Genomic DNA, 142,917 nt, shown 5'->3' with positions numbered 1-142,917 from the left:
CTTCTCATTGCGGTGGCTTCTCTAGTTTGTGGAGCACAGGCTTTATGCTCAAGGGCTTCAGTAACTGTGGTGCATGGGCTTAGCTGCTTCGTGGCATGTGGGATCTTCTCAGACCAGGAATAGAACCTGGGTCCTCCTGCATTGGCAGGCAGATTCTTAGCCACTGGACCGCCAGGGAAATCCCTGTCCTTTTCCTCTTTATTTGCCTCCCAACAAGCCTTCAAGCTGGCTTCCCAGGTGGCTCAATGGTAAAGAATCTGCCTGCCAATGCAGGAGATGCAGGACACGTGGGTTCGATCCCCGGGTCTGAAAGATCCCCTGGAGAAGGAAATGGCAACCCACTCTAGTATTCTTGCCTGGAAAATTTCATGGACAAAGGAGCCTGGCAGGCTATAGTCCATGGGGTCACAAAGAGTCAGACATGACTAAGTATGCCTGCAACGAGCATTAAAGGCTCACTCACCTGCTTATCCTGGAGAGTTTTCATTTTCCTTGGGGTTCCCATAGCTACCAGCAGACAGATCTATGACAGTGGCCCCAAGCTCCAGGGTCCTCGAGACGGGGAAAGTAAATGAAGGCCAGGTGGAGACTGTGGCACAAGCAGAGCTCTCAACCAGACACACAAACGCAGGCCCAGTGTGCACAAAGCTTTGGATTTTAAAAGAGAAGCAGAAAGTCTTGCTTTTTATGTGAAATCTCCTTTTCAAATATTAGTAACTAAATTAAAAAATTAAAACAAACCAAAAGCTGACCACACTCCTGTACAGGAGGCTAGCATCGCCAATAGGCAATTTGCTAGTCTATGCAAACACTTGCTATCTTGTGTTGTCACTATCTGTGGACATCTTTGTCTTCCCACTCGGCCTGGTAGCAACCTGAGGGTGAGGCCTGAAACAAGTTGTCCTTAACATATGGTTGGTGAGTAAACAAATGAATGAATGAATGCTGCTGCTACTTCTTGTAAGCCGTGGTCATCTGGTGGGTTTAAAACCATGGATCATTATGGGTAGTGTCACCTCCTAGGAGTTGTTTGGACAACTGTGAGAGTATTTTTGGTTGTTATAAGGACTAACAGTACCATTGGCATTTAATGGGTGGGGGTAGTCAGAATGATATGGACGGATGTATGGATGAGAGAACTGAACCATAAAGAAAGCTGAGCGCCAAAGAACTGATGCTTTTGAACTGTTGGAGAAGACTCTTGAGAGTCCCTTGGACTGCAAGGAGATCAAACCAGTCCATCCTAAAGGAAATCAGTCCTGAATATTCATTGGAAGGACTGATGCTGAAGCTGAAACTCCAATATTTTGGCCTCTTGATGCGAAGAACTGACTCATTGGAAAACACCCTGATGCTGGGAAAGATAGAAGGCAGGAGGAGAAGGGGGCAACAGAGGATGAAATGGTTGGATGGTATCACCAACTCAATAGACATGAGTTTAAGCAAGCTCCGGGAGATGGTGGAGGACAGGGAAGCCTGGTGTGCTTTAGTCCATGGGGTCGCAAAGAGTTGGACATGGCTGAGGGACTGAACAGCGAGTCAGAATGATAAAAGTAATATTAAGCACTTATTTTGTGCTCACTGTGTGCCAGACTCTCTTCCAGGCATTTTATTGAAAGGGACTTATTTAATCTTTACAACAGTCTTACAAGGTAGATACTGTCCTCATACCCATTTCACAGTTGGTAGGGTGGGTGAGGGGATGCTAGTAGGTCGGCAACGGACAGAGCAGCCTCGCATCGTAAGAAACTGCAGTTTCTTGTATGCTCCGTTGGATGCTTATGCAGAAAAAAAAGCCTCTGTTTATAACCATCAGAAATACAACGATCACATAAATGAAGGAAGAGTTTTATTTTTACTAACTGGTGAAAAGAGCTCACCATTCCATAAAAATCAACAGGCAGCAACATTGCTCAAGGCATTTGGGTCTCTAAACCCATATACCTACATCCATCTGTGTTTATAGTTACCAAAGTTATGATGATTCTAGATGCAAGCCATTGGATTGATTGATTTTTTTCTATTAGTGAACTTTGTTTTGAATAACTATGAACTTTAAAGGAGTGAATGAATCATAAGTATACACCTTATGAGCTTTTGCAAAATGAACACTTGTGTAACCAGGACTCAGATCAAGAAACAGAATGTTCTTAGCACCCCGTAAGTCCCTTCTAGTCACAATGCACCCTAAAGGTAACCAGCTACCATCCTGACTTCTAACACCTTACATTCATTTTGCCTATATATCTTTCAACTTTATATAAATGAAATCATGTAGTATATGCTTCTTTAGTGTCCGGCTTCTTTTAAAATTGTGAGATTCAGCCACATGGTTGTGTGAACTGAAAGTCTGTTCATTCTTGTCATTGTGTAGTATTCCATTGATGGACATACCACATGGATCTATCCCTTCTGCTGTAGGTGGACTTTTGAGTTGTTTCCAGTTTTGAGCTATTGCAAATAATGATGCTGTGAATATTCTTTTGATAGCTGTTTTTTGGTAACATATGTATGCATTTAATTTCTGCAAGTATGTGTGTAGGCAGTTTATGGTATCTGTGATTTTCATCCCATAGTAGGAAGTTGTTGTTCAGTCATTAAGTCTTGTCCGACTCTTTGCGACACCATGGACTGCAGCACGACAGGCTTCCCTGCCCTTCGCTATCTCCCGGAGTTTGCTCAAACTCATGTCCATTGTGTTGGTGATGCCATCCAGCCATCTCATCCTCTGTCACCCCTTTTTCCTGCCTTCAGTCTTTCCCAGCATCAGGGTCTTTTCCAGTGAGTTGGCTCTTTGGATCAGGTGGCCAAAGTATTAGCAGTAAGAGGGGGTTACAAAATACTATCCAAAGGAAGTATAGGTTTGAGGGAACAGTTGAGACTCTGGTTTGAAGCAGAGACTCTGCCCATGGTCCATTTTCTGCCCCACAGAGACTGTCCCTGCTGTCGTGTGCTACCTGCTAGGGAGTGCTATGGCTGAGCTCTGAGGAGGGAGTTTTGAGAATCTTGCCTTAAGACTAAAGGGCCGGGACTTCCCCGGCAGTCCCGTGGTTAGGACTTTGTGCTCCCAAAGCAAGGGGCATGGGTTTGATCCCTTCTGGGGAAATAAGATGCTGTATGCTACTGCTGCTGCTGCTGCTAAGTCGCTTCAGTCGTGTCCGACTCTGTTCGACCCCATAGACGGCAGCCCACCAGGCTTCCCCGTCCCTGGGATTCTCCAGGCAAGAACACTGGAGTGGGCTGCCATTTCCTTCTCCAATGCATGAAAGTGAAAAGTGAAAGTGAAGTCGCTCAGTCGTGCCAACTCTTAGCGACCCAATGGACTGCAGCCTACCAGGCTCCTCCCTTCATGGGATTTTCCAGGCAAGAGCACTCCCCACCAAAATTAAATCCATCAATAATAAATAAATAAATAAATAAATAAATGACTGAAGGGCAGAGACCTGCATTCTCACTTCCACCACTAGAGGTCAGGCATTCACAAGGGACAGGGACTGGCCACCCCTCTTCCATTCAACCTTCCTTTTCAGGTTCCTGTCCCTTCTTCATTGGTAACTGGAGATCCAACTCTGCCAGGGGAATTTAAACAAAATCTTCTTAGTGCACCTCAGAGGAGGCAATGGAACCAACACACTTTTGGGGCATCAAATCTTTTTCACTCAACCTTCCCTGTAAAATGGAGACTCTCTAGAGTCTGGCTGTCTCTTAGGGGTAACCCATGTTCTCTGTCCTCATTCACTCACTGGCTTTAATGGGGAGTGTATCCAACCCTGGGCCATCTCTGCTGGATTCACTGTTCCTACATGGTGACTTCTATAGACACACACATGCTGGTAAATGTTTACCAACTTGTTCTGGGAGTTGGGGGGGGTAATTTGTAGTGTTTACTAATTTCTGTGATGTAAATACTTTCACTCTGTCTGATTTCAGTTACTAATGAGATGTCACTGAACCTGGAATTGGGAAGAGATGCTAAATAGCACAGTTGTCATCGTGCATATGTGTTCAGTCGTGTCTGACTCTTCGCGACCCCATGGACTGTAGCCCGCCAGGCTTCTCTGTCCATGGGATTCTCCAGGCAAGAATACTGGAGTAGGTTGCCATTTCCTCCTCCAGGGGATCTTACTGACCCAGAGGTCGAACCCCTGACTCCTGCAGCTCCTGCATTCTTTACCTGCAGAGCCATTGGGGAAGCTCAAATAGCATAATATGATATAGGATTTCCAACATACATGCATAATAGATGTAAATAAATGCGAAAGCACAGATAAGAGTACAATGTAGTAAAATTAGGAAGTGATATGTTTTGAATGTGTGTTAGTTTAAAACTTTTGTTTTCGTGTAGTGTAAATGCCATTATTCGGAGAAGGCAATGGCACCCCACTCCAGTACTCTTGCCTGGAAAATCCCATGGACGGAGGAGCCTGGTGGGCTGCAGTCCATGGGGTGGCTAAGAATTGGACACGACTGAAGCAGTAGCAGCAGCTTTCTTTATAGTCCAACTCTCACATCCATACCCAACTACTGGAAAAACCATAGCTTTGACTAGGCGGATCTTTGTTGGCAAAGTAATGTCTCTGCTTTTTAATATGCTGTCTAGGTTGGTCGTAACTTTTCTTCCAAGGAGCAAGCTTTCATTTCACAGCTGCAGTCACCATCTGCAGTGATTTTGGAGCCCCCCCAAATAAAGTCTGTCATTGTTTCCACTGTTTCCCCATTTATTTGCCATGAAGTGATGGGACCGGATGCCATGATCTTAGTTTTCTGAATGTTGAGTTTTAAGCCACCTTTTTCACTCTCCTCTTTCACTTTCATCAAGAGGGTCTTTAGTTCTTCTTCGCTTGGTGATTTCATCTGCATATCTGAGGTTATTGATATTTCTCCTGGCGATCTTGATTCCAGCTTGTGCTTCCTCCAGCCCAGCAATTCTCATGATGTACTCTGCATATAAGTTAAATAAGTAGGGTGACAATATACAGCCTTGATGTACTCCTTTCCTTGTTTGGAACCAGTCTGTTGTTCCATGTCCAGTTCTAACTGTTGCTTCCTGACCTGCATACAGATTTCTCAAGAGGCAGGTCAGGTGGTCTGGTACTTCCATCTCTTTAAGAATTTTCCACAGTTCGTTGTGGTCAACACAGTCAAAGGCTTTGGCATAGTCAATCAAGCAGATGTTTTTCTGGAACTCTCTTGCTTTTTCCATGATTCAACAGATGTTGGCAATTTGATCTCTGGTTTCTCTGCCTTTTCTAACAGGTTTCTCAGGAGGCAGGTAAGGTGGTCCAGTATTCCCGTCTCTTTAAGGATTTTCCAGTTTGTTAGAGGAGGAAATTGAGCAGGGAGGGAGGGTGTCCACCTTCTGCAGTGAGTCTGGATCGTGGTAATGTTAAAAAACAAAATTCAACCCAATAACTTTGAAGATTTAGTTGACTTTATTCAATGGTTCAGCAATCAGGGAGAATCCCATCTAGCTATAAGGGCACCTAATCCCAACTGTAAGGGCACTCAGAGGGGCTGTACAAAATGGAAGGTTTTTTACAGGGAAAAGGGTGGGGCAAGGGACCTATTGTTAAAGAAAAGAAAGTGGTAGGGAGGGAAGAAGTGCCAAGGGTTTTATTATGCAGATTGTTTCTTTTTCTCTTGGGGAATAGAGAAGGTCCCTGTGACAGGTTATTATGTGACAGCTCCTCATTGGTGCTGACCAGAAAATTCCAAACTCGTTAAGATTACATTTATGGTAAAGATTGAAACTGCAATTGGGCTTGGTATTAAATCTAGCTTTGGAATCATGGGCTTTAGCACAAATGACACCATTTTGGGCCTGTGAGTTTTCTCTTTAACAGAACTCAGGGAGGAAAGAAGGCAGAACAAGGACAGGCTTATGGAAAAGGAAGCAGCAGCGGTAATGCAGGGCCCAGAATGGGAGGGTTTCCTTGCTGCTGCTGCTAAATCACTTCAGTCGTGTCAGACTCTGTGCGACCCCATAGACGGCAGCCCACCAGGTTCCCCCATCCCTGGGATTGTCCAGGCAAAAACACTAGAATGGGTTGCCATTTCCTTCTCCAATGCATGAAAGTGAAAAGTGAAAGGGAAGTCGCTCAGTCGTGTCCGACCCTTCACGACCCCATGGACTGCAGCCTACCATTCTCCTCCATCCATGGGATTTTCTAGGCAAGAGTACTGGAGTGGGGTGCCATTGCCTTCTCCAGGGTTTCCTTGTGATAGGTGTGTATGCTCGGTGGTGGACATTCTGCTTGCTTTATTTGAACTACCTCAAACATTTGACTTGTTAATCACAGCACTTTTCTAGAGAAGCTAGTAGAATTGGGCTGGGTGAGAGGCCCTGAGAGAGTCTGCCTGACCCAAGCTGCAGCAGAGGCTCTGGGTCCAAGCCCAGACTTTGGCACTGCCTATCAAGTAGGAACGCCTCAACATTAATTGAGCACCTCTGAGACAAGTATTGTTCAAGACCCTGGGGCGCAAAGATATAAAATCAAAACTTTTTGTCATTAAGGGGTTATTCTCTGGTGGCGCAGTGCTAAAGAATCTGCCTGCGGATAGAGGAGACGCGATTCCATTCCAGGGTTGGGAAGATATCCTGGAGAAGGAAATGGCAACCCACTTCAGTATTCTTGCCTGGGAAATCCCATGGACAGAGCAGCCTGGTGGGCTCCAGTGCATGGGGTTGCAAGAGTGGGACACGACTTAGCTACTAAAACAGAAATAAAGCCCTATAAACACAAGCAGAGGACTTATCTCCTATGGCCGCAGGGGGACCACCTACATATAGAGAGAGATGCTGTAACTATAAAGTGTTCAAACTGCTTGCATACTCTCAGGCTGGGAAATAAAGCCAGGAACGCGGCGAGGTACTAGGGCCGACTCTGACAGCCCTCGCGCTGAACTTCAGTTTTCTCAACTTTGAGATCCGTTGCATGCTTTTAGAATGCCAAGGAATCCCTTTTAGGAAAGCCTGTTAAAATAGATTTTTAACCGGCTTAAAGACTACAGTCGTAGCCTTTTTGAATCAGAATGGCTGAACGAGGGACCCTTTTACACCCCTACCCCCGGGACAATCTGACGCTGGTAGGCTTCGCAACAACAACAAAAACAACAGCTTAGCGACGGGCCTGAAGAGGGATTCCTAAGTCCTAAGCTAAGGCAGCAGGAACGAAAGCGCCTAGTCGACCTGAGAGCAAACCGATCCTTTGCAAATAACAGTACTCCAAAAAACCAAATCATAGCCGAATAATACAAATAATAATACAAACAATAAGAGCAGAAGAACTGGAAAGGCTAAGCGCAAAGCCGTCGCAGTCAGTCCGCAACTCCTCCTCCCAGTCTACTCTAGCGGAGTCGGCGTGACGGTCCCTTTAAGAACTCCCTTTCTTCCTCGGTCTCGCCTGCCGAGGGGCGTGCGGGCCGGCCGGCGGCGCGTGCGCGCTGGCAGCAGTCTACCCGCAGGGCCTTTTCCCCAACGGGACGATCGCGGCGGCGCGACGCCGGCGCTCGTTACGTGCGCGCGCGTGGCCCCGCCCCTCGCCCGCCCCTTCCCCTCCCCCCTCTGAGGCCTCCCCCGCCCGCGCCGTACAGCTGGCCCAGTGACGCGAGCACTGCCACTGCTGCCGCCGCCGCCGCCGCCGCCGCGGTGTTCCATTCTCCTCAGCCGGCGACAGCCTCGTCCCGCTGCCACCGGCTTCCTCCTCACGCAGCGCCGGCCAGACGACGGCACGCGCGCGGGGGCTCGCCTAGAGCCGAGAGGGCTGCGGGCGCGCGCGGGCGACGGAGCGGATCCCAGCGCCGCGGAAGCTGCGAGCGCCCCCCTCCCGGAGGTCGCCGCGCCGTCCCCCCGGTGAGTTGTCACCGCGGCCGGGGGAGCGGCGGCGGGGCCGGGCATTGTGTCACAGGAGCGCCCGACCGGGCCGGCTGTCAGGGGCGCGGGGCCGGCACGCACCGCCCAGGAGGGGGACGGCTTGGGGAGCCCGAGCGGCCGTCCCGAGTCGGCTGCTGTCCGCGCTTCCTGCCCCGGCGCCCCGGGCTGTCACCCCGACTCCCCGGGCGGCGAGCCCCGGTGCTTGGCGTGGGCCGGGAGGGCTGGCGGGGTGGGCTGTGAGCCGAGGCCGGGAGGAGCACCGACCGGCAGGCTTACGGCCGGGAGTTTGCTGGCCGGGACCGGGGCGCGCTGCCCAGGGGCCTCGCCGGCCGTGCGGGGTCGCGTTCCGGACCGGAGTTCAGGGTGGAGACCGCACTTTGCAGGTCGCAGGAGAGGAGGTAGGCAGAGGCTTGCTTTTCTTTATTACTTGTTAACCGTTTTCGCGTCAGGGCCAACGAAAGCGGCGGGTCCCGAGCTGGGGCAGGGTCAGCTTAGCGATGGTGGACTTCGCAGGACAACCTTGGAGCCCAGTTGTGCAAGCCCCGGAGCTTTCTGGAGCTCCCGCGTCTCGTCTGGTCTTTAATCTCCAAAACTTCATTATTATCCGGGCTGAGACGCACCGAAACCACTTCCTGTTTGTGTATGTAGACTTTTTTTTTTTTTTTAATTTCTGGTTTTTAGAAACTCCAAGTATTGGTGTCGGTCTGACCCTCCCACAGGGCTGTGACTGTGGGGGCAGCTGAAGTGAGAAAAGTTACCCCGTAAGGGAGGTCAGGAGAAGGAGGTGGTTTGGGGCACCGTGAGACCTAAGAGAAAAGAATCGTCGAAACAAATCTTTATAGCTGGTTCAAGGGAAGTTCAGCAAGGAGGCCTGATGCTGCTGTTCCCGTAGAATCTCCTCTGGTGGCAGGTACTTCCTCTGGCTATTTCTCAGATCACTTGCATCCTTATCTCTTTCTCCAGGGTCCACATTGATGGTATGTTTGCACAACATTGGCTTGTTCATACATTCTTTCTTTTCTTTAGTTTCACGAAGTATTGGTGATATAGAATATATGCCAGGCAGTGTGTGCTAGGTATTCGGGTTACTGCAGTGAATAAGACAGAACCCAGCCATTCCTTAAACAGAGTTCACAGTTTTTAAATCAACTCATTTTGGATTATGTTGGTAATTTTCACTGGTGGCCATTGCTGCTTAAGGAAGTTCTGCTCAGTGTGTTAATAGGGGACAGTACTGGTACAAGGCCTGATAAATAGAAATCTGTGTCCACAGAGTGGCTTTTTGGTTACTGTAGTAGAAGTGTTCTGTGAAACCAAACCTCATGTACAGCTGGATGAGGCAGGTCCCTGATCAGAGTAAGACATCCCAGGGCTCCCCCTCCGCCACCACCACCACCACCCTGCAGTGCTTAAACCCTCCGAGCAAACCCGTTGTCAGATGGCAGAGTTCAGCTTATTTGCTTGAGGCTTGCCTGCTCAAAGGTCAGAATTTGGGCAGATAGAAACAAAAGGAAGAAAGGTAGAATGAGCTGTTACAGATGCAGGCTGGCAGACGATGAGCCTTCAGCACTTTGGTCTCCTGGCTGGTCTCCATCATGTGGTGGTTGAACTTGTGCTGTCATGTAATGGTCTCTTCGTAGGGGATTTCCTCCCTTGCGATGGCCAGGGCAGCAATCTCTATAGCTCCCCCCCTCCACCCCCCATAACACACGTATGCACCCTCCAAAGGGAATTATTCACCTGACTTCTTAAAAGTAAGAACGTATTTCAAGTTTATTGCTACTCAGCATTATGCGTTTCCATCCTCCAGGAAAAAAATTTGCCTTATGTTTTAAATCTTGTTCTCTTTTTCCACATTCTTAGCTCTTTGATAACCAGATAAATACTGGTATCTGTCTGTGGCCCGGAGAATTATAGTACTGTGTCTTTGAAAAAATTCGTGAGTCATGTTATCTTCCTCATTTCTGTACCAAAACAGTTGAACTGGGGAGAATGTCTTTAGCAGAGCCTCTTGTAGGCCGAGAAGAAAGGCCGGAGAGCACATGTCCTCATCTTCCTCTCTAGTTCTCCGTTAACCAAGGGGCGATTTGCGGAGAGGGACATGATGCCTGTGTCCAGGCTTGACGTGCCCACTTGGAGGCCTGAATGTCTGCAGACCCACCAGGCCCAGTTGTGTAATTGCCATGCAGGAAGCACTTTACTGAGCTCCTGAACTGACATGTGATCTCCTAGTGAAAGCTGACAAGCAGGATTCCTTTTCCCTCTTCCATCCGCCTGGACAGTAAGGAAGTCTTGTCGAGGGGGTATTCCCTCAGGCAGTAGGAGAAACAGGAGAAGGGACAAGGAGAGGGAGAAGCCCAGTGCCTTTTTTGTTTTTAACTTTGAAGGCAGATATTACTGTGGTGCAGACTTGAGTGCAGATTTGCTTCTTGGGCTAAGAGTAAGCATTAGGATAAATGCTTGTATGTTGATAGAGATTCTTTCTCCTGGTCGAGATGGCTTCAGGCTAGGGTCCACCCACATATCCGACTAGGGTGAGGCTTAACTTAATGGAGTAAGTTTTTAAAAACTTAATATTCTTAAGTTACATTGCCACATTGCAGGAAACTTGAAACTAGAGCAGTGAGAAATAAGGCCTGTAATATGCCGGTGTTGTTTCCTTATTGGTTGGAATGAAGGATGCAACTGGAGGCTGGGGCTGGGGGTATGTGATGAGTGTTGGAAGCTGCTAACAGCTGTGGATCTGAGACCAGTGAAGCAGTCTCAGGACAACATGGGGATGACCATCCTTGAGCATCAAGACATGTTCGCTCCTGCCCTGACTAGGATTCACGGCAGCAGCCGTTGTACCCTTAGATGGCTATGAGTTCCTGTGTCTCTTTGTAAAATCTTTATCTGAAAGAGTAGAGGTTCTGGGGAAAGAGGCACCTCAGACAAGGGCTAGGTTTTAGCAGCAGAGCCTGTGGGCACCTACGGATGTTTCCCTTTTCTTGTGCTCACCTGTGTCTGTGATGCTGGCCTTTTTCTTTCCCTCTTAGTTCCTGGGCTTAGAAACCAGTAGGATTCCTCTGTTGCTCTCTCATCTTCTGGTTCATGCCTGAGTGCGGAAGTGTCCACTTCTTTGGTAGGCCCTGCAGTGGTGCTGAGCTGGGTCGCTGCAGCCATGGACGGCCACCTGTGCTGCCGTCAGGGCGGGGGGACGGTCGAGTCTCTGTGAAGGTGCTAGAACAGCAGGAGCGGGAAATGCAGCGGCCATGGTGAAAACTAAGTGGGTTTCACAGACTCCGTTGTTGCCTGTGATGTATTCTGCCTCCCTGACTCTTTCCATCTCAAAAGAGGAAAATAGCCACCCTTGAAACATCAGAAGCTGCGTGCCAAGAATTCATGCAGTCCTCCAGAAACAGGATATTATTGAAGCATTTTTCTCAAGCAGAAACAGATGTAGTTCCCTGTTAGTGTCGCCAATGTTAGTGGATCCTTATAAAATTACCTGATAGCAGTGTGCCCATAAGTGTACTCCCCCCCGATATATATACAAGTATTATTATTATTAATATTTTTGGCAGAGCCTCATTGCTTAATCTGGGGAAAGTTAGCCTGGGATTCCTGATGAAAGTTAGCCTGGGTTTGTAGACGCAGAGGTGGTGACTGACAGTTCCTTATTACCCAAGAGGATCTTCTGTGGTGAAAAATTTGATGACTCAGGATTCATTCCTCCTATAGTTGGTGATTGAACACAGAACCTCAGCGAAGAGACACAGATAGGGGTTTTTACCCCAGTTTCCCGTTTCTTTCTTTCTTTTTTTTTAAATGAAACACTTCACGAATTTGCGTGTCATCCTTGCGCAGGGGCCATGCTAATCTTCTCTGTATCATTTCAGTTTTAGTATATGTGCTGCTAAAGCATTCTTTCTGTCCGTTTTTAAGAAGGGGAAAGTCTAATCTTTCCAAATCCAGCCTCCCCCCAACAGTGACTTGCCTTCATTCACAGAAGTTGAAGAAGTGAGTGTAAATTGCCCTATGTGTAGACTCTCCTTGCTGAAATTTTGGCTAGACTAGGCTAATGATGTGAAGAACTGACTCATTGGAAAAGATCCTGATGCTGGAAAAGATTGGCAAGAGGAGAAGGGGACAACAGAGGATGAGATGGTTGGATGGCATCACTGACTCAGTGGACATGAGTTTGAATAAGCTCCGGGAGTTGGTGATCGACAGGGAAGCCTGGCATGCTGCGATTCATGGGGTCACAAAGAGTCAGACACAACTGAGCGACTGAACTGAGGCCCATGAAACTTGCTCCTGGGAATGGGAAAGAAGGAGTGTTCATCCCTTTCTTCCTTCTTTGGGTTATTCTTAGTTGATCTCAGTAAACTAAGTTGATGGGAGTTTAAAAAAGAGAACTTGAAAAAGAGAACAAGGTGGTTTTGCTTATTTTGCATTTTAAGTTGTAGTCAAGACAAACTGAGGGAAGAGGGGAGACTGAGGGTTTTTTTTTTTTTTTTAATTGTTAATATGCTGGGACAAGATTACAGAAAACTTGGAAAATAGAGGATGGGAACCACTGTGATTCTACCATCCTAACACAAACATCATGTCCATGTATTTATTCTGTGGTAGTCCTGTACATTCAATTTTCTATTTCTTTTTATCGTCTAACATTACAGCATAAACATTTTCTTGTAATGACACATAACTTTTATGATTAGTTTTAGTGGCTTTATAAAATTCTGTTAACTAGATCAGCTGTAATTTAAATACCCTTTCTTATACATCTGCTTCCCTGGTGGCTCAGATGGTTAAGCGTCTGCCTACAATGCGAGAGACCTGGGTTTGATCCCTGGGTCAGGAAGATCCCCTGGAGAAGGAAATGGCAACCTACTCCAGTACTCTTGCCTGGAAAATTCCATGGACAGAGGAGCCTGGTAGGCTACAGTTTATGGGGTTGCAAAGAGTCGGACACGACTGAATGACTTCGCAACAATCACAACCAAGTGATCACTATAATCTAATCTAATCTTAGAACATTTTCATCACCTCCCAAAGCAACTCCATTAGTAATCACTCCCTGGTTGTCTACAATTCCTCTAGTTCAGGGGTACCAGTAGTCTACGCTCTGTCTATAGTTTACATATTAGGATATTTCATTTGAATAGAATTGTATATTATGCAGTCTTGAATGGTTGCTTTCTGTAATTTAGCATAATGTTGCTGAGGCTTATCCGTGTTGTAACGTATGTCACTACTTCGTTCTGCTTTATTGCTGAATGGCCTGTTGTATAGATGGACCATATTTTGTTTATCCATTCATCAGCGGACAAACATTTGGGTTGGTTCTGTGTTTTGGTGACTATGAATAGTGCTGCTGTGAACTCACGGTTTTTGTGTAGGCATAGATTTTTTCATTTCTCAGGGAATTATTTTTAAAGCTGCATCTGTATTTTTATTTTGGATTTAATGTTGTACTTGGTTATGTTGTTTGTTTGGGTAAGGACAGTATAGCGAGATCTCTTGCCGAAAGATGTTGAAAGTATTGCCCTGAATTTAAGAAGAGGTGCCCTATCTCTCTGTCTATATCATATATTTAAGAAGTTTGAACTCTCCAGTAGCATTGTTTCCAGATCTTTGGTGCAGAACTTTATAAACAGTAGTGAGAGCTAATAGGTGCAATAGTGTGTAAATTCAGTGCACATGTACTTCTACTTTAAGAAAAAAAGAGGGGAGTGGGAGGGGGTGGTTTAGCATGAAGCCTCCCAGTTCTAAATTGCATCATCATGTCTTTTGGAGAGAGAGTTACCATGAACCCCACAGAGCCTTCCTTATCGATGTAATTTATAGTTCTCAAAAGTTTTTCCTCTCTGTATGAAAAATTGCATGCAAGGGTTCTATGCACCTGCTTGAGGCTGCTGCTGGGCTGGGGAGTGGCATGCCTACTGAAGAGAAAGCCAGTCAGTGATGGGGGAGGGTGAGAGTCTATGTAAACACAAGTCTAGAAAAAATATTCTTTAGAACAGCTTTACAGGCAGACCTTAGTTGCACCCAAGGTTTAAAATATAGATCATGCCAGACACAAAGAGGAGCAGATGGTGCTGCTGGGAGTGTCATTTCCTCTACAGAATCTGCCCCTGGGTGGCTTTGCATCATAGCAGCCTCAGTACTGAAATATGCCATGCCTACTCTCGCCCTTGTCCTGATTGGAACTGCTCGCATTTGTGATCAGTAGCTGGTCTTGCTTCTCCTGCTCCTAGATTCCTACCAGAATCTCCTGAAAGTGTGCATGTATAGGCCACCTGAGGATCCGAGAGTCCAGATAGTTCTGCCTCAGAAATGTGTGGGCCACAGGGCACATGCCCTTTGTCCACAAGCCAGACAAAAACTAGGAAGTTGAGTTATTTTCCCTTGTACCTGTTTCAGGTTCCTGTACCTGTAGCTAACTCCCAGGACCAGTTCTTCCAGGAAGTTCGTGTGTGTGTGTGTGTGTGTATGTGTGTAAATGTGTATGAGTGCAGCCATAACTTCACAGCCACTGTTCACTGCCAAAAGTTTTAGATTTGGAGTAGGCTTTACCTGTTAATGGCTTCCCTTGTGGCTCAGATGGTAAAGAATCTGCCTCCAATGCGGGGGACCTGGGTTAGATCCCTGGTTTGGGAAGATCCCCTGAAGAAGGGACTGGCAACCTACTCCAGTATTCTTGCCTGAGAAATCCCATGGACAGAGGAGCCTGATGGGCTACAATCCATGGAGTCATTGAGCAACTAACACTTGCACTTTCACTACCTGTTAATTTAAATTCTGTTCCTAAGTACTAGGAGTCTCAAAAGAGTGAGGAGACAGTATCCAGATGTTACTTGCACAGCACGCCAGGCATGTGACCAGAGAGAGCTCGTGAAATGCCGAAGTTGGAAGGATGGGACTTGAGGATGGTCTCATTTCACCACCTCACTTTATAGAGAAAAATGGGATATGGTTGCTCAGAGCTCATTTCCTAGAGTGGTGACGGGGCCAGGGCAGAAGCCAGGGCTTCAGATTCCTAGTCTGGTGCATTTTCTGTCCCAGTGTGATCAGCTTCTTTTCCCTGGGCCTCTTCCAGGAAAGAAGGCTGGAGCCCAAAAGGGTGTATAGTTCATATCGTTAGGAACAAACTCATATCCTTCTGTGATTGTGGCTTCTGAGTCTTTAATAGTGAAATTACAGAAGAGAATGAGCCTCTAAATTCAGTTCTTTGGAAGAACTGTGCTTAAAAGGGGAGTTGTGTTTAGCCTGGCCTGCTTAACTCTTCTATCTCTGTAGTGTGCTTCCTTACAATTTAAAAAACTCTCTGACTCCAGGCCGACGGGATGTGTTCTCTGAGTCATTTTCCCCTTGCGGTCTGTCTCACCCAGGTGAGACGGTGGCAGGTACTGGTGGCATCCTGGATGTAGGCGGACTGCCTAGTATTTGAGCACATGCTGTTTGGGCGAGCTGACTGCCTCTCCTTCCCACCCTGTTAGCAGACCGAAACCCCTTGCAGCCTGGCTCTGGTTTCCTCAGGTTTATTTATGTGGGTCAGCCACCCGTCCACATGCAGTGCGAACAAGGTCTCTAACTGTGTCTTTAGGCAGCGAGGAAGGAAACAGACTTCTTGGGCTGAGTTGCCACATATACTCTCTTTCTCCAGATAGCCAGTGAGCAGTTTTGTGTTCAGTAGGTGCTGTTCTTTCATTTGGCATGCTTAAGGCATTTCTAGAGGGTTAACACATGGTGTGTTGGCTGGTCCACACCTTTATCAATCCTTGATTCTCATCCACCCCCAGGTAGAAACTGTGCCATGGGAAGGCCGTCTACCTCCTTGTTTCGGTCCTGTGGGGGATTTTGCTTGTTACACAGCAGGATGGCAAGAAAAACAGGCTCTGGGTTTCATAAGATTTCATTGGTCCATCTTAGTTTCCCTTTTACATGCGCCCTCAAGTCCTGATCATTTGTGAGCTGAAAATCTGGTTGGGCTGTGATGTCAGACTGGTGGGAGGTGGGCAGAGGGTTGCTACAGAAACCAAGAGGAAGGAAGGAAGTCAGGTCATTTGTGTGGCAGGTACTTAGTGAATGCCTGTGGTTGTTCAGGCATTGTGAACAGAGAACAAAATGGACACAGCACTTGCCCTCATGAGGTTAACAGTCCGGGGGAATACCCATGGGTTATTTAATATGACAGCAGTGCTGGAGGAATCTGTTGTGTAAAGCAGGCGTTCAGCTTGGCTACTTAAAAGGAGTGGCTCTGGCTTTTTCAGGGACATTTGTGCTCCAAACCCACAATCACCTTGGAAAGGAGGAGGGCTTGAAACATTCTCTTGGAGAATTCTACCTGGCCTCCCTAGCAAGAGAGCAAATTGCCTTTCTCTGTAGAGCAAGCTTGATCTAGGAGTTTGGAGTCTGGACTCCCATTTTCTGGCTTTACTTGAGTGCTGCACAGTCTGTGGGATCTTAGTTCCCTGACCAGGTATCGAACCTGTGCCTCTTGAAATGGAAGTATGAAATCTTAACCACTGGGCTGCCAGGAAATCCCAATCAGTTTTTAATGTGTGAATGTTTTCTGACCTTGAAGTATCTTCCCTCCACCCTGCCCCCTTTCTTTTAGTTTAGAGAGAAAAGCCTGTGTGAGTTTAACAGTGAGAAATTGGGAGGGGAGTAGGATCAGTGGTGTGAATTCCTTAGGGAATCTTTTATTCTTCATTTCCTTTAAGTCTCAGTTTTAAATAATGTTAATCTGCAGTAACTCTTCCTGTTATGGGGCTTTCCTGGTTGCTCAGCTGGTAAAGAATCCACCTGCAGTGCAGGAGACCCTGATTCAATTCCTGGGTCAGGAAGATCTGCTGGAGAAGGAATAGGCTACCCACTCCAGTATTCTTGGGTTTGCGTGGTGGCTTACCTGGTAAAGAATCTGCCTGCAATGTGGGAGACCTGGGTTTGATCCCTGGGTTGGGAAGATCCCTTGGAGAAGGGAAAGGCTACCCACTCTAGTATGCTGGCCTGGAGAATTACATGGACTACAGTCTATGGGGTTGAAAAGAGTTGGACACGACTGAGTGACTTTCACTTTCACTTCCTGTTATATCTGGCTTTATAACCTGCCAGGGGTGGTAAAGGTCCTAGCACCCTACTGGCACAGATAAGGGTCCCAATAAGCACACTTCTCGTGTAGGCTCAGGTTCTTGGCTAAGATTGTAAGTTCCCCAAGGTCAGTGCTTGTCTTGTCCACTTCTTTATACTCAGCTCCTGGATTAACTGGTTAAGAATTGACCAGATGTAGAGGAGTAAAGTCAAAAGGGTGAGAGGGCAAGGTGACTTTGAGGCCGTGAGCCTTGATGACAAGGAATGTAAGAGTGGCATTATTGATGAAATTCTAAAAAGAAACATTTTGAGGGAGGCCTGGCTTGAGTGGAAAACAAATATAGACAGGGTGATAAGAAGCTGTTAATGTTCATCAAGTTCATTCCGACTGGTGGCTGGAAAAGAAGAGAGCTCAGGAGCCACGGAGGTGGAGGTCGGGAGGGAAGGAAAGAGAGAGGATATTGGTTGTTGTCCAGAATGTTTCAGTGAGGCCAGTCATAAACAAGTTACAGGACTCCTTATGAATTCTGATCCTAGACCAGAGAGTCCCCTCTTCTAATTTTCAGGTGGAGGTCTTTGTTTCTGGAAAACTGTCATTCTTTTAAAAGCCTCAAGAGGTATCAGTCACACCCTTAATCCAGTTTACACATGTGCCATCTACTTGTTTGGCCTTTTTTTACAGATACATGACATCCGCTGTAAATCTGGCTGCAGGCAAGGAAGTAGTTAACATAAGATGGCTTGTTTTCTGTTTGTTCTCCCGAACCAAGCTCTTCTGGGTGCATGCTCAGTTATGTCCACCTCTTTGTCACCTTGTGGATTGTAGTCCCCCAGACTTCTCTGTCCGTGGGATTCTCCAGGCAAGAATACTGGAGTGGGTTATCATTTTCTCCCCCAGGGGATCTTCCCAACCCAGGGATCGAACCTGTGTCTCCTGCATTGCAGGAGGATTCTTTACCACTGAACCACCAGGGAAACCTGAGCTCTTCTGGGTTGGTACTTTTGCTCCTGGAATTGTAAAATAGAATTGTGTGGGTCATCTGCTTTGAAGATCTGTGTGTGGTTTGAAAAATCATGTCTCTGAAAGAACGGCTGCTCTCTGCAAATGCTGACTGCTTTTCTTGGGATGTATGTGAAACAGTGTATGAACAGATTTCACAGCCTTTGGTATTGGTAAAACTTTCTGTGGATGGTAACAAGTAGACATTTTTCAAGCAGTGCATCGGAACTCATTTATTAATTGAACAAGTATTGAATGCTCTTTCCCACATAATCATCTCCCCACAGGGATTCTTTGCAGCACAGTATAACAGAGGTTTTGAATCGTTCGTCAGTATTTTGGTTAGTCTTTTCCTCTCATAGATTTCAAACCCCTAGAGGAGAGAAGGGCTGGTTTAAGTTTCTTCCTCATTTACTTAGGCAGGTTGAATGTTCATATTAATAGCAATAAAGATCTGTTTATTTTACAAAGTACTTTACATAAGGAATCAGATAATTACTGTGAGGAAGATTTCAGTCCCATTTTACAAATGGGACAGCCAAGGCCTTTGGTGACCAGTGGGCATTTAGAATTCACTGTGCTGGTAAATAGGGCCGCTGAGTCAGCTGGGGCTGAGGCTGAATCAAACATTGGTATCCTGCTGGGAAACAAGAAAACTCCTAGAATTGCAGACTTGGTAAATTTTAACTTGTGCATGAAAAGCAACGTAGCAAACCCTTTCCTCGTCCCTACCCCTGTGTCGGTGTGGGTGCTCGCGAGATCAGTATGTCAGTATGTTTTTGTGTATCAGTGGGACAGAGATGTGAAAGTATGTGTAATTCAAAAGGGCACATTGCATCTCCTAACTAAGGAAAAAGCATTGCTGTAGAGTCTGAGAAGATCTCACTTTTATTTTTTCAGAGGAGCAGGGAGACCACAGGGGCAACACCCTGGTATTTAGAAACCTGTGCAGTTTTGGGGTTAATAGAAGGTCCATTTGGGGGTGAGCCAGAGCAGAAATTCCAAGTTCCGAGGACTCTGTGTGGGGATCTTGAGGGCTCTGCAGTTCTATCCTGTATCAGCATTGTTGGAGTCCTGTTCTGTCTTTCTGCAGGTGTGTTCTGACTGGGACATCAACTGGGACATCCAACTGTGGGTCCTGAGCCCCCCTGAGATGCCTCCCACTCCTAGGGGCTCCTGAAGAGTGTCCTTTCTTGCTGACATGGGGATCCAGGGTCTCCTGCAGGCCTGGCCTGACCTCCTCTTCTCTTCCCCGTTGTCCTGCCTCTCTCCCTTTCAGAGGCAGAAGAGGAGCCTGTGTGGACAGTGAGCAGGCTGAGGGGAAGGTCCTGCCTCACCCAGGACAGCTTAGATTTGAAAAACACGAAGCAGCACTAACGTTGTTGGGGCGGGGTGTGCTCAGACTGCTCTGGCTGTTTTTCCATTTGGTCAGGAAAGTGGAGGAGTGAGACTGGCTGCGGGCCAGGCAGTTTCCCCCTTTCCTATGGCGAATGAAAATGGATGATTGTTCGGGGGAGTGGGTATGAGTGGGAGGCGTCGGAGCAGGCCTTGCACTCATACTGGCCCTGCTCAGCCACTTCCCAGCTTCATGACCTTGAGCGGGTTTAACCTCTCAGACACGGAGTTCTGTGAAGTGAAGGTGAGAATGTTACCACTACCTGTGTCTCTTGAGTGGTAGCCACCAGAATATTAATAATTACCTGGGATGGGAGTTCTGGGGTGATAAAGGGTAACAGGAAACTAGAACCTTTTGTTTTATTTTTTAAAAATTGGAGGATAATTGCTTTACAGTGGTTAACTATAACTTCTTAAACTTGCTTTTTGTTTCATTTGAATTTTCACTATTGGCATGCATAACTTAAATTATTTAAATTATGTTGAAAAGTAACCCCTCCTAGGATTGTCACGAAAATCAAATAAAATGGGATAGTTAAAACACTCGGTATGGTGTCTGACAACTAAAAGCTAACTCATGGCAGTTTATTTGGGGAAAAAAGTGATGTTTAGTAGTTAACCCTTGCTTTTTGTAGCGTTAGGTTTTCTGTCTGGCTTATGTATTTTGGGTGAGTCTCTTTGTTAAGCCCCAGTTTGTCAACTGAAAATGGAATTAAAGTCAATATCTACTACATACAGGGGTTTGGAGGAGACACGCAAAGCAGCTAGCCTGGTGCCTGGCTCCTAGTCAGTGCTCAGTAATTATTGCCTGTTAGCCTGTTATCCTCTCAGTCACCCTGGAAGTGAGGAGAGAGTGATGCCCACTTGGAAGCTTCAGAATGTGAAGCGCAGAGTGTAGTTTAGGACAGGTGTCCTGTCTTAAGGCCAGGTGCTGGGTTAGCAGCAGAAATGGTGATGCCAGTGCTCTTATGGCCTGTTGGCCCCTGTTGCAAACCAGAGAGGTCTCACGAGTGGGCAGATGGGAAGCACCGGCCAGGGCCGTGGATGTGAAACATGCCGCTGGCCTGGACAGCGTGGGTTACTGAACGTCAGTCTGTCCGAGAAGGGAAGAGGCTGGTTTAGGACCACTTCCTTTCTCACTCTCCGAGGCAGATGGACGGCGTCCAGATTGACAGAAGGGAGGGGCGCGTTTCCTCTCACTTGTCTTTCGCATCCTCCTGGCTTGTCTTGGCGGGGACTCCTGAACACTGCCCTTGTAGTGGGCTGTTTTCTCAGCTCCTTCAGTCTAGCCTTCTCTGCCAACCTGCCCTGCTGCTGAGTCCACGCCAGCAGCCTCCCAGGCCTCCTCCCTGTGTCCTGGAAGGCCAGCACAAGGCCTCTCAGCTTCTTGCTCCACACCCCTTTGGGGCTGCCGGTGACTTTGCATCTGCTCCTCAGCTAGCTGCCTGTCTGTGCGGCTGACTGGGTGAGCTGAAACCAGACTTGGTGGGAAATCAGTCTTGAGCTTTCTTTTCTGTGTATTCACATTTTGAGAAGAAAAAAAAAAAAAACAAAAGACCCTGAGTGATTTCTGCCCAGTCTTGTTTTCAGAGAGTGAGAGAGAGGTCCTAGTCACCAAAGCCACTTGTGGGGCCAGAGCTGATTTTGCCCTGGTTTCTCACCTTGGGTTTGTACAGTACACTTCTCACCCTCCTCTTTTCAGTTCTCTTTTTACGAAACAGGCGTTACCGCATTTGCCTGGCTCCCTTCTTCATAGGGTCACGAAGCCCTCACCCAGCATTGGTGACCAGTGTAGGTGCTGCAGTGTCTGCAGTTCAGCAGCCCAGGTTGGCCCGGTGTACTGGAAGAAAGCACGTGCATACTTGTGCAGAGTCTCGCGCTTGGTAGTTTTTATCTTGTTGCCCTGTGTTTCGAACACACCCTTTTCGATTTGCATTTGATGGTGGCTGGTGAGCCTTGTAGTCCATTTTTCCTTGGAGTGTATCCTTGCTATGGGTGTTGAGTTCACATTTTATGCTTAATTTCCCATCAGGATCTGAACAGTGGGCCTGCTGTGGTGCTGCCACCAGCCAAGTCATTGCACCTCAAGACAAGTCTTCTCTGACTCCCAGGCTGCTTTCTTTTCCTTATTTATGGCAGCCTGAAGGCCTCATGAAGTGCATCAAAGTGTTTCCTGTTGGCTTGGTGAAAGGAAGACACTTGGAGGACCTTAAAGGCCTCGTGGAGGGGACCCTCTTACTGTTAGCTAATCACAAATTAAGACTCTTGAGTGAAGAAGGAGCCCTCCCACCCATTCTGTTAAAGCCCCTCTGAAACTCAAGTGGTTCAGGCCGTTTGTCATGTTGCTGTAGTATTTATCTGGTTTTTGAAGACAGACTTGATTAAATTAATCCTGGTTGTAAGGGTAGTGCCTAGAGGTCTTGGAGGAGAAACTTAGGGAAGAATCAAACTCTGGATTTATTTCAGGCCTAATCGGGAGCTGGCAGCAGCGGCTTTGGGGCTCCAGGGAGAGGGGAATGGCACCCTGCCTTGGAGCTGTCATCTAGGATGCCACTTTTTGGGAACCAGACTGTAGACAGTTCCTGGCCCGTGTGAAGTTGTGCCTGGGCCTTATCAGAAGTGAACCAGATGGTGTTTCTAGCAAAACTGGCAGATGTTCTTGCTGTCAGAATTAATTTGAAAGTTTTACATGTAAATGTGGAATTATGGGAATTTTTCTTTTGGGGTTTTAGTTGTGTGTGGAAGTGCTACCCTTACCTTAACAAGGCCTTTATTTATCTCCTGCCTCAGGCCAGAAGTGACTCCCGACTGTGTCCTCCCATCCCCTCTGGTTGCTTTCCTCCCCAGATGGGTCCTTTGTGGTGGGGAGATAGAGGGTGACCAGGTCTGTCTTGAGCGTAATTTGAAGGTTGGTGATGGGACTGGCTGCCCAGATGTGTCTGCTCCACAGATAACATCAGTGACTAAAACGTTCGTCATTTGAGTCACTCCTTTGAGTTGAGACCTTTGGATGTAGCAGGTATGATACCTAGAAAGAGTGACTGTATCAGAGTCACAGAGCCCAGGAAAGAGGCAAGAAGAAAAATCCTGTGGGGTCTGGGACAAGGCAGGAAGTCCTGAGCGCACGCTCTGTGCCAGGCCCTGTGTTTGTGCTGTTGCTAGGTGGGCCTGTATCCACTTTATACATCAGAAAATCAAGCTCTAAAAAAGTTAAGTACTGGGGTTTCCCTGGTGGCTCAGTGGTGAAGAATCCACCTGCCAATGCAGGAGACACAGGTTTGATCCCTGACCTGGGAAGACCCCACCACGTGCCGTGGAGCAGCTAAGCCTGTGCACAGCAACTGTTGAGCCTGTGCCCTAGAACCTGGAAGTCACAACTGCTGAGCCCACGAGCCCTTAGAGCCCATGCTCTGCAACAAGAGAAGCCACCGCAGTGAGAAGCCCACACACCTCAATTAGAGAATAGCTCCTGCTCGCGGCAACTAGAGGAAGCCCACGGAGCAATAAGACTTGGCACAGTGGCCCCCCCCCCCCCGCCAAAAAAAGGTAGTGTAAGTAACTGTGTGTACCCTGAACCAAGGTTAAAATGATCCCAAAGTCTTTGTTGTTTTCATGGCAGGTAAAAATATATTCTGATGAGGAAGTTGGGGTGGAGGATGAGGTGGGGAGGGAGACAGGGCAACCTGGAGAGACCAGAGTGCGTGGGGGAGCTGCTGTGGAGGGGTTCTGGGGAGTGGGTGATCCTGGGTGAAGGATGTGGAAAGGAGAGGCTGGCCGAGCTGGAAAAGAAGGAAAAAGAGTTTTGGGTATCACTTTGGAGGGGCTGACCACTGGCCAATGGCAGTTCTAACCTGAAGGACTCATCTTGGAGTCTGTTTGGGGTCTGGAGAACCAGAGAGCTTTTGTCTTCAGGCCGGTGGCAGTTGGGCCCGGCAGGAAGCCTTTTAATCCCTGGTATTTATAGACTGGCCTGTACTCTACTCTGAAGCAACTCCATTTCGGCTACTGAAGGCGGCATTGCCTTGCCTTTGAAGTGCCACATTTATGGGTCCCCTGTTTGGCCCAGCGGGAGGGGTTGGGTAATGCGTCATATTGTGCTGATTCCCGGCTGCCTCAGAGGTTGTGCAGGGACAGTTCTGCCATTTCCCTCGGAGTGACCTCTGGCTGCCCCCGCTCCTGCAGCTGCTGCTTTTCCTCTTGGGGGTGAGGTGGGAGTCAGGACTGGGGAAGTCAGCCCTCTTGTCTCTGTGTTCAGGGTAGCCGGGAATTCCCTACAAGAGTGATTCTGATTTGTTCCCCAGCTCCTTGCCTTAAGCCTGGGGTTGCTTGGTTTATAGCACGGGCAGCCCTTGCAGTAAATCCTCAGTCCCGCCCAGCCTTGATTTATTGACACCTGCTGGCGTGGGTGTGGGGGGTGGTAACCAAAGATGACGGAGACGGGCCTCTGACCCAGTACCTGGAACTGATGAACACGCAGCTCACGAGTAAAGAGCAGGTCAGTTCCTTTTCCTTATAGCAGGATGTGTCCGTACACCTTCAGTCCTGTTTATCGTAAATGATTATTGTGAGGGCTGATTGTAGCAATAATGAATTGAGACTGCTTCAGAAGTATAAAACTCTAGATTCACACAAAACCTTGTTAAAACCTTAATAAAAGATGACATGTCTTGAGTGCCTTCTGGGTACCAGGCACTGATGATCTAAGTGACTTACATAGTTTATGTAATCTTAACAGCAGCTTCAAAATAGGTTGCTTATATTATACCCATTTTACAGTTATGAGAATTGATGCCAAAAGAGGATAAAAAACATCTTTCTAGAATGAACAACTGGTAAGTAGCAGCAGAAGCAGACACCTCTGAAGTCTTGGCTGCACTGTGTGACCTTTCTGAAAACCCCGAGGAATCATAATGGGGGTGGGTGTCCTTCCTCAAAGGGAGGCAGCAGCCGGGACTTACCCTCAGAGACCAGAAAGGATCAGGGAAAGGTCAGCCCAGTGCCCAGAAAAGCATTAGCATTTCTGTACAGCCTAATCACATTACCGAAAGCAGTCCTGAACTTGGAGCCATCTTTCTTGGATAGTAATGCAATTGACATAGCTAATTTAAGCCAAAGAGGAAGGGCAAACTTGGTGAGCTCACATATGTGGATGGATACCTATTAACTGTAAAACACTGAGAGGCAAAACCTTACAGCAAGTGCGTCTGTCTTCAGTTTACAAATGAGTGCCAAGACCCAGGCAACATGCCTTGTGTTGGGACTTTAAAAAAAACACACATTAAAAATTTTTTTTTCTCCTGTCAGCCTTTTTGTGTTGAAGTTTCAATGAAGGATATCTGAATTTGGTCATTAATACTCAGTGTATCCATCTTTGGCAGTTGCTTTTCAGAGGAATCAGGCTCATTTTAGGGGGCAGCTTCTAGCCAGGTTATTTCAATTGTGGAAGGTGTGGGGCAGATGGCTTCCTCAGATGCAGATCTGTAAAGAAAAGAGAGCTTTGGGACTTAAAGTCTCTGAATTCCTGCTTCCCTTCACTCCATTCTGCCAACAGCATTCTTCACATGCAGCGCCTGTGACTGAGGTGATGTGTCTCATTCGCAGTTGGGGGGGAATTAGCCATCAACATCTAATGACCTAGTTCTCAATTTCTTCAGTGGCTTCAGAAAGTTTCCTAGAATACCTCCAAAGCAGTGTTTCTCAAAGTGTGCTAAGTCACCTGATCCACCTCTAACTGAGGAATTCTTACCTAGAATCAGTCTGCAAGTTAAAACACTTCGCTCTGCTGAGGTTCTGAAGTAGAGCTGGGAATCCAAGTCCAAGTCCACTCAAGAGGGTGTAGAGCTGCAAGCTGCAGTGTGAACAGTCTTCAAAACTTCCTGTTTTTTTTTTTTTTCTTCCCAGAGTGAATGGGAATTTTTCCTCTTATTCCATAATACATCTAGGATAATTTTAATATTTGAAATGAATTACATAATAAAGGACAGAAATGGTATGGACCTAACAGAAGCAGAAGATACTAAGAAGAGGTGGCAAGAATACACAGAAGAACTGTACAAAAAAGATCTTCACGACCCAGATAATCACAGTGGTGAGATCACTCATCTAGAGCCAGACATCCTGGAATGTGAAGTCAAGTGGGCCTTAGAAAGCATCACTACGAACAAAGCTAGTGGAGGTGATGGAATTCCAGTTAGAGCTATTTCAAACCCTGAAAGATGATGCTGTGAAAGTGCTACACTCAGTATGCCAGCAAATTTGGAAAACTCAGCAGTGGCCACAGGACTGGAAAAGGTCAGTTTTCATTCCAGTCCCAAAGAAAGGCAATGCCAAAGAATGCTCAAACTACCGCACAATTGCCCTCATCTCACATGCTAGTAAAGTAATGCTCAAAATTCTCCAAACCAGGCTTCAGCAATACATGAGCCGTGAACTTCCAGATGTTGAAGCTGGTTTTAGAAAAGGCAGAGGAACCAGAGATCAAATTGCCAACATCTACTGGATCACCGAAAAAGCAAGAGAGTTCCAGAAAAACATCTATTTCTGCTTGATTGACTATGCCAAAGCCTTTGACTGTGTGGATCACAATCAACTGTGGAAAATTTTGAAAGAGATGGGAATACCAGACCACCTGACCTGCCTCTTGAGAAATCTGTATGCAGGTCAGGAAGCAAGAGTTAGAACTGGACATGGAACAACAGACTGGTTCCAAATAGGAAAAGGAGTACGTCAAGGCTGTATATTGTCACCCTGCTTATTTAACTTCTATGCAGAGTACATCATGAGAAACGCTGGACTGGAAGAAACACAAGCTGGAATCAAGATTGCCGGGAGAAATATCAATAACCTCAGATATGCAGATGACACCACCCTTATGGCAGAAAGTGAAGAGGAACTCAAAAGCCTCTTGATGAAAGTGAAAGAGGAGAGTGAAAAAGTTGGCTTAAAGTTCAACATTCAGAAAACGAAGATCATGGCATCCTGTCCATGGGAAATAGATGGGGAAACAGTGGAAACAGTGTCAGACTTTTTTTGGGGGCTCCAAAATCACTGCAGATGGTGACTGCAGCCATGAAATTAAAAGACGCTTACTCCTTGGAAGAAAAGTTATGACCAACCTAGATAGCATATTCAAAAGCAGAGACATTACTTTGCCAACAAAGGTCCGTCTAGTTAAGGCTATGGTTTTTCCTGTGGTCATGTATGGATGTGAGAGTTGGACTGTGAAGAAGGCTGAGCGCCGAAGAATTGATGCTTTTGAACTGTGGTGTTGGAGAAGACTCTTGAGAGTCCCTTGGACTGCAAGGAGATCCAACCAGTCCATTCTGAAGGAGATCAACCCTGGGATTTCTTTGGAAGGAATGATGCTAAAGCTGAAGCTCCAGTACTTTGGCCACCTCATGTGAAGAGTTGACTCATTGGAAAAGACTCTGATGCTGGGAGGGATTGGGGGCAGGAGGAGAAGGGGACGACAGAGGATGAGATGGCTGGATGGCATCACGGACTCGATGGACGTGAGTCTGAATGAACTCCAGGAGTTGGTAATGGACAGGGAGGCCTGGCGTGCTGCGATTCATGGGGTCGCGAAGAGTCGGACACGACTGAGCAACTGAACTGAACTGAACATGGAAGTGATTTGAACCTCTACCAAGATTATATGCTTTGGTGTCAGACTGATTGATTTGTAATCTTGCTGTCATGAATTGGTATCTCTGTGGCCTTGGGCAAATTATTTAACTTCTCTATACCTTATCTGGATAGAGAGTTGCTCTCCAAAGAAAAAGTCGCTCGGTCGACTCTGCAATCCCATGGACTGAGAATACTGGAGTGGGCTGCCATTCCGTTCTCCAGGGGATCAGATCTTCCTGACCCAGGGATTAAAGCTGTGTCTCCTATGTTGCAGGCAGATTCTTTATCATCCGAGTCATTAGGGAAGCCTGGAGATAGGAGTAGTTCCTTTTAAGGTTCTTATGAGGATTAAATCAGATTTTAGATGGAAAATGCCTAGAGTCATGTGCATTGATTAGACAGTTAGATTCCAGGTAATAATAATAATGTGTTATTTTTCTTATCCTGAGGTTCCAGGTTACTGGGAGTATGACCACCCCGGTTACAGAGTCGAGTCCTGCAGGGTAACAAAACGTCCGTCTTCCGTTGGTACAGCAAAGTCACGGATTTCTAAAAGGCCTTTTGCTGTCCATAGGAAGCCTAAACCAAGCACTGGGAAAATGTTTTGTGCTAACATATCCTCAGCACCCCAGTTTTAGTTCTCTGAGGCCCTGTGTGGAGGGTGTGGGTGGCTGTTCTCAAGCAGTCAGGATCTGTCACAGGTGGGAGGGATGCACTTGTTTGGAAAATGTCAGGATCCACCGAGTTGTTTTAACCCGCAGCTGTTTGTTCTTCATTCAGTCGACACTCTCTTTTTCTTCTTATTCTTGTTTAATGGTTAGGAAAGAGGGCTAAACTGCACTTTCACTTTAATGATGTGTGTGTATTTGTGTATGTGTGTGTGTGTGTGTTAGTCGCTCAGTTGTGTCTGACTCTGTGATCTATGGACTATGCTTTAATGGTACACATGTCAAATTCATTTCCCCCACCAACTTCCTTGTTTTTAAAAAAATTTAAGAAATCACAAGTTCTACTTTTTTTTTTAATCAACTTACTAGTTGTGTGTGTGTTTTTTTTTAATATTTTTATTTATTTATTTGGCTGTGCCGGGTCTTAGTTGCATCACACGGAATCTTTGATCTTTGTTGCGACACACAGAGCAAGTGGGATCTAGTTCCTGGACCAGGGATTAAACCCGGGCCCCGTGCATTGGGAGCTTGCAGTCTTAGCCACTGGATTGCCAGGAAAGTCCCTCTACTTATTTCTTAAAGAAAGGTTAGGAAATACAGGTTACTTGATTCATGGACGAAGGAAATCACCTGTAATTTCCCTTCCAGAAGTCACCACTGTTCACCTGTTAACTGTCCTACTTCTGTCTAGGATGGCCGGGGACAGCAGTGGCCGGCAGGGTGTCGGGGTTCAGAGGACGGACTGCCCTTCTGAGAGCTGGGCTGGCCCTCCTGTGGCTCAGAGCCTCACATTGGGCAGCTCTGCTTTGGGACAAGCACTTGGCAAGTCCTCAGGTGTCCTCCCGCCTTGAGAGCAGTTGCTGTGCAAGGCCAGCTGCTGGTTTCCATTGATGCCGTGTACTCAAGCGTTTCTGGCCTTGTTCATGTTGATTCCGCCCTCCTGATTGTGCGTTCAGTTTTCACATAGCCAGGTGGGGTGGGATCCTGGGCCTCTTTGCTCTGTAGGAACTGGTACTGGCTCTTAGGGTTGGTGGTGCTCCATCCCTTGCCTCTGCCTTGCTAAATGTCTCTGGGAAGGCTCTGCCCAGGAGGAGAGCTCAATGGGTAAGGAGAACACTGCCTCACGGCTTTTAAAATGTAATGCCTCCTCCCCCTGTTCTCCTCTTCCCAAATAAGAGCTGCCAGTAGCAGTTTAGTGCTGAACGATTGAGATGTGTTATTACTGCGTGATGGACAGAGGAATTGTTAACTCATCCATCTCCTTCACTCCCTTGCAAATGGGAATTACAGGAAATCACACTAGCATGAAAAACTGGGCTAGTGGGAAGGATGGAATGTGTAACCCTTATTCCCAAAAATGGGCAGAATGTCGGAGCTGACTGACCTTAGCCTTAGGCTGTCAGTGGGCCAAAGCATGGCCTGAAGCTCTTACCATCTGGGAATTGACACCGAATCTTGCTGCTTTCTGACTTTGTGTCATCATGACTCCCTTCTTCTGAGCCCCTCCTGTCTGATCAATAACCAGCTCCTGCTAGTTCTTTCTGCTGGAGGTTTCTGTCACCACCACCCTGGCCCAGACCTTATCATCCTGTCTGGCCTCCCAGGCTGCTTTCGTCTCCCTTGCCAGGTTCATGTCCCCTGAACATTGTTCTTATCTCAAGTAAGACTAGGGAAGAGAATGCAGCCCTGTGTGTGCGGGAGGTCATATTACCATCGCTTCCCCCATGCTCCTTGAGGGCAAAGACTGAGTAGCCCGGTGCCTCTTACATAGTAGGCCTTTAGTAAATATTTGTTGGGTTGGATGAAGTCATGTTTCCTGCTCAAGAACATTCATTGGTTCCCTACTACCTATGGATCCAAAGCTGAATCTCTCTGCCTGTTTTTCATAGATGTACAGTCTGGCCTTATAGTAAGTATTCAGTGGAATACTTAATTTACTTTGTGGAATAACCAGAGTCTGTTAAGTGCTAGATACCAGGGAAACCGTTAGAATTGTGCCTTGCCCTGAAGGATCTCAAATGGATTTTTTTTTCTGTTCTCCCTTGATTCTTGGCTTCTTTCCCCACCCTTGCCTTCCCAATTTATCATGCTTATTTATGCCTTCCAGCCCCAGAAATTCCCTCTTTCTGTCTACATACTAATTCAGCTCTCAAGGCTTTCAGGTCAGATCTCCCTTCGTTCCTTTTTAAGGTCCTCTTTCTCTTTTTAAATGTTTATTTGGCTGTGCTTGGTCTTTGTTGTGGCATACAGGATCTGTAGCATCAGCATGCAGAATCTTTTTAGTTGGGTGTGTGGGATCTGTCTGGGCTTCCAAGGCAGCTCCATGGTAAAGAATCCACCTGCGATGTAGGAGATGCAGGTTCTATCCCTGGGTCGGGAAGATCTTCTGCAGGAGAATATGGCAACCCACTCCAGTATTCTTGCCAGGAAAATCCCGTGGAGAGAGGAGCCTGATTGGCTGCAGTCCATGGGGTCGCAAACAGCTTTACACAACTGAGCATGCATGCATGTGGGATCTAGTTCCTTGACCAGGGATTGAATCTGGACCCTTTGCATTGGGAGCTCAGAGTCTTAGCCACTGGGTTCCCAGGAGAGTCCCTAAGGCCCTCTTTAATTGTCTTGGTTCAGGTCCATTTCTGTCTCTCTCTTTTTTTTTTTTTCATTATTCTGTCCATAACACAAGTAGTGGCTGCTGTTCTTCCTTATTTTCTGAAACGCATGCCCCACGATTTAGCGTTGTATTGCACCCACATAGACTACTGAAATAGACACTCTTGCCTTACTGTGTGCCTTGATTGCTTGCCGTCAGGGCAGGCAACTTCTCCACCTCCACTGAAAGTGGACTGGGGCCTGTGGTCTCTGTGCCTTTTGCAGGCTTCTCATAGGACATGATACTGCACAGAGCAGACAGAGGTGGAAGGTAATGTGACCGTGCTTGAGAGTGTGGTTCCTGGCAGGATTTTGGGTGGCCTGAGGCTGGAAGACCATCAAGGAGTTTTTTTAGGGCTCTGGAAACCAAGACCTGAGAGAAGATGGAAAGATCAGGGAGGGTCCAGCTTGTCCCCCAAGAGTTTGTCCCACTCAGAGATTCTCTTGAAACTGCGGTTCACATGGAACTGTGTTCATTCTAGAAGTTGGCCAGTGTTCTTGGGAATTGTGGGGAGGCCAGGTGCACATGTGATGAATCCTCTCTAAAGGAGGATGTGAAAGGTGCCTGGCCATAGGGAAGCTCATAGCTTAAGGGAACAGACCGTTAGGGGCAGTGGTGAGCAGATGCAGTTTGATTTGTTTGTATTAGTGACAAATTAATTCCGCTGGGAAGTTTAGGGATTTAAATATACTCTATAAATACATGTTTTTCTTTGCTTTGTCACTGATGAGGTTTATGGCTTATGTTACATGTTTCCTTCTAATAATAGAATCTTATGTGAAATTAAAAGCAGTATCTTCCTCTTCTGACTCAGACAGAATTATAAGTGTACTGCTGACTTCCTACCCAGCTTTTATTTCTTATATTCAACCAGGACTGTGCAAACAGGTTAGTACATCTGTGGGCTGAGACCGGTTTCAGCCAGCTAAATTCCCTGTAATCCAGTCTCCATCTGAGAGGCACATCTAAACTTAACTGGAGTTCTAGGTAGGAAGTGTGGTTACAGAGGCAAAGCCATTTAATTGCAGCTTGTTTGAAAATAAAACCAGCTTGAGTTTTCTTCTCACAAACTTTCTCTGAAACAGTTCTTTAGATCTTTTATTTTTGGCAGATGGGTTTTGGGGTGGCAGCCTCATTACTTGTGATGGAGAGGTAAAATAAGCCAGTGGGTGATTTCCCAGAATCCTGAGCCTTTGAACGTTGCAGTTCCTTTTGGAAGTGCAGAAGCCAGGCTGCCCGTCTCAGATTTATACCCTCTTCCCATTCTCATCTCAACTAGTAAATACTGTGGCGTCAGTCTGCCTAAAATTGTAACAGCTTAAATTTGTTTAAATGTCTGTAGCAGTTTGGTGATGAAGTTTAGGTAGTGATGATAGTAATAGACAAGCAGGCTGACTGAGTTGTGAATTAGTTCTTTTGAGGTTCCCAGGAAGAAAATCACTAGCTCACTTTTCATGTCAAGGTCTTGGTATTGAGTAGAGCAGGGAGCAGCCTAGAGAAACCATCTGCCCAAAGGTTACCTTTCAGACAAGTCCTTTACAGGAAATTGTGTGTTTTCTGTTTGGAATGGGGTGTGTTCATTCTTTTGAGAAGCCTTTTTACAATAGTAAATGGTTCCTCTGGAACTCTTAGCAGTGTTCTTTTTCTGCCCTCTCCTGTATTTACAGCTGCTTTTTCCCTAGGGGAGCATCCATCTGTTTTTAAAAGCTGAGAGAGAAAACAAGTTATCTCAAACAGTGAGGTTTGGAAATCAAAACCACGTTTGCCCTTCAGGAGGGCAAGTTCTTGCGGGGCCGTTGTTGGGGTTGAAGACACAGAAGTCCGGCTGTAGTGTCCCGATTCCCTGCCCTCACCACACCCCCGCGCCCCTCCACCCGCAGCATGCTTGTGGCAGATATGAAGGGGTTTGAGCACAGGGCCCATTATGACCCCTTGGTTGTACTAGATCAAACATTGCTTTTCAACCCCTGAGTAAGGCAGTTTTTCTGGCAGGCCACTCTCTGGCCCCGCATATCCATGGGCAGGGTCCTGGGCTGATGTTAGCCCTGAGGGGCAGGAGGAGCCTGTGGTGATTGCCCTGGAGTGTGGAGGCAGCAGCAAAGCCTCTTTAGGAAAGACCTCTCATCATTAGGATGCTTTCATTACCGATGCTTCAAGGCCTTGGAGCTGGGGTTTGCCAGGTCTCTAGATGCAGTTAGTCAACGGACTTCACCCCAGTACTCTTTAGCCTCTTTCCGCCCAGTTTTAACCGCATAGCTGCTTGTGGACGTGCAGCTTTGTTTGATGAGAACGAGAGGATTTCTGCTTTGCAGCTGAGTAACTGTGCCTTCTATTTAGGTTCTGTAGAGGGTTACATTTGAAAAGCTAATGAGTGTTTTCTTCCACTCTGCACACACAGTGATCCAGAGTGGGCTGCAGCGCAGGTGCTGTTGAAGGCAGATGTTGAGGTGACAGTAAGGGCAGCTGGGCCCTGAAGCTCCAGGCCTGGCCCCCTGGCTGACAGCCCATCCCCCAGGGCCAGGTCACCAGAGAGGGCTTCAGCTTCCCTGAAATGACTGCTTCTTATGGCTAGTGTGACCAGCCAGAGGAGGGGGTGGGTTTCCTGGGGAAGAGGGTGGGAGAGTCTTAATTAAGCCAGTCTGGTTTGGCAGTTAGCTCCAACTCGCCTCCAAGTCTGTGTTGGCTGATAATTCCCTTCAGCGCTCAGAACAAGCCTTTTTCGTTTCCAAACACACACCGCCCCCCACGCCCCCAAAACTACAGCCTTCCTTGAGTGTTAACTGTGTGTACCTTCTGCTTCCTTTCTGGAAGAGGCAGGTAGCTACTCATGAATTTTTTCCCCTGAACTGCTCTGGCTGCATTGGAGTTCCTGGAGACTCAGCGCTCCCGGACATTCTCATCTAGCAGAGGCTGGGCCAAGAGCCATTCCTGGAGGGCTCAGTGGACAGAGCAGTGGGAACAGTGCTGGGGCTGGCACTCAGTCTGGGGGGGCTCTGTGGGAGGTATTTGGGGAACCTTGCTGCGTGAAGAGTTGGGAGAGCTGAGTTTTGGTTCAGCCACTGACAAGCCCTGTGTTCCCGGGGCAAGCCGTGGTCCCCCTCTAGGCCTCAGTTTCCCTCTCTTAACATGGATAGGTTGAACTTTAGGCTGTAATGTGTTAGGATCCCAAGAAATACCCCATGAGTCTGCTCCTGATAAAAGAAGGGGACCAGAGGCAGCAAAGGTGGGTGCAGAAGAACCTTGGATGATACTAGAGTTGTTTTCCAGGTTCATCTCATGGTGGCAGAGCACTGGGTGACTTTGCCATCCCACCCCCAGGGTGATCTTTGGAGGTGATGCTTGGGTTGGGCCCTGCTCCTTTCATTTCCAGCCCTGGGAAGGGGTGGGCAGGCACGTGCAGTTGGCTGTCTCTGCCAGCTGCCTGGGGCTGAGCCATCTGCTGCTTAGGCCTGCGGGTAGGGTGGGGGCTGAGCCCCAACCTAATCTTCTCTCCTGCACTAGCCGCTCAGCAGAGTCTACCCCACTTCTCCCCACATTCTGTCCTGTGTTTCAGTGCTCTGTTAGGCTACCCTTCACCGTGGTCTTGCTTTGTTCCAGCTGCCCCCACCCCTAGGAGAACCCTTGCTGTGTTTTTGTTTACTCTGTGTGTGTGCTTTGCCCTTTAGCCTGTGCCCCAAGAATTTTTCTGTAATGTAAGGCAGCGGCAGCAGGAAAACAATGAAACTTTGGACTCTGTTCCGTGTCTGTTCAGATGCAAATGACGAGTCTCTTCCCATCAGAGTTTGTACCCCTGGGCTCACCATCCCACCTCCTGAGGAGTCTTTGAACAGCAGGGGTGGGCTGAATCAGTCGCTCAGAAAAGCTCTGATTTAGCCTGTGCTTCAAGGCTTGTGATTAGGTTGACTGGTTTTCTGTGAGTATGGTTTCAGTGTGTCTGCCCTCTGATGCCCTCTTGCAACACCTACCATCTTACTTGGGTTTCTCTTACCTTGGATGTGGGGTATCTCTTCACGGCTGCTCCAGCAAAGCGCAGCCACTGCTCCTTACCTTGGACGAGGGGTATCTCCTTACAGCCGCCCTTCCTGACATTCAACGTGGGATAGCTCCTCTAGGCCCTCCTGCGCCCGTGCAGCCACCGCTCCTTGGACGGACGTTGGGTTGCTCCTCCCGGCTGCCGCCCCTGGCCTCGGGCGCGGGGTGGCTCCTCTAGGCTGTTCCTGCGCTGTGGCAGCCTGGCACTCTCGGCCGCTGCCCCTGAAAGTGCTGCACTCGATATGCCAGCAGATTTGGAAAACTCAGCAGTGGCCACAGGACTGGAAAAGGTCAGTTTTCATTCCAATCCCAAAGAAAGGCAATGCCAAAGAATGCTCAAACTACCGCACAATTGCCCTCATCTCACATGCTAGTAAAGTAATGCTCAAAATTCTCCAAGCCAGGCTTCAGCAATACGTGAGCTGTGAAATTCCTGATGTTCAAGCTGGTTTTAGAAAAGGCAGAGGAACCAGAGATCAAATTGCCAACATCCACTGGATCATGGAAAAAAGCAAGAGATTTCCAGAAAAACATCCATTTCTGCTTTATTGACTATGCCAAAGCCTTTGACTGTGTGATTGGATCACAATCAACTGTGGAAAATTCTGAGAGATGGGAATACCAGACCATCTGACCTGCCTCTTGAGAAATCTGTATGCAGGTCAGGAAGCAACAGTTAGAACTGAACATGGAACAACAGACTGGTTCCCAATAGGAAAAGGAGTACGTGAAGGCTGTATATTGTCACCCTGCTTATTTAACTTCTATGCAGAGTACATCATGAGAAACGCTGGACTGGAAGAAACACAAGCTGGAATCAAGATTGCCGGGAGAAATATCAATAACCTCAGATATGCAGATGATACCACCCTTATGGCAGAAAGTGAAGAGGAACTCAAAGCCTCTTGATGAAAGTGAAAGAGGAGAGTGAAAAAGTTGGCTTAAAGTTCAACATTCAGAAAACGAAGATCATGGCATCCTGTCCCATCACTTCATGGGAAGTAGATGGGGAAACAGTGTCAACAGTGGCAGACTTTATTTTTTGGGCTCCAAAATCACTGCAGATGGTGACTGCAGCCATGAAATTAAAAGACGCTTACTCCTTGGAAGAAAAGCTATGAGCAACCTAGATGGCATATTCGAAAGCAGGGACATTACTTTGCCGACTAAGGTCCATCTAGTCAAGGCTATGGTTTTTCCTGTGGTCATGTATGGATGTGAGAGTTGGACTGTGAAGAAGGCTGAGCGCCGAAGAATTGATGCTTTTGAACTGTGGTGTTGGAGAAGACTCTTGAGAGTCCCTTGGACTGCAAGGAGATCCAACCAGTCCATTCTGAAGGAGATCAGCCCTGGGATTTCTTCGGAAGGAATGATACTGAAGCTGAAACTCCGGTACTTTGGCCACCTCATGTGAAGAGTTGACTCATTGTTAAAGACCCTGATGCTGGGAGGGATTGGGGGCAGGAGGAGAAGGGGACATGAGATGGCTGGATGGCATCACGGACTCGATGGACGTGAGTCTGAGTGAACTCCGGGAGCTGGTGATGGACAGGGAGGCCTGGCGTGCTACGATTCATGGGGTTGCAGTCGGACACGACTGAGCGACTGAACTGAACTGAACTCAAGGCTTGTAGGCAAGAGGCAAAGAGAAAGGAACTTGTCTTCATGACTGTAGGTGACTCTGGGTTTGGAAGTTCTGAACTGGTGTGTGTGTGTGTACATGTGCACAAGCTGTGCAAGGAGATGGAGTTAGAATAGAATGTGGACAGTCTTGAAAGTCAATCTTTACAAGTGAGGAAGTGACAGAGCAGGGAATACAAGGGCAGTATGCGCTAAACCAGGGCTTCTCAAACTTTTCAAACTTCTCAAACCAGGGGAATCTTAGTAAAATGCAGATTTTCATTCTGTGGATCAGGGATGAGGGAGAAAGAAGTGGCAGCCCACTCCAATATTCTTGCCTGGAGAATCCTGTGGATGGAGGAGCTTGGTGGGCTGCTGTCCATAGGGTTGCACAGAGTCAGACATGACCGAAGCGACTTAGCATGCATGCATGCATTGGAGAAGGAAATGGCAACCCACTCCAGTATTCTTGCCTGGAGAATCCCAGGGACAGAGGAGCCTGATGGGCTGCCATCTGTGGGGTTGCACAGAGTCGGGACACCACTGAAGTGACTTAGGAGCAGACCCTGAGACTCAGTGTCTCTGTTAAGCTCCCAAGTGATTCCAGGGCTGCTCCTCAGTGGCCCGAGCCTCCCCCTCCTCCTCTTAACACTGATGAATAAGATTGACCTGAAAAGGCAGAAGGGAGACTTTCCTATGTATTTTAAACCTGAGAGCCTGGGCTGGGCTTTAAGCCAGTGTTTGCAGAGCCCTTTCTAGATCACTTGTACCTGAGCTCCTGGCTTCTTCAGAGCTCCCCCTTGGCTGGATTCTGTCTCTACAATAGCAGAACCTCTGTCCTTCAGGGGTGGATGTGCATACTAAGCTGGATCCTTTCTCTTTGGCTCATGATAAGGACAGATAGCATTTCAAATAGAATTTGAGAGCTGGAAGAACTCCTCAGTCATCTTTTCCAAGCCTTCTGTTTTACAGAGGAGGAAATGGGCCCAGAAAAGTTTTGTGATATGTAACAGCCAGAATCAACAGCTAGTGGCCGAGATGGGGTGAACACCCAGACATCTAAACTCTTATTAAATTCCTCTGTCTGAGGGACTGTAAGCCTGAGTTAGGGACAACAGCAGGATCAAAGTGTTGCCTGGAGACAGGTGATAGGAAGAGACTTGCCGGTGGCAGCAGGGAGTTTACAACGTGCACAGCTTCTGCTGGTACCTGCTCAGCTCCATGCTGATCCACTCAGGCCAGGGCTCTCAGCTGCAGCCTTTTTGACGTTTGGGGCCAAATTCTTTGTTCTGGGGGGCCGTCCTGTGCATCATGGGATTTTTGCTGGCACCCTGGACCTCTGCCTCTTGGATGCCAATAGCATCCCCCAGGTTAAGACCGTCAAAAAGTCCTCCAAATGTTACTAGAAACCCTGGCTTGTAAAATTGCCCCCGTTGAAAACCACTTGTTCAGGCAGTAAGGTATTTTGGGAAGGAGAGTCTCTCTTGGGCACCTGTACTAGGGTTTTTTGAGAGAGTGATGGTCTCAAAGAGTTTACCAAAAAAGCACAAAAAAAAACAGATAGAGCTCCAGCCTTCCCGGGACCTTATAGTTTATTAACTACAGTTTAGTGGAGAGACCAGACCAGCCAATGTCAAAAACAGATAAATTGCCATTTCATTGGTCCCTCCAGGGTAGAGCCCCAGGCTGGACTCTGAAGAATGGGGTGCTTGCCCAGGGTACTTAATGAGAAGAAGATTATGTTACCCTGGGCTGGGTTGCATAGCTAAGGACTGAGTAACTCTGTATCACTTCTTGAGTTACTTTTACCTACTTCTTAAGGAATATTTCTTTCATTCTGAAAAAAAACATTTTATCTGAATCTGTAAAGGCCCGTCAGACACATTAACCAATAGATGTGTACACTTGAGGGAGGGAGGCCTCTTGAGGCCTAATGCTGGTGAGGCTGACTCTTTCCATGATGGGGTTTACTTTTTTTTTCTTCCTTGATTTTCTTCAGCTAAGGGATGGATCCTCTGATAGACCTTGCTTGTCTCTTTTGCAGTGTCTTAAGGAATATGACTGTATAAGAGCTTGAGTTTGTAATGTTGAGTCAAGAGTATAAAATGTGTCTCCACGAAAGTAAGAAAGGGTCTTTACCCCTTTTTACTCCTCATAGAATCCTGTACTTCCAAAGAGCTTCCCTGGTGGCTCAGTGTTAAAAGAATCTGCCTGCCAATGTTGGAGGTGCTGGTTCAATCCCTGGGTCAGGAAGATCCCTTGGAGAAGGGAATGGCCACCCACTCCAGTATTCTTTCTGGGAAATCCCATGGACGGGGGAGCCTAGTGGGGTACAGTCCATGGGGGTCACAAAAAGTTGGCCATGACTTAGTGACTAAACAACAAGTACTTGCAGTTTATAAGACCACTGAGTTTACATCTTGTGCTCAGCACAGGCCTCCCTGAAAAATATTACTGCAGATCATAAAAAACTCAGTGATGGGAACTCATAGTTCCCGTCAACTTTCCTTAGGAAATCAGTGTCAAATTGACTTTTTCCCCCAATACTTTGAACATGATGCTCCGTTGCCTCCTGGGTTGCATTGTTTATAACAGGAGACTTGCTGTAATTCTTTGTTTCTCTGGGTGCATTGTCTCTCCTCCTACCCCCTCATGGCTGCTTTTAATATTTTCTCTTTAATGATCATTTTCATAATTTTGATTACAGTGTACCGTGCAGTGTTTTCTTGTTGAAGTACTTCTTCTTGTGGTTTGATGAGTTTCTTGAATCTGTGAGTTCATAGTTTACATCAAAAAATTTTTTTGTGCATACCTATGTGTTCTTCCCATGCCTCAATTATGCACGTGTTAGGCTGCTTGATACAGTCATACTTCTGACTTATGTTCTGTGTATATCTCTTTGGATAGTTTCTGTTGCTGTGTTTTCAAGTTTATTGAATTTTTTCTTCTGCAGTGTCTAATCTGTTAATCCCATCCTATATTTTTTCAGGTATTTGTATTTTTCCCTCTAGAAGTTTAAACATTTGAGTCTTTGTGGTCTCCTGCCTGTGCCTTCCTCTTTTCTCGTGAACACACCGAGTATATTTGTAACAGAGATTTGACCATCCTTGTCCACCAGTTCTATCATCTGTGTCATTTCTAGGTCTGTTTCTATTTGTTTATTCTCCTCCTGTGACCACAGGTCATGGTCATAATTTTCTGCCTCTTTGCATGTCTGCTCAGTTTTGATTTGAAACTAGACGTAGTGAGTTGTATGTTGTTAGGTGCTGAAACTTTCCATATTCCTTTAAAAACTTTTTGGCTTTGTTCTCAGAAGCAATTCAGTTAGTACTTAGAATTGGTTTGATCCTTTCAAGGCTTGGTTCTCAGCCTTTAGTTATTTATTTATTTTTGTCCTTTTTCTTTGTTTTTTTTGTTTTTGTTTTTTTTTTGCAGACAGCCTTTAGTCTAGGGCTAGGATGGTCCCACTACTGAGGCCAAACACTTGTGAAGATTCCTTCCAGTGCCCTGTGAACCAGGAGACTTTTATTTTTTTCCACTTTGGCCCATGGGAACGTGTAAACTTCTGGCTCTGTGTGAGCGCCAGGGGTTAGTTCTTTCCTTAGCCTTGCTAGTGTCCTCTAACACGTGCACGGATCAACACTCAGCCTCTGCAGATGGTTAGTTTTTTCTCTTTGAGCTCCCTCCTCTCAGTTAACTTTGCCCTGCACATTCTAGCCTCCTTGACATCCCCCAGTTCCCAGCTGTCTCTTTAACTCAGTGAAATCATTGAACTCTTTCAGGTTTTTATTTGCCTACTCTATGGTCTGAAGACTCCTTTATGGGGTTAGCTGGGGCACCCGCAGGACTCTGCATTTCTTTCCCTTTTTTCAAGGATCACTGCCCTGTGCTACCTATTTTTGAATGTCTGAAAACCATTATTTCATAAATTATATCTGATTTTCTAGTTGTTTAAGGAAAAAGTAAGTCTAGTCTCTGTTATTCCATTATGACTTTTGTGTCCCTCAGGCTAATTTTTAGGTGTCTTTTGCCTCCTGTGTTCACTTGTTGAAAAATTAATCCAGTGAGACAGATTTCATTGGGAATTCAACCAGGTTCAGGTCATGTCACTGCACCAAACATTCACCAAACAGCTAACATGTCCACAGGAACAGCATGCTGTAGTGTTGTGCAGTATGTGGTATGTAATCTGGAACTTAGCCTGTATTGTGATGCCATGCTTCCAGGCAGAACACTGAGTGTGTACTTCAGGTTTATCCTGGCATGCGCATACACATGCATGCGCTCTGAGCCTCATTCCTGTGCCTCCTCACCACAGGCCCATTCAGCCTGGGTGGGTGACTGATCTAATAGGCACAATTGATGAGCAAATAGTGGGTGCTCAGCTGTCTGTCGACAAGTGAGGCTCCTAACAGCTCTATGCAGACACAGAAGCTCTAAATTCCTATGTGCAGTGGCCCTTCCATCTTCCCTAGTCTCACTGTGCCAAATATTGTATTAAACTCTTCGGAAATGTGTGAAGCACGGACTCTTCACAATTCTATGAACTAGGTATTGCTACCCCAACTCCGTATATGACAAAACAGAGACACAGCAGGTAACGCAGGACACCTAAGTACCTCTAAAAAACAAGAGGCAGAATCAGGATTGGACTCCCTATGACTAAAAATCCATGTTGTGATTAATTCTTTAATTGACTGTTTCATTTCCTTCTGCTGGCTCCACCTTACTTCCCTGTTTTCTCTTTGGCACTTTGGCTATATATCTCCCACGGGTTTTCACATTTTACCTCATCGTAGTTATTTGTGTATGTGTCTCACCTCCCCTGTAGACTGTAAACTCTTTAAAGGTATGAGCTTTCCCTCACTTTGGTACCTTTTGTGGAATCCAGTATAAGTAAGTGCTCTTTATATGTGTTGAATGAAGTCAGTAAGATATGTGTTAAGATTGGGGGAGCTATCAGATTCCCTTGTCAAATTACGATGCTTCTTTTTCATCTGCTGAGTTTTGTTACAGTCTCTCTTAACATCGTCTTGGATGATACATGGACTTTATGAGGTTCTTCATTTGATACCTCTGCCTGAATTTTGACTAATTTGAAATAAATTTTGAGTCTGTATTTAGAGATTTAAGGGACTATTCCTTCCTTTGCATTAATCAGATCCGTTCATCTCCGGTCCTGACTTTGAACTCCACATTGAGAGAACTAGAGGTGTGGTTGGAGCTAGACCTAGAGCATGCAGGCCTTGGTGAATGGCTCTGTACTGTGAGAGGGTCGTGTCAGGGCAGAGGTGGTGCTGGGGCGTGGGACTAACCAAGGGGAAGAAACAGTAGGCAAGTTCCTGCTTCTCCTCCTTGCTTGGGGCCTCACAGTCCAACCTTGACAACTTACAGGAAGTTTGGGTAATTTGTGAGGAGGAGGACGGGAAGAGTCATGGTTTGCTTATGAATTAGGAGGCTTCTTGAAACTTAACAGAAGATGAAGAACATTTGGACTAGAAGACAGTGTCTTGATTGGTCTAAATGTGTACCTCACCAGGTATACATTTAACAGTAAGCTGCTGTCAGTGGAGGTGAAGAGCATGTTCTTGGAATCCTGAACCTGAATCTCAGGGGCAAGTCCTTAGCTGGCATTTGAATGGAAAGGAGGAGAACGGCAGAAACTGAGACCATATTTACAGAGAATCTTAAGGCCTGAGAGACACCAGGAGACTGGCCACTTTTCTAGCCCTGCCACTAGATTAACGGTTCCTTCTCACTCATGAATCCTACAGAAGAGGTAGTTTTGGAAGAGGGCTGATGGGCTGGAGAGGCTTCTGTTGTTGGACAGAAGGAGGCAGGCCCTTCTTAAACATTCATCCCCAGTGTCTCCCTAGCTTTGGCAGTCACAGTGTGTGGGTGTCATTTCAGAGGGACTCTCGATTGGGGTGGGGGTAGGGGGAGTGTCTCAGAGCTGCAGTTCCAGAAGCTTTAACTGAAAACCTTAGGTTAACTGAGAAGGTACAGGTCGTAGTACACAAATTCTCTCTAGCCGTCATCCCATCTTTCTTCTTCCTTCTTTTCTGGTTCCACCATCCTTCCCCCCAGGAGTTTTGCCCTTATTGTCTGTGCTTTCTCACTTTGAATTCATGATCTTCCCTCACGACTCTAATAAATCCACTCTTGAGGAGATCACTAGTGATAACCTTGTGATCAGATCCAATGGATGTCTTTTAGGCTTCATTTATGGGACCTTTGTTGGGTCTGCCATTCACCCTCACATTCTCCTTGAATCACTGTGTCCCTCCGGTGACAGCTCTGATGCATAGGCTCCTGGTTTGTACTCTTGGGAGGGTCTTTCATGATCTCTCTTTCCTTTACATGCTGCTTTAGAAAGTTAGTGTTCCCCCGAGGATCCTGTCTTGACTCTCTTCTCAGCTCTCTCACCAAGATGAGCTCTCATCTCCTTTGCATGCTTTCAGCCATCGCTTTCAGGCCGATCACTCCAGGGCTACATCCTGAGTTCAGAGTACTTTGCAGAGTTTCATACTCATTTCTAATTTGCGTGCTAGACCTTTCTACCTGGATATTCTCCCAGTACCTGTAGTTCAGTCCTTCCAGACACGACCTGAGCTGCATTCATCACGTGCTTCACCAGCGCCTGCTTGTCCACATGTATTCTTTCCTCTCCTGGTAGCGTCTACCATTCACCCAGTCACAGGCTGGAAACCTCGGTGCCATCTTTTATGGTTCTCATTCATCGCATCCTATGAGTTTTTGGCATCCTCTGTAGTCTTTAGCATGTTATGAATGCTGAGTGAATAAAAGAAAATGCCTATTAATTTCATCTGAATTTAATTTCAGTCTAGCACTTCAATCTTGTTACTATACTCTGATTACACTCTTAACTTTTGGGGAGGGGCGTTAAATTTTTGACCACATTCAAATTATATTAAGGAGAAGGCACTTTTTTGTTTAAAACAGGACTGCTTTGCAGGGGGGATTAGTCATTACTAGAAGTGGGTTGATTGGCCATGTGCTCTCTTTTAGGGCTCTCTGAGGAGCTGCACACAGGTAGAGATGAGGTGGATGAAGTCGCATTGTGCTGGCCCTGGAGGGCATTGTGCTTCATGAACAAGGGTGTAGAGGCAGCAGTTGTGCCCATGTTGTGGCTTCGGTGTGAGTCACAGCTAAGACTCTTCCCCAGGGAGCGGAGCATGCCCCTTTCAGCTCATTGATGAATTTCCTTAATTGTGTTGTAGTGTTTCTAACATAAACATTGAGGATATATTAGTAACTGTCATGCTTCTCCGAGTTGATCTCCCTTCCTTTCCATCTAACCGCCTGAAAAGAAAAAAAAAGAAGGGACTTATCTGGCGGTCCAGTGGTTAAGACTGTGCATTTCAGTGCAGGGGGTGTGGGTTCAATCCCTGGCCCTGGTCGGGGAGCTAGGATCCCACGTGCCTTGAGGCCCAAAGACCAAAACATAAAACAGAAGCAATACTGTGACAAATTCAGTGAAGACTTTAAAAATGGTCCACATCAAAAAAAGAAAAAAAGGAGAAGGTAACTTAAAGAACCAGAGGATTTTGGAGCCAGAGAAGCTCTTCAGGTGGTGATCATCTAGCTCAGCCTTTTACATTTTCAGATTATGATGACAATAATAGATGGTGAAAACTAGAACACCTATTTTTGACAACTTACTGAATACAGGCAATGTGCTGAGTGCTTTACATGTAATTCCCATGTGATACTTAGACCATATGATATACTTACACCATACTCATACCATATGATAACATGTGTTACATGACATGTTGCCTACAAGGTAGCTATTGTTAGTGCTAGTTTAAAGATAAGGATAATGGAGGTCCAAAAGATTGGATAACTATATTGGGGTTCATGCTGAAGTGGCTATTGTGCAGAGAGGTGAAACATCATGCTTTTTCAAGGTCAGGTTTTCCAGTTAGAGGCAGAACATGAGTAGAATCCAAATCTCCTGACCTTGAACTCAATAAGCCTGTATTTTCGTTTTCACCTGAGAATCCATTCTCTGTGGTCATTTTAGCCTCATTTCTCGCTCAACCCCTTTTAATTTCAGTGAAATCAAATGAAACAAAGTAAGGAGTGGTTTAGAGTTGGGGGTTTTGGGTGAGTTTTTACAGTTTATTTTTAAATAGGCAGCATTCCCAGACTGACTGGGAATGTAGCAGAAGGCCTGAGAACCAGGCAGTGACACAGACCTGTTTATGCCCTCCCACGTGAGAGCCTTTGGAAAGCGATCCACAGGGATGGTAAAAAGCAAACACGACTGCTTCAGCCAGTTCTCTTGGGTTTGCTATTTTTGACCTGGAGGAGGTGTTTTCCTGCACAGCCGTGAGTATGTACTTAGAAGACCAGAATCTAGCACCTAAACATCCCCTGAGTAAAGATATATAGCTACGTTTATTTCCTGTTGCCAGACAGCAGCAGTCAGCAGCTCTTGGCAGAAAGAATTGTCACTGTTTATTTTCCCTCTTTTCCTCTGCCATCTTTTCGGTGAATTGTTCTTCCGTTGTTTTTTTTTTCTTTCTTTCTTTATAATTAGATCTGTGGATGCAGAACGGGCCAGAGAGCTCACTAAATCTGTGCATGATCGTCAAGGTCCAGCTCAAAGCTTCCTCTTTCACCTCCCCCTACTCCCAACCAGAATCCTTTGTTCTTATGGCCTTTGTGTTCTCATAGCACTTTTTTTTAATTAAAAAAAAACCCTAGTAACAGTTTCACAGTGCTATATGGATAAACATATAATTCCTCTCATGGAGACTGTGAATTCCTTGAGAGTAAGAACTATGCCCCACGTCACCTCTGTGACCACCCAGGCCTTGCACCGAAGACAGCCAGTAAATATTTGCTGAATTGCAGTATAGTTACTGCAAACATAGAGCCCTAAGAAATCGGATTTAGCAAATCAGCGTCCCAGCCTTTATTTGCCAAGTGAGTATTGAAACCTGCTCTGCTCAGCTCTGATGGAAACCAAGCAGAGGGCTGTGATGACATGTAGATGCATCTTTGGGTCCAGGAACCAATTACAGCCATGTCTGTCAAGCATCTGTTTTCCTGACTGGCAAAACTTCAGGATTTATCTATCCATCTCCCTTCCTGTTTTATATCTGCTGCTACTTGGCCATCTTGTGTTTCCTACACACATTATGAGGTTTGGGGTTTATCTTTATTTTCCCCTTCTGTGAACAAATAAATGTTGAACACTCTGGGGCACAGAAAGAGGCAGTTGGTGAGCTCTGCAGAAATTTACCACCTGCAGTAAATGTAGTATACAACAGTTAAGTAACTGTGAGTGGTCCACAGGAAAGGTTACGATCAGTTCTCCCAGTCTTCATGCAGTGATGCTGTGGCTTCAGAAGAGCTGTCCCATGTTGTGGGCTCAGTTGATGAGTTTTCCCAGAGGAGATGCAAATAAGCTTGACCTTGTATTGGGAAAAAAAGAGCAGGGAGCCCTCTGCAGTATGAAAGCAGGAGGAGGAAAGACTTCTAGGCCCCTTTGATTGCATTTATCTGTAAAATAATGGCACAATGGCACCTATATAATGAGGTAATGAGAGAGAGTGTATGCGGGTGTGTGTATCTCAGTCATGTAAACTCTGCCCTTATCCTGTCCTACAGCATATTTACGCTGTAGGACATATTTAGGGAAACCTCCTTGGTCCCTCTAGACACATATCACTTCAGGATGCTCACGTACAAGGTTATATAATTTGGAGGGAGGCATGTTCAGTTCCTTAAAAATATATATTTTTAGAACTTCATGGGAGAGACCTCTGGAGGTTTACTTGTTTAACCTCGTGGCTCTTCTTTCTTCTAAACTAACTGTGTTTTGGGCCTTTTCTCAGGACAACAGTGTCCTTTGGGAGTTTCGTGTGGGCTCAGTCACAGCCCGTTAGAGCAGGAAGGGGCCTCCAGCAGTGCTCATGTGAGGGCCCAGTATTCCAGATGCTGTTCTGATCCTTCACGTTGATTCCGTTTCCACCTCCCAACAGCCCAATAAGGTGGGTATTATTTACCCATTTTGTGGATGGGAACTGGAAATAGCTTGCCCTGGACCACCTAATTAGCAATGTCCACGCAGACCAGAGGTTCTTACCCAGTCTGCTGGCATCTTTCCATGGATCCAGCCTCTCTGAGTGAGACGAACATGAAACTGTTTCGGTTTTTCTGATGAGGAAACAGAGGCATCGGGAGGCAAAGTCTCTGTCCTGGTTCAGGCCGTCAGTCCAGAGAAGAGATACTTTCCTGCCTTCAGGGTTGGAAATGGATGGCCTGAGCCAAGGCACTCTGCCATGTCTCTCATTTTCCCTGTCCTGAGTCTGTGGTTTTTTTCCATCCTTCTCTCTTGCATTTTTCTATTTCTCTCTGGGCCCCTACAGCTCTGTGGTGATCCTTGCCTGTGCGTGTGTGGAGGCTGGGTTTTTTCTTGTTGTTGTTAATTGTTTGTTATTTTTGGAAAGGGCTTTAGGAACACTGGATGGCCTATACTGTATGGATGGCCTATACAAATGTGGTGATGGGTTGATTAAGCTCTAAATGGAAAAGTGGCATCTCCTGAGTTTGTTGCAGTGCAGAGGGCGGTAGATGCTAGGATATGTCTGCTCTGGGGAATAAAGAAGAAGGATTTAACATTTCTTCCTTCTAGTCAGAACTTTTGTTGACTTCTGTTTCAGAGGAAATACTTCGGGGCTCCTCCTTTTCCTTAGAAGACATTCCAGATCGCTTAAAACTGAAAGGACATTGGGGGATCATCCAGGCCCATGCGGTGAGTGCCAGGAAGAATGAATGACTCATCTGAGGCCCAGCCACTGCTGGTTGGTGGTGCTAGGACTTGAGGGCTGTCTCCTGCCTGCAGGACCAGGCTGCAGTCATCCTGCTGGGTTCTAGAAAAGAGTCATTAGAGATGATTACAGGGAAGATTCCATGTATCTGCTGATGTTCCTGCTGTCTGAAGCCTGAGGAACAGGGTAGGGAGAACAAAACAGCAAGAGGCTGTAGTGAGCAGTTCGGGCAAGAAAGACAAGAATATGGGGATATCCGAGCAATTCAGAAAAGCCTCCAGTACATGCCTTACCCTGGCTTCAGTGGTTTCTGAGAAAGTGAAAGGGTTAGTTTCTCAGTCTGACTCTTTGCGACCCCATGGACTGTAGCCCACCAGGCTCCTCTGTCCATGGAATCCTCCAGGCAAGAATACTGGAGTGGGTTGCCATGCCCTCCACCAGGGGATCTTTCCGACCCAGGAGTCGAGCCTGCGTTGCAGGTGGACTCTACCATCTGAGCCACCAGGGAAGCACCAGGAAGTTTTTCTGAGAAAAAACTGAGGGTTATTTTTGTGATTTGTAGGAGGTAAATTTTAACAAGACTCTGATGTTTGTGTCCTTTGGACTTTGGGACTGGAGATGAAAAGGAACTGGATAAAGTAACATTATGACTCTCAAGGATCTCAGAGTCCAAAAGACAACTTCGTGCCTATTGAAGTACTCAGCTGTTGGTGGCATAAAAGAAAGGGGAAGATACAGAGGTTAGCAAGATAGGAAGGAGCCATTTATCCCCAGGGAGGAAAAAAGTGAACTGAAGACATCTAGAAGTAATGTAATTTTGTCATTTTATGGGGGAGGAATGGGAGGCATTGAGGTATCTTTTGCTGCTTCGGCCCAGCCGAATCAGGATGAGTGAGAGTGAAGAGAGGGAGAGAGGGAGAGGCAAGGAGGGCCCCACGGCACACTTGCTGCTCTTATCACACCCTTTGAGGAGCTCTGAACTCCACAGAGAGCTAACACTTATTTCCTGTACAATCTGAAATGCAAGGGTTAAATTCTGTTCTGACTTCATGAACTGTTGTCTTCCCCCCATCACATGGTAGTATAGGGGTTGGTGAAGATGGTTAATCAAAGGAACAAACTTATTCTAGATTCTCCATCACCACCATCCCCTTTCCAGACTAGTCTGAAGCAAGGAAAGGATTTCTGTTGGTCTTACCTATTCACTTACCCCTTATAACTAATGGAGAGATGGCCATGACTTAGGAAATAATCTGTCCTGAGTGACTCATGTAAACTGAGTCTGAGCCGTAGAGAAACCCAGGTAGCCTCTGGGAGGCAGGTGGAGCTGAGTCAGGACCCTTAGCCTCCACAGAGGAGGGCTCAGTAGAGTGTGACCTGACCGCGCCTCCAGCAGGACTGTGACATCCTCCACCTGCGGAGCAGGGAGAATGGGGCCGTGCGTGCAGGAATGGGCCCCAGGCACAGGGGCTACTAGGAGCTGGGCCCTGGGTGCCCTGGCTGTTCCAAGGTTCCCCCTTGCTGCTGCTGCTGCTGCCTGTCTAGGCTGTGAGCCATTTTTCAGGGTGACTCTTAGGATACCTTTAATCTTAGCAGGCTCTTTGGTTCATCTGGAAGCATCTATGGCAACAACAAGTAAGCAAACAATGTGAATTCGGAGCTCGTGTTACAGGCTGTCCTCAGCCCCAGAGGCGTGGCATGCTTATTGTCATCCTTCTCATGAGCAGTCTTCTCAGGTCACCTTCTGCTGTCTTGGCTTAGAGGCTGAGACTGTGAATAGAAGGCCTGAGTCTTACCAGTTCACAGAGCAAGCAGTCCCTTCCATTTTGTCTCTTTTGAGCCTTAACTAGAAACTAGTGAGATAACTCTGGAGAAGGCAGTGGCAGTCCACCCCAGTACTCTTGCCTGGAAACTCCCATGGACGGAGGAGCCTGGTGGGCTGCAGTCCATGGGGTTGCAAAGAGTCGGACACGACTGAGTGACTTCACTTTGGCTTTTCACTTTCATGCCTTGGAGAAGGAAATGGCAACCCACTCCAGTGTTCTTGCCTGGAGAATCCCAGGGACAGAGGAGCCTGGTGGGCTGCCGTCTATGGGGTCGCACAGAGTCGGACACGACTGAAGCGACTTAGCAGCAGCAGCAGTGAGATAACTCAAGCTTGGTTCTCACAGCTTCCATTTTACAGATGAGGAAGCAGAGGCAGAGGTGAGGGCAGTGTCCTTCCTCTTGGCTCTGGACAGGAAATGAATGTTTACGACCGTCATATTCAGCAGGGCACAGTCACTGAAGCTTTTGATGTTCTGTGTTCACAGAGGTGGGAGGGGCCCAATGGCAGTCCAGATCATGGTGGTCTCCTTTTACCACAGGCTGTTGAGGTGGCAGCAAGAATCCCAAGAAGGAGAATCAGAAGGGTGAATGTAGGTTTTTCCATGACTCTTCCTCACCTCACGTTTTGGAAGGAAATGCTGGCTGTTGGAGAAAGAAGTGAGTTGTACAAAGAGAAGCATGGATGTGCTCTGGAGGATTCTGTGGCTGAGAGAGGCTTTAGAGCCGTTTTTAGGTGTGAAAACAGAAGCCAGAGAGCGTTCCTGACTAGCAGGCTGGTTGGTGGCAGTTGGTCCCCCTCAGTCCTTTCCTCTCTCCTCACGTCTGGTTTAGATGCTACATGCCTTGTAAGGATGGGTGTGAGCGCAGGCTTTGGAAGTAAGCATGATTAGTTCCCAGTTCCTCTTAATCATAATTTTTTCCCCGGTTTTTTTTTTTTTTTTTACTGTGGTAAAACACACATATAATAAAATTGACTATCTAAACCATTTTGAAGAGTGGTATTAAGTACATTCATAATGTCGAACAACCATCACCACTGTCTTGTCTCCATAACTGTCTTCATCTGACAAAACCTTAACTCCCAATTCCTTACTCCCCCCAGCCCGTGACAACCACCGTTCTACTTTCTTTCTCTAAATCATAATTTTTTAAATCAGGGGAAGTGGTCACTAAAACACCCCCCCCCCAAAAAAAATACTGAAGTGAAATGAATTTTTTTTCCCCAATTTTTCGCCTATAGGTTTTTTGTAGGGATAGTAATGAATACTCAGTCTCAATTTCTTTTTCAGTGTTTTTCTTTTCACTTGGTCTAAAGCCACAATTCAAGGACAGTTTTTTAAAATTCTGCATTCAAAGCGGATCCTTTCTTAAAATGATTAGATGTAGTGTGATCCTTTCTCTATAATAGGTGAGTTTTCCCATTTTGGGATACTCTGGGGCCGTGGGGACTCACTTTTCTCCAAGTTATTTCTAAAGCGCTCCCTTGGCTCAGTCTTGCTTGTGAACGTTGCTTGACTCTCCTCTTTTCATGTTTTCTCTTTGCAGAGCCCGAATTTCCATCACCCAATTTGTTCTGCACTTGATCATGTCTTTGACTCACAGTGGAATTAGTCCCTTGGCCCAGGTGCCTGCTTAACAGTAAGGGAGGAACCAGCTGCTTCTTCAGAACAAAACATGAGCTTATATGTATGCATCTTTTCCCCAGTTCCGTACTCGCTTCTCCCCGTAGTATTCATGAGTTTGGCAGACATTTGCTGCCTTCCTGTCTGGTGCCAGGCCCTGTGACGGCTTTTGAAAATTCCATGTTGAGTAATTCACGGTCCCTGCCTTCAGGAACTTTGAGCCGGGTGAGGTAGGACAGATAAACAGATGTAATCACCTGATAGAGGTACCGTCAGAGTAGGGTGCTCAGGGCACTTGGGGAGTAAGAAGAGGGTTATTTCTACTGGAGGTGGGTGTGACATGTCAGAAAAGAACTCCCCCAGGAGATGACCCTTGTGCTGAGCCCTGCAACTGACTGTATTCCTGGCAGGGAAAATCAGATTTACTGGCGTGTCCATTCATTTGTTGAGGAAGGAGATGGGTGGCCTATGGGAAGGCCTTGCTGCATTAATTTTATTTTGTATTTTATCTATTTGATTAGGTAATACACAAGATACAACACTCAAGGAGATGAAAAGGGAATACATTCAGTGAACAGTGAGCCTTCTCCCCTGTTCACCCCTAGTTCCCCTCCCTGATAGCACTTGGTAGCTACCAGTTTCTTGTATATCAGTTCCAGAGAGAGACTTTCAGTGCATACAAGAGTGTGTGTATGTATGTGTGTATGCACACATGTGTGTGTGTACACACATATGCACACGTGTTTATCCTTTAAAAACACATGCACACACACACATATGGTTTTCTTCACATACTAACTTTGGAAGGCATTCCATATTAGTACAGACTGAACCGCCCAGTTCTTTTTAAACCACTGCGTGTATTCTGTTATGTAACTTATTTAATTAGTCCCCTTCAGTTTTGTGCAAATAGAAATAATGCACTGAATATCCTGCATATGTATCATTGCACACAAGTGGTTTCTGAGAACAGAATATAGAAGTAGAATGGGTAAGTCAGAGAATATGTGCATTTGGGGGCTAGATATTGTCACATGGTTCTCCAGAGAGCTCTACTTTAATTGTTGTTTAGTTGCTAAGTTGTGTCCAACTCTTTGCAACCCTATGGACTGTAGCCCACCAGGCTCCTCTGTCCATGAGATTTCCTAGGCAAGAGTCCTAGAGTGGATTGCCATTTTCTCCTTGAGGGGATCTTCTTGACCCAGGGATCGAACCCAGGTCTCCCTCTTGGCAGGCAGATTCTTTACCACTGAGCCAATGGGGAATCCCCTACATTAATTATAAAACGCTAAATGTAGGATTCTTTACCACTTGGTAATCCTCCCTCATACCATGTTACCCTCCTATTTGCTAACCAGTCTTCTAAAATCCGTGCCACAGTGATCTTCCTGAAAGAATTTGGAGTTAGAACTTCCTGTGTATAATCCTTGTAAGCTCCACATGGTCTTCAATGATAAAGTTTTTATTTTTTATTTTTTAATTTTTCTTTAATTTATTTGACTGCACCGGGTCTTAGTTGGGGCGTGTGGGATCTAGTTCCCTGGCCAGGGATGGACCTAGGCCCCTGCATGGAAGCACAGAGTCATAGCCGCTGGACCCCCAGGGAAGTCCTGGTCTTCAGGCTCGATTTTAAATTTAGCCTAGCCCCGCCTCTGGCGTCTCCTGGGAGTGTAGGGGTCCGTCGCTCCCAGCCGCTTGTACTCGATGTGCTCCTTCTTCACTGGACACACCGTTCAGTAGTCTGTCTAGCATCTCCTCTCCTGAGTAGTCTTTCCTGACTCCCTCCACTCATGCACAGAACATTGAGCACCACCCTGATCTGGCCTTATCCATTCCCTGCAGAAGTACCTGTGCACGTGCTGTCTTGTGGCTCGAGCAGGTGTCATCCTCCATGACCCACTTGTTCTTCCCTTGGGGCGGTGAGTGCCTGCCCAGGCCACCAGCTGTGGCTGCATGCACAGTGGCAGCACCAGGGATCCATTGCTAACTGGCTGGCGGCCTGGGCATAACCTTTAACTCTCTGAACTTTAGTTCTGGCTTCTTTCAGAAGAGGAGATGAAGCCTGATGACCTTAAGGTCTCCTCTGATGCTCAGATCTTATTAATAATTATGACAGCAACAGGTGCCATTGTTTACTGAGGACTTGCAAAGTGCCAGGCACTGTTTTGAGCACTTTGTCTGATCCTAAGGGGTTCATTGGTAGGACTGATGTTGAAGCTGAAACTCTAATACTTTGGCCACCTGATGCAAAGAGCTGACTCATTTGAAAAGACCCTGATGCTGGGAAAGATTGAGGGCAAGAGGAGAAGGGGATGACAGAGGATGAGATGTTCGGATGGCATCACCAACACAATGGACATGGGTTTGGGTGGAGTCCAGGAGTTGGTGATGGACAGGGAAGCCTGGCGTGCTGCGATTCATGGGGTTGCAAAGAGTCTGACATGACTGAGGGACTGAACCGAACTGAACTGAATCCTTACATCAACCCTATGAAGATGATGGTATGGTTACTGTCTCCATTTTACAGATGAAAAAACTGAGGCTCAGAGAGTAAACTGGCCACAAGTGATAGCACAGGAAAGAGATTTGAATTCTGGCATTCTGACTCTACCATTCTTAGCTACGTAACTGTTTTTACACATTCACATGCATGTGGTTTTGTGTACCCTTTTGGGTCATTAGCAGACTCCATCCCTAGACCTCTCCACGAACCATCCCTGTTCTACAGCTGTGAAGGCCCAGGTTGGAGTGTGGGTAAAAGCTGAGGACAGAGGACTCTACAGTCCCAACCATTTAGGGGTGGTGAATGAAGACCCAGTGGCTAGCTCTCTCCGTGAGCCCCTTGGTCATGCTCATTGAAGACCCTCATAGCTGCTTTTCCTGTAGACTAAGACAGTTCATATTGCTGTCTGCAGTACCTCCCTTTAGAAGGGCTGTGTAGGCCTGAGCCAAAGGCTTCATACATGGATTAAAGCCAGGGCTGGGTGATATCCCTCAGGGACATCCTTTATTGGGATTGTAGATGGCAGGCTTGCTTATCTGGAAAAGGCAGTGGCGACCCACTCCAGTACTCTTGCCTGGAAAATCCCATGGGTGGAGGAGCCTGATAGGCTGCAGCCCATGGGGTCGCTAAGAGTCGGACACGACTGAGCGACTTCACTTTCACTCTTCACTTTCATGCATTGGAGGAAGGACATGGCAACCCTCTCCAGTGTTCTTGCCTGGAGTATCCCAGGGACGGAGGAGCCTGGTGGGCTGCCGTCTGTGGGGTCGCACAGAGTTGGACACGACTGAAGCGACTTAGCAGCAGCAGCAGGCTTGCTTATCTATTTACATAAAGCCTTACTGGAGAAAGAGGTGTGTATGGCGTTTAAGGAGGAAGTGTAATCTTATATTTGGAATATCTTTTATAAACTAGGATCAGTGATATCAAATGAGTTAAGTAGAATATAATAGATCTATATCAAAATGTATGATCAACCCTTCTGCTTTCCTGAAAGCAAGTGGGAAAAAACCCTTAGAAGTCTTGATCCCTGATTTTTTTTGCTTTTTTAAAGATACTGGTGGGAGTCTTTGAGCCAGAGTGGATGGTTGGGCTAGTCAACAGTTATACCTCATTCTCCCCTCAGTGTTTGTCACGTAAAGCCAACAGATGCAGCCTCTGGGGTCGCAGGTGTGTTGGGTGAGCCTTGAGTAATTAGTCCATTTTTGAGATTGGTGGGGAGAGCCAGGTCCCCAGGGGCTCCTGCAGCCCCTGGTGGTTGAGCAGGCCGAGCCAGGGGCTCTTGGCACCGGCTGTGGCGTTCCTTCTCTAGGCGGTGCATTTCTCCCTCTTACACACATGTTCTCTTTTTTTTTTCTTTTTTTTCTGGTTAGTTGAACTAGCTCTGAGTCCAGTGGCAAAGGCAGAGGCAAACTCTGGTGCAACACTCTGCACATGAACAGCCATCTCTTTCCTCCTCTCTGCTGGAGCCCCCAGGGCAGGCAGGCAGCAGGGCAGTTTCTGAAAGCTTTACCCAGCTTGACGGATCCCCAGGTGAGCCAGCTCTGGTCTCCTTGTCCCGTCACAAGGATCTGGCTCCCAGGTGGTAACCACGCCTGTGGCAGCTTACTATGGGCCTTGGCATTTCCCCAGGGAGGAGTTGAAAAGCCACTTACATGTTTGTCTCTTCTCCTGGCAGTAGAGATTCAGCTGCTAGAATTCTTTCAACTTTGTACGTGACCATGGCTTCCCTTATCATAAAGGAAGGCCTGTTATAACTAATGTACGGCTAAAGCTTTCACTTATGGCCTTGTTTTGTTTTTTTTTTTTACTAGGTGAATCTACCTGAGGCTGACTTCAGAGTTCTTCCTTGTGGCTTTTACATTTTTCCTTTTAAAAATAACTTGGACGGATAAAAGATGTGCCATGGCAGGATAGCACCAAAGAGCACCTCAGCGTTTGCCGTGGCCTCTGCGGGACATGGAGTATTCCTTCCCCTGGTGATTCTTAGCACCCTCCTTGGAGACGGACTTGCCTCAGGTAAGCCCCTGCCTGCTGCCCGAGTGTGTGAAGGAAGTCTCAGTACCATTGTTTTCCCAAAGGCTGGGAGAGGGGATTCTCCGCTTGTGGAGCAGTTAATGGGAGAGCAGAAGGTGGCGGCTTCGGTGCTGGTGCTGATACAGCCGGGAGCCAGTCCTGTTGGGGGAAGGGGGGCTCCAAGGGACCTAGGGAGCCAGCCGGAAGTGGGGGGTGTAGGATCCTGCCAGGGGTGACTTGATCACCCCCCTCCCCTAGCCGTAGTCACGTGGGGGACCGAGGTGTAGGATTCAGAGTGTGATGTGCAGGTAAGGATGCGCGCTTTGGAATCCTCTGTCTGTGTTCAGGGCCCAGTCCTGCTCTCGCTAGTTCTGTGACCCAGAGCGAGTCTCTGCTTCTGTAAGCCTCAGGTCCCTCACCTGTGCTGTAATGACAGAGTTGGGTAATAGTGACATAGACCAGGTAGTCCCCAAAGCCTAAAATATTTACACTTTAAGATATTTGGCCCTTTATGGAGGAGGTTTGCCAGCTTACCCCAGCCCAGAACAAGCGATGCTGACTAAGAATGTGTATGAATGGAGTGGCTGTCAGAGTAAGAAGAAAGAAGGGACTGGGCAGAGCTGGGACGGACCTCAGAGGCTGGGCACTGGCCCCGGGTCGGGCTCACAGCACCCCTGGGGCCAGAGCCCCGCCCAGTGCCTGGCGCCCCGGCACGCGTGCTCCTGCCGGCTCAGCTGGGGAGGCGTCCCCGCGTTCCATGGCCGTGTGAGTGCAGAGCTTCTGCCTTCGGCCTCTTTAGCTTCATCGGGCCATCCCTTGTACCCCCCACTTTCTTCTATGGGCTTCCCCCCACCCTCCCATTCCCCACCCCATTTTCCAGCTACCCACACCTTCCCAGCTTTCCATTCAGGGTCTGAAATCAATTATCAGGGACTGATGGTTCCAGACTGGCTGGATAAAGGGATTATTATTCTACAGTATGGAAAAATATAAGTCTATAGTGTGGGCTCAGACCGGGATGGGAAAATTGGCTCTGTTGTTTTCTTTCCCTCCCCCATCTGCAAAGAATCCTTCCTCCCCTGCCTCCACCCAGTCTTTTTATTCCCCATAAAACCTATGTACTGGCACTGAGCAGGGTGCGGACAGGGGAAGGGGTTTCGCCATTGCTTTGTTCGAGTGCATGAAGTTGTGATATTTTTTCCTCTCTGGAGTGGTTTCTGGTGGAAGGAGGTACCCACAGCTTGGCCTGAAACCCAGAGCACACCTGTATGGCCGAGCCTGCCATGAGTGGTGTGTCGGGCAAGCTTGCCAAGAAACCAAGACTCTCAGATAATCTGAAGTTGAGGAAAGGCATTCAGGGCAGGAAAGGTCAGGAAAGGTCTCTTCCTGCATTTCTTACCTGTTCCTATAGCTGCTCTTAAACACCGTTCCAGAGGCATTCTAAATGAGACGCTTGTTACCCAGAGGGCTCCAGTAGATACATTCATGTGTCCTGGCACAAACATGACTGCAAGACTCACTGGACAGAGGTCAGCAGGCATCCTCTGGAGGTGGTTGTCTGCATAGTCTCTGGTGGTAAATACCACGAGCATGCCTAGAGTTGGTTGTGACTGCCCAGGTTTAGAAGAAAAGCATCATGAAGAGGCACTTGAGAATTCTGGGGTAAAGCTCTAGGTAAAGTGACATCTGTCATGTCCCTAGTTCAGTCTTCTGTCCTGGTCTCTCTTATCTGCAGCCATCGATTTGGAGTTAGAATGGAGACAGGGTTATAGAGGATTGGGTTCAGCTTGCCCCTTGGTCATATCTTTAGCAGAGACAGAGAGAGTTACTGAAAGTTCCCTTTTTCAGAGTGGCAAAAGGAAGCATGTCTTACTCTTCATACCTGGGCACAATCTGCAGGGGAAGACCAGGTCTAAAAATAAGGCCTGTGCTCATGCTACCCAACTTGCCTTTTGGGCTGGAGAGGAATTAGGATCCCCGCTGTGTAGCAGCCTCTCCCAGGTCTCTTTGCTTGTGACTTTAAGAAACTTGCTGTATGTATGACCTCAGGTAAATCACTTGACCTCTTGGTGTCACCTGTAAAACAGAAATACAACACTTGAGGATGTTAGGTGGGTGTTGTGTGGACTAATAAAAATGATTGGAAGGTGCTTGACATATAAAGTGCTCTGTGTAATTTTAAATAATAACAACAGCAGATTTGGTATGTGACCTCCTGTTGAGTCACTCTGGGCAGGAGACTTATTGTGGATGACGTTCTCTTCTGTCTTTAAAAAACAAAACTGGAGAGACTTCCCAGGTGGTCTAATGGTCATGCTCCCAATGCAGAGGGCCTGGGTTTGACCCTTGGTCAGGGAACTAGATCCCACATGCCACAGCTAAAGATTCCTCATGCCGCAACGAAGACCTGGAGCAGCCAAATAAAGTAAATAAATATTTAAAAAGCAAAACAAAACTGGAGATGTAGAGTCACTTCTTGGATTGAGGATAAGGGGTTGGGAGGAAATGTCAAACCTGACCAGTTAAGGAAGGATTGATTACGTCCAGAATTCCTTTCGCCTTTCTTGTTTGCATAGTTGGATGGTCCCAAGCCAGCTGCCTTGCTGACTCATATAAAAAGCTTTTAATTTCCATTCTCTCCCTGTTCTGAGCAATTTTATTGAAAAAACTTAGTATTTTTTTTCCCCTTTAAGATGTTGCCGTGACACTTAAAGGCTGTGTTCAAAATCACACAAGCACCTAAAGCAAGGAAGGCAGAGTGAGAAAGCTGGGTGCTTAGTGTTCACTGAAGATGGAAAATGTTGAGAGCTCGGCTCTCGGGGGGATGGTGTGGCTTTGGCCCTTAGTATCACTGTGGCAGAGATGTTGGCAGGTGGCCCTGGCTCACCTTATTGTCTCTGAAGGGACTTGGAGTCAGAGGTAACATACACTGAGCTGGGAAGAGAGGACAGGTAGGGAAGTGATGTGTATGGAGCATCATTTGTGTATCAGGCTCTGTGTTATCACATAAAAGTTCTCAGAATGCCCGTGATCTACGTGGTCCTGTAACGATTTTACAAATGAGAAACCGAGGCCAAGGGAGTTTGGGTAACTTGCACAGAGGCAGACAGTTGTAGGTGGGGAAGCTGGCTGGGATTTGTACCCAGTCTGTCTGACTCTGTTGCCCATGCTCTTGCTGAGAACCACACTACCTCTGTTGAGTGGCTGGCTTCTCTGAGACCTGTTTCTTGTACTGTTCTCTGTTGGCGCACTCAGATCAGCATCCTTCAGAGGATAACTTTGACAGAGGAAGAGAGACGCCGCCTGTTTTCCTTCCTGGGTGAAAGATGCAGGGGTCATCTCTGGGTTACCCTGTCTGCCTCTGTGGTTGTTTCTGCTCTTCTCTGCAATGACCCTTGGTTGTTTGGGTCCCAGTTCAGGCACAGGGTTTGCCAGGGCAGTTCTATTTTTGGGAAGGAACAATAGGGACCACAGCAAATTGTTTGCTAAATGAAGTTCCCAAAACATCCGCAGAGCACCTTCCTGTCAGCTGCCAACCATGCTGAGGCCATGATGTAATCTCTCCATGGTGTAATTACCTGTGACTATAAAAAGACTTGGGGATTGTGGTAGGAGGCTGAGTGGGTCATTATAGAGCTGGCTGAACCCTGGCGTCACGAAAAGACATTGAGAAATTGTCCTCTGCGTGCTGATTGTTGTGCCATGATTAGAACACCGCCAGCGCATGGTATGAGCTTTGCACTGTAACTTCCGAACAAAACAAGCCAGAAGTCTGCCAGACTGAACACCTCAGTGGCTCTCCTCTGGGTTAAAGCCTCATTAAACACAAACTCCACCTACCAAAACAAAGGTGCCCCACTACCCTGGTCCTTAATTACAAGCTTACAGGTTATCCTTACCCACCTCTTTCTGTAAAAGAGGGTCACAGGTGCTAAAAAAAAAAAACAACTAGGTGAGTGCTCAGAGTCTAATTGTTCTAGGTAGGTTTGTAGATGAATTCTTTCACCACCTCTCACCGACTGGGAGATTCCTTTCTTCCTCGTCACCCCAGCAGCACCTACGAGGGTGTGAGCAGTCCTCCCATTCCAGGTGGCTGATACTGGTGTAGCCAGCTGCCTGGACTGTGGCCAGATCAGGAGTGACCTTGGCTGCCTGTGTTCAGCTTTGGGGCCTAGAGGAACGGCAGTGTTTAGCGATGACTCTTCCATGGTGCGGTGTGACTGAGACGGATGCCTGCTGCTGGATCTCCCTGCCCTGTTTACCCACCTCACCTTAAGCCAACCTACAGTTTGAACTCTCCACGAAGAGAATGAATACTGCCTCGGTGCCTCACTGCCTGTATTACCTTGGATAATCTTGCTGACCTCATTGTCTGTGTTTCGCTAGAATAGGGAAAACAGTAGATAATCTTACTTCATACGATTGTTGTGAGGATTAAATTAGATAGTTCATATGAAGCACTTAAGGACATTGACTGGCATACAGAGAAGTAATTGCCAGGTGTGAGGACCAGACTCTAGCACCAGTTGATTCTACACTTTTGACACCATAGCTGATTAGCTCCGTTGGAAGGTGCTGCTTGTTTCTTCCATCTCTCTTGGATTCTTTCGGATTCAATTCAGTGCAGCATCCTGAGTATATTTAGACACATGCGGACGAGTTCTTCCCAGTTCGCATGCCCCTGATTCTCAAGTGCCACATGTTGGCATCTTGCACAGGAAGCCAAGCAGAAAAGAGCAGCAGCGGCCTTTTGCAGTGCTGGGGCTGAGGGTCAGCTGGGCCATCTCAGCCAGTCCTTCCCTTCAGTGAGGCTCTCTTGTTGGCATCTCAGAGCGGGGGTTCCCTCAAAGCTGCTGGTTGTTAGGAATGTCCAGAGGGTTTTTGAAACCATAACAAAATGAGAATGCCAAAGGTCTGTTCTGCTACCTTTTGGGCTGTGCTGGGTCGCCATCGTGGTACGGGGGCTTTCTCTAGCTGTGGCCCACCCTGCTGCTTCTCTTGCTGCAGGGCACAGGCTCTGCAGAGCGCATGGGCTCTCAGCTGTGGCACTCAGGTCCAGTTGTGGCTCATGGGCTTTAGTTGCCCCACAATATGTGGGAATCTTAGTTCCCTGACCAGGGATCGAACCCATGTCCCTTGCATTGCAAGGTGGATTCTCAGCCACTGGACCACCAGGGAAGTCCCCCAAGGGTCTGCTCTTTAAAGAGGTATTTCATCAGCACAGTGATGTGAATGAAGGGTTACATTCTACAGAATTTCTAAACACATCTAGGAGAATACAAGAGGGAATTAAAAATGAAGAACTCTCTTCTCGTCTCTCTGTTTTGGTGGTGCTTTTGCCTCCTCTTCCTTTCCTTAGCTGTGTTTGACAGCATTCCTTTTTGTAAGAGCCTTTTTCCTACCTAGGTTCACTTGTTTCCCTAGAGACAAGGTTTTCCCCCTGTTTTAACTGCTTTAACTTGTTAGCTTTGCCAGTAGCCAAATCTTTTAAAAGTACAGCTATTTAATCATTCAGAATTCTGGGAAGTAGTGCAGAGAAGATAAACAGATTCTCTTCAAGGTTTATTCTTTGCACAGCGTTTTTTCTTTTCAAATTCACAAAAAGTATTTTAGCTGTTTAAGCCGAAGAGGGGAAATGTGTTTCAGGAAGTTATTGCTAAGAACTCCTGCAAGATTATAAAATAATTCTGCTCCGGCCTTTGTTACTCTGAGTAGCCAGTGAGTGACACTTTATATAATACAAATGTCCTGACTATCAGTTCTTCACATTCAGTAGATACAGGTCTCCCTGGGAGAAGGCGGGACCTGTGTATTTATTATCACTGGCTTGAGTTCCGACAGCTCAGCCTTGTTGACTCTGGCAGTGGGAGGCTTAACAGAATGTCGTTGGGATTGTCATGCGCCAGACAAGGACAAACGGGGCGTGGGGAGCCGCCTGTCAATATTTGCCGAGCACCTATCTCGACACTTCGAGGTGCGGGGCCAACAGGAGAGGAGCCTTGGATGTTTCTGCTTCCCAGTTGGTCTCATTACTTTGGAGGCCAGATTGCAGAGGACCCAGTGCAGCCACACTCAGGCTCCTGATGACGATGCATGCTTGCTCCAGATTGCTGACTAATAGCCTGTGAAGTTAGCTGGTGACATCAGTGGATTGTGTGGCCCTCTGATTTGTCCCCATCATGCAGTGGAACTTGATCTTAGTTCATGTTCTTTCTTCTTGGTTTTATAGAAGTTTGCACATAAGCTCCTTGAAGGCAGGGACAGTGCCCTTTGTACTTTGTTATATCCAGGCCAGGAGTCGTCCCGGGGAGGTGGGGGTGGGAGGGGTCACCCCTGGTAGGCCTGTGCAGGATCATGGTCCGTGCTGTGTGTGAGGGCAGGCAGGATGGGTCCCTGGCCCTGTGAGGAGCAGCAGCCTGGTCAGTGGTTCCCCGGAAGACTCTGTGCCAATCCTTCTTGGGAGTGGAGGAGGATGTCAAGTGTCTTCATGCTTTAATGGGTGAATGTAGTGGTGGTGGGGGCCATCTTCTGAGAGGAAGGGAGTGGGGCTGGGCAGGCCGCCCAGACGAGTTCATCACCCAGTGTGGTAAATTTCAGCCTGAGCGAGAGTCTGTGAACCCAGTGAGGGTTTCCTTGGGCAATGAGGAGGGAGAAGAGGTAGGCTTTCATTACATGTGGGAGTGAAGTCCTGTGGAATAATGCATGTGCGAACCGTGCTGGCTCTAAACTTAGCCTGACATTGGAGAGGGAGACGGCAGCTGGACGGGTTTGGCTTCCCTTCCCCGTCCACAGCTCCCTCTACCTCTGTCCTTAAAGTCAAGGCTGAAGGGACTCCTTATTCTCCTTTCCCTGAGCGCTAGAACCTTCAAGCCTGTCTTTACCCTGTTCTTTCAGTGGCTAGATTTCCTGTAGCTAGAAGCCCGCTGTCTCCCCTCCCTCCCCTTCTCCCTTCACTTCATCCTTTAAGATTTGGTTCTGAGACAGCACCCATCCCCTTACCACTAGAATGAATAAGGTCTGAGGGAGAGTTAGGCTACGTGTGTATTTGCTGAGTGGTATAAGCAGGAGCTCTTGGTCTCAGCCCTTTGTCTTGGGAGGATGTCAGAGAGTTTACCCTATGAACAGGATTCCGATTCCGAGAGTCTTGACCGTCTTTGATTATTGAAGGGACTGGACAGCTCATTAAGGCTTCTTGGGAATTCCTGCCTTGGGGAACCTGAACCCTTTGCCTGCAGATGACGATACACAAACCCTGTGGACTTGTTCCAGACCCAACACCCAAGGTTGCCGTGGAACAGATTGGGTTTCGTGTTTTCATAAGCGACATCAACTCATTTAGCAAGTGTGTGTTGATGATATAAGGTGGGCTGGGGGTGGGGTGGGGCAGCTGCAGATAGGTAGTGTGATGGAGGACTTTCAGGAACTGGGTCCTGGACTGGCTCTTGTTGGAAGTTGTCACATGTAGTCGGTCTTCATGGTCAGCCCATGAGAGGCGGGTGTCTGCAGCCAGCAGCAGGACTCTACACCAGGAGGAATGCAGACGGGGCGGTTTAGACTCTGATATGTCCACTGTTTCTTGTTGAGCTCCTGCCGAGGGTTGTGATGGTGCCAGCTCCAATTCTGTAAGATGCTCCCCGTGGTCACTATTGCTGCCCTGGAATACCCACCGGCAGGGCTCTGGGCTCAGGTGCAGATGGCTGCGACAGCCCTCTCTGAGGGAGAGGCGTCTACCCGAAGACCTGAGGCAAGCAGGGGAGACAGAACGGCATAGTCAGGTCAAGGATGCTGTCTCTTGGGCCGGTTGGAACCCTAGTTCTGCCGCTGGCGTGTTGTGTGATTTTCCAGGCGTTTCTCAGTGTCCCTCAGTCTCGCTACATGTGAAAGGGCACACATGCCATGTGGGGTTAGGGTGTGGCCGTGATCACTGTTGTTACATGATGCCTTGGCCAGCCCATCGGGGCCAGTCTGGAGGGAGGAGAGGCAGAGAGAGAGAGAGAGTTTCGTGTCTGCTGGGCTCACCAGGCTGTTCCTTCCTTTGGAACTTGCAGCGTCACTTCTGTTGAAACTTTGAAAGTCCAGTATACTCTGTCCTCTAAACTCATTTGCTGCTTTACCATACTGGTTGAGTGAGTGGTCTCTTCTATTTTGGTGAAGTATGTTTGGAAGCCAGGGTTTCAAAAAAGAAAAGAAGCGTAGCCTTAGCCTAAGAGTTCAGAGGTTGGGCTGCACATCACCAGAAGTACAGTTTGGGGGAAGCACCAAGAGGGGTAAAATGCTGCTGGTGGAGGCAGGTAGGTGCTCTTCCTGACTTCCCTGGTGGCTCAGACGGTAAAGCGTCTGTCTACAATGCGGGAGACCTGGGTTCGATCCCTGGGTTGGGAAGATCCCCTGGAGAAGGAAATGGCAATCCACTCGAGGACTATTGCCTGGAAAATCCCATGGACAGAGGAACCTGGTAGGCTACAGTCCATGAGTTGTCAGAGCAGTGGAGGAGGGAGAGGGAGGAGGAATAAGTTTGGTGTTAAAGGTCAAAAGGTTAGAGAAAAAAACAAACACCAGTTAGTTAATGGATTAAGGGTTGAATGAGTCTAAACAAGGAAATGAGGACTGGAAGAGGGTGTTGCTTTTGGTACAAGTCTATGGAGAAGATAGGGAGGAGAATGGACTCTTTGCCTGTGGGGACTGGAAGGGACTGGCTGAGTGAGGCCGCTCCTCCAGGCCGGCTCCTCATCCTCTGCGTCTGCCCAGCCAGCCTGTGGGAGCTTTTTAGCCAGTCTGGTGCGCTGCACAGGGTCTCACATCAGGAATTCCATGGGGAAGGTTCCTTATGCTTGAGAAGGGAAGGGAGAGGAGGGGAGGAGCAGCTGGCCATGGGCATGCAAGTGTATCCAGGACTGGTCAGCTGGGGTCAGGCCAGTGCCTGGAGCTGTTGGGGTGAGGACTCTCCTGTGATTTGATGTGTGCAGGTACAGAGAACCATTGTGCCTTCTAGTAGAGATGTGTTTGTGGTTCGGCCACCTGGCACTCAGTTCCTTGACCACGGATTGAACCCCTGCTGTCTGCAGTGGAGGAGCAGAGTCTTAACCCCTGGATCACCAGGGACGTCCCAGTGTCTCAAATTTCTTACGAGGGACCTTTAGTAGAGGGACCCGTTCTCTACGCTGTTGCTCTCAGCACCTCCTTGTCAGGCACTTCAGAAGCTTTGCAGTCCCTCTTGTTCAGAAATTCTGTTACTGGTAACAGAAAGCCCTGGCCCTGCAGGAATAATTAAGATTGTGAATGATAGGATTAGGTGAGTTAGTACATGTAAAAGTTCTGGGTAAGCCATAAAAGTCTATTCCAGTGGAAAGGATTATTGTAATGCTTCTTTTTTCCTTAGAGAGCATCTCTTCTCTGAATTGCTCGAAGCACTTGGTTAACACTAACTGGTTAATCCTTCATCCATCCCTGGGCAGAAGGCTGGCTTTTAAATAGCTCACTTTGTATAGATCAAACTAAAGTTTCCAACAGAGCCCCAAATCTTGAATCTAAAGCCCAAATCTGTTTAGTCTAAAGCTTGGATCTCCCAAGTGTGAGACTGCCTCACTCCTGGGAATAAAGAAGGTGAGAGAAGAAATGGAGGGATCCTTTAAAAAAATTTTTTTTAAAAATTTCCACTGACATGGTCATGTCAGACAAGGTGGCTGTAGTCAGGATTTTGAGAAGCCTAGAAATCTTCCTCTTTGAAAGACCCATGTTCCTCTTGGAAAGCCCCAGGGGCCTGTTGGGAATGAGGGCCTGGTGTCAGCTATGGAAGCAGAAGGCTAACTCTGGCACGAGCTAACGCTGGACACAGAGTTCTCTTTAGGCTGTGGTTGGCGGTTCCTGAGGCGCCAGATTCTGCACCATAGTGCCAGCCCCCGTGGAAACCCACTTGCCACCCCGACGTGTCCCAGGATGTGTCAGGGCACCCGCTGCCTGTGCCTGTTGCCTTCTGCAGGTCCCATGGCAAGGCCCCAGGGAGGTAGGATCAGGTACCTCCCTGAGTGTCTGGCCCAGGGCAGTTTTCCTGCAGAACAAATACTGCAGCCTCCACTGGGCAGGATGGCATCTGGGCAGATCAGAGTCATGACAGCTCTCTAGTCAGGAGGAGGCCTGGGCCCTTTGACCCACCATTGTCCCTTCTGACGTCTGGTCTCAGCAGCGTAGAGCTGGTGAAGGAAGGTTTGTTTTGTTCTCATTGCTAGGTAAGGCCCTCCAGGACCATCCAGATGTTTCTCCCCAAGTTCGTGCTTTCCAGCCTCTGGTCACAGCTTCAAGGGCAGTTTATGTACTTTCTTGTACAAGGTCTTGAACCTAGAAGTGGGGGAAGACAGGCTGAGTTGGAAAGCTCCTTCCTCCAGTGGCAGCTCCGTGGGCTCCTAGCTTAAAGTTCAGGTCGTTCAGCTGTGCCAGCTAAGAGTCACCTGCTTGTGAGAGAAGCATCCGGCTGACCCTTGTAGATTATATGCACTATTGGGTCTCAAATTTGAGTGTGTGTTCGAATCCTCTGGGGGGCCTGGATTGCTAGGCCTCACCTCCAGAGTTTCTGATTTGTCAGGTCTAGGGTGAGGCCTGAGAGTCTGTGTTTCTACCAAGTTCTTACGGACTGCTGCTGATGGTCTAGGGACCACACTCTGAGAACCACTGGTTTGCACTTGGGCTGAAGAAGCCCACTTGACCTTTCCAGAGCAAATTTGATAAGATGTGAACAGAGGGTTGGAGAGGTCACGAACTGCTGGGGATAGAGGAAGGTCAGAAATAGGATGCTGCAGGTGGACCAGCCTAACTTGAAAACTGAGAAAAGGTTAAATGATTAAGGAAGGTGCTGGCTGGTCTCTTTACTTCACCAGTCCAGTTCTGGTCCTTTCCAGCTATCCGACAGAGGGAGGGGCCGGGCCTGAGGAGCCCCAGCGGCATCACTTTGGGCATCTCCTCCTTCCACTTCTTATTCTGCCCTCTTAGGTAGTGGTGAGCTCTGGAAGTTTGTGTTTTAAGTCTTTCCACAGCTTGAGGTCCCTGGTACGGAGAGCAGGGTGCTGAGCTGGGTACATTAGCTGGTGTACATTAGCCTGTACACCACCTCTCACAAGCGGTAACTGAAGGCCCCTCACTTTGCTCAGGGGCAAGCGCTCTCCAGGGTCCTTTGCACTCGGATACCTAGCATTCTTTTTTCTTTTTCGGTTGCGCTGGGTCTTCGTTGCTTACGAGTAGGCTCTCTCTGTCTGCACTGAGCCGAGGCTGCTCTCCAGCCGCAGTGCACGGGCTTCTCACTGTGCAGGCTTCTCTGGTCGCAGAGCACAGGCTCCAGGCGTGCGGGCTTCAGCAGTGGCAGTGCGTGGACTAGCTGCTCTGCTGCATGTGGGTCTTCACGGACCAGGGGTTGGGCCCGTGTTCCCTGCTTTGGCAGGCGGATTCTTACCCACTGTACCACCAGGGAAATCCTACCTGGCATTCTTTAATGCCTTCTCTGATGGCTTCCTCAGCAGGGTCAGGAACTTCCGCTTGCTTGTTAACTTTTTTTTTATTCTTTAATTTGTGTGAAAACTTCTGTTGATATTGAACCAGAATCCCATTGAGGGACTGACTGTCTGAAAGTGAAACCAGAGAAGTTTGGAAATTAAAGTAACTTTACTTTCTAGAGTCTCTGGCCTCTACAGTCACGCTGTTCCATAAACTGTCCACAGAGGGGTGACTTCACATCATTGTCAGGTGCTGGTCCCGGGACCCCAGATCGTCACTCTCATTGCCAGCAGTGTTTCCCGGATGTCTGAGTGAGTTCTCATTTCCAGGTGCCCGGAGATGTTGGCCTCCCTTCCCCACTGCCCGGCACAGGGCTCATGCAGGCCTGTGGAAGTATTGGCTGGTGCGTGGAATAGAGGGATGCGTCCATGCGCCTCCTCCCCTTGGATTTCTCCCTTCTCACTTTGTGTTCATTGCCCTCCTTTGCCCTCCTCTCTCTCCTCCCTCTCTGCTCACTTTACCCACTCTGCGTTCTGGTGCAGCTGGCCGTCAGTGTCTGCACCATGCGTGGAGGGGTTGGGGTATGCCTGGGGAGTTCCCAGGGGTCCTACCCTAGCATCTCATGAGGAGCACATCCAGGCTCCCTAGTCTTTCCCCTGTTCCCTTCTCTCTTATGCCCACTTTGGGGTAGCTGTGAGTCACAGAATGTTTTCACCATCCTAGGGGAGGTTGCCACTCTTCAGATTGAATTGGACCCCATTTCCTGCCCTCTGTATTGGCAAGCTGAAGGACTCCTGGCCTGGAGAAAATTAGCATGTTCTGCCTCAGAACCATTGTCTGGCGTGTCTCCCCAGCCTCTGTCTGAGCGGGCAAACCAAAGATCTCCCAGCCTTGGCTGACTGTCACTTAGCCGCTCTGATCCTGCCTGGGTGGCTTTCAGGCAGCTCAAGCAGTGACTAGCCTGAGGTCTCCCTGGAAACAGGGGAAGATTGAGGCTGCTTTAACTCATTTTAAGTGAAATCACCAGCCTTTTGATGATTGCATTAATTTCTTCCCTTCTGAACACACTCATGCTAGCAATAATTGGAAATCCTGACTCTGTTTCTCATTTCCCCCTACTCCTCTGCTTTAATCTGAGGCAGCTGGATACTGCGCTCTGCTTTTTCATTTATTGAAAGAGCAGTTTGAGGATGATTTTAATGACCAGCTTTGACAGTACTTCCAGAAGCGGAGACTGTTGCTGTTCTTCAGTTCACACCCGCTTGGGGACCTCTGGCTCACTCACCTTGCTCCTATAAAACTCTGCTTTGTTCTTGGTGTGCAGGTGGGAAGGGGGCCCTGTGAGAACGCAGTCTTGTCCCAGGTAGTGTGTGCAAGCTTTTCATCACTCAACATTTGCAGACCTACGAGGTATGCCAGGCACGGTCTATTACTGAGCGTTTCCCTGCCTCCTCTTCCCTGCCCTGGTGGAAGCAGAGGCCTGAGCCCGTGAGGTTCCAGCAGAGCTTGTGACTAACCACAGACCTTGGGAATTGTCTCTAAGGCTTTCTCTGTGTGTTTGTATGATAGGGGTGCCTGTTTCAGTTTTTTCTTTCTTGGCTCTAAAGAGAAATAAATAATATGAATCACCTCCCAAGATCAGAGAAATAATGATTGCTTCCTGCTGTTGGCAGCTGACAAAATGTAAAGCGCTTTCTTGTGTATCATGTCATTCTGGTGTCCTCGCAATGACTTATCACAGCCAGTAGAGGATAAAGCTGGTTTTGAACCCAGGTCCTCCCATTGCAAGTGAAATACTTTTTGTACTACTTTGTGTGTGTGTGTTTAACACTGACTTTCCAATGTCATTGTCTTTAGCATATCAACCACTTGAGTGTTAAACTATTATGTATGCACTGGGCCTTCTGCCAGAAGCTGAAGTCCTCACAGTCTAATTGGGGGAAAAGATAAGATAGAATGCATCTTCATTCCCTTGAGTGGTTCAGGTACTGAGTGCTATTAGAAGGAAGAGAATTAAGCCTGACATCATCCAGGAAGGCTTCTGGAGAGCTGAGATTTTACACTGGGCCTGGTGGGAAGGCAGGATCCAAACCAAGGAGAGCTGGAAAGGGGAGTTTGGCATTTGGCCGCCTGAGATTCTGGGATGCAGAAATGGTGATGAGGTTTTAGTCCTTCATCAGACTGAGAAAACTAACATCTTCTGGGTGATGCTTCCCCAGCTTTCCTGTGCTTTTAAAATCAGGTTCACACACCCCAGCCCACAAAGAACCATTCAGTTTGTCTGGAGTGCAGCCCAGCAATCTGCATTCTTTAAAAGTTTTTAAAAAATAATATCAAACAGTCTCCCCTCCCTTCAGTTCTCTTTCCTGAACAGAAGAAAACAAGGGTGCAGGTTTCATTTGTTGCAGAGGCGGTGAGGGTGGCCGCACTTTGAGAAACACTGTACCCTAAGCAAGTGCCCTCTCTGCTGCAGGAAGCGTTAGGGGTTAAGAATCTGGGTTTTGACACCATAGAAGCCCCACTCCTGAGGACTAAGTGTTCAGGATAACTAAGGAGGAAAGGGAGGCATGGTATTAACTAATACAAGTTTAATGTGACTCTGATAGCCACTGGGTCAGTTGGGGTGCTTTCTTGAAGGCAGGTAGGTGGTGGGAGCATTGAGGCTGAGGACTTTTAAACAGTTCATGCTCAGGAGTTAACTGCCTGTGCCTCTGACTCTTAAGAAAAGCATTTTTATAGATGCTGTGTGGTAGCTTAGCTTTCAGGTGGATGTCGGGGATAGAAGCAGTCAGGGATCAGTCAGTGGGTGGGTGGAAGCTCGTCTGGGATTCAGGGTCGTTTACATTGAGAGCCTTGGAAAAGATAATGCTGTGTCTTCCGTAGGAGCTGGCAGTCTTGGTGAATCTTACGATTTTTTCTGTCAGTATTTTGACACCAAATGGGACCTAGGGTGGCTGTGAAGATTAGAAAACTTACCAAGTTACTAAACACCCTGTTAGGAATTAACATGTCTTGGGATTTCCCTGATGGTCCAGTGGTTAAGACTCTGCGCTTCCATTGCAGGGGGCCTGGGTTCCATCTTTGATTGGGGAGCTAAGATCCCACATGCCTAGGGGTATGGCCCAAAAGAATGATATGTCTTAGTTTGGGGGTGTTGTAAAATACCTATAGTAAATGTGTGATATGTTTCAACTAATAGCCACTTTAAATCTGTTATCCCATTCTTAGTCAATGACAAATTTCAAATACTAAAAAAATACAGATTAATATCCCTGGATACTTGTCCCCCAATTTCATATTTTGCCTCATTTGCTTCACGTTTTTCTGCAGAGATATAGCCAGTATCCTGAATCAATATGTATCCTTCTAACCATGCCTCTCGTATTTTTACATACTTACCTGTGCATTTACATCTAGTATTTTAAAGGGCCCTCAATCTGTGGAAGTCGGATTTCATTTATTTATTCGCGCTTTGTATATTACAAGTTTTACATACTTACTCATGCATTCCTAAGTGATACAGAATATTGTTCTGTGTTTTAAAGTGTATGTAATCTTCTGTAGCTTTTTTTTTCACTCAACATTGTTTTTGAGGTTTAGCCATGTTGATAAATTTGTTTTACCTATGGTATAGCATTCCATTTTTAGTTGGAATTCTGGTGTACTGTTAATATACCAGAATATTTGTAACCATTCTCTCATTAATGGACATATAGGTGACAAGTTTTTCATTGTTAAAAACAATACTGCAAGGAACATCCTTGTACATGTGTCCTAGACATGTATATAAGGTTTCTCTGACGTACATACCTAGTGATAGAGTTGCTGGATTGTTAGAAGTTTTCAACTTTCTGTGTATTACCAAGTAGCTTTCCAAAGTAGTTGAGTTTTCACCATGAGTGATGCATATGAAAATTTATAGTTCTGCCCTGGTGGCTCAGATGATAAAGAATCCACCCACAATGCAGGAGACCTGGGTTCAGTCCCTGGGTTGGCAAGAGCCCCTGGAGGAGGGCATGGCAACCCACTTCAGTATTCTTGTCTGGAGAATCCCATGGACAGAGGAGCCTGGCAGGTTGCAAAGAGTCAGACACAACTGAGTGACTAAGCACAGCACCATATGTTTTGCAACAGCTAGTATTGTTAGATATTAATTTTTGCCAATCTGATGGACATAAAACTCTCTTGAGTTTTGTATTTCTTTGACTATCTTCTAGTTTGCAGATTATTTTAACTTTTATCTATGGCAGTGGTTCTGAAGGGTCACTGGGATCTTTTCAGGCAATTGACAAGGTTAAAACAGTTTTCATATCACTTCTAAGATACTGTCTGCCTTTTTTGCACTCATTCTTTCACAGATGTGTAGTGGAGTTTCAGAGACTACGTGACATGTGTTGACACAATCACTGTCATTTTATTATTTTTAAATGAATTTATAAACTAGTAATAAAAATTACTTTTATTTTCAACAATGGTATGTGTTGATAGATGTAACACAGAGACAACTTTGAGGATTCTCAATAATTTTTGATAGTGTAAGGGAGAACAAAGAGTTGAGAACCACTGCTCCTTTACTCATACTTTTTTTTTTCCTGAAATGTGTTTTCTTTGACTTTCTTAAGAAATCCTCTTCAAATTTCATAAAAAGATGGGCTCATATTTCCTTCTAGAAGTTTTTTTTTTAATTTCTTTCTTTCTTTACGGCTGCTCTAGGTCTTCCTTGCTGAGCGCAGGCCTTCTCTAGTTGCGGTGCACGGCTTCTCTTGCTGTGGAGCAGGGGCTCTAGGGTGGGGCCTTGGTAGTTGTGGCGCACGGGCTTAGTTGCCCCGCAGCTTGTGAACTCTTCTGAGACCCCAGGGATTAAGCTGGTGTCTGCTTCTTCGGCAGGTGGATTCGCTACTGGACCACCACGGAAGTCTCTCTTCCAGAAGTTTACTAGTGTACTTTTGTGGATGCTGTCTGCCGTTTCCCAGGCCCTTCAGCCACTTAATTTTATACCTTCTCAGAACATTTGTAGAGCCTTAGTAGAACATTTTCCATGCCTTTTTTTAATAGCAGAATTTTTTGGAGCTTTTTGGGGTGAGGGGAACAGGGTGATGGAAGGATAGGCAGGGATTTAGTCACCTTTCCCAGATCCTTTGTTTAAGAGAGGGTCCTAGCATTCTGCTGGTTATTGCCGTGTCTCCTTGAGATGCTGGTGCACTCTGATTTTGGATCCTTTTGTTCATTAGTTCATCACAACTTGCTGTCTAGGGACCAGAACTCACCAGTGACAGGGATTCTGGAAGCTCCTCCAACTCTCTAAAGCCCCCATTTTCCACTGGACGCCCATTTTCCACTGGACATTTAAGTTCCTTTTAGAGAAGGAACCAGGAAGGTCTCTTCTTCCTGGTTGTGTCCAGGCGGGCTGGCTGGGCAGGGGTGTGGGGCCAGTGTGCAGGCAGGCAGCTGCCAGGTTAACTACAGTTGGGGCATAAATGGTAGCCCCCTTTAAGGGGGGAAAAAAAAAGTACTGCTAACATCCAAGGCCTCACCTTTCACTAGACTCTTAACTGGTTTCTCTGTTTCCAGTATATTCCTTACCTCCTTCCCCTCAAATCTATCTTCTACCCAGCAGGCAGCATAACTCAAAATCTCAGACTTAGCATGATTCTTCTCCCCTTAAAACAAAAACAAACTCAAAACTTGCTGTGAGGCCGCTAGTAAGGTCTGTACCCTCACCTGTGCAGTCTCTCCAGCCACTTCCTTAGCCTGTGCTCCGTCGGGGAAACGCCACTGGGCGTTTATTCCCATGACACACCTTCAAATGTGCCCCCAGTGCCTCGCAAATACTGTTCCCTCCACCTCAGATGCTGCTTTTGACTGCTGACCTTTCCAGTAAAGCAACACCATAAATTATATTATTTACCCCTTAGTTATGTTCCAGAAGTGTTTGTATGCTCTCCATGTGTCAGGGGAGAGCTTGTTTGGCTCTCAGGCAGGCTCCACAAAACTCAAATACAAATTCTAAGAAGATGATCCCTTTCATCTTTCATCCCCACTAACTCAGCCTTTCCAATTAAAATGAAGACTTGGAGTTGACCTCTTCTTAGTCTTTGTTTCACTTGTGGCTTTTCTGGGGGACAGCTGCTCCATCTCCTTCCCTTCCCGCAAGTTCCTTCCCCATAAATTGTTTACTGCCTTGAGTCCTGTCACTTTGTACCCCGGTTCTTTAGTAACCACAAGCGAAGGGGATTTCTTTTTTGTGGTTAAGGAGCTGATGTAGACATCCTAATAAATTGTCTTCCAGTATGTCTTACTTGCAAGGGCGGGAATGTGCTGAACAGACAAACGAAAGCACCTAGTCCCCCACAGTTATTACTCGTTTTGAAAGAAATAATAAACTGACATTTATTTCAAATTGACTAGCCTATTTTGAAAGTGCTGTGTGAGTTGTATGTATGCGATAATGCTGCCAGCGGAAAGGCGCTGCGCAGGAAAGGGATTCTGGATGACGTTGTGTTTCCCATTTAGCCACACTCAGACTCCTGCTTCCCCTTCAGCAGCTGAAAAAGAGAAAATTTCACGAAATATGGAAATCTGTTAGAGATGCAGATTAGGTAGTTAACTTCTTTTCTGAAAGAGCTTTGTAGCAGGAATCCACATGGTTCTAGAGAAAGGGGGCTTCCGCATGAACGCCTGCAGGCCTGTGTGCTTGCTGTAGGAGGTTGGGGTGGGGACCTAAGAAGGGGCTGCAAGTCAGAGACTCAGCTTGCAGGAGCCTTCTTCACATCATTATTGTGTCTGAAAGACTTGACTTTCTTTGACAGCTTGTTTATGGCCTTTTCCTTGGTTCTTGAGAATGGTCACTAGGTGGATTGGGAAAGTAAGAAGGAGAAGGAGACAAGTTATTCTTTGCTCTGTTGCTGATAAGGGCAAAGCTAGGATTGATCTGTTGCACGCTGCCTCCTGGTTCATGCAAACAGGCCATATGGGCATGAATTCTCAAGTTCAGGGAGAAAGGGCTTATCCCAAAGTGGGGTCTGAACACACAGATGCTGGTTGCTGGGTATGAAAACATTAGGACCTTATATGGACATGGACCTGAGTGGTTTCCTTTGCGGGTGATGCTTTTCTTTCTTCTTATTTGAAGAGTACTACTCATGTTGCTGTACTGTTTGATTAGCGGTAGTTATAAAGATGAAAGATGAGGAGTAGTTAGGTAAGCCTTGCAGATCAAGCAAAATGATATGAATTTTCTCCTCCTAACCCAGTTTGCTCGTGCACCCTCCCCTGAAATGCAGACAGTGTGGAATATGTGAGAAAATAATCCTTACAATCAAACCTAATGTATAAAATACAAAACATACCGACCACCCCATTAAAAAAAAGAAGAATGTGATTATTGCAAAAGGATTTTACCATTCTCCAAAGGAAATGGCAACCTATTCCAGTATTCTTGCTGGGAAAATTCCATGGACAGAGGAGCCCAGCAGGCTGTAGTCCATGGGGTTGCAAGGAGTCAGACATGACTTAGTGACTAAGCAACTCCTCCAAAGGAGTTACCATAGTTGTTTTGTGTGGTGCAGCTTGTGGGATCTCAGTTCCCTGACTGGGGATCAAACCTGAGTCCTGTCAGTGAAAGCACCCAGTCCTAACCATTGGACCGCCAGAGAATTCCCTGGCAGTTGCTTTTAAGTGGAAGTATCTCTGGTGGGTGTGAAATACTGCATTAGCACCCAGCTTGACAGGGTCACATCTGCTGTTGAAGGAGTCCAGGAAGAGAAGGAAGAGATGGGGAGCTTCCATGGCACCTTGGCAGAATGAAATGAGGCATTAAGTAGGGCCACCAACTCTGAGAACTGCTGCGCTCTACATCTGGCCGTGAGGATTTGCCTCCTTCCCCCCTCCCACCCACCACCCCCCCGTGGCTTGTCTCTGCTGCTCCTGCACAGCAGGCTTCTTTGCCAGGGATGAAGAGCTTGGATGTCAAATTCTTTCTCTCTGCCCTTGGCAAGGCAGGCTGTTATATTTGTTTTTTAAAGAAGCCTTTTTGCACTTGGGGAATTTTTTTCTTTTCTCTTATGGGAAGTTGCTTCATCATTTCCCAAAAATATACCGCACCTCTTGTTTAAACAGGGTGCCCTTGAAGAGCTTTGGAGCCTGAAGCGGGATAGGGGTGTTGTGAAATCTTTTGTTTGACGCTTTGATGAGAGCTGGAATGTTGGCTGTCTGCAGGCAGAAGTGTCAGGATTTGCCAGGACTGGGTCCAGGAGTGGGGTGTTGAGGGGGAGAGACTCCCTGAGATGCAAGAACTGGGGTCTTTTAAGCATTTAAACAGTCCATGTTGTAAGCGGTTATCATCCCTTCTGGGCACAGACTCTATCACGTTTTTGTCCAGTGCCTTCAGTATGCCCAGGCTGGTGAACGTGGATTCGCTGTTCTTTTGAGATGCTCATGGTACCCTGGAGAGGCAAGACCAACTCACACATAGCAATGGTGAACAAAACGGTAGTAACTGTGGGCTAAATTGTGAAGTCTTGGGCACTTCATTTCAGAGAAAGAGAATTCCTACAGAAGAGAGCATTCCTATAGGCCTTGCACTGTGTGGGGTGTTAAGCTGATGGTGGGTAAGAAAGGACATTGAGAGGGGAAGAAAAGCCAGCAGGCTGACCTGAGGCCATGAATGTGGGTGAGTAAGCCCAATGGTGGGGGCAGCCTAGCGGGACTTGACGTCGGAGAAACAGGACAGACCAAACTGTGGAGAGCCTGTCACATCCAGGAGAAACATGTATACTACAGAAAAAAATGGGCAGCCTTTCCCAGATTCTGAGAAGAGAGCAGCAGCATTAGGAAAAACGTGGCTTTGGGGAATATTAGCTGACCAGAGTAAGCTAGAATATGCCTTCAGGTGGGCAGGAGGAGAACCTCAGCTCCATCCACAGCTCTTGGGAGGAAGTCGTACTTGGTCCTTGGAGAGAGGGATGGCCCGGTACACGGCTTCTGTCTTGGGTGAGCATGGTCACGCAGTGCCCGTGGCCTGTGGCCCCTGCAGCTCCCCCTGGCAGGGCACAGCAGCTCAGGCCATGAGGTTGGTGCTGGCTGGGTAGGAGCAGGTGTTAGGTGCCAGCTCGAGCTAGGCTTTGATCAGGGCCCCTGTGGAGGTGCTGTGCCCAGGTGGGCCCAGTGGAGCCCGGCACGTGGTGTGGTGGGCCCCATGCTGCTCGTTTTAGGCTGGGATTGGCCAGGGATGATCACTCAGATCCAGACAACACGGGTCACCTCGTGCCTCATCAGGAGTCGGGGTGCACCCGTGCCTTCCACCCCTTCACAATTGTAAATAAGGAATTTGGGTAGCTTTGGACTACAAATAATACCAAAGAGGATCAGTCAGAAAGTACTCTTCTTAATAGACTACTAATAGCTACTGTTTATAGAAACTGAAAATTGAGAAAATAAATTATTGTTGAGGGAGATTGTGTCAGTGGGGACAAACACATCATCACAAGATCTATTAAGTTCCAGTAGAAAGAGGGAAGAGTAAATGATTGCCAAGGGAAGTACTGCCCAGTTTGCCTAAGTCAGGAACATAGTGACAGTTTCCATACCAGCCGCTGGGCCTGGGCAGGGCCTGCGCCTCCCAGCTGACCCACCCCAAGCTCCCTGGCACGGACCCAGAGCATGTCCAGGGCAGGCATCAGGTTTGCAACCTGGGAAGTGAGTGGCTCCTCTTTGGGGATCATTCCAGCCTGTCTCCAGGGCAGGGTGTAGGCCAGCAGAGGCCGGCTGCCACTGGGGTATGGGCCCTGGTGCAGGAGAGAGACGAGGGCTTAGCCTGAAGCCTCGAGACTTCAGCTTTGACCTCATGTTGCTGCTTTTAAAGACCAGTGCTTTTTTTCCCTTTTGTGTGTGTGTGTGTGTGTGTGAAAACTAAGGCCCCAGACACTGTTCAGATTGCTGGTAGATAAACGCTAAAACCATTCTGAGTAACCTTTTTTTTTAAACAGTTGAGTAACAGAGTAGTCCATAAAACAAGATTTGACTTTAGTGGGCCAGCCCACATTTGCAGAAGACCCAGCTGTCTTTGGGCTTCCCAGGTGGCGCTAGTGGTAAAGAACCCTCTCCTGCTAATGCAGGAGACCTAAGAGACGTGGGTTTGATCCCTGGGTTGGTAAGATCCCCTGGAGGAGGGCGTGGCAACCCATTCCAGTGTTCTTGCCTGGAGAATCCCGTGGACAGAGGAGCCTGGCGGGCTGCAGTCCATAGGGTCACAAAGAGTCAGACACGACTGAAGCAACTTAACACACACACAGCTCTCTTTTTTTGTTATTGTTTTTTAATACTTCATTTTATTTGTTTATTTTTTAAAATTAATTATTTTACTTTACAATATTATATTGGTTTTGCCATACATTGACATGAATCCACCATGAGTGTACACCTGTTCCCCATCCTGAACCCCCCTCCTACCTCCCTCCCCATCCCATCCCTCTGAGTCATCCCAGTGCACCAGCCCCAAGTACCCTGTATCCTGCATCAAACCTGGACTGGCGATTTGTTTCACATATGATATTATACATGTTTCAGTGCCATTCTCCCAAGTCATCCCACCCTCACCCTCTCCCCCAGAGTCCAAAAGACTGTTCTATACATCTGTGTCTCTTTTGCTGCCTCACATACAGAGTTATTGTTAACCATCTTTCTAAATTCCATATATATGCGTTAGTATACTGTATTGGTGTTTTTCTTTCTGGCTTACTTCAGTCTGTATAATAGGCTCCAGTTTCATCCACCTCATTAGAACTGATTCAAATGTATTCTTTTTAATGGCTGAGTAATACTCCATTGTGTATATGTACCACAGCTTTCTTATCCATTCGTCTGCTGATGGACATCTAGGTTGCTTCCATGTCCTGGCTATTATAAACAGTGCTGCGATGAACATTGGGGTACATGTGTCTCTTTCCATTCTGGTTTCCTTGGTGTATATGCCCAGCAGTGGGATTGCTGGGTCATATGGCAGTTCTAGTTCCAGTTTATTAAGGAATCTCCACACTGTTCTCCATAGTGGCTGTACTAGTTTGCATTCCCACCAACCGTGTAAGAGGGTTCCCTTTTCTCCATACCCTCTCCAGCATTTATTGCTTGTAGACTTTTGGAGAGCAGCCATTCTGACTGGTGTGAAATGGTACCTCATTGTGGTTTTGATTTGCATTTCTCTGATAATGAGTGATGTTGAACATCTTTTCATACGTTTGTTAGCCATCTGTATGTCTTCTTTGGAGAAATGTCTGTTTAGTTCTTTGGCCCACTTTTTGATTGGGTCATTTATATTTCTGAAATTGAGCTGCAGGAGTTGCTTGTATATTTTTGAGATTAATTCTTTGTCCATTACTTCGTTTGCTATCATTTTCTCCCATTCTGAAGGCTGTCGTTTCATCTTGCTTATAATTTCCTTTGTTGTGCAGAAGCTTTTAATTTTAATTAGATCCCATTTGTTTATTTTTACTTTTATTTCCAGTATTCTGGGAGGTGGGTCATAGAGCATCTTGCTTTGGTTTATGTCGGAGAGTGCTTTGCCTATGTTTTCCTCTAGGAGTTTTATAGTTTCTGGTCTTACGTTTAGATCTGTAATCCATTTTGAGTTTATTTTTGTGTATGGTGTTAGAAAGTGTTCTAGTTTCATTCTTTCACAAGTGGTTGACCAGTTTTCCTAGCACCACTTGTTATAGATATTGTCTTTTCTCCTTTGCATATTCTTGCCTCCTTTGTCAAAGATAAGGTGTCCATAAGTGCGTGGATTTATCTCTGGGCTTTCTATTTTGTTCCATTGATCTATATTTCTGTCTTTGTGCCAGTACCATACTGTCTTGATGACTGTGACTTTGTAGTAAAGCCTGAAGTCAGGCAGGTTGATGCCTCCAGTTCCATTCTTCTTTCTCAAGATTGCTTTGGCTATTAGAGGTTTTTTGTATTTCCATACAAATTGTGAAATTATTTGTTCTAGTTCTCTGAAAAATACCGTTGGTAGCTTGATAGGGATTGCATTGAATCTATAGATTGCTTTGAGTAGTATACTCATTTTCACTATATTGATTCCTCCGATCCATGAACACGGTGTATCTCTCCATCTATTAGTGTCCTCTTTGATTTCTTTCACCAGTGTTTTATAGTTTTCTATATATAGGTCTTTTGTTTCTTTAGGTAGATATATTCCTAAGTATTTTATTCTTTTCATTGCAATGGTGAATGGAATTGTTTCCTTAATCTCTCTCTCTGTTTTCTCATTGTTAGTGTATAGGAATGCAAGGGATTTCTGTGACACACACAGCTCTCTTTGTTCTTTATTATCTCTGTTCCTCAGAGAGGTGAGGCTGGCTGGGAAAATTCAGAGGATTGTGTGAGAGAAGGCAGCAGGCCCACAGTTCAGAATCAGTTGCTCTGCAACTTCTCTGCCATCTTGGAGTGTGTGGTTTCATTTGGTTTTGCACATGGGCTGCAAGTCCAAATAGACTAGCCCAGAGGATTGCCCACCCACTCCTGTGGAGTCTATGAAGCACATGGATTCTCTTTCCTGTAGGCCTGGTTACTCCCAGCAGCTGGGGGTGGAGTGGGGAGGGAGAGACTATTGTTCTGCTCACATTATTCCACTGCGAGAAGTACCTGCAAAGACTCAGGATTGCCACTTGCACATGTAACAAGCCTTCTCCATCCACAAGGCAGAGAGAATCGGAAACCCAGGATGAGTAACAGGCCTGTGGCGTGTGCTTGGCTTCCCTTGGTGCCGTGCAAACCTCTGCACCCTGGCTGCAGTCCTGGCTTCTTTGTGAAGTGCAGGTGTGTGTGTATTGCTCAGTGCCAGTGATCCCTAGACACATTCCTCATTCGTAGGGGCCTTTGGGGCTGGGTTGTGAGGGGCAAAGGAGTGCAAATCGGATACCTCTTGAGGTGGTTCTGAAGCATTGCTGAGCAGTCAGCTTTTAAAAGTTTGTCTTAGAAACAACCTGTACTTTGGTACATTGTAAATTGACACCCCAGTTGCCTTTTGGGAAATGAGTTTGGACTTTGGTGCAGCAGCTGAGAAGGAAACCTCAGGGGCGGTGGGTCTGGGGTGTGGCTGCCTGCCAGCCTAGCCTGCAGGACGCTCTGAGCAGCCTTGCGGACTCCCATCTGTGCAGTCGTGTATGTTGCAGCAGTAACTTGGATTTGGGGCCCTTTATTCTCTACGGATGAGTTGAAAATGGGAAAATGACATTGCTGATGGTAGTTATAAGAAGGAAAGGTCTTCTAAAGCTGATAATAATTGAGGAGAAGATTTTGAAACTCAGCATGCCAAGAGCCGGAAATCATTAGTGTCAGTTGAACATTTGCTGACTCTTAAGTCAGTGGCCCTCCTCAGTGATGAAGAGGAAGAACATAGTTAAAGAATAGTGTTAAAAAAAAACAATGCCTGAGTTATGGTGTCCAGAGTATAAAAGCCAAAGCGTAATTAGGCATTTTACCATCTTGTTTGGCTTCCTGAGACCCCATCTTCCTTATAATATATAAACCTATCATTTGACTTCAGGGGGGCCTCTCTCTGGAGAAATGGAAAGACTATAACCAGGTTCCCCTGTGATCAAGAATTGTGCAAAAACAAAACCCTGTTTGTAAGGGTGCAAGGCCCTTCTGGGGCTGAATCTGTCCCTTGGAACACAGTCCATATTGACCTACTGTCAAGGCCTTTCCTCTGGCAGTGTACTCATTTATATGCTGATTTCTGTCATCCTTTTTATATTTAGATACTTTTAACCTATGATTGTAAGCTGTCAGATGGGCTGCATTTATTTAAAAGGCTAGGTTGCTCAAACACTGCTGGCTTTCTCTAACTGGAAAAGTCCCAGGATTGGGGAGGTAAGAGAAAATCAAGCACTAAAAGTAAGCTAGAAACTCGTGCCTGGACTGTGAACTCTTTTGTATACTACAGTCTCAGTCCTTGACTTTGTGAGTATAGAGTTTTATTATATGTGTGCTTTAAACAACTAAGTTTTTAAGCAAAAACCACTGACATCCCACACCAAGGTACCATTATAATGGAAAGAGAAAAATCTCTTTAATTATAGCAGTGTTGCGGCCTTCTCCCCTGCCTGGCTAGCCAAGGCATGGAGTTGATAAGCATACAGTGTCTTTCATACTTGCCATTACAACATGTTAATTAAGAGAATTCAGCTGTGGCACCAGCTGGGGATGTCTGGCTTTGTGGAAGATTGCAATTAGATGCTTTATTTTCTATTTTCTTTTTCCCCTTTCAACTTTGGTGGAATGCCTTTGAGTGGGGGCTTTTAGTCTCAGCAGTATAAATACTTTAATGTGCCTAATTATGTAATCATACACTTACACTCCTCTGTGTACACACACATCATTTTATGGATTTTTATCCCCTTTTCCAGTACGTGGGGCATCTCACCTGCTTTTTGATTTGGTTGGTATTCTGTGCCATGGGCAGGAAGACAAGGAGGGCCAGAGACAGTTTGGGGTTTTCCTCTGGTTATGATCTGTCCCTCTGCTCCCTGCCCCCCCCCCCAGCCACTCTCCTTTATCTCTCAAATAATTAGCATCTCAATAGTTTCCTAGCAAAGTCAAGGTAATTTAAATGAAATTGGACTTTATAATACTATATCTTTCCATGAATTTGCAAGTGTAGTCTTTCAAAGTGTATAGTTTTATTTTTCTCAGTCCTCAATTCCAGGCAGGCCTAGGGCATAAGCCTGGACTTGAGAGCTCAGGCACAATGGAACCCATTGATTTCTGGCATTCAGCTTGCGCGGAGAGGTCCCGTGACCCCAGCTGTTAGACTGGGATCTGGGAGCAGCTGTTTTCCGAGATTCAGTCCTCCAGGGATGGGCCATCTGCTGCCGTGTGAGAGAACCCTGGGAACGAAACCGACCGCAGGATATCTCTGCACTGCTTTTCTCTGCTCTAGTCCCTGCAGTTTTTCCCGGTCCCCCTCACCTCGGCACGCTTAAGACTCAGGATGCATCTGCGCCAGAGAACTCACAGGGTTTCCTTTCGGTTCTTCTGCCACCCTGGCTCCACCACACTTGCACCCCCAGCTCCTCTGAAAACTAGTTGCCAGAGTTGGCAGGGAGATTAAGATGGCTTCTTCAGCTGGATTAGAAACATAGAGCAGGCTTTTCGTTTTATTAGTAGTAACATGACTTTGCATTTTAGGAACTGGAAAGATCCTGAAAGTCTCGTTATAGGGAAGAAGAACCCAAGAGTTTTTCATTATTCAGATTTGTATTGGGGGCCCTCCCTGATTTTCTGAGCTTCCAGCTATCTCCTGCTACACACACACCCTCTTCTTGCTCCTCTGCTTATGCCCTTGTCTCCCCCTTGCATGTTCTTCCCCCTCCTTTATGCAAGTCACAGTCCCCTAGTCACAGTCCTTCATCCCATGTCACAGTCCTGTTTACCTCTAGATTTGGAGTTCTGGTTTCATTTCTTTCTTCCTTTCTGATCTCTTCCCCCATTGAATTAACCCTTCTTCAGAACCTCCTAGTGTAGCCCAGATTGATTTCTAACATGTGTCTTCTGTGGTTAAGAATCCCAGGGACGGGGGAGCCTGGTGGGCTGCCATCTATGGGGTCGCGTAGAGTCGGACACGACTGAAGTGACTTATAGCAGCAAGCTCCCAGAAGGTAGGGTCTGTATCTTTGCCGCCTTCCCAACCCTCCTTCCTCATTGCCTGCCACAGTGCTGTAGTGCTTAGTAAAAACCTGTTGAAAGAACGGATGGATACATGCAATCATTAGGTGAACTCTGGGGGATAAACAGAGTAAATGTTACTATTATTATACCCTACTTGGGGCGCCTCATCTGTACCCCCAAAGAGTGTGAAGTCTCCTCGGGGACTGTGAAAGTCGCTCAGTTGTGTCTGCCTCTTTGTGACCCCATGGACTGTAGCCTGCCAGGCTCCTCTGTCCATGGAATTCTCCAGGCCAGAATACTGGAGTGGGCAGCCATTCCCTTCTCCAGGGGATCTTCCCAACCCAGGGGTTGAACCCAGGTCTCCCACATTGCAGGTGGACTCTTTACCGTCCGAGTCACCAGGGATGTATTATTTACTCTCGAAGTTCTATCACCAACCTGGCACACTGGTCGGGGCTCATAGGTATGAATTTGTTATATTGAGAAAGCATTCCTATTAGAGTGAAATCCAGAGGGAAGAAGAATCAAGGTTTGCAAGTGTTTTTTAACTCTCTTCTGGGTGAAAGTCATTGAACCATTATTTGGAAGACAAAAGATTAAAGGATATTTTCTGTTCACCTGTGTGATGTTTGGACACAGGTATCTACTGACGCACAAATGATTGAGGCTGCAACAGGCGGTGTCTTCTGACCAGGAATCTTGACTGGTCAGTCACAGGTGGCTTACCAGGCGCAGGGGTCCAAAGACCTGAGTGAGGCGGGGAGGCAACAGGAAGGTGGGCCTCAGATGGACAAATAAAAATCACGGTTGCGACTCTGTCCCTGAAGCTCAGTAGTCTGTTTTGCGTTTGCTTTGTTTAATGATCAAGGGATCTTGACAGCCTGTCACAGCCAGGCTAATAAATACTCAGGCTAAAATCAAAGGGGAAGCAGGTCCCAGACATGTGAGAAAGCGCTTGAGGGCCCCAGACATGTGAGAAAGCGCTTGAGGGCAGGGGCCCTGCCATGGACCTCACAGCGGGTCTGATGTGAGTGAATTCACAGGAGGTGAGAGAGACTCCGGCCTTCCCTGCTGCCTGGGAGGAGGAAAGGGATCTGCCAGGAGTCCTCTGGCTCCGTCTGGCCCAGAACTTTAGAAAGACCCACAAGCTGAAAGTTCAGTTCAGTCCAGTCGCTCAGTCATGTCTGACTCTTTGTGACCCCATGGACTGCAGCACCCTGGCTTCCCTGTCCATCACCAACTCCCGGAGCTTGCTCAAACTCATGTCAATCGAGTTGGTGATGCCATCCAACCATCTTATCCTCTGTTGTCCTCTTCTCTTCCTGCCTTCAATCTTTCTCAGCATCAGGGTCTTTTCTAATGAGTCAGTTCTTTGCATCAGGTGGCCAAAGTATTGGAGTTTCAGCTTCAGCATCGATCAATCCTTCCAATGAATATTCAAGACTGATTGCCTTTAGGATTGACTGGTAGTAGAGAAGAATAAAACTCCTCTGGGGAGACTTCTCACCACCCTTGATCAGCTGATGATAGCAGAGGGTGGGCAGTTCCCCTTCTAGGAAGTGCAGAGGAAACCAAGAAGGCCGGACAAGCTCCTTTTCCTGTGGTGCCTGTATAACAGTGTGGTTAAGCTGATGAGGCATTTAAAGAAGACTCTCTCCTTCCTCACGAGATGGAGGAAGACTCTCCAGATGAGTGGATTTTGTAACTTTTGACTCCCATCTTCCCATGGCCCATCGGTCACAGTGTTCCTCATACTTGTTGGCTCACCGGTGATTAAGGCACTGACCCTTGGCCCTTCCCGCTTCATTCCCCATGCCACGCACCCCACCCTCCGAAGAACCTAAAGAATTGTCTTTTCCCTTTTATATCTCCTAGTCTGGTGGTAGGGTCAGGCCTGACACAAGTCCCCGGGATGTGCAGGGCTCACTTTATGGCCGGCCTTTGACCTATAGTCTGTTATTTGCACCTTGTCTGTCACAACAAGATCCAGTCACATCTCCTTCTTCAGAAAAGATTATTCAGACCTTTACCCCTCAATTACCAGGTGAGTGTTTTTCCAAGAAGAGTGGCGCCTGCCAGTTATAGGTGACCCCCATCACTGATTACTGCCGCCCTCTGTGGCTAGAGTTTAACAGTTACTCCCCTTCATTCTCTGCAGGTGTGTGGGCCTGGGTATGCAGCAGTGGCTTGTTGAGCGCCTGGCATAAGCAAGGCGCTGCCTAACTCCCTGTTTGGAGGCATGCGGCAGAGGCTGTTTATTCTGGGCCTTGGCAGAGCTGCTGTGGTGATCCTCTGTATTCTAGGCGGCGGGCAGAAGGGCAGCCCTTTATCTAAATGTAGCTCACACCCCCGTTCTGCTCTTAGTGGCGGGCTTCCTGTCATGTATCCCTCTTGGAAGGTGGGTGTTCCCAAGCTGAAAATGCCCCCATGCCCCCTCCCACTTGCAGCTTTGGGATCCATGCTCCTTAAATAGCTCCATTGTTTGTATTGCTCAGAGATTACTAAAGGAAACCAGCTTGCCTTCCCCCGCCGCCCCACCTTTTTGGAAAAATGTGGCCCTACTTGAGATATGAGCTGAGTTCTCTGGGCACAAGTAAACTCACCAGTCCACATTCTTCTCCAAACAGGAATTACTGCAACTTTTCATCAGATGGACCCCACCCCCATGCTGCACTTCTGTAGGTCTTGGGGTAACTATTTTGGTGGCATCTGTAACCAGGGAGCTGGAGAAAGGCATGCCAGAGTTTGAATCCAGACTCTACTGCCAGGTAGACTTGTAATCTCAGGCCAGTACTGAATGACTCTACTACCAGGTAGACTTGTAATCTCAGGCCGCTACTGAATTGCTCAGAGCATCACTTTCTTCATCTGAACAAACTGAGTATGACACCACTTTCCTCATAGGATGGAAGAGTTAAAAATAGGATGGTAACTTTAAAGTGCCTCTCATAGCGCCTGGTGATAAATGTTAATTCTCTTCATCACTTCTACCCTGTTGGACAGCAGAGATCTTTAAATTTGTTTTAAATTTAAATTTGTGTTTCTCAAAGGCCTGCTGTGTGTGCCTGACAGCAGACTTGGCATAAGGCATTTCCATCATGGTAGACAGGGAGTGAAACCACAGCTGTGAGTCCAGCCCTGTCGTAAGCTCCCAGCCAGACTCTGAAGTCAGTTATCGCTCGCTCATCAGTTCTCCTTCTGAGGTTGGTCAGTGCCTTAAGCAGCTGACTGGGGCCTTCCTGCAGAGGACCAGCCTGCATCCTCTTAGAGGTGGGGAATTCTGAGGGCAAGAGCAGACACGTGGGCAGCTTTTTCAATGATAGGATAAAGGAGATGAGACCAGGAAGTAGCAATCGCTGATGAGAAAAAATAAACATGTTTTCTCTTAACCCTTTACTGCTCTCAGGGGAACGTAGTATCATTTGTTAATGCACAGCCCTGCTGGCATCCCACCATCCTGGGGTGGAGGCGGTGGAAAATTGTGGGTGCTGCTCTCTTAAGTCACTGCAGTGAGTGGGAGGGCTTTGATACTGTGAGGCCCAGGCCTGGAGCAGCAGCAGCAGAAGGGTCCTCCTGCCTGCTCGTCTTTTCAGTCGTACAGTGTAGGGGTGGGGTGAGGATGTAGCCCCGGGTGGCCGCATGTCTCTCAAGCCCCTGAGCTGTGAGAAAAGGGGTGAAAGGGTAACAGGCCATATGGAGGCCATTAATCTTCCCTGGTGGCTCAGAGGGTAAAGTGTCTGCCTGCAATGCAGGAGACCTGGGTTCGATCCCTGGGTTGGGAAGATCCCCTGGAGAAGGAAATGGCAGCCCACTCCAGTATTCTTGCCTGGAGAATCCCATGGACAGTGGAGCCTGGTGGGCTACAGTCCACGGGGTCGCAAAGAAAAACTAGAGGTAAGAAATTAGTTTACATTTATACAAACCAGTTTACATTTATACAAATCAGTTTACATTTACAAATCACATTTATAATGTGAATAATAAATGTAAAGAATTTAAAGAAAGTGCCTACTATGTGCCAGGCATGATGCAAGACACTTTCAGGTACACAGTTTCATCCATCCCCTTAAGCACTTCACCAAGGTGAGTATTGGCTGTTAGGGAGTAAGGCTCAGGAGATGGTAGGCCCTCAGGTCAAACCCTGATTCACCCTCAGACCACGCTGTGACCCTGCATGGCCCTGATTCTGGTGGCTGGGAGTGTATTTTCACGGGGAGAGGGCAGTTCAGAGAACATGAGATGTACCATGCTGAGGGAGTCTCTCTGCTAGAAATCATGCAGCTCAGATTAGGATGGAGCCCAAGGTCTTTTAACTGAGATCACACAGCTGGTCTCAGGGCTTAATGAAGCACAGGTTCTTGACGTCTGATTGCAGAAAGAATTCAGTGAGTGATAGGTAAGAAGTAGATTTATTTACAGAGAAACACAGTCCACAGACAAGAAGAGTGTGGGCCATCTCCAAAATGTGGTGTGGTTATACTTTGTATGGATTGGGTAGTTTCATAGGCTAATGAGTGGGAGGGTTACTCCAACTGTTTCGGGGAAGAAGGCAGGGATTTCCAGGAACTGGGCCACCACCCACTTTTCAACTTTTTATGGTTGGCCTCAGAACTGTCCTGGCCCTGGTAGGTGTGTCATTTAGCTAATGCATTACAGTGAGTGTATAAAGAGGCTCAAAGTCTCCTGGAAGTTTCATCTTCCACCATCTTGGGCCTTGTTAGTTCTAACCAGTTTTTTGTTGTGTCCTATGACTGCTGCTGCTACTGCTAAGTCGCTTCAGTTGTGTCCAACTCTGTGCAACCCCATAGACAGCAGCCCACTAGGCTCTCCTGTCCCCAGGATTCTCCAGGCAAGAACACTGGAGTGGGTTGCAGTTTCCTTCTCCATAGTCCTATGACTATGTCATAATTGTGCCCTGCCTGCCCACTTCCTTCCTGTTTCAGCTGTTATCTGCTCCTGATTCATCTCAAATCAGAAACCATATGACCCTTTGCATTTAAAAAGACAGTGCCTTGAAATGTGGGCAAAATTTTGTAGGTGAAGTCAGTTTCTGCCAGTTTCTGTACCAAGACCTGGAACTACAAGAAGCAGAACAAATGCTTGCCCCACAGCCTGGGTATGTGGGTGGGTTAGTGGAGAGGTGGGGATGGACCAACCTGTGAGAAAATAATTGCAGAAACAGCAGTAGAGCCAGTGCTTTATGGGGAGGCAGGAGGATGTTTGGAGAAGAGAGGAGGGTTGACAGAGCTGCTGTTTATTGACTGCTTGGTGTGTGAGGCGTGATCGTGATGAATCTGCACAGCACCCGTGAGGTACACACCTCTACTGTCCCCCTCTTACAGCTGAGGGAACTGGGGAATAAGAAGACCTGCCCAAGCCCACGCAGTGGGGAACTGTCCCAGCTCACCCGGCTGCTCTCACTGTAGGCCTGGGGATAGGCTCTGCCCCATGCCGCTTAGTTCTCTTTGGGACGGTGTCCTGGGGCAGGCGACCTGGGAACTGAGTCATGAAAGTTGGTTGGGGCTCCAGCTGACCCTGTGTACTTTCAGGTCAGGGTTTCCAGGCCAAGGAACAGCACCACTTCTTTCAGAATGACACTGATGGCCGCTCTCAGACGACAAGAGCTTTCATGTTTGGGGCAAGGTGCCATAAAGAAAATGTTCTTCTTGTTGGCTCTGACCTGCCGGCTGGCATGTCCCCTCTCCTGTGAGGTGAGGGGAGTGAAAGATGCAGGCCTGAAACAGGAGGGACAGCCTCTGAAGCTGGACCTGCTTGTGAGCCTGTCAGTCCCCTGGAGCGGGGCTTGGGCCGGGCCCCTGTGAGAGGGCAGCCGGAGCCACGGTGGCTTCTGCTGCTGCTCAGCCCCCCTTGCTCTGGGACCACACCCTGGGAAAGGCCGGAGCACCCGCAGCTGGCCGTCCCCCGTGTGTGGGAAGTTCTCATGAGAAAAGGGATCCTGGCTGGACAATGGGCTTCCTGTCTGACCGCTGGGAAGGTTTGTCTCAGAGGAGAGGAAGGTTGCAAATGGCATGAGAAATCGTCTCTTCCCTCTCTCCGCATGCTGCCTGTTTTAGACTGGTGACTGTTTGACTAGGGGGTCAGGAAAGCAGAGCGCAGGGGAAAGCAATGGGCAGAAGCAGCCCCTGGTTCTCTCTGGAGCAGACAACCTCCTCTGGCCTGGTTCTCCACTCCCGCCGTGCGCCCGAGGTGGGACTCTGCCCTGACATGGCTGCAGGCGCCATGATAGGCACAGATAGGACGCTTCTCCTCACGCCTCCCACACGGTGCTCAGTTCAGAACTGGAGTGGCTGCAGGACTAACTGGAGAGGAATCTCAGGGTGTGGTGAGGCTGGCCATCCACCCAACTTGATGCAGGTTTGCAAATGGCAGACAAGACCTCAGAGGCCTTCTGGTTCAGCGCCTTCATGTATGGAAATTGAGGCCAGGAGAGACCAGTGTCCACAGGCAGCACCCAGATCGCCTTTGTCACTGGGCTCCCCTCCTTGGGGCTCACTTTGTCAGGTGGGCTGTGAGGGGAGAAGCTGGGCACAGAACCCTTGTTACTGCCCAGTGCCATGGAGCGGAAGCCAGCCTTCCTGGGTTCAGGTCTTTACTTGCCGGGTGACGTGACCAAGTTTTTTAACCTCTCTCACTCCGTTTGCTTATCTGTATAATGTTATAACAATATGTTTCTTACAGGATTTTTGTGAAATTTGAATGTGTTAAGACATGTAAAGTGCTTAGACTGATACTTGGCATATAGTAGGTGGTCAGTGGATAGGAGGAAAAGTCAATGGCACCCCACTCCAGCACTCTTGCCTGGGAAATCCCATGGATGGAGGAGCCTGGTAGGCTGCAGTCCATGGGGTTGCTAAGAGTCGGACACGAGTGAGCGACTTCACTTTGACTTTTCACTTTCATGCATTGGAGAAGGAAATGGCAACCCACTCCAGTGTTCTTGCCTGGAGAATCCCAGGGACGGGGGAGCCTGGGGGGCTATTGTCTATGGGGTTGCACAGAGTCGGACACGACTGACGTGACTTAGCAGCAGCAGCCGTGAATAGGAGCTGTTATTACTGAGATTTCTAAGGGAGGCCTTAGAAGAAACCTTTATACCACAGTGAGATGTGGTAACCTACCCACTACCCCCACCCCCACCCCAGCCCCTTGCATTTATCTGTAATACCCAGTTCCAACTTCCTTGAGAGGCTTTCTTGAGGAGAATCACCTCCCTGTTGAACTAGTGAGCTCACACCTTTCCCAGAGCAGCGAGATGCGCCGGAGGCCCAGGCCTGGCCCATCGGGGGATGGACTGGTACCCTTGCCTCCTCTGCACGTCTGCCTGGACTTCTCGGTCAAGCCTGCAGCTCAGGAGCCAAGCACCTGTTGAGTCATTTAGAGATGAGCGGCTTGGAGGAAATTATTCAACTCAGCTAAGGCTCATTGTTTTTAATCTGTAAAATGGAAAAAAAAATTAAGCCTCATTGTTTTTAATCAGTAAAATGGAAAAAAATATAGTACCTGCTTCGTGTAAAGAGAGAGCTCAGAAGAGTGCCTGGCACAGGTAATAAGGCTTTTTGCAGTAATTATTATTTTCCTAGTCTTACATCCAAAAAGAAATTTGCACATTTGAATCCCTTTCCCCACCCCCACTCCCTGTTTTTGCCTTGCTTTTTCTCTGGCTCTCTCTATTCCTAACAAAGCCTTGAGGGCTAGAAATAGAAATTAAACCTTCGTGTATTGAGAAAGGGTTTTGAAAGCAAGCACGTAAACAGTGCTTTAAAGAACAACCTGAAGGTACCCTGTGTGCTCCATGGCATCTTCATCTGCTGTTTACCCTCCTGTCTCACACCTAGTGGTGTGGTCTGAACCCTTCCTTCTGTTCTCAGACCCCCATCATCTGTGCCATCAGTACAGTGGCCACTAGCCTTGAGTGACTGTTGAGAACTTGAAATGCAATTTGTCTGACCTGAAATGTGCCAGAAGTGTAGAAAAGAATATTATCAAATATCTCATTAATAAATTTTTATATTATGTGTTGAGATATCAGATGTGTATTTTGCATATATTGGTTAAATAAAATATATCATTAAGATTAATGGGACTAAGATAAATCTAAAAGCACCTCTGTGGCAGCATCATTTCTGGGGGACAGTATTGTGCTCGGTGTTTGCTTCCCATCCATTCCTTCCTCCCCTTTCTGTTTTCTTGCACCTGCTTCTCTTTGCCTGGGCCCTCACCTTCCCTTCCTCTGGTTGCCAGCAGTTCTCAGATGAACAGAAAAGATGTCCCTGCTCAGAAGGACACCCAGGGTCAATAGAAGAGCTCAGCTTTGAGTACTTTGCTTTTTTCATTTACACGAGAGTGAGCCCTGCATGTCTGTGTCCTGTCGATTGTAATCTTTCTGAGGCTTTGGTCCTGTCACGCTTAGCTCTGTGGCCCTGCTAGAGCATCTTAGGAGGAGGGGCGCTCTGATTGTTTGACGGAGTTACAGCCACACAGGGACACGTGTGAAACCGCCTCAGCTGTGTCCCCTGGTGACCACAGCTGCTGTGTTGATGTGCTGGGTTTGGGGGAACCACTTTCTTCTCCTCTGAATTCCCAGGAAAGTTTTCTCTGACCACCCTTTCTTGCAGCACCTTCACTAAGCACCTATTTCTCTGTGCCCAATCGTGTTCTAAATGCCACTACACTGGTTTTAGTGTAAAACGACATTATTTCAAACCTGCAAGTGAACACTAACACAGTTTCTTAAGCACAGGCACTTAAAAGTCGCAAAAGAATCAGACACGACTGAAGCAACTTGGCATGCACGCACCCCGTGAAGGAGTTGGTGGGGGGTATTGTTTTGTGTTTTGTTGGGGTATAGTTGCTTTACAATGTTGGGTTTCTGCTGTACAGTGAAGCGAATCAACTATATGTATACACATATCCCCTCTTTTTTGAATTTCCTTCCCATTTAGGTCATACAGAGCATTGAGTAGAGTTCCCTGTGCTGTGCAGCGGGTTCTCATTATCTATTTTACACATATTAGTGTGTGGGAGTTTAGGGTTTCCTTGATGACTGACATCAGACAGAAGCCTCTTCTGTTGAGTCTTTTTACCTGCACTCGGTATTTGCATTCTGCTTCCCTTCCTCAAGCTGATCACCGTCCCTGCCCTCCACACCTCATTTTAAAAGGCGCTCAGTGTGTTAAACTGGACACTTTGACTCCAAGGCCATTCCTGGAGCTTGTTTTAATTCGTTTGTTATGGAATCTTAGAATTTGTTTGTCTCTGATTGGTCTCTTCCTCTTAAAAGTCTGGTCCCCAGAACAGCAGAAGAAAATCACATTATCTGAGGGCTGATTGGGGGTTCTTACTGATTTCTGCTCTTAGTTTAGGCTCAGGGCTAGGAGTACCAGCCAGATCATTCTGCCTCCCCTCCGTCTGCTCCCTCCCCATCTGGTCTTATGTCTCCTGCTTCGTGACAGCTGTGCCCTGGGCACTCCACAGGCCCCCTGAAGAATTACCTCGCTGATTCCTGCGCTCATGGGAGGCCAAAAAAAGTGGCTGTAAGAGATAATGGGAAGCAGAGAAGGAAGCTAAAGAGAGCTAATTGATTTTTTTTTCCTGTAAAATTTCCATCTTCTGGCTTTCTCCCTCTTCTTTTTAAAATTATGCAGCTTTGCCAAATCAGATGAGTTCATTGTCTTCTTGGGGCTAAGAACAGATCTTGAAACTCCCTCTGCGGACCTGGGGCTGTCAGAGAGAGCAAGCCTGATGCACAGATTAAGTCAGCCTCTTGCCCAGAACAGTGGCTCCCGGAAGCCACCGAGTGATTTATTTGCTCCTCCTCATGTTCTTCCCGGTCCTTTGACGCCCAGGCGTCGCTAAGGGTCCTCCTGCCAAGGCGCTCCCACTCTGCTTTCTGATTGGGCGGGAGGGCCGTATTATTTCCTTATGTTCTTGGCATCTTAAAACAATCCTGCCTTTTTTCTGGTTTTTCCTTCTGAGACCTCCTTATTTCTTCCTTTGACTTGGGGCAGTCCCTTCGTGATGCTGAGTCTGCTGTACCCTAGTTTGTTTCTTTCATATGATCCTCATGGAACGTTTTAATCCAGTTTATTTCCCCATGTGAGGGTGGCTCGACTGCTGGCCTTCTCCAGAGGTTTTCTCCTCCTCACTTCGTCTTACATCAAAGTCCGCTCCTCTTGTGATTTCACCCACTGAATGTGGTATGAACACCTCCTGTTGCAGCCAGGGCTCCTCTGCAAGATGGTTTCTTTACAATATTATTACTTCTACTACTACTATTATCATTATTTTATTTATTTATTTATTTGGACAAATTTTTTTATGCAGTCAGGCTAACCTAGGCTACCTGATGTTCTCTGGGCTTAATCTACACTTTGCTACTTTGGAGCATTCGATTCAAACCGCCACCTCCTTTCCTGCTGAAATCAAGCCCCATTGAAAATGCCGCTTCTTCCAGTAGCCACTCCTGGCCTTCCCCACACAAGGTTGATCTCTCCTGCTCTGAACTCCCCCTCTTGCAGCACTAATCCCGTTATTTGACATGTATAGGGTGAAATCTGTGTGGAGTATCTCTGGGGAGAAGCACTGAGTGACTGGGAAAGAGGGCTTGCTTTTCTGTGTTCACCCTCTTACTTTTTGAATTTTTTTCCAGGTATATATTTCCTATGATTTTTTTTTCCCCTTCCGAATGTATTATTTACATAACAAAGACCCAGTGTGTAAAACTTGAGAAGAAAATATTGGAGAGTATGTTTAGAAAAGTGTCCTAAACATATTCTCCAAAATGTGTCACGACTCAGAAGCCATGAAGAAAGAAGCTTTTGAAATACACATGTGGACTTATTTGTCATACCCCTGTTTGGCTACAAGTACCGGAAGTGCTTGGGCTTCCCTGATGGCTGAGTGGTAAAGAATCTGCCTGCAATGCAGGAGACACAGACTTGATCCCTGGGTTGGGAAGATCCCCTGGAGGAGGGCATGGCAACCCATGCCAGTTATGCTTACCTGGAGAATCCCATGGACAGAGGAGCCAGGTGGGCTACAGTCATGGGGTCGCCAGAAGTCAGATACAACTGAGTAGCTGAGCACACATGTGCCTGAAGTGCTTATCTTTTTATCCTTTTTCAGAGCATAGCACAGTGATCCCTGCCCAGTCATCAGTAAATATTAGTGAATCAAAATGAATTGTAAGTAGCGTCTTTGTAGACCTCACTTTTTGTAGTGATATAATGAGTGCCGGGTGATGTCCAGGGCCCTCTCAGGGATTCCATGACGATGTGGGCTTTTTGGGCAGCAGTGCGCAGCAGAGCTGGAATGACTTGAGAATCAGCAGCCCTTCCCCTGGGACTGTCCTCCCCCGCACACTGGACCTGTGTGAGTCCTGCCTGCTTTTGGGAGCTGCTGTCAGATGCTCAGCATTAATTACACTGAGGAAATGAACCAATTAGACACAATCTGCAGAGAGCCAGGTGATCTCTGGCAGGCTTGTTGCCCTGAACAAAAGAGGGAGAGTATACAAGGTAAAGCGGTTTGCTGAGCTTCCTTTGGCAATCCAGCTGGCCAGCTCTTTGAGCAACTTGGCCAGAGTTTAGAGAGGCACCAGGAGAGGTGTGATGCCTGTGTCTCCCTCCTGTTCTAGCCTTTGGGCTAGGTGGGTGGCGTGGGAAGAGTCTAGAGACGACGGTGTGTCCTCAGAGGGTGCTGAGTGGGTTTATTTGGGTTCATCTACTAGTTTCATAGAGGACGTTCAGATTTCTTTGATACCTGTGGACCTGCCTCATTATTTTAATAGGTTAAGTAATGGAGTCTTTTCTCTGAATCTCAGTGATAAGTAGCCTGAGAGGAGGGAACCATCATCTCTTTTTTTTACTTCATATCCCCCCTCTCCTGGTTGGCAGTCATCTTACATAAGAGCAGGTTGCAGGTGAAGGGAAGTGGTGTTTGGTGAGGGTGGTGGGCAGGCCTGTGAAGGGAGAGCAGCTTACCTCAGACAGTCAGAAACTCGGTCTGTTGGAGGAAGTGAAAGACAGGAACCCAGCGGTTCTTACTTTCATATTGATGTCCTTGTGATATCTTGCTGGGGACAGGGTATTTGTCAGTAAAACCTTGGGCTAAGCTGAAGTTTGTGGGTGCCTGGCCCCCTGCCAGCATATCTTCTTCCCAACGGTGATCCCTGAGTGCCCCTGTTGTCCCCTTCCTGTTTTTGCGAGGCACACCCCTTGATCTATTGCCTGGCGACTTAGGTTCTGCAGTGTCCCGCACTTAGGTACCGTTTACCATCTCCCCTGTTGAGAGGGTCGGTAACCTTGACATACACAGTCCTTAAAGGGCCGCTCACTCCTGGGGTGGAAGCAGTGTCTGCTGGTGGGAAGGGCACAGGTTTTGAATCAGGAGACCCAGCTCTGTTCCCCGGTCTGCCCTTGGCTCTCTCTGCCTTACACTTGGCTCAAAGTCATTTAACTTTTGTGGAGCAGTGTCCTCATCGTCAAAGGGGAGGCATGATAACTACTCTGCAGAGTTGTCAGGACAAATAAATAGGATAGGAGATGAATGAAGGTGCCTTTAAAACTGAGCAGACCTACCTCAATGAAAAATACAGGCTTTACTGTAGGGTGGAGTTGAGTGATGCCAGTGACCACGCAGGTCAGGGAATGCATGGTGCCGGGGGCTTGGGAAGCCTCCCAGGAAACGCATCAGAAATCCCCTCTGGAGCTGAGAAGGCACATTTTATCACACAAAGGAGTCCTTTCTGATCCTGATCTGGAAACAAGGCTAGCTTTGCCCCGTACAGGTTACTGGTGTTTTACCACCTGTCACTTGGTTTCATTGTGTTCCAGTAGGTTTTATTAAAACCATATTACACACTAGGTTTCTGTGAATCTGGCTTGGTCAGTCTACTGTTGAGTGAAGGATGTGGTTCTCTGCAGGCAGTAGGGAGGGGGAGGGCAGGGGGACGTGGTGTTGGGAGCCCGGCTTCCCCTGTTGCCAGGGCGCCTCCTTCTGTCTTTGGCAACCTGAGCTTCCAGCGTTTGGCAGCAGCCTTTCCAAGGGGCTGGCGCTCTGCTCCTGAGGTGTTTCCTGCCGAGACCTTCAGCACTGCCCCTGTCCGTGTTGCCAAGGGCACTCCCGCTGGAAAACCTCACCAAGGTACCTCCTCTCTCTCCATCTCTGCAGTGTGTTCCCTGCCACCAGAGCCAGAGAATGGCGGCTACATCTGCCACCCCCGGCCCTGCAGAGACCCCCTGAACTCCGGCAGCGTCATCGAGTACCTGTGTGCCGAAGGCTACATGCTGAAGGGCGACTACAAATACCTGACGTGTAAGAACGGCGAGTGGAAACCAGCCATGGAGATCAGCTGCCATCTCAACGAGGGTCAGTTTGGCAGGCGAGAGTTGGGTACTTGGTGCCGGGCTCCTGCTTCCCTTCCAGCTCCCGGGAAGTGACGTGCACTCACTCCAGAGGGCCCTGTGCTGTGGGGGGCAGTGTGGCCCCTCTGACGCCCTGCAGCCTCCCCTCCTCTGGGGTTTCATGTCTCGGTTATACATTTGGATCGCTGATGCATGTCCTGCGGCGTTTCAGCCGAGCCACTGAGGCGGCTGCTGTGCTATGCAAAGTCCCTTTGATGCTCTAGCCCAGGGCCAGTGACCTCTGACCGTGTTCTGCTGACACACGGCACAATGTGGGCACCTTCTGTAGTGTCTGTGGTATATTTTTTTTCCCTGAATGGAAGGGCGCTGTTTAGTTACGGAGCCGCAGTCCAGCTGGGTAGATGCGCGCTCCCCCTCAGCCTCCTCCTGTCGTACATGACATGAGGTCCAGTGTCCTGAGGAAAGTGTGTGTCATGCAGCCATCCCTGGGCTTTTTACCCCAGTTTCAGGACCGTGACACCCCGGAGAAGGATGGGGACCGGCTTTAGATATTCAGCTAAAGATGCAGGACCTTAGAACAGAGGGTTATTACAGCCCTGTTTTTATAAAGTTTCCTGCCACATGGGTGGGACTTTAGATGGTGGAAAGATGTGTGCATTTGAATGGCTCATGTCTTTCAACCTGCTGTTGAGGACAGGATCAGCTTGGGTTTATAAAGGTAAGATCTCTAGGGGTAAGTGAATTTAGGTGTTAGATGGTCCTCAGCAGTCCAAGGTGAAGGGAGTTTTAGTTTCAGGAACAGAATAGGGAAATGTCCATTTTCCTTGACGTAAAAGCCGTTTGGCTCCGCACCGTTGCTCCCAGAGCGACACTGGCCATACCTGGCATGTCTCACCGGGGCACCATGCGGGCGGCCTTTGAAGGTCAGCAGTGGGGCTCACGTTCCATGTGTCTGGGTACAAAACACCGCTGATGATGGCTTGTTTCCATAGACAAAGACACCCACACGTCTCTCGGGGTCCCCACGCTGTCCATTGTGGCCTCCACTGCCAGCTCCGTGGCGCTCATTCTCCTCCTTGTGGTGCTGTTTGTGCTGCTGCAGCCGAAGCTGAAGTCTTTCCATCACAGCCGGTGAGCCCAGTGGCGGTGGCAGCAGGCATCACTGTGGGGGGCTGGCCCTGGACTGGCAGAGGGGTGCTGGTGGGCTTGCTGGCCTCTGCTGGTCCGTGTGTGCCCAGGGAAAGGGGAGGGCCCTGTGTGTGTTAAACTTCCAGGTGTACCAGGTAGTGTGCTTTTGCTTAACATCCATCATCGTCATCCTCACAGGATCATTGCAGATTAGGAAACTGAGGCTCAGAGAGGTAAAGTGAGGGAGGATCATCCCTCTAGGTCAGGGGAACCGCCCCGCCCCGGCCCCCGCCTCTGGGCCGCAGACCAGTAGCTCCTGTCAGGTCAATGGCAGTGTTAGATTAGAGATAAGGTGCACAGTAAAAGTAATGCACTTGCATCTTCCCCAGACCACCCCCGACACACCCCTGTCTGTGGAAAATTATCTTCCACGACATCAGTTTCTGTTGCCAAAAAGGTTGGGTGCCACTGCTCTAGGTGACGACAGAGCTGAGATTTAAACCCCAGTCTGTCCCACTCCAGTGCCATGTTATTTCCACTATGTCAGTGGTTCTCACATGTGGTCCCGGCAGCAGCAGCATCACCTGGGAACCTGTTAGGAATGCAGATTTCCAGGCCCCACCCAGACTGACAGAATGAAAGACTCTGCCTTTCATCAGCACTCCAGGCGATTCTGGGGCAGGCTCATGTTTGCAAGCCGCTGCCCTCTCTCCCTGGTCCCCACTCCTGGATGCACAGAGAGGCTCCATTGGGGAACTAAACACAGGCGCCAGCACCTGGGCCTCCATCTGGATTTATTTGGTTTGGGGCTGGAGCCTGTGTATAAAAGTGATCCAGAAAAAGAGGTATTTGCACAGCTAAATCTCCCAAACATAATGTTGAATAAAATATAAAACCACACACACCTATTAACACACAAACACACACATTTATTATCTATCTCATTCATAAAAGGTCGCAAAATCTCAAAACTAAATGATGTTGAAGAATTCATGCTTAGGCATTAAAGTTACTAAAATAAAAGTCAAAGGAATGATTTTAGATGACAGGAATGGTCATGGGTCGCTGGGGCTTGGGTGTTGGCAGGGCTCAATTTCTTGACCCAGATAGAGGTTACACATTAGCATTATTGCTGTTTAGTCGCTCAATCATGACGGACTCTTCGCGACCTCCTGGACCACCAGGCTCCTCTGTCTGTGGGATTTTCCAGGCAAGATTACTGGAGTAATTTACCATTTCCTTCTCCAGGGGATCTTCCTGACCTAGGGATCGAATCTGCTTCTCTGCATCTCCTTCATTGCAAGCAGATTCTTTACTGCTGAGCCGCTAGGGAAGCCTATACACTAGTATTACCTTTGGAATAAATACATTTTTCTGTGTTTGTCTGACATTTGTGTTATAATCCACAGGTTTTTTTTTTTTTTTAAGTTTACAAAATTAAAAAAATAAAGAAAAGGCAAGTAAAGTGACTTGAGTCAAAAGAACAGAATTCTTCCTTCAGTTTTTGAGTCCAGTGTCCCATTTCAAGATCACGGTGTTTCTTTACCTTCTCCTCTTTTAAAAAGGAGCTTTATGGAGATGTGATTTGCTTCTCTGGTGGCTCAGCAGTGGACTCCACTTGCCAATGCAGGAGATGCAGATTCAATCCCTGGGTTGAGAAGATCCTAGAGGGGAAATGGCAACCCAGTCCAGTGTTCTTGCCTGGGAAATCCCATGGACAGAGGAGACTGGTGGACTACAGTCCATGGGGTCACAAAAGGGTCAGGGATGACATAGCAACTAAACAACGAATGTACATGCCATACGGTATGCCCACTGGAAGTGTACAGGCAGGGTATGTCCACAGGTACGTGCAGCCACTGTTCTTCCACTTTCCTGGCTTAGCTGTGCTGAGCCAGTGGCTTTATTTCTGAGTCTCGAGCTTCCTAGGTTTTGCACAGGACCAGAGGGCCAGGCGCCTGTATACCCAGAGGTTAGTAACATAGTCTCTGGAAGCAGGTAGAATGGATGCACATCCTAGTTTCTCCTTTACCAACTGTGTGCCTGGGCAGGTTACGTAACTCCCCGGAGCTTCATCCCCATTCTTGGTGAAGGACTCAGGTGAGGATGTGGTAGGATGAAGTGTATAAAGCCCTTAGTGCCGTACCTGGTACATAGTAAGCCCTCAGAAATGGTTGGTGTTGTTGGTATTGTGATACCCACTCATGTGCATATTCTCATTCTTCCTTTGTCCTTTTCTTCTCCGGATGCAGGCGTGACCAGGGGGTGTCCGGGGACCAGGTCTCCATCATGGTGGACGGAGTCCAGGTTGCGCTCCCGTCGTACGAGGAGGCTGTATATGGCAGTTCTGGTCACTGCGTGCCGCCAGCGGACCCCAGAGTGCAGATTGTGCTGTCAGAAGGGTCTGGGCCCAGCGGGAGGAGCGGACCGAGGGAGCCGCACCTGCAGGACCAGGGGGCCTGTTCTGCAGGCAGTGAGGAAGAGGCCCCAGGCCAGTCTGGACTATGTGAAGCCTGGGGCTCTCAGGGCTCAGAGACTGTGATGGTGCACCAGGCGACCACCTCTTCCTGGGTGGCCGGCTCAGGGAACAGCCGAGTGGCACACAAAGAAGCCCCAGATTCAGAGAACAGTGACATACAAAGCCTCACGTCAGAGGACTACAGAGATGGTAGGTGGTTTGTGCCGGTGCCCAGGGCCCTTGCTGGGAGTGAGGAAGGACAGTGAGCCTTTCTAATCATTGGTGTGCCTGGGGGCAAAGAAGGATAATACCTAGGGGATTATCGTACAAAATAGGATTTTACCCTAGGTGGGCCTTTGGGCTCTGTATTGGGAGACTTTTCGATATTGTCTGTGAGTCTTAATAGGTTTGGAGTCTCCCGAAACTATTCATGGCCTCAGGGAAATGCTACGTCAAAGGGTAGACAGCCAATTGGAGGTAGAAGTGGGGCCTGTCCTCTTGTTACAATTTTTATGTTCATGAAAGGACAGGAATGACAAGGAGGTGTGGAGTCTTAGAAAAACCGGAGCCTGTCTCTCTCCCAGAGCATTCTGCTGCTTCCTTTTAAATAGGAGCCTGTCACCTCCTGTGCTGTTTGGTTTTCTTGTACTACCTCAGGTCAGACCTCACGGTGATCCTGAGAAGTAGGTATTTTTACCAACGCCTTTTTACAGATAGGGAAGCTGAGGCTCCAAGAGGGTAAGTCTTGGTAAATGGCTGAGTTGGGATTTGAAGCCATATGGATCTGCTCCCAAGCCTGTATCATAATCTGTGGTGCCATACTGCCTCCCAGGTAACTCTGGGGCCTTTGTGGTAAAGCCGTCAGAGGATGAAATTGCTGCCTCCAATACCTCTGCCTTTACCGGAGCCTGGAGCGTCAGACACTGGGATTGACTCTTGTCACTTTAAAAACCATCTTTACATGAAATCCCACTGTGGTTCAGGATGCAGAATAAACCTAGATGTGTCCCTTTAGAAAGTCAGGACTTCCATGCTCACCAATCCCGCTCCCCCCGCCCCCACCAACCCCTCTGCCAAAAGTGTTTTAGAGCTCTCTCCTTCCTGCGAGTCCTGGGCACAGTTAGTGTCTAAAGTTTAGAATATCTGAGAGCCAAGAAGTTGGAAGTTTTTAAGTGCAGATCAGGTTTAGGGTTTCCTGAGTATCAGCAGTATGCCTCCTCTATTTTCTTGGTGGGATGTAGAGCTAGGAAGGGGCCATTAAATACTTGGGCCAGATTTAAAGTTGAAAGCCAGTGGCCCCCAGGGTAGCCGGCTGTGCCTGCTGTGTGTCTGCACATACTGAGGTAGACCTCAGCCCTTGTCCTTCCTAAAGAGCCCTGGGGCGCCAGCTCTTCTCCCTTCACCTTGTCCCCTGGCTTTGTTCCACATGTTGAACAAGCATTATTCAGACAGAGCCCATCTTGTGCCTGGTGTTGGATTAGGTTTCAGGTGCGATGGAAAGAACCACAAAACATGCTGTCTGCATGCATGGACTGTCAGTCAGCTGGGAAGATGGGGCATACACCTGAGGAAAAAAATGGAACCTAAATGGTAGGGTCCATGTCAGAATGTTGTTGTTCGGTGGCTGTCGTGTCCGACTCTTTGCCACCCCATGGACTACAGCACGCCAGGGTCCTCTGTCTTCCATATCTCCCAGAGTTTGCTCAAATTCATGTCAGTTGAATGGGTATGTCAGAATGAGGGGTGCACAAAACCAGACACATAGGTTATTGAGTTGGTTGCAGGCTAAGCCCAAGTTATCCAGGGCAGATAGTTCTGAAGGAAGCCAGGCCCTTCAGATGTCAGTCTAACCCAGGTGACGTGTGAGATGACTTGAGACGCAGAGAAGGGGATTGGTTTACTCAGAATCACACAGCTGGAGGATGGCTTTAAGAAGAAGGTGAGACTTACCAGGGCTCAGTAGCCTCTTAAGATGAGAATAAGGGTAGAAAGAGAAGCGACTAAACCATCAGCATCAAAGCAGAGAAGAGGGTGCAGGGTGGCAGGACCAGAAAGGGTCTGAATACCGGACTGACTGTTAAGGTTTTCTCACACAGACAGATGGAGAGATGAGCAGGGAAGGCCTGGAGAAGCGGTGAGGGGTTTAGAGGGCCCCCGCAGCAGGGTGAGCTGCGCTGCCGTCGCCCACACGGGTAACCACTCTGCTTTCCGTCTTCCTCTGCCCGCAGATATCCCACTGTTGAAAGAAGCATGAGGGGTGCCACAGGCTCCTCTCCTCTCTGCCCTTCCTCTTCTTCCTGTGCGTTTGAGCACCATGTCCTCCAGCCGCCTTGCCCAGAGACCCGAGCTGCCCACCTGTGTGTCTGTATCTCCGCACCTCCGAGGGCCCGCAGGCCCACTTCACTGGAAACTCTGGGAAGAGTCTCGCCGTCTGCCTGCTGGACGGCTGGAGGAGCCGGCTCTCTGCCCAGCCCAGCCTTCCCACCTGTGTCAGGGGCGTGAACTGAGCGTGCTGGGTTGAACCCGCCCCTCCCCAGAGCCCTGTGGTCCCCCCGACCAGCTCTTGGGTGGCAGCCCCGGCTCATGTGGCCCGGGTACGCCATGCTTGCTTGTGCCTTCCTCCTGCCCCATCCGGTTCCCCTGTCACGCGGGCTTCATGGCTGCGCTGCTGCCCCCCACGGGGGCCAGGCCTGGGTCTGGCCCGTTTGCTTTGGAGGCTGGCACCACTTGCCCTTAGCAGGAGCAGATCCAAAAGTGGCTTCAGCTGGGGCCAGAGTGTGGGGCCCTGGGCCTGCCGTTAGCTGACAGCGGTGGCGTGCTGCCTCGACTGAGGATGGAGGCTGTGAAAAGTCACCCCGCAGCCATCCTCACGCCCAGCTGTCTAGCTCAGAGGTAGTGGCTCCTGGCCCTGGTGAGTTTCTGAGAAGCGTCCAGAAGATCCCAAGGGAGGGGAGGAAGGTGGCTGTTAATGATTTGTCTTCCTAATATGCAAGTCCTCGCTTCCTACTTCCAGCATCTGGCCTTCCTGGCCTCTTTTTTTTTTCTCTTTCCCTGGAGCCTAAGGGGAAGGTGCCTGCTGCCTCCTGGGTGTGACGCCACGCGGCCCTGGCTTCCTTGCCGGCCAAGGCTGGCGGTGTCCCCCATGGGACGTGAGAGTTCTGAGATGCCGTGGGATGCCCCACTGGTCACTGGCAGTTGGGGGCCAGTGGCCTTGTCCTGGGTTCGTGGTGATGGGAGGGGGCCTGCGGGGCACCGACCAAGCCCCCAGATGGCTGCAGGCGGCTCTGGCCCGGTCCTGAGTGTCCTCGTCACCGCAGTCACGTGCCTTAGTAACTGTGCCCGGGAAGCATGCTGCCGCTTGCTCGCCGCTGCTCCTCCTCCTCCTCCTCCCGCCCTCCCCTGCTGCCTTCCACCCGTCACAGCTGACAGACGACCCCCCTGGAGGCATCAGCACACGCCCCCACTCGCCACGTGCGCTTACTGGTAGGGACGGTTTGGGAGCAGCCTGGCTCCAGGGCCCTGCTGTGGAAGGAGTGGCCGGGGCCCTTGCTCGGGCCTCTCCCTCGGCCGGGCTGCTGCTCTTCACGAGATGTGCTGTTGCTTTTGTTCCTGAAGCGCTGCCCCTCTGCTCCCCCACGAGCCTGAAAATACTCGAGCTCAGGGCGTTTTCAGTTCCTGACCTAACAGGGTAGCTCCGGTGGCCTTGGAGAGGAGGGGCACGAAGGGCCTTCTCTCAGCCTCCCGCCCCCTCACTCAACACTCGCACTTTATTCCCGCTCATCCTGGCCTCTCACCCCTGTAGTCTTCCTTCCTCTCAGGTAAGGGCAGCGCCTGCCGAGCGTCTCTCTTTCCTCCCTACCTGGCACCCACAGCCCTGGCCCGTAAGGAGGAGGTGCCCAAGGGAAAGTGCAGAACGGAGCAGGCCTGCCCTTGGCCTCCAAAGAGGCCGTGTCCAGAGATGCACCTGCCAGCTGTGGCTGGCCCGGGGTCCATCTGGAGGGCAGGGTCCCCATGACCCCAGTCACTTCAGCCCACACAGGTTCTGCTCCACCCGCAGTACCCTTGTCTTCCTCCAGAAGGGAGCAAGGCCCAGTGCGGGGAGGGGGGGGTGCTTGGGGGTGCCTCCAGAGTCTCACTGCTGAGCCCACAGCTTTCGTTTCCCCATCTTCCAGCACCTGAACTCGAGTCTAGAATATTTTTTTAAACAGGGCTCTTACCCTTTTTTATAGAAGTACTCTGGGGGTTTTCCCCATGAGATTGCACTTTTTGTTTGTGGCTTATCCAGCCACAGAGATGATCCGCCTGCCGCTTGAAAAAAATGAAAAAGCCTGCCTTCTGAACCCTTCTTTCACCTTGCCCGCCCACCCTGGGGGGATTGCAAGCCCAGACTTGCCACCTGGAAGGGAAGAGAGAAAAGTTGGGAGGCTCCCCTCCCCTGCTCCCCTGTCCTTGGCTTTGATGAGGCCTGCCTGCTGGAGGCCCCTGGCATGTGGGTACCGGGCCAGCCTCACCTCCCTGCTTACCCCCTGACGGCTTCCCGCAGGCAGTTAGTTCTCGTCTCCCACATCAGCCATAAACTGCTGTTTCTAGAGCTTCTGGCCCTTGTTTCTTGTGAAGGATCAGGCCCTCCACGGCAGCCTTGGGGTGGGGTCTGGCTGAGAGACAAGGTGGTGTTGGGGGCCACCAGAGGGTCCTGGAGCAGTGGGGAAAGCTGCCGGGTTGGCTTCCCCGGGCTCACCTCTAGGGGAGCCCAGCAGAGAACTTGTACAGGAGGAACAGTCGGCACCAAAGGACTTTTAAGAAGCGTTTTTTTCTTTTTATTTGCATGCACAGTCTGACTCAGTGCAGGTTTTATATCTTGGTAACTTGCAGTCACATTCCAGTGACTTTCAAGGGCCAGTATATGGTGAAAAATCACTTAAAATTTCTAACCTTTTCAATGCCTTAGTTCAGCAGGTAGGCTCTGTCTTTTGCCATTTTTGAGTTTTGTGTGCTGTGTTCGCATTTCACTGGGTGTGAACTGTGAAATGGGCCAAGTCCTGGCCATGAGTTCTTCTGGTTTTATAAGGCATTTCAACGTACATTCTCCCAACACTCCATTTGCGAACAGCACTTAACTCCTGTCTCATCCCCATTCTTCCTGCCCGCCGCCTCCTCCCCTCCCCCAGCCGTGAAGCTTCATGGAGAAGCTGATGGCCAGACAAAGGTATACTTTTCCTGCTAAGTCAGTGGTGGCACAGGAACCCTAGCACTCGACCTTTCCCTTCCCCACCCCTATGGAGCTCAAACCACTTGCTTCCCACGTAACTGCCGCTTCCGTTCCCAGGGAGCATCCCTACATAGAGAATGGAAAATGCTGCAGACATTTCTAGATCCTTGCCTGTTTGTTTGGTTCCCCTCCCCGCCCCAGCTCTTTGAAAATACAGGGCCCAGAAGGGAAAGGACGCAGGCTTGACAGCTTCATTGCAGATGTGCTTGCTGAGGACAGAGTCCAGGAGCTTTGCTGAAGCCTGCCAGGGCTCCTGGCCTTCAGCACAAGGCCTGTTACTGGAGTCTGGTGAGGGGCTCGGAGAGGATTTTGTGTGGCAGGTTTGTAGACCGAGTGGTAGAGTAGCCAGTTCCCTGGAGAGGGAAGGGCAGGCTCAGCTTTCCTGGGAAGCAACCCCTCTTAACCACCAGCTGAAAATCTAGTAGAATTTTGAACGAGAACCCCAAGGTTGAGCCCTGTGCTAGGAGCTGGGGGGATGCGCCTGGGCAAAGCACTTGGATCACCAGGCGGGGAAAAGAGGGTTGAGGGTGGCCTGGCGGCTCATCACGCCACTGTGGAGTCTCAGCAGTGGTTTCACATGACGCACGCATCGTTGACTGTGCAGGATGTCACTCAGTTTGGGTTTGCTTTATTTTATTTTATATATATATTTTTTGGTATCCTGTACATTGCAGTGGGTGTGAAGATAGTATTTTAATATTTGTACAAAGTTTAATTTAATTTTTAATTGTTCTCTGTATATAACTGCATTTCTAAATAATAATAAAAAAAAAAGTTCTTTTGAAGGCAGTTGTGAGAGATGTGATCCTTCCGGAAAGTTTTTGCAGAAGCCCTCCCAGGGGCAGAAACTCATGAAGGGGATGAAAACACCAGCTCTGAGGGGGAGAGGTGCCTGATAAGAGGAGACGGGACAGGGAGGTGGTCTATGGAACAAGGAGGGGAGACCACAAGCACAAGTGAAAACACGCCAGTCCTCTTTTTAGAGCTCTCAGCGTGCCAACCACTGTGCCCAGGCCGGGATTCAGCAGTGAGCAAGATGGTGAGTTGGGGGCCTTCATGGAATTCCTGACATGTCAGGAAGGAAGACAGAGCGGCATCCAGTGATGGCTGTGGTGACGGAAGTTATGTTGAGGGGACAGTCAGGAAAACCTTATGGATGAAATGCCATGTAACTGAGAAGAGAGAAGCCAGAACAGTGAGACTGAGGGGCAGGACCCAGCGTCTGCGTGGGCAACAGAGAAGCACTTGCAGTTTGAGAAACCAAAAGGAGTCTAGGGCCGCTGCAGGGGGCTGAGGGCAGAGGGCTCAGGGACTGCTGGAGGAGGCAGGCGGAGGCTAATGGGAGGAAACCCTCGCCAGCCACGCTGGGACGTTTCACTTCTTCCTAAGGGCAACAGGGAGTGCCCTCATGGTTTTCATTAATAGAATGACTTAGCTCCACTTTGTTTTCGGAAGCTTTCTCTGTCTCTTAAGAAGAATGAATTTACGGGTATAAAAACATACAGAAGAGAGAGGCCATGTAAGAAGTTGTTGGTCCTGTGGGGAATAAGGTAGTTTGAGCAGCTAGGTGAACAGCAACACCGTTCTCTGAGGGGGAGAGGAAGTGCTGGAGCCTAGAGCTGAAAGAGCAGAAGGTGCAGAGGTGAAAAGAGCTCATTGCCAGGTAGGAGAGGCCAACAGTACTCAACAGGTAGTAAGGGTATGAGTAGAAAGATGTACCAGGTACTTTGGGATAAAAATTCAGGCCACCCTTAGGTTTGTCCCCCTGGGAAATGGTCAGGATGTGTTTACACACAGTTTTGTGGAAAACCATTCTAGGGGTATCTGTGCCAACACCCAGTCTCAAGCTCAGAACACCCATCTTCAGTAGGCTCTGCCCAAGCAACACTGCCATAACTGCAAGGGGGTGGAGAGAGAAGTGTTCCAGCTTTGAAGAGTGATGGTGATAGTGGAAGTGAAGTGAAAGGCACTCAGTTGTGTCCAACTCTTTGCGACCCCATAGACTGTAGCCCGCTAGGCTCCTCTGTCCATGGAATTCTCCCGGCAAGAAGACTGGAGTGGGTTGCTATTCCCTTCTCCAGGGGACCTTCCCAACCCAGAGATGGAACTCAGGTCTCCTGCATTGCAGGAAGATTCTTCACCATCTGAGCCGCCAGGGAAGCCTGATGGTGGTAATGGCTGGTCCTTAAAAAGCACTTACTCTTCACCAGGCAGGGTTCTAAGTGTTCCATTTGTACCAGCTCATGGAGCCCACGCAGCAACTCTACATGGCAGGTATCAATAGCTTCCCTGCCCAGAGCCCTGAATCACAGAATGGAAGTGAGGCCTAAAGAGGTGAACTGACTTCCCCAATGTGGAGCCAGAATTGAATTCAAACCCAGATGGCCCTGAAGGAGTGATCCCCTCCCCGGCCCACTTCCCACCCCACCAGATTCTGCCTGCCTCTCAAGGCCCTCATCCCCTTCCTACTGCCTTTCAGAGTCTCTGTTCTCAGCAGTGAGCTTCAGACAGAGGAAGAACTCTTTAATTTCAGAGCAGGGAAATGGCATACTGTCATGAAGATAATGAGGTACCCTCGTCTCAGAGGATTGGGATGTGCCCTTCATGGCGTTGAGGGAGGAGGCATTTAAGCTATGCAGAATGTGATGAGAAATAAATTCACCAAGCAGCAAAAGTTGTTCCTCCAGGAGAAAAAAAAAACCAGAAAGACAAGACCGCTTGTTTCAATGAGAGGTAAGTCATCTCTCTCTTTGGAATATAGGGGAGAAGCATATCCCATCAGGTAAGGAATGCTGGGGAAGGGAGTTTTGTCAAAATGGGGTCAGCCACAGGTTGGCAGCCCTTCTCTTGATGACAGGTGAGGGGAACAAAAGAAACAGCCCACAAAACCTGCAGAACTGCTGGGGGAAGGGCTGTCTTTGAACTGATTGGCCCAGATTGGAAAGGAGATGGAAGGGGAGAAAAGAAATTTCCTACCCTGCCACTGAACCCCCATTTCCCAATTTGGAAAGCTGAGACTACTAGACAAGGACAAAAGTAACAATCTCCAGGGCAGGGCTTTCTCAGACTACTTAAAACATCTTTAAATATGCCAAAGTAACACATACTCATTTCAGAAAATTTAGGAAGAAAATTAAAATCACCCATAATTCCACCTTCTACTGACAATGTTCTAATCGTAAGATTTCATTGACACCATTTTTAACGGTTGCATAGACTTTATCATATTGGTAATCTGGACTTGTAGATTGTCAAACATTTTTTTAAATTCTTATAACCAATGGTTTGATAGTATTTTAAATTACTTCTTTGGCATAAACTGCTGGAAATGGAATTGCAAGATCAGAAGAAGCACATTTTAGAGGCTTTTGATACAGTTCAAATTGCCCACGAAGAAAGTTACTCCAAATTACAATCTCATAGGCAGTGTTCATTTTCCCAGCAACCTCACCAGCCAGCATGGGTTATTTTGTCTTTGTTTTTTAATTTATTGGCTGCACTGGATCTTCATTGCTGCACAGGGACTTTCTCTAGTTGCCACTAGCAGGGGCTACTCTGTAGTTGCGGGGCTCAGGCTTCTCATTGCGGCGGCTTCTCATTTCTGTTGCGGAGCATGGGCCCTAGGGCACGTGGGCTCAGTAGTTGCGTCTCAGGGGTTTAGTTGCCCCTAGGAATGTTGGATCTTCCCAGATGAGGGGTCAAAATCATGTCCCTTGTATTGGCAGGAGGATTCTTAACCACTGGACCACCAGGGAAGTCCCTTTTTTTAAAAAAAAATAAGCCAGTTGAAAGAAAATGGCATTTTGATCTACAGTTGTTTCATTATTTATGAAGTTGAATTTTAAAATCAATTGAAAACTGTCCAAGTTTGAGGTCCAAGGCATCCAGGTTTGGGAGAGAGAGAGAAGTTCCTGAGGCAAGAAATGAATCTGTACCTGGGTAGACACGGCACATTCCCACGACGACAGGCCCGGATTGTTGCTCTAAGCTCTGTGGAGGTAAGAGAGAGCATCACAGGGCTTGGGGACTGTCCCATCCCACACCCAGAGGTGAACAGCTGTTTGGCATTTCAGATTTCCCATGATGCCCCAGGGCCACCAGAAAAGGAAATTTCATAACATAGGAATGTCCTGAACAGCCCATCTGGGGTAACTTGAACTGTTCCCGAACCTGGGGTGGCTGACGACTCTCAACTTGGCAGAAAACTGCGGAGGCTTTGCAAGTGTGGACTTCCCCACCGTGGAGCTCCCTGGGGAAGCGGGTTGTCCAGCCTCCAGCAAAAGGCAGCATGCTTGTGGGTTCAGCCTGCTGACCTGGGCTGAGCATCTGAGGTGATCTTGGGTGTGTGAAGGAAGGACTTTGGCTCCACACAAACACACCAAGGATGGGGGCTGCTGCTGTGACTTCTAGGGTGGTCTCAAAGCCCTTGAACATGGAGCTCTGAAGACTTTTACAGAATTTGGTGCTGTCGCCCTTTTATGGGATGCCTATTCCCACTCCTGCTCTGGTCATTCATTCATTTGCCAATTTACTCAACAGTTGTTGTTGTTGTTGTTTTAAAGCTTCCCTGGTGGCTCAGATGGTAAAGCATTTGCCTGCAATGTGGAAGACCCAGGTTCGATCCCTGGGTTGGGAAGATTCCCTGGAGAAGGAAATGGCAACCCACTCCAGTATTCTTGCCTGGAAAATCCCATGGATAGAGGAGCCTGGTAGGCTACAGTTCATGGGGTCACAAAGAGTCGGACACCACTGAGCAACTTCACTTTCACTTTCTTTCTTTGTTTCTGTTTTATTTTAGAGGAGTTAGCTTTACACAAAATCTAGGTCCCAGGAGTATAGCAGCGAGTAAGAGTCAGTCTTTGTCCTCAAGGAGTTTGCAGACTAATAGGGGAGAAAGAGATTAAACAGCTGCCTAAAATTTAAGGCAGAACTTAAAGGAAGCTATTGGAGCACCCGCAAAGCGCCTGGGGAGTGAAGAGTAAAGAGTTCATTTCTTGGGGGACAAGCAAAGATTCCCCAGGGAAGGTACCATTTGCTTTACATCATAAGGGATGAATTTTGTTTTAATACTCTAGGTAGGAGAGTAAGTCAGCAAGGAGCTGTAGGGTGGGGAGTGTGCAGAAGTGGTTCCTTCGGGCTGTGTCTGTGCGCGTGTGTGTGCTCATTCAGTCATGTCCTACTCTTTGCGACCCTATGGACTGCATCCCACCAGGCTTCTCTGTCCATGGAATTTCCCAGTCAAGAATACTGGGATGAATTGCCATTTCCTACTCCAGGGATCAAACCCGAGTTTCCTGTATCTCGCGCATTGGCAGGCAGATTCTTTACCCCTGAGCCACATAGAAAGCCTATTTAGGCTACAGAGACCTATAGGAGCAAAGCACCAGCATAGAAGATGAGGAAGCATCTGAAATTGCCACTTCTGCAGGTTAATTTACAAAGGTCAGTATGAGCAATTTCAACCTAAAACTTAAGATCTGCCAAAATTGTAAATGCCTTTCTCCTCTGGGTTGATTAATTACTTTAATCACAAGAAAGAAATCCAGGATACCCATAGACAAGAGTCTGAGACTTCCTGTCCCAGAGTCTGTTTCCTACAAAAACAGAGCACTTGGTGCCAACCTGCCAGCTCCTGCTCCTGCCTGCAGGGGGCGTCTTCAGAGAGCACGAACGGGTCCAAGTCTCCAGTACAGGGCCAATTCACTAGCTCTTTGGGGACAGAAGGGACACCCAGGGCTTGCAACCAAGTTTCTGCCAGCAGCAGCCAGGCAGCCATTTCAATGTTAAGAGGTGTTTTTGTCCTGTCATTTCCTTAAAGCAGAATTAAGGGACAGTGGTTACATCCAACTACAATACTCTTTTCCTCATCACCTTTCTTTTTCATTAGAAACATTGGAAAATAAGCTGTCTTATAATGAGTGATACATGTTAAAACATCGGAAGTAATATTTTTTTCACCCATCAGTTTGGCAAAAGGGAAAGCTTAAAAATGTCTAGTGGGAATGTAAATTGGTACATTCTCTATGGAGAGTAATTAGGCGACAACCATCAAATTACAATGCAGTTCCTCTTCCCTTATTTACTGAACAATTCAATTCTAATACCATTAAGTGGGGGCAGAATTACACAATCAGAAAAGGAAACAGAACGAACACAATGAACCCTGCAATGTCAGATTGGAACGGTAAGATTTCATGGTTTCAATCTATATAAATACAGAAATATAAATAAACTAATGCATAAAAAAAAACTAATGCATGTATGCAGGTACACACACACACACACACACATACACACACACACACAAGCTAGATATTCCCAAGCTCTTTCCAGAGGATTTGGGATCAGTGATACTTCAACAGCAGTGAGCACACCTAAAGTTTAGATCTTGGCTTTTAAAGACTGTTTGCCACTAAAAGGAACCTGGGCTCCTTGGAGAAATTGCTGGGGTCTAGCCCCGGTGGATCCAGGGTAATTCGAAGCAGGGACGGAATAGGCGTCCTAGGAAGAAACTTATTTAATTACAGATATATAGAGAGATATAGAGAGAGATTAGAAACGGATAGTGTAGTAGGAAGTATTAGTGGAGAAAAAGAGGCTGAATAACTTGGTTTACGTGGGATACCAATAAAATTCCAAGACAAGGAATTCGCACCATCTATGTTGGGCTACCGGCGCCACTTGAATATCGGAAGGTGCCCCTCCTTGGGCTCCTTCTCACGTGGAACTTAAAAGCCGGGGCAAGTAAGTAGACATGGCGAGCACCCATGCTCCAGATGGGAATTCAGCCAGAAAAACAGGGAGCAAGAAAGAAATGACACAGGGAAATCAGTCTTTCCAGAAACTGATCCCATTTCTTTATTTTTTAGGTTTGCTTATATACCCTTTGTTACAAATAGAGACAAATGGAAATTTTAAAGTCACGTGGGGGTCAGCAGTCCTGACCTTTATCAAAATCAGGTGCTTCATATAAACGTAAAAAAAAAAAAGTCTTAGGGGTTTTACATCATCTTTTGGGCATGAGGCCTCCTGACATTTTATGATCCTTTCTTTCTGATAACCAAAAAACTTATTTTTTCCAATGGTGTTTTTTCTTAAACCAGGCGCCACCCTCTGAAGGTACCAGATAAAGTTGCATTCCTATAGGGTGAGGGTGTAGTGGGTTACAACTAAGAAAGGAATTTATTTAACCTAAGGTTAACATGATTAATCTTAAAGGTTAATACTTATTTCTCCTATATGCTAGTTAAATACATTATAAGGGCAGGGAATATGGAGATTTAGCAGCAAACATCAGCCCCACAAATGAAAAACCCTTCACCAATGTTCCCCTTAAGATCTATTTAGTCTTAAGATAGTGATAAAGTTACATTTTTGCATAGCAAGGACACAGTGATTTATAACAAAGTACAGTGATCTAAACAAAAGAGAAAATTCATTAACTCAAAAAGTCTAGTGTTGCTAACATAAAAAACTACTATATTTCCTCTTCTATATTCCAAATACATTGATTAATATATTCCCAGGTACCTAAGGATATGGAGGCCTGGCAGTAGTCATTGACTCAACAATGAGAAAAGCCCTATGCTAATTAAGACTTTCAAGATACTCCAAACTCTCTGTGCTGTTTATGGTCGAGAGGTTGTCACACAAGCTAGTCTGTCAGCAGAGAGGTTTAAGTTGAAACACTCTTGTCACGCCCAGGAATTTTTATTGACTTGGAGCTGTAAGTTAACTCCTCCGAGAGAGGTAATGGGGGTCAGCCCCCCGTCAAGTCAGAGGTGTAGGTGAGAGCATAAAACAGTAAAGTAAGTAGACTCTGGTTTTGGGGGTAGATGCTGAACTGAATAAAGCCAAAACTTCAAAATAACCTAAATGACCATCAACACAGGCTAAATACATATGATACATCAAACATTAAATGAACACGGTGGGGGAGGCAGGGGAAGAGAATAAAACAGCTCTGGACTATTCTTCAGGATACATTGTTGTAAACAAAACAAAACAAAACAAAAAAAACAGGCACAGAAGAGGGTGCTGGAACACTATCATTTGTATACCAAAAAAAAAAAAAAAAGATCTTTTAAATGTGTCAATGTGCAGCCTTTTCTCTGCACAGAGAATCACTCCAGATATGGGTAACATTGGGTGCCTCTTGAGAGAGAATGACTTGGGAGGAAGGGTCACTTTCTATACCTTTTGCGCTTTTGAATTTTGTAGCAAGTGAATATATTGCCTCTTCAATACATTATTCCTTAAAAAAGCAAAATGCCTGATAACGAGGCACACAGAAAATATTCTCAAAGAATGATGAAAATGTATCTGATCTTTTCCTTTGTTACAAATCAGTAATCTGCCTTCTGGGAAGGGACACACAGCTCCCCAAAGAGCTTTGCTTAAGAACTAATAAACCATATTCATTGCCTGTTATTTCCATCTGCCTTTCTGGAGAAAATAAAACTATTTACTAGAATCTTTAGTGTTATGAACTGAATTGCTCATAACACCCACCCCCACCCCCCCCCGACCAAATGCATATGTTGAAGTCTTAATTCCAAATATCTTGGAACGTGACTGAAATTGGAGACAGCATCTTTAAAAGCGTAATTAGGTTAAAATGAGGTCATTAGAGTCATAATCCTGTATGACTGGTGTCCTCATAAGAGGGAATTTAAATACATATATACAGAAGGAAGAGGGCTTCCCTGATGGCTCAGTGGTAAAGAATCTGCCTGCCAATGCAGGAGACATAAGAGATATGAATTTGATCCCTGGATTAGGAAGATGCCCTGGAGGGCAACCCACTCCAGTGTTCTTGCCTGGAGAATCCCATGGACAGGGGAGCCTGGTGGGCTGCAGTCCATGGGGTTGCAAAGAGTCAGACACGACTGAGCGACTAACTTTCCCTTTCCCTTAGGCAAGTGGGAGCCATCAGAGGATTCTGGAGAGCAGGAGAGGCTCTGAGTATATTAGAAAAGAACTTGGTGGACAATGAATCAGAATCGAAACCCACCCAGGAGACCACTGCAAGCACCCTGGGAGGGAAGGAAAAATCAGCCGTCAGATGATTAGAAGTTGTAGGAGAAATGAGATCATTGCCCAAGATGGTTCAGGTTAAGAGATCTGAGGTTTGCGTGGCTGACTGTACTGGGTGGAGAGGAATAAGAGACAGAAAGGTTGAAATGACAGTACAGGTGACCCTGGAGTAACGTGGCTGTGAACTGCACTCGTCCACTGATACACGGATATTTTTCTGTTGTAAATACTAGGAGCAGACTCATTGGAAAAGACCTTGATGCTGAGAAAGAGTGAGGGCAGAAGGAGAAGGGAATGATAGAGGATAAGAGAATTGGATGGCATCATCGATTCAATGGACGTGAGTTTGAACAAGCTCTGGAAGACAGTAAAGGATAGGGAAGACTGGCACGCTGCAGTCCATGGGGTGGCAAAGAATTGGATATGACTTAGAGACTAAACAACAACAAATACTATAGTAAATAGTACAGAAGGAAGGACTGATGCTGAAGCTGAATCTCCAACACTTCGACCACCTGATGCGAAGAGCTGACTCACTGGAAAAGACCCTGATGCTGGGAAAGATTGGAGGCAGAAGAAGGGGACGACAGAGGATGAGATGGTTGGATGGATGGCATCGCCGATCCAACATGTCAATGGACGTGTGTTAGAGCAAATTCCGGGAGATGGTGAAGGACAGGGAAGCCCAGTGTGCTGCAGTCCACGGGGTCGCAAAGAGTCGGACACGAATGAGTGACTGAACAACAAATAGCACAGGATCTGAGGTTGGTTGAATTCACAGATGGGGAACCTTGGATATGGAGGGCAGATTGTAAAATTATGCTCAGATTTTCCACTTCTGAGCATGGGCACCTCTAACCTCCATATTGTTGAAGAGTCAACCTCATATCTCTATGGTAAGGAGGAGAAAAAGAGGAAGGACAGAGAAATACACAAAGGGAGTATTGGAAAGAGAGTGTGTAGGGAGTCTTGCAGAGGGTTTAGGAGTGAGAGGCTGAGGGTCCCGGACTCAGGGAAGGGTCATCACACTTGTTCAGGGAAGGGACTAAAGCCTGTCCTAGGGAATTGCTTCTGGGGTGAAAAAAGAACTGGTTGGCCTCCCACAGGAAGATGTAGGGGAACTCCAAAGGATCAGAGCACACCCAACCTGGGAAGGCAGAATCTGGAGGGTAGGGTTGCGGGTATCGTGGGGGCGTGGGGGCAGTAATCTGGTTCCTCTTATTTCTCCTCCCAGCACCTCAAACTGAGGCTGGGAAGGATGATTAGCAGGCAGAAGGATCTGATTTCTTCTCTCTGATAGAACAAAAGCCAATTCTCTGGGAAGAACTTGAAGTAGTTGATGCCTGGTCCTTGTCTTGGCCTCAGAAGATCAGCCCATAGTTGGGGGGAGTTGGGATGGCTCAGCCTGCTGGCGCCATCTAGTGTCCGACTGGTAAGAGTTGGACTACAAAGAAAGCTGAGCGCGGAAGAACTGATGCATTTGAACTGTGGTGTTGGAGAAGACTCTTGAGAGTCCTTTGGACTGCAAGGAGATCCAACCAGTCCATCCTAAAGGAAATCAGTCCTGAATATTCTTCGGGACGACTGATGCTGAAGCTGAAACTCCAATACTTTGGCCACCTGATGAGAACTGACTCATTTGAAAAGACCCTGATGCTGGGAAAGATTGAAGGCGGGAGGAAAAGGGGACGACAGAGGATGAGATGGTTGGATGGCATCACCGACTTGATGGACATGAATTTGAGCAAGCTCCGGGAGTTGGTGATGGACAGGGAAGGCTGGTGTGCTGCAGTCCAGGAGGTTGCAAAAGGTCGAACACGACTGAGCAACTGAACTGAACTGAGACACTAGTCCTCTGCCCGTCAGAGGGAAGGCTTAGGCTAGGCCAATGGGATAAACTGGAAAGTTTGAGTCCAGCCTGCAGCAGAGTTTTGGGCAGCTGTAGCCTCCAGGGGCGATGGAGAAGGAATGTGGCCAAGAGTTCATGGGCACTGAGCCTGGGACTCTGTATTAGTTTCCTGTGCTTCCTGCATTCCCTCTATCTCCACCAGTCATCAGATTCAGATCCGCCTGATCCAGCATGACCTCATCTAAACAGGAGGACATCTGCGAATCCCTGTTTCCAAGTAAGGTCACGTTCACACGTCCTGGGGGTTAGGACTTGAACCTACCATAGTGGGAAATGCAATTCAACCTTCAACAGACTCGTTTCATCCAACAGGGTGTCTGCCAAGTGCCAGGCCTGTGCCAGGGCTGGGCTTGCTGAGCTGAAAGTGTGGACACTGCTGGGGCCTTGAGGCTCCTTAAGAGTCTTGTCACTGGTTCACCCTTGACTCCTCAGAGCCCAGCAGGGCAGGTCCAGAGACTTGGTGTTTCACTGAAGTAGGAAAAGAGGATGGAGGAAGGGCAGGAGAGAGGAAGGAGGGGCTGCAGGAATGATGAGGGGAGAGATGACACAGCGGAAAATGGGGAAGGGGCCTCAGGACCACAGGCTAGAGCTTTTGCAGAGCAGGTGACCTTAAGCTGGGACTCGAGTTTGCCCAGCAGAAAGGAGATGAGCAGAAGAGAGGCCTTCTGGGCTGAGCTAAAAGTCCGAGCAGTGACCTAGAAGCCTGAAGGAGGCTTGTGACGTTGAGGGGTTTGGTGTGGCTGGAAGGGAGGGTGTGTGTGTGGCGGGGGATATTCTGCCTGTGCTGTGCTCTATGGTGAAGGCTAGGTGGGCCATTCTCAGGGTTTTAAATACTACCTCTAGGTGGACAGACACCTTAGGAGGTTTTAAAGCCTGCGCTAGGTGTCAAAATTACCAGGGGTAGAGTCTGAAGCAGGGTTTCCCTGGTAGCTAAGGTGGTAAAGAATCTGCCTGCAATGCAGGAGACCTGGGTCAGGTAGATCCCCTCGAGAAGAGAATGGCAACCTACTCCAGTATTCTTGCCTGGAGAATCCCATGGACAGAGGAGCCTGGTGGGCTACACTCTATGGGGTTGCAAAGAGTCAGACACAACTGAGTGACTAATGCACACACAGAGAGACTGAAGCAGGCAGAGACTCATGAAAAAGGGCTTCAGAGGGTGTCCTGGATAAAAATGAAAATATCCAATCTCAGAATTGCCCCCCATTTTCTGAGAGCATCTAGTGCAGAATAAAACCACACTGCCTTGAAACTTACCCCAGCTACTTAGCACATACTTCCAAAACAAGCCCCTCGCAGTGTGCAAGCTCCTTCATGGCAGCAAATACCAAGAGATCCAATCTGTGTGACTTCAGGTGTATGCCCCATAGGCTGTGGTTGCGGGTATCAACGTAGCTGATAAGTGTCATTTAATTTCTAGTTTGCCAACTGTTGTTAATAATTAATGAGCATTTGACTTCATGGAATACTTTTTCTGCTAGAATAGATAAGACGTAACATGGTTTTCTTTAATCCATTAATGTAACTCATTATATTGAACAGTAATAGAATTGACTGCTATTAAACCATCCTTATATTCTTGCTAAACCCAACTTGATTAGGATAAAAGCATGTGTGTGATTGTGTGTTTTAAAATACATTGCTATTTTTGTTTAATTGGCATCTATTGCCAATTAAAAGCTGTTGATCACCATCTGGTTTTGCAAGAATGAAGCCACTGTCACCTGCCATTGCAGACCCTCCACACACCCCAGAAGGAGTTCCGGGCCAGAGATCAGTAATGAGGCCCTCTGTGCTCGGGGAAAAGCTGGCAGAACAAGCCTTCAGATACTTGGACATTTTCAGGAGATGTTATGAGCTCAATTTCTCACATCTTCTCATAGCTAGAAAAGGACTAAAATTCTTAACAGAAGCATCTGCTCCTCGTGACCTGCAGCAGTCTTCTGCCAAAAATGTGTGCCTGCTTGTATGTATTCCCCTTCACCTTGTGGCTCAGCTGGTAAAGAATCTGCCTGCAATGTGGAAGACCTGGGGCAGTCCCTGGGTTGGGAAGATCCCGTGGAGAAGGGAAAGACTATCCACTCCAGTATTCTGGCCTGGAGAATTTCATGGACCGTATAGTCCCTGGGGTCGCAAAGAGTTGGATATGACTGAGCGAATTTCACTTCCTTCCTTCACTAAAATCATATATATACTGTGTGCCCACCCCGCCCCCGCCTTCAGAGTGGGTCGTCAGCCCTTTCTGAGTGGAGGTCTCTCAGGCTGTAATTCTCATTTGGCCCCAAATAAAATTTAACTCACAGCGCTCATGTTCTGAATTTTTTGAAAATTTCTTTTCTTGTCCTTGTTTGCCACAGAGCTATAGTAACCCATGTAACAGTATTTTGTGACTTCCCTCTTTTTAATTTTTGGAAGCTTATTGGTTTCTTAACAGTCGGATGAAAATGACCTATAAAACCATATGTGCAGTTCCGTGAATGATTATTGATTGAATTAGGTTTTCCATTTTATTGAAATAATTTTGGTGATTTTCTTTCTATAAAGTTATCTATTTCAATGTATGTTTTTCAAATTTGTTGGCATAGAGCATTTTGATTTTTAAAACTTTACTATCTGTAATCAGTTCAGTTCAGTTCAGTCGCTCAGTTGTGTCCGACTCTTTGCTACCCCATGAATCACAGCACGCCAGGCCTCCCTGTTCACCACCATCTCCCGGAGTTCACACAGATTCACGTCCATCGAGTTCGTGATGCCATCCAACCATCTCATCCTCTGTCATCCCCTTCTCCTCCTGCCCCCAATCCCTCCCAGCATCAGAGTCTTCCAATGAGTCAACTCTTCACATGAGGTGGCCAAAGTACTGGAGTTTCAGCTTTAGCATCAGTCCTTCCAAAGAAATCCCAGGGTTGATCTCCTTCAGAATGGACTGGTTGGATCTCCTTGCAGTCCAAGGGACTCTCAAGAGTCTTCTCCAACACCACAGTTCAAAACATCAATTCTTCGGTGCTCAGCCTTCTTCACAGTCCAACTCTCACATCCATACATGACCACAGGAAAAACCATAGCCTTGACTAGACGGACCTTAGTCGGCAAAGTAATGTCTCTGCTTTTGAATATACTATAGGTTGGTCATAACTTTTCTTCCAAGGAGTAAGCATCTTTTAATTTCATGGCTGCAGTCACCATCTGCAGTGATTTTGGAGCCCCCCAAAATAAAGTCTGACACTGTTTCCACTGTTTCCCCATCTATTTCCCATGAAGTGATGGGACCGGATGCTATGATCTTTGTTTTCTGAATGTTGAGCTTTAAGCCAACTTTTTCGCTCTGTAATCATACCCCTTTAATATTTCTCAGTTTCTAAAATTGTTTACTTGTTGTGACTTCCACTTTTTCTTGAGCAATCTCACCAGAGTCTTTTTTTTTTTTTGAAGAGTTCAAGAGCTGTTTACCAGAGTCTTACCTTTGGCTTCATTTGTTTTAGTTGGGTTTATTAACAGCTACTTTTATACAATAAAATTCACACTTTTTCATTTTTAGTTTTGGCACTAATATAATCAGGTAATCACCACTACAATGAAAACTGTTTCATCACCCTCTAAGATTTCTTTGTATTCCTGTGTAACCACCCCTCCCCAACTCTAGCCCCGAGGCAAACACTGATTTGTGTTACATCTATAAAATTTCTGCTTTACAGAATATCTTATAAATAGAATCATACATTATGCAGCCTTCTGAGTCTGGCTTCCTTTACTTAGCATAATATGTCTGATTTTTCTCCATGGTTTACATGTATTAATGAGTTCTTCCTTTTAATTGTCAAATAGCCTCCTATTGTACAGATGTACCAGGGTTTTTTAAAAAACTCATGTATCATTTTTTTAAAGCTTTTATTTTATACTGAAGCATACTTTGTCATGGTGGCTCACACAGTAAAGAATCCTCCTGTAATGCAGGAGACCTGGGTTCGATCCCTGGGTCGGGAAGATCCCCTGGAGAAGGGAATGGCTACCTAGCCCATTATTCCATGGACAGAGGAGCCTGGCAGACCACAGTCCATGGGGTCACAAAGAGTCAGACACGACTGAGCGGCTAACACTTTCACTTGTTTCACAGTTGATTGACAATGTTGTTAGTTTCAGGGGTACAGCAAAGTGATTCAGTTATACATACACGTGTATCCTTTTCCAAATTCTTTTCCCATTTCAGTTGTTATAAAATACTGAGCAGAGTTCCCTGTGCTCTGAGCAAGATCCTTGTCAGTTATCACTCTTAAATAAAGCAGTGTGTACATGTCAATCCCAAGCTCCCTAACTATCCCTCCCCTCTACCCCTCCTTACTGGTAACCAGAAGTTCTTTCTCTAAGTCTGAGTCTGTTTCTGTTTTATAAATAAGTTCATCTGGATCACTTCTTTTTAGATATAAGGAATATAATATAAGATTTCTCTTTCTCTGACTTATTTCTCAGTATGACAATCTCTAGGCCCTGGATGCACCAGGTTTCTCAGTTGTTCACATTTTGCTGTTTATTTATTTGGCTGCGCTGGGTTTTCATTACTGTACACAGACTTTCTCTAGTTGCGATGAGCAGGGGCTACTCTTTGCTGCGGTGCTTGAGCTTCCCATTGTGGTGGCTTCTCTTGTTGTGGAGCACAGACTCGAGAGCACATGGGTTTCGGGAGTTGTGGCATGTGGGCTGAGTTGCCCCTTGGCATGTGGGATCTTCCTAGACCAGGGACTGAACCTGTGTCTCCTGCATTGGCAGGTGGATTCTTTACCTCTAAGCTACTAGGGAAGCCCAGAAGCTTCCAATTTAAATGAAGTTCATAAGTTAAAAAAAAAAATATGATGAGATTGGGGGCCTGTCAGTCCCTCTCTATTGTGTTTTGTTGTTGTTGCTTTCTATTGTTATTGTATCATTTAAAAATTCCCTTCTTTGGTCTTCAGTTTAGTTCAGTAGTTCAGCCCCTCAGTCATGTCAACTCTTTGCGACCCCATGGACTGCCACACACCAGGCCTCCCTGTCTATCACCAGCTCCCGGAGCTTGCTCAAACTCATGTCCATTGAGTCAGTGATGACATCCAACCATCTCATCCTCTGTTATCCCCTTCTCCTCCTGCCCTCAATCTTTCCCAGCATCAGAGTATTTTCCAATGAGTCAGTTCTTCGCATCAGGTGGCCAAAGTATTGGAGTTTCAGCTTTAGCATCAGTCCTTCCAATGAACATTCAGAGGTAATTTCCTTTAGGATTGACTTGTTTGATCTCTTTCCTGTCCAAAGAGCTCTCAAGAGTCTTCTCCCACACTACAGTTCAAAAGCATCAATTCTTTGGCACTCAGCTTGCTTTATGGTCTAACTCTCACATCCATATATAACTACAGGAAAAACTATAGCTTTGACTATATGGATCTTTGTTGGCAAAGTAATGTCTCTGCTTTTTAATAGGCTATCTAGGTTGGTCATAGCTTTTCTTCCAAGGAGCAAGCGTCTTTTAATTTCACGGCTGCAGTCACCATCTGCAGTGATTTTGAAGCCCAAGAAAATAAAGTCTGACACTGTTTCCATTGTTCCCCATCTATTTCCCATGTAGTGATGGGACCGGATGCCATGATCTTCGTTTTCTGAATGTTGAGCTTTAAGCTAGTTTTTTCACTCTCCACTTTCACTTTCATCAAGAGGCTTTTTAGTTCCTCTTCACTTTCTGCCATAAAGGTGGTGTCATCTGCATATCTGAGGTTATTGATATTTCTCTTTGATCCTAATTTAGGTTTATTAAGTATTTCTGTTTGGCTCCATTTGTTGAGTACAATTTATTTATTTTAACTTGATTTTCAGGAAATGCATTTAAGGCTACCAATTTCCCTCTAAATACTACTATAACTGCATTTTGAAAGATTTGATTAGTAGCATTTCCATTTTTCAGTTCTAAATAAGTGTCATTTCCCCTTTAACCATGAGTTATTTGAAAATAAAACTTTAAGTTTTCAAATAAGAATTAAAAACACTTTGTTTTAGTTATCGGTTTTAAATGTAATTGCATTGTACTTCTTAGAGACAGTGACTAGTATAACAGATTACTTGAACTATCTTGAGATTTTCTTTGTGACTTTATAGCTGGTCAACATTTGTGATGGTTTTTTCACACTTGATATAATGTATGCCTCTGTTTTTTGGTGCAAGTTTCTGTATTCAAGCAAAATACTTAGAATGGTGCCAGGCATGTAAGTTCTTAACTGTTAGCTAATAGTATTGTTTTTCATTTTATAATTTTTTCTTTGTGACCTATTGATTTATGATAGAGGCTGTTAGGTCTTCCCACTAGGCCTTGTGATTTGTCAGTTTCTTTTTATAATTATATTAGTTTTTGCTTTCTGCATGGGCTTCCCAAGTGGCCTAGCCTGTAAAGAATCTGCCTGCAATGCAGGAGACCTGGGTTCGATCCATGGGTTGGGAAGATCCCCTGGAGGAAGGAATGACTATTCACTCCAATTCTTGCCTGGAGTGTTCCATGGACAGAGGAGACTGGTGGGCTACAGTCCGTGGAGTCACAAAGAGTCAGACTAAACTGAACAAGTAACTCTTTGCTTTCTATAATTTAAGACCGCCTTGTTTTTTTGAAAATAATTTTATTTTTGGCTGCGCCATGTCTTCATTGCTGCAAGGCCTTTTCTCTAGTTGCAGTGAGGCGGGGGCTACTTTCTATTGTCCTGGGCAGGCTTCTCATTGGGGTGGTTTCTCCTGTTGCAGAGCAAAGGCTGTAGTCACTCAGGCTTCCATAGTCTCAGTGCGCAAGCTCAGAAGCTGTGGCTCTCGCTTAGCTGCTCCTGCGCATGTGGGATCTTTCTGGACCAGGGATTGAATCCATGTATCCTGCATTGGCAGGCAGATTCTTTACCACTGAGCCACCAGGGAAGCCCAAGGTCATCTTATTAATTACCTGCTACTGTATGACAAAATACCCCCTGAATTTAATGGCTTGAAGCAACAATACACATTTGCAGTCTCGTGGTTTTTGAGTCTGGGATCCATACATTAATTTGGCAGTTCTGGCTTAGGGTCTCTCATGAGTTTGCCATTGTTCGCAGGAGTCACTGTTTTCCAAAGGTGAGCACAGGTCTGGGGACCTGCTTCCAAGCTCACTCACGTGGTTGGCAAGTTGGTACATCAGTCTTCCCCCACGTAGACCTCTCTGGGACTGCAGGAGCGTCCACTGACATGGCAGCTGGCCTTCCCCAGGGCGAGTGATTCAAGAATGTACATACGCATCAAGGAAACAAGAACTGAAAGAGATACATGTGCCCCAACGTACATCCCAGCACTGTTTTCAATAGCCAGGACATGGAAGCAACCTAGATGTCCACTGGCAGATGAATGGATAAGAAAGCTGTGGTACATATACACAATGGAATATTACTCAGCCATTAAACAGAATACATTTGAATCAGTTCTAATGAGGTGGATGAAACTGGAGCCTGTTATACAGAGTGAACTAAGTCAGAAAGAGAAACACCAATACAGTATACTAACGCATGTATATGGAATTTAGAAAGATGGTAACGATGACCCTGTATGCGAGACAGCAAAAGAGACACAGATATAAAAAACAGACTTCTGGACTCTGTGGGAGAGGGAGAGGGTGGGATGATTTGAGAGAGTAGCACTGAAACATGTATATTACCATATGTGAAACAGATCACCAGTCCAGGTTTGACGCATGAAACAGGGTGCTCAGGGCTGGAACACTGGGACAACCCAGAGGGATGGGATGGGGAGGGAGGTGGGAGGGGTTTTCAGGATGGGGAACACATGTACACCCACGGCTGATTCATGTGAATGTATTGCAAAAACCACTGCTGCTGCTGCTGCTAAGTCGCCTCAGTCGTGTCCGACTCTGTGTGACCCCATAGATAGCAGCCCACCAGGCTCCCCCATCCTTGGGATTCTCCAGGCAAGAACATTGGAGTGGGTTGCCATTTCCTTCTCCAATGCATGAAAGGGAAAATTGAAAGTGAAGTCACTCAGTCGTGTCCGACTCTTAGCGACCTCATGGACTGCAGCCTACCAGGCTCCTCTGTTCATGGGATTTGCCAGGCAAGAGTACTGGAGTAGGTTGCCATTGCCTTCTCCAATGGCAAAAACCACTACAATATTGTAAAGTAATTAGCCTCCAATTTAAATAAATTAATTTACAAAAAAAAGTACAATGAAGTAGCTGTGATGTGTTTTATGATGTGATTTTGGGAACCACATACTTCACCATATTCTACTCATCAGAAATGAATCGCTAAGCTCAGCCCATATTAAGGCAGGAGAGTTATGCTACACCTTTTGAAGGAAAGAGGGTTAGAGCATTTGCGTGCATACTTAGAAATAATTCAGCTGCTCTTTAGTCTATCCAGACTTATGATGTCCTCTTTTCTTAATGGAATATTTCTTTATTATGTACTTTTCTTCTTTATGCCCTATTGATTTTTTTAAAATTTAACACCACCTAGTTTATTTATTTGCCCATGCTAGGTTGCTAAGCTAGCTTTTCATCCCTTTATTTTCAAATATTCTTTCTGGTTTTGTTGTCAGATATCTGTCATGAGTAGCATATTATTGGATTTGTAGGACTTTAATCTGATAAATTATTTTACTATATGAATTTATTATGTTTATCTTCCTTATAATTATTAATATATTTGAACTTACATCTATTAGTTTGTATTACCCTCTAATTGTTCTTCATTTTACTTTTCCTGCTTTCTTTTGGATTGAAAATGTTATCAATTTTCTATAATCTCTGTTTTACACTTCTCTAGTTGGGAAGCCATAATATTGTATTTCCATTCTTTAGAGGCCACCAAAGTTTTTTGAAAAAAATGAAGTTATTATTTCCATCCATCAATGTTTCACAAACCTTTGCCCGTCTTGAGATTTAAAAAAAAAACAAAACTACTTTTGTTATACATTTCTAATTTTATTGTGTTGTCATCAAAGAGTACAGTCTGAATGATAAGGATCCTTTGGAATTTGTAGAGGTTTCTTCAGTGGCTTACTGTTTTAAGGGGCGTCCCTGGTGGGTCAGCAGTAACGTGTCCACCTGCAATGTAGGAGACATGCGTTCAGTCCCTGAGTCGGGAAGATGCCTTGGAGGAGGGCACGGCAACCCACTCCAGTATTCTTTTTGGGAAAATCCCATGGACAGAGGAGTCTGGCGGGCTACAGTCCATGGGGTCACAAAGAGTCAGACACAACTGAACACACACATACACATATACCGTTTTAAAGGCTGCATGTCTCAAAAAAGTGTATGTATTCCTTTTTTTTTTCCAGTTCAGAGTGCTGTATATAGCTAATAACTCAGTCTATTGAGTGTATTGCTAGACCTACAGGAGTGTGGCAATATCTCAAACTGCAGTGTGACTATTTTGTCACGTGTTGCTTGCCTTGTGCCAAGAGGCTCTCCTGCACTGTCACAGACACAAGCCACGTTGGTTTTTCAGTGTATTTATTGAACTTTAATGCCAAGCTCTATTCTTATTTGCTCCATTTGGACAGTTTTTTGTACAGGCACATGATCCGTCTTCAAATTAAAAACACTGGTGAAGGTTAGAAATGGGTTCAAGCTGGTACTTTGTAACAACCTGGAGGGTGGGATGGGGTGGGAGGTGGGAGGGAGGTTCAAGAGGGAGGGGACATATGGATGTCTATGGCTGATTTATGATGATGTATGGCAGAAACCAACACACTATTGTAGAAAGCGGAGTGCTGAAGATCTGATGCTTTTGAACTGTTTGAACTGTGACGTTGGAGAAGACTCTTTGAGAGTCCCTTGGACTGCAAGGAGATCCAACCAGTCCATCCTAAAGGAAATCAGTCCTGAATATTCATTGGAAGGACTGATGCTGAAGCTGAAACTCCAATACTTTGACCACCTGATGCGAAGAGCTGACTCATTGGAAAAGATGTTGATGCTGGGAAAGATTGAAGGCAGGAGGAAAAGGGGACGACAGAGGATGAATTGGTTGGATGGCATCACTGACTCAATGGACATGAGAGTTTGAGTAAACTCTAGGAGTTGGTGATGGACAGGGAGGCCTGGCGTGCTGCAATCCATGGGGTTGCAGAGTCGGACACAACTGAGTGAATGAACTGAACTGAACTGAACATATAATTGTAAAACAATTATAAAATAAATATGTTCAAGTTACTAGAGTGGTGGTCAGATACTGAAAATGGATTTGGTAGTGAGAGATAAACCTGTTTCCCAACATTTATACAGCTTTCCAGTATCTGTGAAAGTGAAAGTGAAGTCGCTCAGTCGTGTCCGACTCTTTGCGACCCGTGGACTGCATGGCTACAGTGGGCTCCTCCATCCATGGGATTCTCCCGGAAAGAATACTGGAGTGGGTTGCCATTTCCTTCTCCAGGGGATCTTCCTGACCCAGGGATCGAATCCAGGTCTCCCGCATTGCAGGCAGACGCTTTCACCTCTGAGCCAGGGAGACAGCATGCAATACAATTTGTCCACCAGGTGGTGCACTAAGCACATAGTCTAATTCTGAGAGGAAGAAACGATCTCAGTAAGAAATGTAAGGAAAAAAATGGGAGATTTTTCCAATGAAAGATCAGGACTCCATAGTCAACTCTGTGTGTGTGTGTATGTGTGGTGTGCACTAGACCAGGAACTTACAATAACAGAATCTAGGATCTGGATTGGATCCTTGGCCTCTTCTCCCTTAATCCTCTTCCCAGAAGAGGTAATTCAAAGGATGAAACAAATGGTTTGATTCATAACTAATGTAAATGTAGTTAAGGTGTTTTATCCATAATAGTGGATAATGCAATATTGTTTTCTAGAGTGCAATATTTGTTTTATTTTAAATTTTTAACAGAGATGATTTTATATTTCCACTACTGAGAAAGGTGATGCGTTGCTTTAGCTATTGAAACAAACACAGAAAACCCCACTGAGGGCTTCCCTGGTGACCCAGTGGTCAAGAATCTGTCTTGCAGTGCAGGGGACAATCCCTGGTCTGGGAAGATCCCACATGCCACGGGGCAACTCACCTCGTGTGCCGCTAAAGCCCACAGACTTCAACTGCTGAGCCGATGTGCCTAGAGCCTGCGCTCCATGACAAGAGAAGCCACTGCAATGAGCCCAAGCACCACAGCTAAGATACAGGGCAGCCAATAGATTAATTAATTAACCAATGACTTGCTAAAAAGCCCACTGAGTTGTTACATTTACATTATGACCACCCTCCCCAACCTGTTGTTCACTTAGGACACCTCTGATTTTTTCCATTCAGGCACTTTAAACCACGATTATAAAGCTTCTGTTGCCACACTGAGAAAGCTTGTAGTACGACAGGCAACAGAAAAGAAGGCATAAAGTAGATTTGCAGTCATTATAGCCATATAAAGACATGAGCTCGTATGGATGTAGGTTGGAAGTGGACCATGGAGAAATAAACTTGCAGTATTTTGGGGGGAACTGGAATTGTGTGTGTTTCTTCCTCTATTATAAATCATACATTATTGCTACAATAAATTGATAAGGGATAAAAAAGTGAAGCCACATATATATATGCTTTGACATACAAAGCTCAATGTGAGAAATACAAGACAAAATTCATTGTGGTCTTTTTTTTTTCTGGCCATTCTTATTATTGGTTTCATTCCATAATTCTTAATGAAAATAATTTTGTTGTATAGAAGAGGATGGTGTTCAAAAATGATCTACTTTAGTGGTCAAATATACCAGGTCTGCTGCTGTTGGCGGTGAAGATCCTCTGGAGAGGAGGAAATGGCAACCCGCCCCGGTATTCTTGCCTGGGAAATCCCATGGACAGAGGAGCCTGGTGGACTATAGTCCGTGGGGTCGTGAAGATGCTGCTGTTGGCAGTCTGGGTCTCCTCTGCCTCTTGGGAAAAAGAACAGGACTGTGGGAGGGTTAAGTGATCTGAGTCACTTAGTTGAAAGAATCACTCTACATTCATTCAAACTTAAATGCATGAAGCTAAGAAAGCCTTGCTGAAGGAGAGGGGCGTGTCTCCCCAGACTTTTCCCCGGAGGGCACCCCGAGGTTGAAGCCACCTGCAGGAGTGGGAACAGGGGTGGCTTTGCTGCTGGTGTCAGCCGGACAGGAATGGGGGCCTCCAGGCCTCCCTCCTTGGCCCTCCCTGCAGCTGTCACAGAAAAGGTGCTGGTTTTCCTGCCAGCTGGAGGCTGGAGTCCACAGGAGAACCAAGTCAGTTCAGCTTGGGAGTCAAGCTCAGAAAGAAGGAGAAAGGTGAAGGCCTTAGAGGAGAGGAGTCTCCGGTTAGCCTCTCCCTTCCAGACAGGAGAAGGAAATGGCAACCCACTCCAGTATCCTTGCCTGGAAAATCTCATGGACAGAGGAGCCTGGTGGGCTGCAGTCCATGGCGTCGCAAAGAGTCGGGCACGGCTGAGCGACTAACACTTACTCTGGACAGACAGACTGGGTGGGCAGGGGCTCTGCCAGCCTTAGCCAGGTGGGCAGGGAGAGGCCTGGGGGGTCTCCCATGTGTCTGGCTTTGGGACAGAAGAGCGCAGGGCACAACCTTTAAAATAATGACATGGTCATAAGAAGCAACATAAACTGATTAGCACCAGCTAGGTCCAAGACGGCTGACTCGACTTCCACTTGACTTTGAGCCTCAGTATACGCTCACTGTGGGGGTTTCCCAGGTGGCACTATTTGTAAAGAAACCAACTGCCAAGGCAAGAGACATAAGAGACACAGGTTCGAGCCCTGGGTTGGGAGGATGCCCTGGAGGAGGGCTTGGCAATCCATTCCAGTATTCTTGCCCAGAGAATCCCAAGGACAGAGGAGCCTGGCAGGCTACAGTCCGTGGGTTGCGGCATCAGACACGACTGAAACAACTCAGCACGTAGGCACACAAGCACGTCGGCTCCTGGTAGGGCTTCTCAAGTGGCACTAGCAGTAAAGAACCCATCTGCCAAGGCAAGAGACACAGGAGATGCAGGTTTGATCCCTGGGGTGAAGATCCCCTGGAGGAGGGCATGGCTACCCACTACAGTATTCCTGCCTGGAGAATTTCATGGACAGAGGAGCCTGATGGGCTACAGTCCAGGGGATCACAAAGAGTTGGACAGAACTGAATGACTTAGCATGTAACATACGCAACACTTAGCTCATTGTAACATACCCCAGGTGCCATGACCATAAGGCCAAAAGGTGGACAGTGGCCCAGCTCCTGGAAATCCCCGCGCCTTCCCCAAAATAGCCGGAATACTCCTCCCACTCACGAGCCTATGAAATTACCCACCCCTATAAGAAATGACAACTCCATACTTTTGGAGGTATCCTCTGTCGCTGGAGTGTGTTTCCTCTCTGAATAAATTTTCTTTCACTTTACTATGGCTTCCCTTGAATTCTTTCCTGTGTGAAGCCAAGAATACACACTTGGCGGCTACTCCAGGGACTCGAACGTGACCTGGGAAATGACCATCCTCTCGTGCCCTGCTCTCTTTCCTGAAGCAGTTTCATTGCCCGTGGTGCCCTCTCCATAGGTCCACGGCTGTTCCTGGGGGGCCAGCACGGGGTCCTGCTCCCAGGACTTCTCTGCCTGCCAGTCTCACCTTCTTGGATCGCTCTTCAGGCCTGTGCACTCAGCTCAAATATCTGCACTGTGTCCTCCCCACCCTGAGGGTGGAGAAAGCCCATTTTACAGATAAGGAAACTGAGGTAGGGGCTTTAATGTCTTCAGGATAGGGGAATTCCCTCAACCAGCCAAGAGGCTCCTTTCCTTGGTGCAAATACCATCTTGTTCTCAGGATAACACAAATAGTACAGGCCTCGCTGGATCATGAGGAGCTGGAGTCTTGGTCTGAAGAGGGCAGATTCAATGTGATCAGTGGCTAGACTGTGAGCTCCCCAAGGAGGGAGACTGGTTGGGTCATCTCTGTCCCCAGTGCTCTCAGATGCTTAGTCGTGTCCGACTCTGCGACCCCATGGACTGTCGCCCGCCAGGCTCCTCTATCCATGAAATTCTCCAGGCAAGAATACTGGAGTGGGTTGCCATTCCCTTCTCCAGGGGGTCTTCCAACCCAGGGATTGAGTCTAGGTCTCCCACATTGCAGGCAGACTCTTTATTGCCTGAGCCACCAGGGACATGAGCTACGGACTGCAGCCTGTCCTAACTGGGGATTAATTGGTGATAGGAACCACTGTTACATCAGAATAAGTGCATTTTTATCTTACTAATTCCAGTACCATTGTATTTGAAAGCAAGAAGTACCACCAAAAAAATAAAGAAAGAACTTCCCTGCAGTCCAGCGGTTAGGACTCCTCACTCACTCGCACTGCAGACGGCATGGGTTCGATTCCTGATCAGGGAACTAAGACCCTGCATGCTGCGTGATGTGGCCAAAAAAAGAAAAAAAATACCACCAACTGGCCAAAGAGTTCTGCCTTCAGAGAAAGGAGATCAAGAACTGGGAGACCCAGTCTGAAAACTACCTTGTTTCGTCATGTGAACGAGCGTAGAGGCGGGGGATCCAGGTGTGGGCATTGTGTAAAAACCAAAACACCCCACAGAACCTGGGGAGACATTGGACACGGTGTGTGTGGGGGTGGGGGGCACTTTGGACAAGTAGCCCTGACCTGGCGCAGGAGGGTTGAAAGGAAGCCTTGGCTCCTGATAAAATAAGTTTCTCTTTAAAAGAGACTTTATGTGATTTGTGCATGAGAAATGCAACAAAGTCCAGAAGTAAAGCCCTGACAGACGAAAGACAGCAGGAGTCTTAGGCAAGCAAGCAGTGCTCACCTATCACTGGTGAAAAAAAAAAGGACCTGTGACTCTGGGCAGAGTCCGACCTTCCCAGACTAGGAGCCTCTGTGGTGCTTCTATGGGGAGGAATCCCGTGTGGTCTGAAATTTGAAGAAAATTGTCGAACTTTTAACCGGATGCAGCCCAGGCAGCAGAAGGGAAGAATGACTTTACAGGAACCCTAGGTTAAGACACTAATGCTAACAGTGTTCTGACCACTAGGAAGAGCACCTGCCGTTTATTTATTGAGCCCTTATTGTGTACTTTGCATACATTTCTCATCCTAAGTCTTGTTACCACTATGAACTATAAAATTGTGTGATTTAGCATTAATGACATAGGGCTGAGATCTCTGTTCTCTAAAGTCCGTGGACCAAGAGAAGCTTTACTACTTTAACTCTTTTCCATACCAATGGAACATTCCAGGGTTCTGAGCCATGCAGGTCACTGTAACACATAGAGACTGTGATTTCCACCCTAGGTGCAGAGCTTGACTTAAAGGGTCTGGGGATGCGACATTCCCTGTGTAGCTTCATTTTGTGGAATGGAAACCAGATCCTGAGTTCACTTCCTGGCCCTGGTGGCAGTCAGACAGTTTCTACCAACACCTAAAACAGTGTTGCTGAGGACTTCTTTGGTGGACCAGTGGTTAAGACCTCACCCTCCACTACAGGGGATATGGGTTTGATCCCTGGTTGGGAAGCTAAGATCTCTCATGCTTCCTGGCCAAAAAGCCAAGACAGAAAATAGAAATGGAATTGTAACAAATTAAATAAGGACTTTAGAAATAGTCCACATCAAAAATCTTTAAAAGAAAAAAAAAAGAAACAATGTTGCTAAGGGGTCCTGGGCAAGGTCACACAATCCCACTGTTTCTGAATCCTTATTACTTTCTAATTTATGACACCCTAATTTCTCCACTGAAGGAAATTTTCTAAAAAAAAAAAAAAAAAAAGACCTAATTCAAAGACTTCTTTTTTGACAGAGACATTTTAAAAGGAAATACTAAAAGTGTTTAAATCTCTGCTAACACAGTACTCAAGCCTCACATGGCTATTGAACACTTGAAACATGGCAAGACAGAGTAGAGATGTGCCCAGGAGCAAAACAACACAGCAGATTGCCAAGACGTAAGATGGGAAAAAGGTAAAATATCACATTAATAATTTTTATATTTATTGTGTATCACAACAATAACATTTTAAATATATTGAGTCAAGTGAAATATATTATTGAAATTAATTTCACCCGTTTCATTTACCTTTTAAAAAATATGGCCACTAGAAATTACTTAATTATGTGTGTGGCTTATATTTCTCTTGAAGAGTGCTGGTTCAGATAATCATTGTTTCCGTTTTGTTGTTTAGTCACTAAGATGTGCTTGACTCTTTTGTAACCCCATGAACTGTAGCCTGCCAGGCTCCTCTGTCCATGGGATTTCCCAGGCAAGAATAATGGAGTGGGTTGTTATTTCCCTCTCCAGAGGATCTTCCTGATCCAGGGGTTGAACCCTTGTCTCCTGTTTGGCGACTTCCCTGGTGGCTCAGACAGTAAAAGCATCTGCCTACAATGTGGGAGACCTGGGTTCTATCCCTGGGTTGGGAAGATCCCCTGGAGAAGGAAATGGCAACCCACTCCAGTGTTCTTGCCTGAAAAATCCCATGGACGGAGGAGCCTGGCACGCTACAGTCCATGGGGTCGCAAAGAGTCGGACACGACTGAGTGACTTCACTTCACTTCACTTCTCCTGTTTGGCAGGTGGATTCTTTACCACTGAGCCACCTGGGAAGCCCAGTCTTTGTCACTGGCTGCTGCTGTTTGGTCGCCCAATCATGTAGGGCTCTTTGCGACCTCGGGGACTGCAGCATGCCAGGCCTCCCTGTCCCTCACCTTCTCCCGGAGTTCGTGTTCATTGCATTGGTGATGCCATTCAGCCACCTCATTCTCTGACTCCCTCTTCTCCTTCTGCCCTCAATCTTTCCCAGCATCAGCATCATTGTCATACCGGTGTCAAAAGAAGAGAAAAAAGAGACTGGAGAGGGGAAATGTAAGAAGACGGGGGTGGGAGAGGGAGAGTGAGAAAGAAAGGGAGAAGGAGAGGGAGGGGAGAAAGATGTCCAGTTAAAGATTGTCAGAAACCTCCCAGGACTGGTTAAAGGTCTGTAGGCTCCTCCTAAGATCGTGGAAGGGTAGTGAGATTCCAGAAAAGGTACTTAAACCTGTTAATGTATACCAGAAAATTGCTGAAGTGTTTTTCAAGATGCGGAGTTCTAGAAAGGAACAGCTATACCAGACCACAGAGTTTCATTCCCACCTGAGTTTGAGACAGGTTCTTTCTCAACCTCCGGAGAATATGATTCCGTGCGTCGAGGAGGGCCCTGAAATCCCGTGGTTTTGCTGACCCTCCTATGGCTGATTCTGTGGTTACTTGAGTTTGAGAGTTGTTGACTTAGAAGGTGGTTGTATAGTGTCAACTATAAATTGGCCCTTACCAAGAGCATGGCCAGAAAGGCATCAGCCATCTGCCTCTACAGAGATTGAGCCCCATACTGCAATAGCTGTTGACCTTCAACAACCCCTGAGGGAGTTCAGGGTGGAGGGAGGCACTCTGTGCTCCCAGGAATCTGGTGGGACAGGTATAGTTGGATTTTTTAGAAACAGATTTTATGATCTCAATCCTTGCATCTCCTCATATATCAGTTCAGTTCAGTCACTCAGTCGTGTCCGACTCTTTGCGACCCCATGAATTGCAGCACGCCAGGCCTCCCTGTCCATCACCAACTCCCGGAGTTCACTCAGACTCACGTCCATCGAGTCAGTGATGCCAACCAGCCATCTCATCCTCGGTCGTCCCCTTCTTCTCCTGCCCCCAATCCCTCCCAGCATCAGGGTCTTTAACAATGAGTCAACTCTTCGCATGAAGTGGCCAAAGTACTGGAGTTTCAGCTTCAACATTATTCCTTCCAAAGAAATCCCAGGGTTGATCTCCTTCAGAATGGACTGGTTGGATCTCCTTGCAGTCCAAGGGACTCTCAAGAGTCTTCTCCAACACCACAGTTCAAACGCATCAATTCTTTGGCACTCAGCCTTCTTCACAGTCCAACTCTCACATCCATACATGACCACAGGAAAAACCATAGCCTTGACTAGACGGACCTTAGTCGGCAAAGTAATGTCTCTGCTTTTGAATATACTATCTAGGATGCTCATAGCTTTTCTTCCAAGGAGTAAGCGTCTTTTAATTTCATGGCTGCAGTCACCATCTGCAGTGATTTTGGAGCCCCAGCAAATAAAGTCTGACACTGTTTCCACTGTTTCCCCATCTATTTCCCATGGAGTGATGGGACCGGATGCCATGATCTTCATTTTCTGAATGTTGAGCTTTAAGCCAACATTTTCACTCTCCTCTTTTACTTTCATCAAGAAGCTTTTTAGTTCCTCTTCACTTTCTGCCATAAGGGTGGTGTCATCTGCATATCTGAGGTGATTGATATTTCTCCCGGCAATCTTGATTCCAGCTTGTGTTTCTTCCAGTCCAGCATTTCTCATGATGTACTCTGCATAGAAGTTAAATAAGCAGGGTGACAGTATACAGCCTTGACGTACTCCTTTTCCTATTTGGAACCAGTCTGTTGTTCCATGTCCAGTTCTAACTGTTGCTTCCTGACCTGCATACAGGTTTCTCAAGAGGCAGGTCAGGTGGTCTGGTATTCCCATCTCTTTCAGAATTTTCCACAGTTTCTTGAGATCCACACAGTCAAAGGCTTTGGCGTAGTCAATAAAGCAGAAATAGATGTTTTTCTAGAACCCTCTTGCTTTTTTGATGATCCAGCAGATGTTGGCAATTTGATCTCTGGTTCCTCTGCCTTTTCTAAAACCAGCTTGAACATCAGGGAGTTCATGGTTCATGTATTGCTGAAGCCTGGCTTGGAGAATTTTGAGCATTACTTTACTAGCATGTGAGATGAGTGCAATTGTGTGGTAGTTTGAGCATTCTTTGGCATTGCCTTTCTTTGGGACTGGAATGAAAACTGACCTTTTCCAGTCCTGTGGCCACTGCTGAGTTTTCCAAATTTGCTGGCATATTGAGTGCAGCACTTTCACAGCATCATCTTTCAGGATTTGAAGTAGCTCAACTGGAATTCCATCACCTCCACTAGCTTTGTTCATAGTGATGCTTTCTAAGGTCCACTTGACTTCACATTCCAGGATGTCTGGCTCTAGATGAATGATCACACCATCGTGATTATCTGGGTCATGAAGGTCTTTTTTGTACAGTTCTTCTGTGTATTCTTGCCACCTCTTCTTAATATTTTCTGCTTCTGTTAGGACCATACTATTTCTGTCCTTTATCGAGCCCATCTTTGCATGAAATGTTCCCTTGGTATCTCTAATTTTCTTGGAGAGATCTCTAGTCTTTCCCATTCTGTTGTTTTCCTCTATTTCTTTGCATTGATCGCTGAGGAAGGCTTTCTTATCTCTTCTTGCTATTCTTTGGAACTGTGCATTCAGATGCTTATATCTTTCCTTTTCTCCTTTGCTTTCCTTTTTTCCTTTGCTTTTTTCTTCTCATATCTAGGGAAGTACTAAATCCCTTCTGGTGACATCAGATCCTCATAACTTAACAAAAAGCCTTTTGTAAAATGAATGCTTAATGGTATTGAGCTCCCCTTTCCCCAAAATCTTATAAATTTACCTTCCCCTCTTCCACTTTGGAGCAGTCTCTCAGAGCTATCTGAGATGCTGCTTTCCGGGCTGCATTTCTCAGTACAGTTCAGTCACTCAGTCGTGTCCCACTCTTTGTGATCCCATGGACAGCAGCACCCCAGACCTCCCTTTCCATCACCAACTCCCGGAGCTTACTCAAACTCATGTCCATCTAGTTGGTGATGACATCCAACCATCTCATCCTCTGTCAGCCCCTTTTCCTCCTGCCTTCAATCTTTCCCAGCATCAGGGTCTTTTCCACTGAGTCAGTTCTTTGCATTAGGAGGCCAAACTATTGGAGTTTCAGCTTCAGCATCAGTCCTTCCAATGAATATTCAGGACTGATTTCCTTTAGGATTGACTGGTTGGATCTCCTTGCAGTCCAAGGGACTCTCAAGAATCTTCTCCAACACCATAGTTCAAAAACATCAATTCTTTGGTGCTCAGCTTTCTTTATAGTCCAACTCTCACATCCATACATGGCTACTGGAAAAACCACCACAGCTTTGACTAGACGGACCTTTATTGGCAAAACAATGTCTCTGCTTTTTAATGTGCCATCTAGGTTTGTCATAGGTTTTCTTCCAAGAAGCAAGTGTCTTTTAATTTCATGGCTGCAGTCACCATCTGCAGTGATTTTGGAGCCCCCCAAAATAAAGTCTGTCATTGTTTCTAAGGCCCACTTGACCTCCCATTCCAGGATATCTGGCTTTAGGTGAATGATCACACCATCATGGTTATCTGGGTCATGAAGATCTTTTCTGTACAGTTCTTCTGTGTATTCTTGGCACTTCTTCTTAATATCTTCTTCTTCTTTTAGGTCCATACAATTTCTGTCCTTTATTGTGCCCATCTTTGCATGAAATGTTCCCTTGGTATCTCTAATTTTCTTGAAGAGATCTCTAGCCTTTCCCATTCTATTGTTTTCCTCTATTTCTTTGCACTGATTACTGAGGAAGGCTTTATTATCTTCCTTGCTATTCTTTTGAACTGTGCATTCAAATGGGTATCTTTCTTTTTCTCCTTTGCCTTTAGCATCCCTTCTTTTCTCAGCTATTGGCAAGGCCTCCTCAGATAACCATTTTGCCTTTTTCCTTTCTTTTTCTTGGGGGTGGTCTCAATCACTGCTTCCTGTATAAGGTCACGAACCTCCATCCATAGTTCTTCAGACACTTTATCAGATCTAATCCCTTGAATCTACTTGTTATGGATTCACAAGATGGCAGAGTAGAAGGATATGCACTTATCTTCACCTGTGAAAACTCCAAAATTACAACTCTTTGCGGAACAACCATTAACAGGAGAATGTTGGATCCAAGCAGAGGCCCCAGCAAGATGGTAGGAGGGGTGAAATAGCATTTAGAATCAGACCCTATAGCCGCCAGAGACACTCAGAGGGCTCAAACAAACTTTGTGTGCACCAGGACCTAGGGACCCCAAAGAGACTGAGCCAGAACGGTGTTTGAGTGTCTCCTGTGGGGTACAGGTCAGCAGCGGCCTGCCACAGGGACAGGGGCTCTGGGTGCAGCAGACCTGGGTGTGGCATAAGCCCTCTCAGAGGAGGTCGCCATTAACCCCACTACAGAGCCACCAGGACTTACACAGGACCGGGGAAACAGCTCTTGGAGGGCAGAAACAGAACCTTGTGCACCAGGACCCAGGAGAAAAGAGCAGTGACCCCACAGCAGAGTGAGCCAGACTTGCCGGAGAGTGTCCAGGAGTCTCGGGCAGTGGCGTGGGGCGGCGGTGGCAGGCTGCAGGGTTGGGGGTTACTGAGTGTAGCAGTGTGTGTGTGGGACCTGTTGAAGGAGGTCACCATCATCTTCACTACCTCCACCATAGTTTGGCCCCAGGTCAAACAACAGGGAGGGAACACAGCCTCACCCATCAACAAAAAATTGGATTAAAGATTTACTGAGCATGGTCCCGCCCATCAGAGCAAGACCCAGTTTCCGCTTCAGTCAGTCTCTCCCATCAGGACGCTTCCATAAGCCTCTTATCCTTCTCCATCAGGGGGAAGATAGAATGAAAATCACAATCACACAAAACTAATCAACTGATCACAAGGACCATAGCCTTGTCTAACTCAGTGAAGCTATGAGCCATGCTGTGTAGGGCCACCCAAGATGGACGGGTCATGGTGGACAAAACATGGTCCACTGGAGAAGGCAATGGCAAACCACTTCAGTATTCTTGCCTTGAGAAACCCACGAACAGTATGGAAAGGCAAAAAGACAGTACACTGAAAGCTGAACTCCCCAGGTTGGTATGTGCCCAATATGCTACTAGGGAAGAGTGGAGAAATAACTCCAGAAAGAATGAAGAGACAGGGCCAAAGCAAAAACAATACCCAGTTGTGGATGTGACTGGTGATGGAAGAGTAAACTCTAATGTTTTAAAGACCAATATTGCATAGGAACCTGGAATGTTAGGTCCATGAATCAAGGCAAATTGGAAGTGGTCAAACAGGAGATGGCAAGAGTGAACATCGACATTTAGGAATCAGCGAACTAAAATGGACTGGAATGGGTGAATTTAACTCAGATGACCATTATATCTACTACTGCGGGCAAGAATCCCTCAGAAGAAATGGAGTAGCCATCGTAGTCAACAAAAGAGTCTGAAATGCAGTACTTGGATGCAGTCTCAAAAACGACAGAATGACCTCTGTTCATTTCCAAGGCAAACCATTCAGTATCTGTTATGCCCAAGTCGTAAAATCTCCCAATGACCACCAGGGAGCCGATATCCGATGCAAAAGCAAGAGAGTCTTTATTACCAAGCTCGAGCTGGGGCTCCCACCGTTACCGACGCAGCGGCTATAGGGAGGAGCCCTGGGTTTTGGATTACATTGCTTATATAGGGAGTGTTCATGAAAAAAAGAATTTCTAGGTAGGGGGACGTCTGATTGGTCACTTTCTTTTGAAGTGTGTTGGTTTTTGATTGGTGCCTGTTACCTAGGTAGACCACAAGTTCCTGAACGTTAAGTCAGGAGATTCTGGTCTGGGGTCCGATTGGCTCGTGGGTGGTGGGGTGAGGTCAGGGGATTTCCTAAGGCTCTTTTCCCGGAACCTTACAAAATGGAGTTTTCCTGTTAACTAAATGGAGTAGCTTAGATTCTTCATATCACAGTAATCCAAGTCTAGGCCCCAACCAGTAATGCTGAAGCAGCTGAAGTTGAACAGTTCTATGAAGACCTACAAGACCTTCTAGAACTAACACCCTAAAAAGATGTCCTTTTCATTATAGGGGACTGGAATGCAAAAGTAGGAAGTCAAGAGATACCCAGAGTAACAGGCAATTTTGGCCTTGGAGTACAGAATGAAGCAGATCAAAGGCTAACTGAGTTTTGCCAAGAGAACGCACTTGTCATAGCAAACACCTTCTTCCAACAGCACAAGAGAAAACTGTACACATAGTCATCACCAGATAGTCAACACCGAAATCAGATTGATTATATTCTTTGCAGCCAAAGATGGAGAAGCTCTATATAGTCAGCAAAAACAAGACTGGGAGCTGACTGTGGCTCAGATCATGAATTCCTCATTGCCAAATTCAGACTTAAATTGAAGAAAATAGGGAAAACCTCTAGACCAGGCCTCCATGTCAATCCAACTCCCAGAGCTTGCTCAAACTCATGTCCATCGAGTTGGCGATGCCATCCAACCATCGCCTCCTCTGTTGTCCCTTCTCCTGCCTTCAATCTTTCCCAGCATCAGGGTCTTTTCCAATGAGTCAGTTCTTTGCACTAGGTGGCCAAAGTATTGCAGCTTCAGCATCAGTCCTTCCAGTGAATATTCAGGACTGATTTCCTTTAGGATTGACTGGTTTGATCTCTTTGCAGTCCAAGGGACTCTCAAGCGTCTTCTCCAACACCACAGTTCAAAAGCATCAATTCTTCAGTGCTCAGCTCTTTATAGTCCAACTCTCACATCCATACATGACCACTGGAAAAACCATAAAACCATAGCTCTGACTAGATGGACCTTTGTCGGCAAAGTAACGCCTCTGCTTTTTAATGTGCTGTCTAGGTTTGGCATAACTTTTCTTCCAAGGAGCAAGCATCTTTTAATTTCATGGCTGCAGTCACCATCTGCAGTGATTTTGGAGCCCAAGAAAATAAAGTCTCTTACTGTTTCCACTGTTTCCCCTTCTATTTGCCATGAAATAATGGGACTGGATGCCATGATCTTCGTTTTCTGAATGTTGAGTTTTAAGCTAGCATTTTCACTCTCTTCTTTCACTTTCATTAAGAGGCTCTTCAGTTCCTCTTTACTTTCTGCCTTAAGGGTGGTGTCATCTGCATATCTGAGGTTATTGATACTTCTCCAAGCAATCTTGATTCTTGCTTGTGTTTCATCCAGCCCAGACTTTCTCATGATGTACTCTGCATAGAAGTTAAATAAGCAGGGTGACAATATACAGCCTTGATGTACTCCTTTCCCAATTTGGAACCAGTCCATTGTTCTATGTCCAGTTAACTATTGCTTCTTGACCTGCATACAGATTTCTCAGGAGGGAAGTAAAGTGGTCTGGTATGCCCATCTCGTTCAGAATTTTCCACAGTTTGTTGTGGTCCACACAGTCAAAGGCTTTGGCATAGTCAATAAATATGGCAGAAGTAGATGTTTTTCTGAAATTCTCTTGTTTCTTCGATGATTCAATGAATGTTGGCAATTTGATTTCTGGTTCCTCTGCCTTTTATAAATACAGCTTGAACATCTGAAATTTTTTGATTGGTGTACTGTTGAGGCCCAGCTTGGAAAATTTTGGGCATTACTTTGCTAGCATGTGAAATGAGTACAGTTGTGTGGTAGTTTGAACATTCTTTGGCGCTGCCTGTCTTTGGAATTGGAATGAAAACTGATCTTCTCCAGTCCTGTGACTACTGCTGAGTTTTCCATACCTAACCAATAGTGTTTCTAGTGATCTCTTTGTTTGGTGCCTGGCTCAGACAGTAAAAAAAATCTGCCTGTGATGCAGGAGACCTGGGTTCCATCCCTGGGTCTGGAAGATCTCCTGGAGAAAGCAATGGCTATTCACGCCAGTATTCTTGCCTGGAGAATTCCATGGACAGAGGAGCCTGGCAGGCTACAGTCCATGGAGTTGCTAAGAGTAAACATGACTGAGTGACTAATAGTTTGGTGCTTTGGAGGCACTCCTCTCCCACCTGAACAAAAGTTACCCTCTCACTCATCCTGAAGATTTGTCTAAGGGGCGAGGGGACTTTGGAAAGGGGATGCTTGGACCAACAGGAGAGTTCACAATCAGATCTACTTGGGAAAGAGTTCACATCACAGCAGAGGATTGTCACAGACTAATGTTTGTGTCCCCCCATATTCATATGTCAAGATTCTAGCCCCCAAACAGATGGTATTTGGAACTGGGGTTTTGGAGAGATAATTAGGTAATGGGATCAGCACCTTCATAAAAGGGACCCCAGTGGACTTCCTCGCCCGTTCACCATTGTGAGGACATGATGGGAAGACGACCATCCATGAACCAGGAAGTGGGCCCTCAGCAGACACCCAGTCTCCTGGCATCTTGATCTTGGACTTCCCAGCCTCCAGAACAGTGAGAAATAGATATTTGTTTACAAGCCACTCAGTCTGTGGTATTCTGTTAGAGCAGCCCACATTGACCACGACAAGTATGCCAAACAGCAGATGGATCTCTTAAAATGGAAGTTAGTGCCCAGATATCCCTTGGGAAGTCTGGGTGCATCCCCCAGGGGTTCACCTGCCCCAGATGTTCACATACAAGCCAGCCGCCGTAGCTGCTGCAGATGAGAATGATGTAAAGATAACCTCGACCCACTGGTGAGAAGGTGGAAGTTGCTCCAGGGAGGATTCTGGGGACCCTCGCACCCAGAGCTGCCTCTCAGTTCAGCTGGCTTCCCCTCCATGGGAAAATGGCTCCTCGGCCTCATCCTCCCCCTTTATGTGACAAATTCTTTCCTTTAACTTCTCTGGGTATGTCCTTAAATTTTTCTTCAGCACATATCCAGTATTTATTGCTTTGTCACAGTGGTAAACGTTTGAGCTCTCCAAGATAAACAACTTGAGTTCAAATATTTATTTGTTGTGCGACTTTTGGAGGTTACTTTCTCTAAGCCTTGGTCTTCTCTGCCCGAAACTTGTTTTGTTACAAAGTTGCAGTGACTGAATGCACAGGGTGTTCTGAGCACAGTGTCAGGAGCAGTGAGCACTCCATAAATGTGAGCTGGTATTATGATTGACAGTTGCCCTGCACCTGGCCTTTGAAGTCTTCCTGGGACAGGCAATGCTTCTAAAGAGAAATCACTGGACAGGTCTTTGACCCTGTTGTTCAATCATGTTAACTCTGCTCCTTACTGGCTCTGTTTTCCTGGGGAAGGTGGGATCAGAGGGGCAGTGTGCTGAGTTAGGGCTTGGGAGAGTCAGTGTTGGACTCAGAAAGGAAGCAAGTCTCCCAGTGCCTGAAGCCCTTCCGTCTGAACTCAATTTCACCATCAGCTTCTGCTCGCTGAGGCACCCGAGTGCACTCTACCTACCCCTCTGATCCATACTGAAGGTGATGTTGGCCGTGAAAAGAGGTTAGACCAACTAGGGGTTTGAATCCTGCACTGTGATTTCCCAAGTTGTCAAACTTGGGAAATAGATCTCTTGGGACATAGCTCCTCTCCTACACAATAGGTCCAGCAATATGCATCTTAAGGTTAAGGTGAAGGTTGAAGGAGATAAGTCTATGAAACCCCTGGCAGAACATTTGGCACATAGTAGGCCCCTAGTTATTCCTGAATGCTACCCAGTTTAGTAGGTAATTATTAGGTTATCTTTCTAGTTAGACATAGCGAGGAAAACAGGCATGACTCAGGCAGATGAGATGGTTTCACATACCTTTGCCCAAACAGAGCCTGGTGCAGGAAGATAGATAAGCCGGTCTGGCCTGCTCCGGTAGAAGGGTGCTGGGTGGTTGTGAGTTAAATCCAGGGCACACTGGGCCATTTTGAAGTTGAACTGCTTGCTAGTTCAACATTTGGGGTGTCATCCTATCTTACAGACTCTTTTATGAGGTGGGCTCACCTCATCCAAAATGGGCTAATCAAATTTTCCTCTCCAGGAAACTTGGAATTGGGACAAAGAGATTTCACCTTCATGCTGGGTTCTGCTTGCGGGTGGAGGAGATATAAAAACTGGGTGACATGGTGGGTGGGGACTTCTTCTGCCATATGAATCAAGAGATAGGGAAAGCCAGGCTGCAAGAGGGGAAGAAATGAAACAAAAACCAGATAGGAGAAAGGGAGACTTTCTGAGTTCTTGACAGTTCCCACTTCCTGTTTCCAGACTCTTCTTATGTGGGCACATTCTCTTCCTGGGATTTCATGAGACGCTGCTGAATCTGTAGGGATGAGCCTGTATTTGGGGCTTGCACTCGATAATGTTGCTTGTTAAGCTACTTTGTGCTCAAGTTACAGAAGCCAACTTGAGCTAGCTGAAATACAAAGAAGAACTTTCTGGAAGGTGTTGGGGTATCTCCTGAAATTCAGGAGGTTCAAATCAGTTTCAAGAGGTGCTGGCATCAGGGCAGCTCTGGGAACGTCAGCCTCGGACTGGGAAGCCGACTTCTTTCTGGCAGGCTGCCGTGAAGATGCCTCAGCGTGGGGTGTTTCAGCTCAAAACTCTAAATTTCTGTGGTAGAGAGAACCCCATTGATTGGTGATGAGTGCATTAGCGATACCTGCGGGGAGCTCCAGGCTGAGCAGTACAGCTGCTGAGAGAATGTACTCTGAGGTCAGGACGTGCTGCTCCTCAAGAACAAGGAGTGGGCACTGGTCAGCCAGTGCAAGTGACGTCTTATGCAAGCTGGTTCTTACAATTGACTGCACACAGGGAATTGTGCGTCTCACTGAGTGGGCTGCAAAGGTTTATAGAACAGGGTCTCTAATATCAAAGAGCTTATGCTGCTGTTGCTGCTGCTAAGTCACTTCAGTCGTGTCCGACTCTGTGCAGCCCCATAGACAGCAGCTCACCAGGCTCCCCCGTCCCTGGGATCTTCCAGGCAAGAGTACTGGAGTGGGATGCCATTGCGTTCTCCACAAAGAGCTTATAATTTCCCACAAATAATAATACTCTAAGGCAGCCTGTTTGGCAGCTGCTAGAGGACACCTACAAAGATGAAGTGCCACAGGAGTTTAGAGACAGGAGAGATGACTTTGAGCCAGTGGGGACCCATGGCTATGTCAAGGTGAGCAAATGACTTATTCAGTGAAACACTGAAAATACACTTAACATGCCTTACGATAACAACCAGAAGGACCAGGTATTTACAAATAATTATACGTTAAATGCAATTAAACAAGAATGTGTTTTTG

The 142,917-nt window shown here is 47.1% G+C and overlaps 1 protein-coding gene and 1 non-coding gene across 2 annotated transcripts; one reads left to right on the top strand and one right to left on the bottom strand.

Annotated features, from left to right (window-relative positions):
- Positions 1 to 11,677: 11,677 nt before the first annotated feature.
- Positions 11,678 to 11,780, bottom strand: LOC138074649 (U6 spliceosomal RNA). The gene has a single exon (XR_011144480.1). It is a non-coding gene; the product is annotated as a U6 spliceosomal RNA (small nuclear RNA).
- A 34,910-nt stretch (positions 11,781 to 46,690) lies between these two features.
- Positions 46,691 to 104,841, top strand: SUSD6 (sushi domain containing 6). The gene is made up of 6 exons (XM_068964263.1): positions 46,691 to 46,734; positions 54,517 to 54,721; positions 95,060 to 95,257; positions 96,246 to 96,384; positions 98,634 to 99,049; positions 101,068 to 104,841. Exons 2-6 carry the CDS (start codon positions 54,601 to 54,603, stop codon positions 101,091 to 101,093), a joined length of 900 nt encoding a protein of 299 aa, XP_068820364.1. The 5' UTR covers positions 46,691 to 46,734; positions 54,517 to 54,600; the 3' UTR covers positions 101,094 to 104,841.
- The last annotated feature ends 38,076 nt before the right edge of the window (positions 104,842 to 142,917 follow it).

The sequence above is a fragment of the Capricornis sumatraensis genome, chromosome 2, assembly GCF_032405125.1.
Source record: "Capricornis sumatraensis isolate serow.1 chromosome 2, serow.2, whole genome shotgun sequence".
Taxonomy (NCBI): Eukaryota; Metazoa; Chordata; class Mammalia; order Artiodactyla; family Bovidae; genus Capricornis; species Capricornis sumatraensis.
Note: the sequence above shows the minus strand (reverse complement) of the source record. Positions and strands in the feature narration are given on the sequence as shown.

Excerpts from the sequence above, each read along its gene's own strand:
- SUSD6 (XM_068964263.1), top strand. The coding sequence starts at position 54,601 with ATGTGCCATGGCAGGATAGCACCAAAGAGCACCTCAGCGTTTGCCGTG. Across the intron at positions 96,385-98,633 it reads AAGTCTTTCCATCACAGCCG|GCGTGACCAGGGGGTGTCCG; the intron begins GTGAGCCCAGTG and ends CTCCGGATGCAG. Across the intron at positions 99,050-101,067 it reads GTCAGAGGACTACAGAGATG|ATATCCCACTGTTGAAAGAA; the intron begins GTAGGTGGTTTG and ends CTCTGCCCGCAG.